General features: G+C 40.9%; 4 protein-coding genes and 1 long non-coding RNA gene across 8 annotated transcripts; 4 read left to right on the top strand and 1 right to left on the bottom strand.

Moving 5' to 3' along the window:
• The first annotated feature begins 5,356 nt into the window (after positions 1 to 5,356).
• On the top strand, positions 5,357 to 23,761 carry tmem240a (transmembrane protein 240a). The gene is made up of 4 exons (XM_021566395.3): positions 5,357 to 6,350; positions 6,768 to 6,874; positions 13,145 to 13,353; positions 22,643 to 23,761. Exons 1-4 carry the CDS (start codon positions 6,294 to 6,296, stop codon positions 22,795 to 22,797), a joined length of 528 nt encoding a protein of 175 aa, XP_021422070.1. The 5' UTR covers positions 5,357 to 6,293; the 3' UTR covers positions 22,798 to 23,761.
• A 10,432-nt stretch (positions 23,762 to 34,193) lies between these two features.
• On the top strand, positions 34,194 to 48,297 carry LOC110492247 (succinate dehydrogenase [ubiquinone] iron-sulfur subunit, mitochondrial). 2 transcript variants are annotated; one of them, XM_036947206.2, is made up of 8 exons: positions 34,194 to 34,451; positions 45,415 to 45,548; positions 45,681 to 45,766; positions 45,964 to 46,100; positions 46,275 to 46,391; positions 46,763 to 46,864; positions 47,101 to 47,223; positions 47,448 to 48,297. In XM_036947206.2, exons 2-8 carry the CDS (start codon positions 45,415 to 45,417, stop codon positions 47,550 to 47,552), a joined length of 804 nt encoding a protein of 267 aa, XP_036803101.1. In that variant the 5' UTR covers positions 34,194 to 34,451; the 3' UTR covers positions 47,553 to 48,297. The 2 variants fall into 2 exon arrangements, with proteins under 2 accessions (XP_036803101.1, XP_021422069.2); XM_021566394.3 differs by lacking the exon at positions 34,194 to 34,451 and adding an exon at positions 44,039 to 44,251.
• Positions 48,298 to 48,755: 458 nt separating this feature from the next.
• atp13a2 (ATPase cation transporting 13A2) lies at positions 48,756 to 85,071 on the top strand. 3 transcript variants are annotated; one of them, XM_021566390.3, is made up of 29 exons: positions 48,756 to 48,925; positions 58,278 to 58,360; positions 58,505 to 58,672; positions 58,759 to 58,817; positions 59,083 to 59,155; positions 59,280 to 59,359; positions 59,484 to 59,561; positions 59,739 to 59,808; positions 60,081 to 60,215; positions 60,444 to 60,510; positions 60,709 to 60,840; positions 61,072 to 61,233; positions 62,733 to 62,843; positions 63,012 to 63,058; positions 63,214 to 63,402; positions 63,665 to 63,871; positions 63,987 to 64,097; positions 64,787 to 64,943; positions 65,126 to 65,237; positions 65,390 to 65,514; positions 67,295 to 67,479; positions 69,627 to 69,719; positions 69,862 to 69,941; positions 70,215 to 70,367; positions 70,498 to 70,594; positions 72,349 to 72,572; positions 78,389 to 78,540; positions 78,880 to 79,052; positions 84,057 to 85,071. In XM_021566390.3, the coding sequence occupies exons 1-29, from the start codon at positions 48,898 to 48,900 to the stop codon at positions 84,222 to 84,224; spliced, it is 3,519 nt and encodes a 1,172-aa protein (XP_021422065.2). In that variant the 5' UTR covers positions 48,756 to 48,897; the 3' UTR covers positions 84,225 to 85,071. The 3 variants fall into 3 exon arrangements, with proteins under 3 accessions (XP_021422065.2, XP_090059456.1, XP_021422067.1); XM_090203330.1 differs by lacking the exon at positions 48,756 to 48,925 and adding an exon at positions 49,240 to 49,367; XM_021566392.3 differs by lacking the exon at positions 48,756 to 48,925 and adding an exon at positions 56,931 to 57,226.
• A 12,521-nt stretch (positions 85,072 to 97,592) lies between these two features.
• Positions 97,593 to 104,143, top strand: tmem82 (transmembrane protein 82). Its single transcript, XM_021566389.3, has 6 exons — positions 97,593 to 98,398; positions 98,563 to 98,635; positions 99,088 to 99,289; positions 99,417 to 99,831; positions 99,999 to 100,183; positions 100,306 to 104,143. The coding sequence occupies exons 1-6, from the start codon at positions 98,314 to 98,316 to the stop codon at positions 100,387 to 100,389; spliced, it is 1,044 nt and encodes a 347-aa protein (XP_021422064.3). The 5' UTR covers positions 97,593 to 98,313; the 3' UTR covers positions 100,390 to 104,143.
• On the bottom strand, positions 98,926 to 104,928 carry LOC149976928 (uncharacterized). The gene is made up of 2 exons (XR_016487373.1): positions 104,744 to 104,928; positions 98,926 to 100,172 (listed from the first exon to the last, which is right to left on the bottom strand). It is a non-coding gene; the product is annotated as an uncharacterized LOC149976928 (long non-coding RNA).
• Positions 104,929 to 108,041: the final 3,113 nt, after the last annotated feature.

Below are 108,041 nucleotides of genomic sequence, written 5' to 3'. Positions count from 1 at the left end.
ACATGATGTTCGGTACATCTGAACATCAAACCTGCGGGACAGGTACAGAATGACAACAACAACTGCCCGAGATACACCAGGAACGCACAATCCCTTCATCAGTGCTCAGACTATCCGCAATAGGCTGAGAGAGGCTGTACTGAGGGCTTGCAGGCCTATTGTAAGGCAGGTCCTCACCAGACATCACCGGCAACAACGTTGCCTATGGGCACACACCCACCGTTGCTGGACCAGACAGGACTGACAAAAAGTTATCTTCACTGACGAGTCGTGGTTTTGCCTCACCAGGGATGATGGTCGGATTTGCGTTTATTGTTGAAGGAATGAGCGTTACACAGAGGCCTGTACTCTGGAGCGGGATCGAGGTGGAGGGTCCTTCATGATCTGGGGCGGTGTGTCACAGCATCATCGGACTTAGCTTGTTGTCATTGCAGGCAATCTCAACGCTGTGTGTTTACAGGGAAGACATCCTCCTTCCTCATGTGGTACCCTTCCTGCAGGCTCATCCTGGCATGAACCTCCAGCATGACAATGCCACCAGCCATACTGCTCGTTCTGTGCGTGATTTCCTGCAAGACAGGAATGTCAGTGTTCTGCCTTGGCCAGCGAAGAATCCCATTGAGCACGTCTGGGACCTGTTGGATCGGAGAGTGAGGGCTAGGGCCATTCCCCCCTGAAATGTCCGGGAACTTGGAGATGCCTTGGGGGAAGAATGGGGTTACATCTCACAGCAAGAACTGGCAAATCTGGTGCAGTCCACGAGGAGGAGATGAACTGCAGTACATAATGCAGCTGGTGGCCACACCAGAAACTAACTGTTACTATTGATTTTGACCCCCTCTTTGTTCAGGGACACATTATTCAATTTATGTTAGTCACATGTCTGTGGGACTTGTTCAGTTTATGTCCCAGTTGTTGAATCTTGTTATTTTTATACAAATATTTACACATGTTAAGTTCATTGAAAATAAACGCAGTTGACAGTGAGAGGATGTTTCTTTTTTGTTGAGTTTATATATAAACTGTGCATTTGAAAAGTATTCAGACCTCTTGACTTTTTCCACATTTTGTTATATTACAGCCTTATTCTAAAATGTATTACATTGTTTCTTTCCCCTCATTAATCTACACACAATACCCCATAATGACAAAGTAAAACAGGTTTTTAGACATTTTTACTAATTTATAAAAATGTAAAATGAAAAATCACATTTAAATAAATTTTCAGGCCCTTTACTCAGTACTTTGTTGAAGCACCTTTGGCAGCGATTACAGCATTGAGTCTTCTTGGGTATGACACTTCAAGCTTGGCAGACCTGTATTTGGGGAATTTCTCCCCTTCCTCTCTGCAGATCCTTTCAAGGCCTGTCAGGTTGGATGGGTGTCAGAGGAATTTAATTCCTATATGTTTATTAACCAATTCAATTAATACACTCAGCCCATTTCTTAGGATTTGTAAGATACTTATTTGCATAAAATGGGCAGAGACCAGTCTCAAAAATCAAGCAATAGCGTTTATTCTCGAGAGTACTGAACATGATACAATTTACAACAGGTTATAAACCGAAAATGACGTCATAGGTTTTAATCTGTCCCGTTCCTCCTCCACCTCGATACAATGCCAGTATACTTCACAAGCCTTCCTTCATCGTTCCCTCACCGGTTTAGATAATTTACGACCAGGCCAAGGTCTCCCTGTGTAGATACGCATTCTAGCCAGTCTGACGATAAGTTCATTCGTTTCTACCAAGGAACAGACAGTCTTTGTTCTAATTCTTGATTATAATTACACACATTATATTCAGTACTAGGATTAAAATAAAATTCATACATCTATACAGTAACATAATAGTATTCTGATTAGTCAGTCCTGATTGAAATGTATACATAATTGAGTCATTATTGATAAAAAATCCCTTAACAATGGGGAACGTTGCTGCACAGCTATTTTCAGGACTCTCCAGAGATGTTCGATCAGGTTCAAGGCCCTTGCTGGGCCACTCAAGGATATTTAGAGACTTGTCCCGAGCCACTCCTGCGTTGTCTTGGCTGTGTGCTTAGGGTTGTTGTCCTGTTGGAAGGTGAACCTTCGCCCCAGTCTGAGTTCCCGGAGATGGTTTTCATTAAGGATCTCTCTGTACTTTGCTCATTTTATCTTTGCCTTGATCCTGACTAGTCTTCCAATCCCTGCTGCTGAAAAATATCCCCACAGCATAGTGCTTCCACCACCATGCTTCACCGTAGGGATGGTGCCAGGTTTTCTCTAGATGTGACACTTGGCATTCAGGCCAAAGAGTTCAATCTTGGTTTCATCAGACCAGAGAATCTTGCTTTTCATGGTATGAGAGTCTTCAGGTGCCCTTTGGCAAACTCCAAGCGGGGTGTCATGTGGCTTTTACAGAGGAGTGGCTTCCATCTGGCCACTCTACCATAAAGGCCTGTTTGGTGAAGTCCTGCTGGGATGGTTGTCCTTCTGGAAGGTTCTCCCATCTCCACAGAGTAACTCTAGAGCTCTGTCAGAGTGTTTATCGAGTTATTGGTCACCTCCCTGACCAATTGCCACCTTCTGTGGGTTCTTGTCACCTTCTCCCCCGATTGCTCAGTTTTGCCGGTGGTTCCAAACTTCTTCCATTTAAGAATGATGAGGCCACTGTGTTCTTGGGGACCTTCAATGCTGCAGACATTTTTTTCTACTCTTCCCCAGATCTGTGGCTCGACACAATCCTGTCTTGGAGCTCTTCCTTCGAACCCATGGCTTGTTTTTTGCTCTGACATGCACTGTCAACTGTGAGACCTTGTGTAGACCGGTGTGTGCCTTTCCAAATCTCCAATCAATTGTAGAAACATCACAAGGGGGATCAATTGAAACAGGATGCACCTGAGCTCAATTTTGCGTCTCATAGCAAAGGGTCTGAATACATATGTACATTTTTTCTGTTTTTTTATTTTGAATAGATTTGCAAAAATTTCTTAAAAACCTGTTTTTTGCAAGGTCATTATGGAGTATTGTGTGTAGATTGATAAGAAAAAATTTGTGTTTAATAAATGTTAGAATAAGGCTGTAACGTAACAAAATGGAGAAAAAGTGAAGAGGTCCGAATATTATCTGAATGCACTGTGTATATATATATATATATATATATATATATATATATATATATATATATATATATATATATATATATATATATATACACACACACACATATATATATATATATATATATATATATATATATATATATATATATATATATATATATATATATATATATATATATATATATACAAAAGTATGTGGACACCCCTTCATATTAGTGGATTCGGCTATTTCAAACACAGTTGTTGCTGACAACTGTTTGTCGGGAGCTTCATGATATGGGTTTCCATGGCCGAACAGCCGCACACAAGCCTAAGCTCACCATGCGCAATGCCAAGCGCCAGCTGGAGTGGTGTAAAGCTTGCAGCCATTGGACTCTGGAGCAGTGGAAACGCTTTCTCTGAAGTGATGAATCACGCTTCACCATCTGACAGTCAACAGACAAATCTGGGTTTGGCAGATGCCAGGAGAAAGTTACCTGCCCCAATGCTGGGCCAGAAACTAAAAGGTTTCTAAGTCGAGTCCCCGAGCTGCCAAGGTAAAAATCTGTTGTTCTGCCCCTGAACAAGGCAGTTAACCCACTGTTCCTAGGTCATCATTGTAAACAAGATTTTGTTCTTAACTGACTTGCCTAGATAAATAAAGGTTAAATAAAAATATTAGAAACTCATTCGAGATATCAACTTACTGCTGAGAGTTCGAAAATTAAAATGCACAAAGTGAAATTTTGAAATTTGTTAGTGCATCAACAGTTACCTCTTATGTCAGTTACTCAAATAGCCTATGTCAGCTAAACATTTGTTTGATTTCTAAGTAAGATAGTTTAGCCAGCTTTCTAGACCTTAAACTGCAAGAGTTTCCCACCACCCCCTGGCAAAATGTGTAGAATTGGAGGAAAATAGCTCTAAAAGTACAAAATGTTCTCTGCCCCATGGCAAAATGTGAATAAGTGCTGAAACGTTTTGCCCGCGAGGACAGGAGCCCCGACCGAATCACGCTTAGGGCCACCAAAAGACTAGAGGTGGCATTGCATATCATTGAGGAAAAGTTTTGAATTGGGTTTTTCTTTTGAAATACATAGGTTATTATTCATTTTGTGGCCATAGTAGAACAACATGATAAACAAAGTAAATATATTCAAAGACTAGAACATAGTAGTTAGAGACAAAGGGGGAGAAAGCCATTGGCAGCATCGATGTCCATGGTCCCGAACTGTGTTGGGAGAAACCCGTTAATAATGGTGCTCTCCATGGTCCTGAACTGATAGCAGCCTAGTAGCACAACACAAAGGGAGAGTGGCAGGCTACTATCCAAGTTCAGTATGAGACTAGCCTCATGGCTAATTTTGATCGTTGAAGAACGTACAGCTATGACTATTGAAGCTAAAATGTGAGTGTTTCTACTTTGTGTAAATAAAGTTGATCTTCTAACAGGTAACGGGACGTCCTTGAGATTTTGTCCAGAATCGAACAATGGGTAGCCGTGTTTGATTTTCAATTGCTTTGACGTTTACGCTATAAAAGTAGCCTGCTAAGTAGTGCTAAAGACATTTGGGATTTAGCCTAAATATTTTGACATTTGTCCTCGGGTTGTGTTACACATTTAGTGGATTTCGGTTGGGTCTGAATGAATGGAGCTCCTGGGAAGTGAATGAGAGTTATTTTAAGGACATCTGTCTTGCTTTTAACGGGGAAAGTACACTCATCCACAACAGCCTTTGCTATTAGGAAATGCAATTCGTATTGATTTCAACTAATACATCAATAGATCTAGTGAATGGCTAATACAATACGAGTAGATATGCGTAGAGTCCAATAATGTAGCATAGCATACAGTGCCAGCCAGAAATTCAGCCCGGCGAAATGGCGTAGAATCCGAAAATGAACTGCAACGATGGAGAGGGTAGAGACTAGAGAGACCGTGGTAGATCGAAGGGGAGGGGGTGATCAGTAAAGCTAGTGACGCCTCTGGAGGAACGGTATAGAGGTTAAACCATCGCGAATATTCTTGGAATTATTTGCTTGAATGTCTCTGAGTGTTTCACAGAGTAAAATGCAATAGGGGGGCACAGAATCTCCCTCTTTCTTTCTTTCTTTCTTTCCTTCCTTCCTTCCTTCCTTCCTTCCTTCCTTCCTTCCGTCATTCTCTCTCCCCCCTCTCTCTCTCTCTCTCTCTCTCTCTCTCTCTCTCTCTCTCTCTCTCTCTCTCTCTCTCTCTCTCACACACACACACACACACACACACACACACACACACACACACACACACACACACACACACACACACACACACACTCACACACACACACACGCTCGCAAAGAGATGGTGGTGGATGCTCCTGACTGCGATAGCTAAAACAAGATGGGATAATCATGCGTGTCTGGTCCCGGGCGTTGATGCAGCTGCCGTTGCCTGATCTTTACTGGACTGAGGGTAGGGTGGGTCTGGTTCCGACTTGATCTACATCTCGATTTGGCTTGACATCGATGTTATCAAGCCATTTACATGGTAGAAGACAACGACTGTAGCCTAAAACGCGCAATCGCAATAAAAATGAATAATCTGAGTGATAGATTAATTAAATGCTCCCATCGATTGAGAACCGTATGTATCGATAATTAATAAAGTAACTAATTGACAAGGCAGACGGGAATAACCTGCTGTCTTGGACGAAAGGTGGTGGTGGTGGTGGGAGGGAGGGGGGGGGGGGGGGGCAGTAGCCAGGGACATCCCCATGAGGCGACCGGATCACCCTTTCTCCTGTTTGCTGAGATTTTTTGAATGAGAACGGTACCTGGCCTTACGGGAAAAGAACATCATTGCATTTGTAGTCAGGCTAGGACACCCTCTCCACCAGCACCCTATTTTCGCCGTTCCCGCCACAGCAACCGCGGCACCGACCAGTCCACGACCCGGCCCGCGTCATCGAATCGACGCATCACTGGATGGGGTGTAGACTGTGAAGACCGTGAGTGCGTGTGTCAAAGGGGGTACTTGAGGGAGACTGGGCGATCTCATCCCCTGTGCACTGGTTAATTGCACTCCAACCTGGCGAGTTTGGAGGGACGGAGAGTCAGGTGCAGTAAGGGCGCCTCAATGACCGTCTCCTCCCCGGACAGAGCGCCTAAAGCCCAGCGTTTGCAGTGCGGCGGGTAGAGAAGGCTAGAGAACAGCGGCGAGTTTGGAAGTTTTGATGCATATGATCACAACCACCATGATTTTTATGATTCTTGGCGCTTCAGTTGTAATGGTAAGAGATCCACTTTTTTTGCACCCCGCATGTGTGTTTAACGCCTACAGCAATGATATATATGTTTTTTTTACTAGCCTATAATAATGAATAATGTAGTTATAGGCTAGATATTACAACTACAGAGCACATTTTATATAAGGACACTGAAAATAATTATGGTTAACTGCATATAGACTTGAGGAAGTAGGCTACACATAGTCTGCCAACAATTACATGGCTATCATGAATAAATCATCTAAATACCATTTAATAAGAGCGAGGGAGTTTTCCCTCGCAAATGATTGCAAGGTGGGTTTCCAAATTTATTTTTCTATTTTCTCTTATATGGACTTTAGCTTAATGCAAGTCATATAATGGTGCTGCTGTGTTGGGAATAGTTATTGTGTCCCAGTTGACTCTTTTGGTTCTTTGCAGGCGATAGCCTGTTTAATGGACATGAACGCACTACTGGATCGCTTTCACAACTACATCTTACCGCATTTACGAGGGGAAGACCGCGTCTGTCATTGCAACTGTGGAAGGTAAAAAACAATATAATACATTGATTCATTTGGATAGATACAATGTGCTGCATCTGCAATGAAAGGGTAGCCTAACAGTCAAGAAGGCTGCTATTTTTCTCGTCTAATCATAATCCCTCAATAGGCCTCTCGAATGATTTCTCCTGCTGAACTGTTGGTTTTAAGTAGCATCCCAACCTGTTCCATGCATAATCTCTTGAAAATTTGCCTAATTGATGTCGACTGTGGTTTTATTCGAGGTATATGTGTGTCTAATGGTAGGCTACAGCCTCATGTTTGTGATGCCTAGGTTGTGACGGTGTTTTCAAGCCTATATTCAGTGATTTGTCTTTTACTGCATACGAAGGTGGTTGAGCCATAAATAAAGTATGTTATGATTTATGAGGAATGGGCTAAGGAATCATTTTAAACGAAGACAGCTCTCAATGATCGTTCTCGTGCTGTTTTTCATTTGCAATATTACCATATTTGTAGGAGGAAATGTTTTTGGAGAGAGGACATTAGGCCTACCTATATTGAATCAGTTGTGAGAATTATAATATATAGGTATACAGTGATCTATTATTGATAACCCATGTTATGAAGGCTGAAAATGGAATGAAACATAAAATAACTATAGTTGAATGGTGATTAGGCCAGGTATCATATTGCTGTTTTGATTAGACATGTAAAAGTTATATGGGGCCTCACATTTTCACAATTGCTGGTAGAGACTCCTTGCAACACTGCAAAATCTTTCTAAATTCAAGTTCTACTCAAATATTTTGAGGAAAACGATCACCTAAAATAAATGTTGTTAAGAAACTTAAATAGCTGAAGTGAGCAGTACTATGAGAAATACAATAAAACATGCATTTAATTTTAGTAAGGTATACTTAAATTGAATGCCCCCACTAAGCCACGCCTCCAATAATTTCCCAGTGTGCCTTTTCGATTAAATTGTAGCGTAACCAACCATGACTGTAATTTGTTACATGGGGTTGTTGAATTCGTTCATTTTCAGTCCTATGACCTTAACAAAGTAAGTTCCTAGGCAAGTATGCCAAGAGTGTGTAAAGCTGTCATCAAGGCAAAGGGTGGCTACTTGAAAGAATAAAATATATATTTTGATTTGTTTAACACTTTTTTGGTTACTACATGATTCCATGTGTTATTTCATAGTTTTGATGTCTTCACTATTATTCTACAATTTTGAAAATAGAAAAAACAAAGAAAAACCCTCGAATGAGTAGGTGTGTTCAAACTTTTGACTGGTACTGTAAGTCATTAGAATATTAAGCCATGGATAAAGGCAAGTTTAGGCCTGAGTCTGAACAACTACAGTGGCTTGCGAAAGTATTCACCCCCCTTGGCATTTTTCCTATTTTGTTTCCTTACAACCTGTAATCAAAATAGATTTTTTGGGGGGGATGTTGTATCATTTGACTTACACAACATGCCTACCACTTTGAAGATGCGAAACATTTTTATTGTGAAACAAACAAGAAACAAGACAAAAATACAGAAAACTTGAGCGTGCATAACTATCCCCCCCCCCCCACCACCACCACCACCACCACCCAAAGTCAATACTTTGTAGAACCACCTTTTGCAGCAATTACAGTTGCAAGTCTCTTGGGGTATGTCTCTATATGCTTGGCACATCTAGCCACTGGGACTTTTTCCCATTCTTCAAGGCAAAACTACTCCAGCTCCTACAAGTTGGATGGGTTCCGCAATCTTTAAGTCACACCACAGATTCTCAATTGGATTGAGGTCTGGGCTTTGACTAGGCCCTTCCAAGACATTTAAATGTTTCCCCTTAAACCACTCAAGTGTTGCTTTAGCAGTATGCTTAGGGTCATTGTCCTGCTGGAAGGTGAACCTCCGTCCCAGTCTCAAATCTCTTGAAGACTGAAACATGTTTCTCTCAGGAATTCCCTGTATTTAGCGCCATCCATCGTTCCTTCAATTCTGACCAGTTTCCTTGTCCCTGAAGATGAAAAACGTACCCACAGCATGATGCTGCCACCACCATGCTTTACTGTGGGCATTGTGTTCTTGGGGTGATGAGAGGTGTTGGGTTTGCGCCAGACATAGCATTTTCCTTGATGGCTAAAAAGCTTAAATTCAGTCTCATCTAACCAGAGTACCTTCTTCCATATGTTTGGGGAGTCTCCCACATGGCTTTTGGCAAACACCAAATGGGGTTGCTTATTTTTTTCTTTAAGCAATGGCTTTTTTTCTGGCCACTCTTCCTTAAAGCCCAGCTCTGTGGAGTGTACGGCTTAAAGTGGTCCTATGGACAGATACTCCAATTTCCGCTGTGGAGTATCTTTGGTCTCTTTTGCCTCTCTGATTAATGCCCTCCTTGCCTGGGCTGTGAGTTTTGGTGGGCGGCCCTCTCTTGGCAGGTTTGTTGTGGTGCCATATTCTTTCCATTTTTTAAATAATAGATTTAATGGTTCTCCGTGGGATGTTCAAAGTTTATGATATTTTTTTTCATTTCACCAATTTGGACTATTTTGTGTATGTCCATTACATGAAATCCAAATAAAAATACATTTAAATTACAGGTTGTAATGCAACAAAATAGGAAAAACGCCAAGGGGGTGAATACTTTTGCAAGGCACTGTATATATTGTAGCTTTATGTACGTGTTGGGTCATTGTTGTTCAGTGCAGAATCTGAAACAAATTGTTCACTTAACTAACATTCACAGAAGAGAAGAAAATCTGCTATTGGCCCTGTATGAATACTGCTCCTTTGTTTTGACTGCCTACAGTCTAACAACCTGAGAAATGAGTCATGAAGTGTTAGTAAGATTAGTAATGGGTCATGAAGTGTTACTAAGATCATGGCCAAACTTTTGAGAGGGCCTCTCTCTCACTCCCTCTCATTTCAAGATTTCCTCATAGTTAATGTTCAGTAATGTGCTATATTATGCCTGTATGCCTTTAGACCAACATTTTTTGGCACATTTTTAAAAAAATTATACAAAATTATAAACGCAACATGGAAGTGCTGGTCCCATGTTTCATGTGCTGAAATAAAAGATCTCACAAAAAAAAAACGTATTACTCAAAATTTGTGCACAAATTAGTTTACATCCCTGTAATCCATCCACCTGATAGGCATGTCAAGAAACTGATTAAACAGCATGATCATTACACAGGTGCACTTTGTGATGGGGACAATAAAAGGCCACTCTAAAATGTGCAGTTTTGTCACACAACACAATGCCACAGATGGCTCAAGTTTTGAGGGAGTGTGCAATTGGCATGCTGACTGCAAGATTGTCTACCAGAGCTGTTCACAGAGAATTGAATGTTAATTTCTCTACCATAAGCCACCTCCAACGTTGTTTTAGAGAATTTGGCAGTACTTCCACCTGGCCTCACAACCACAGACCACGTGTAACCACGCCAGCCCAGGACCTCCACATCTGGCTTCTTCACCTGCGGGATTGTCTGAGACCAGCCACCAGGACAGATGATGAAATTAAGGAGTATTTCTGTCTGTAATTAAGCCCTTTTGGGGAAAAATTAATTCTGATTGGCTGGGCCTGGCTCCCCAGTGGGTGGGCCTGGCTCCCAAGTGGGTGGGCCTATGCCCTCCCAGGCATGGCTGCGCCCCTGCCCAGTCATGTGAAATCCATAGATTAGGGCCTAATTAATTAATTTAAATTGACTGATTTTCTTATATGAACTGTAAATCAGTAAAATCGTTGAAATTATTGCATGTTGCGTTAATATTTTTTTCAGTGAACATTATCGCTGTCTATCATAGCAGCATTTTCTTGTGGTATATTTTAAGTAATTTTTAAATATTGATAAAACCTCTGAACCACAATATTCAATGTGCAAATCTCACAATATTCCTAGCTTTGAATGAATTATATATTTTCATACTTGTTACCTTCCTGTTCCTGGGGAAATACAGTACATATAGTCCTAAACTAGATCCCAACAATTGCATACAACACTGGTTGTCATTGCCTTTAATTAAGCCAATTGAAAGCGAGTGACACAGTGTCTGCTTCCAGGCTCTGGTCAAAAGTAGTGCACTATGTAGGGAAAAAGGTGCCATTTGGCACACAGCCACTTCGTCTTTTAGTGACCTGAAAATGCTCTTCAATAAGAGTTACTAATTTTACCTAAGATGTTTATCCTCTCAGTATAAACATTTCATGGAATAGACAGTCAGATGAGAGGCCACCTAATCTTGAAAGCCTACTTTTAGTGCATGTGGTGTTGAGGCATCATCCTGGCGATGATGCACACCTAGTCAGGCTGAGGCCACATCCACTGTCATTCCTTTACTGCTTGTAAACCTCAGGTTGTCATTTTATGAGATGTACAGTGCCTTGCGAAAGTATTCGGCCCCTTTGAACTTTGCGACCTTTTGCCACATTTCAGGCTTCAAACATAAAGATATAAAACTGTATTTTTTGGTGAAGAATCAACAACAAGTGGGACACAATCATGAAGTGGAACGACATTTATTGGATATTTCACACTTTTTTAACAAATCAAAAACTGAAAAATTGGGCGTGCAAAATTATTCAGCCCCCTTAAGTTAATACTTTGTAGCACCACCTTTTGCTGCGATTACGGCTGTAAGTCGCTTGGGGTATGTCTCTATCAGTTTTGCACATCGAGAGACTGACATTTTTTCCCATTCCTCCTTGCAAAACAGCTCGAGCTCAGTGAGGTTGGATGGAGAGCATTTGTGAACAGCAGTTTTCAGTTCTTTCCACAGATTCTCGATTGGATTCAGGTCTGAACTTTGACTTGGCCATTCTAACACCTGGATATGTTTATTTTTGAACCATTCCATTGTAGATTTTGCTTTATGTTTTGGATCATTGTCTTGTTGGAAGACAAATCTCCGCCCCAGTCTCAGGTCTTTTGCAGACTCCATCAGGTTTTCTTCCAGAATGGTCCTGTATTTGGCTCCATCCATCTTCCCATCAATTTTAACCATCTTCCCTGTCCCTGCTGAAGAAAAGCAGGCCCAAACCATGATGCTGCCACCACCATGTTTGACAGTGGGCATGGTGTGTTCAGCTGTGTTGCTTTTACGCCAAACATAACGTTTTGCATTGTTGCTAAAAAGTTCAATTTTGGTTTCATCTGACCAGAGCACCTTCTTCCACATGTTTGGTGTGTCTCCCAGGTGGCTTGTGGCAAACTTTAAACGACACTTTTTATGGATATCTTTAAGAAATGGCTTTCTTCTTGCCACTCTTCCATAAAGGCCAGATTTGTGCAATATACAACTGATTGTTGTCCTATGGACAGAGTCTCCCACCTCAGCTGTAGATCTCTGCAGTTCATCCAGAGTGACCATGGGCCTCTTGGCTGCATCTCTGATCAGTCTTCTCCTTGTATGAGCTGAAAGTTTAGAGGGACGGCCAGGTCTTGGTAGATTTGCAGTGGTCTGATACTCCTTCCATTTCAATATTATCGCTTGCACAGTGCTCCTTGGGATGTTTAAAGCTTGGGAAATCTTTTTGTATCCAAATCCGGCTTTAAACTTCTTCACAACAGTATCTCAGACCTGCCTGGTGTGTTCCTTGTTCTTCATGATGCTCTCTGCGCTTTTAACGGACCTCTGAGACTATCACAGTGCAGGTGCATTTATACGGAGACTTGATTACACACAGGTGGATTGTATTTATCATCATTAGTCATTTAGGTCAACATTGGATCATTCAGAGATCCTCACTGAACTTCTGGAGAGAGTTTGCTGCACTGAAAGTAAAGGGGCTGAATAATTTTGCACGCCCAATTTTTCAGTTTTTGATTTGTTAAAAAAGTTTGAAATATCCAATAAATGTCGTTCCACTTCATGATTGTGTCCCACTTGTTGTTGATTCTTCACAAAAAAATACAGTTTTATATCTTTATGTTTGAAGCCTGAAATGTGGCAAAAGGTCGCAAAGTTCAAGGGGGCCGAATACTTTCGCAAGGCACTGTACCTTTGAGGGGCACGTTAGGTAGATCGTTATGTTAGGCTTGGATAACACTCTGTGACAAAAGTAATGGTAATCATTTACAGAAGACAGGCTACACACCTTTCTGGAAATTATTATTCACCAGCACTGTACTGTGTAAATTCAGCATGTATTCCATGCCTTTGCATTCTCCCATTTGTACCAAATCAGTGTTAAGAATTCAATTTCATCACCTACACCCCCTAATTTGTCCTCCCTTGCCCTATCCCCTCTTTTCCTTGTTCTTCCCTCCACCACTAACACTTTCTAACCTCCAGCTTTGTCTCTTCCAGGCATCATGTCCACTACGTGATCCCGTACAATGGGGACCATTCTCTGGTGGACTCGTCGGAGAACTACTTTGTGAGTGACAGCGTGACCAAGCAGGAGATGGACCTGATGCTGGGGCTGCTGCTGGGATTCTGTATCAGCTGGCTCCTGCTGTGGCTGGACGGAGTGCTGCACTGTGCTGTCAGGGCATGGAGAGCCAGTCGCTACTATGGTGAGTCAACCAGAGACTTGGTCTATATGGACTGACTGGAACGTCAACAAGGTTGACAAAATGTGCAGCAGAATGAGAAAAACATTTCTGATGACAGAAGTATTGTTTGGTTGATTCCCACGTCTGCGAAGAGAGATGTTGAGTGAAGTGGTGTATGTGTTAATATTTCGACTGCCATATTGATCAGTGTTTCTTCTACATATTTTCTTGGGGATGTAACGTGGGTGTGCAAATGCCCAGAATTGACATACAGGCTGCTTCTGACCACTGTAACATTCATTGAAACCAATTGAAACCAGGCTTTCTTGGTTGGGCGCAACACACCTGGCTATAAGTGATGGTTATGGGAAACTTTACAGAACTTGAGGACATAAGGGCTCAGTTGTTTACTCAAAGAAGCATTCATAGGGGAAAAGTATATTCCAGACTAAATGTATTGTCTCACAGGATATTTGCTGTACAGTACTGTACGTACAGTGTGTTATGGTCATGAATTAGAATTAAGACATTATACAGGTAATTAATACTGTATAACTGGGAGAAGGAATTTGGAAAAAGATTACTTTGTGTCCGTTGAGGGGGGATAGTTATGTGTGTAAAGTAGGCATAGTGAAACTGTAATGTTAATTATGCTGTGGAAATATTGCTGCCCTCAGATGTCATATGTTCAGTACATACTGATTCACTGAAACAAAGATTCCTTACCCGTAGCACATGTGTCTGTACACCAGGAAGACATACAATTATTAACTGTCTAAATTCTTACCAATGTTAGTCTAGTCTGCTTGCTAGACTCAGCTCAACGTCTAGTTTTGATTTACATTTGGTTGAGTTGTCAACTAAGGTGAAAACATTTTTTCACCATGTCATTGGATTTAGGTTAAAAGTTCAGTGAAAAAAAGACTAAATTCTCTTACGTTGATGACTTTTTCCAAATCCAATCAGTTTTCCACATTGATTGAACGTCGTCATTTTTGGTTGAAATGACAAGGAAACATTGTGGATTCAACCAACGTTTGCCCAATGGAGTGTTCTTATAATGTGTTGGAATAATCCAATTGCTTCAGCTACATATTATCTTGTGCAGCTCTCAATGTCAAAACAGGTCTATATTTTGTAGCTGGCCTGGATCCTTTAGATATAAGACATTGCTGAAGGAGGTGATGTGACCTGGATATTTCAATTGCTGTTACGGTCAGACAATAGAGGGGCATAATGTCTAGTGAGTATACAGTGGCTTGCAAAAGTATTCACCCCCTTGACATTTTTCCTATTGGGTTGGCTTACAACCTGGAATTAAAATTTACCCAACATGTCTACCACCTTGAAGATGCAAAATATTTTTTTATTGTGAAACAAACAAGGAACAAGACAAAAAAAAACAGAAAACTTGAGCGTGCATAATTATTCACCCCCCCCCTCCCCCGAAAGTCTATATTTTTTAGAAACAGCTTTTGCAGCAATTACAGCTGCAAGTCTCTTGGGGTATGGCTCTATATGCTTGCACATCTAGCCACTGGGATTTTTGCCCATTCTTCAAGGCAAAACTGCTCCAGCTCCTTCAAGTTGGATGGGTTCCGCTGGGGTACAGCAGTCTTTAAGTCACACCACAGATTCTCAATTGGATTGAGGTCTGGGCTTTAACTAGGCCCTTCCAAGACATTTAAATGTTTCCCCTTAAACCACTCGAGTGTTGCTTTAGCAGTATGCGTAGGGTCATTGTCCTGCTGGAAGGTGAACCTCCGTCCCAGTCTCAAATCTCTTGAAGACAAACAGGTTTCCCTCAGGTTCCTTCAATTCTGACCAGTTTCGCAGTCCCTGCAGATGAAAAACATACCCACATCTTGATGCTGCCACCACCATGCTTCACTGTGGGGATGGTGTTCTCTGGGTGATGAGAAGTGTTGGGTTTGCGCCAGGAATTTTCCTTGATGGCCAAAAAGCTCAAATTTAGTCTCATCTAACCAGAGTACCTTCTTCCATATGTTTGGGGAGTCTCCCACATGGCTTTTGGTGAACACCAAATGGGTTTGCTTATTTTTTTCCTTAAGCAATGGCTTTTTTTCTGGCCACTCTTCCATAAAGCCCAGCTCTGTGGAGTGCTTAAAGTGGTCCTATGGACATATTCTCCAATCTCCGCTGTGGAGCTTTGCAGCTCCTTCAGGGTTATCTTTGTTGCCTCTCTGATGAATGCTCTCCTTGCCTGGTCCGTTTAATTTTGGTGGTCGGAATTCTTTGAATCAAGTTATTTTTTAAATTTCATTTCACTAATTTGGACTATTTTGTTTATGTCCAATACATGAAATCCAAATAAAAATACATTTAAATTACAGGTTGTAATGGAACAAAAATAGGAAGAAAACCAAGGGGGATGAATACTTTTGCAAGGCACTGTAAAAGTAAGAGATGGCCAATTAATCACCTCTGATTAAAATGAAACCACCACACAAAGATGGGGTACTAAATAGCCCTATTATTTAATGTCTTGAAAAGACTACATTAAAAAGTAGGGATGCCATACTCTTTTGATGCATGTCTTATTATTTATTTATGATAAACAAGAATTTGGAGATGTGAAGCATACAAACATTGCCAGACTTAGATTCTGTGATTCTATAAGTATTAGTCAAGATAAAACTGCTTCATATTTGCAGCACAGAATCAACCCATCTGCTATTCAGTGCATGACATCCACATAAAAAAAATACACCCAGATTTTACATTCAAATGTTTCCCTCGAGGTAGAGGGGTGGCTCAAGGCTTTTCTTGTGCTGGAATCCTTGTGAATGGAGGGAATGCCCCTTCACTGGTGTGTTTGGCTGTGACATTGATTGTGGGTCAGACTTGTTTAGCCTCCCTGAGATGGGGAGTGAAAGTGAGGCTGATGAAGCGGGAAGGTACACACACACACACACACACACACACACACACACACACACACACACACACACACACACACACACACACACACACACACACACACACACACACACACACACACACACACACACACACACACACCATTGCTCTCTCCTAGGGAGCTATAAATAGAGTGAGAGCAGCTGGAATGGCGGGTGAGGAAGGAACATGCACACCACACTGACACAGACTGCATTGAGGTGCACATTGATTCCTTTAGCTTTTTCTAATTCCATCTGTAGACCCTGCGTCTCCTGCTCTCTATTCAGTTATTGAATCTCCTTATATCCATTTTCTTTAAAAGGAATCCTTTTGGTGACCTTACTGTCTATTTCTCCTGAATAACTGATTCATATTCTTTGGCACCATCAGTGATGAAACCATCAGTGGAAAGACATTTTATTTAGCACAATAAGGAAAGAAAATATGATAACAAAAGAGGAAAATTATGATTTGGATAACAATGACCCCCCCTTCCCTCCCTCCGTAAAAAGACCTTAACATTTCTACCCCCACCCTATTTTCCGCATTATATTACCATTTACATTTTTCCCCTGACTCCATCTCCATCTCTCCATCCTTTTATTCAGATGAGAAGAACCTGTATTGTTCTCTCTTTTCCTTTGGATACCCTTCTGAACTGTCCTTGTGGATTGCATACCCATTCACAGCTATAAATAACTCACTCCTCCCTCCCGGCCAGCGACCCCCACTTCCCACCACCTGCCTCCCCGTACTCCCCCCTCTCCCCTGCCTCTAGCAGGGCCATGTGCTAGTGGGTGTGCTGCCTTGGGATTTCCGTCTTCTTTCTCTGCCGTCTCAGCGGGACTCACCTTGCCAACTAAGCCTGACAGAGACAAATTCCGGCACTTCCATTTCTACAAATTCTACCTCACACTCATATACTTGGTGAAAGAAATCCTAAATCATTTTTAAAAAAAATGCTATTTAATCATGCATATCAGGATATAGAAACTGAAACATACACAAACATGACCAAAAGTATGTTGACACCTACTCGTCGAACGTCTCATTCCAAAATCATATGCATTAATGTGGTGTGGTTGATGTGGTTGAGGTCAGGGCTCTGTGCAGGCCAGTCAAGTTCTTCCACAACAAAGGGTCTACCCCAAACTGTTGCCACAAAGTTGGAAGCCCAGAATCGTACAGAATGTCATTATATGCTGTAGCGTTTAGATTTCCCTTCACTAGAACTAAGGGGCCTAGCCCGAACCATGAAAAACAGCCCCAGACCATTATTCCTCCTCTACCAAACTTCACAGTTGGCACTATGAATTGGGGCAGGTAACGTTCTCCTGGCATCTGCCAAACTCAGATTTGTCTGTCGGACTGCCAGATGGTGAAGCTTGATTCATCACTCCAAAGAACCCTTTTCCACTGTGTCCAATGGCGGCGAGCTTTACTTCACTCCAGCCAACGCTTGGCATTGCGCATGGTGATATTTGGCTTGTGTGAGGCTGCTCGGCCATGGAAATCTATTCCATGAAGCTCCTGACGAACAGTTCTTGTGCTGACGTTGCTTCCAGAGGAAATGTGTAACTCGGTAGTGAGTGTTACGTGCGCTACGTGCTTCAGACCATTCTGTGAGTTGTTCTTGCTTCTAGACGTTTCCACTTAACAATAACAGTATTTACAGCTTTTTTTCTTTCGTTTTTCTCTCTCATTTTGTTAGGGGGTGGATCAGCTTTAATATTGGGGATAGACTGTTGCTTCCATCAATGTAATATATATACTGTATATACTGTATATACACATAAACATTCATACATATACACATATATACATACAGTTGAAGTCGGAAGTTTACATACACTTAGGCTGAAGTCATTAAAACTAGTTTTCAACCACTCCACAAATTTCTTGGTAACAAACTATAGTTTTGTCAAGTCAGTTAGGACATCTACTTTGTGCATGACACAAGTAATTTTTCCAATAGTTCTTTACAGACAGAAATTGTAGACCTCCACAAGTCTGGATCATCGGAAGTTTACATACACTTTAGCCAAATACATTTAAACTCAGTTTTTCACAATTCCTGACATTTAATCAGAGTAAAAATTCCCTGTCTTAGGTCAGTTAGGATCCACACTTTATTTTAAGAATGTGAACTGTCAGAATAATAGTAGAGAGAATTATTGATTTCAGCTTTTATTTCTTTCATCACATTCCCAGTGGGTCAGAAGTTTACATACACTCAATTAGTATTTGGTAGCATTGCCTTTAAATTGTTTAACTTTGGTCACACGTTTTGGGTAGCCTTCCACAACCTTCCCACAATAAGTTGGGTGAATTTTGGCCCATTCCTCCTGACAGAGCTGGTGTAACTGAGTCAGGTTTGTAGGCCTCCTTGCTCACACATGCTTTTTCAGTTCTGCCCACAAATTTTATATAGGATTGAGGTCAGGGCTTTGTTATGGCCACTCCAATACCTTGACTTTGTTGTCCTTAAGCCATTTTGCCACAACTTTGGGAGTATGCTTGGGGTCAATGTCCATTTGGAAGACCCATTTGCGACCAAGCTTTAACTGGTGTCTTTAAATGTTGCTTCAATATCTCCACATAATTGTCTTTCCTCATGATGCCATCTATTTTGTGAAGTGCACCAGTCCCTCCTGCAGCAAAGCACCCCCACAACATGATGCTGCCACCCCTGTGCTTCACGGTTGGGATGGTGTTCTTCGGCTTGCAAGCCTTCCCCTTTTTCCTCCAAACATAACGATGGTCATTATGGCCAAACAGTTCTATTTTTGTTTCATCAGACCAGAGGACATTTCTCCAAAAACTACGATCTTTGTCCCCATGTGCAGTTGCAAACCATAGTCTGGCTTTTTTATGGCGGCTTTGGAGCAGTGGCTTCTTCCGTGCTGAGCAGCCTTTCAGGTTATGTCGACATAGGACTCGTTTTTACTGTGGATATAGATACATTTGTACCTGTTTCCTCCAGCATCTTTCCAAGGTCCTTTGCTGTTGCTCTGAGATTGATTTGCACTTTTCGCCCCAAAGTACGTTCATCTCTAGGAGACAGAACATGTCTCCTTCCTGAGCGATATGAGGGCTGCGTGGTCCCATGGTGTTTATACGTGCCTACTATTGTTTGTACAGATAAATGTGGCACCTTCAGGTGTTTGTAAATTACTCCCAAGGATGAACCAGACTTGTGGAGGTCTACAATTTGTCCTGAGGTCTTGGCTGATTTCTTTTGATTTTCCCATGATGTCAAGCAAAGAGGCACTGAGTTTGAAGGTAGGACTTGAAATACATCCACAGGTATACCTCCAATTGACTGAAATTATGTCAATTAGCCTATCAGAAGCTATGAAAGCCATGGCATAATTTTCTGGAATTTACCAAGCTGTTTTAAGGCACAGTATAACTTAGTGTATGTAAACTTCTGACCCACTAGAATTGTGATACAATGAATTATAAGTGAAATAATCTGCCTGTAAACAATTGTTGGGAAAATTACCTGTGTCATGCACAAAGTAGAGATCCTAAACGACTTGCATAACTATAGGTTGTCAGCGATACATTTGTGGAGTGGTTAAAAAACAAGTTTTAATGACTACAACCTAAGTGTATGTAAACTTCCGACTGTAGTACACTTATCATAATTTGTTTTTAATCCAGAGAGGTTAGCAAAAGTATTTAGATCCTTTATGAGGCTGTGGAGGGATTCTAATTGTGGTTTTAAAAGAAAACATGAATCATCAGCGTACAATGACACTTTTGTTTTTAATCCATGGGTTTCTAACCCCTAATACTATTGTTGCATCTCATTTTAACATAATAATATTAAATAGATATGCCGATAGTGGACAACCTTGTTTTATTCCTCTTGACAGTTTAAAACTTTCTGATATGTACTCATTATTTACTATTTTAAACATAACTTTAGCCCATTTTACAAGAGATTCTCCAAAATTGAAATATTCTATACATTTATCCAGTCGTACTTTATCAAAAGCCTTTTCAAATTCAGCTATGAAAACCAGGCCTGGTTTCCCCGATATGTAATAGTATTCTATTGTTTCCAGTACTTGTCTTACATTATCTCCAATATATCGTCCATGTAAAAAACCTGTCAGATTAGGATGAAGAATATCTGACAATACCCTTTTAATTCTATGTGCCAAGCATTTAGCTATCATTTTTGCATCACAACACTGAAGTGTAAGAGGCCTCCAATTTTTTTATGGGCTGGATCTTTATATATAACACTTGGATCCTATTTTAATAATGAAATCAGACCTTCTTGTTGCGTGTCTGATAATCTATTATTTATATAGGAGTGGTTAAAGTATGATACATTTTTTTTGGTATACTACCCCTGGTATGAAAGAGGAAGTAAAGTACTTTACTTGCCACCCAGCCCTGGAGTTTTCCTGGACTTAAAGGCTGCAATTTGGCCTTCACGTGAGTCTTTTTGTACAGATGTTAATTTTATATTATTAATAGGAAAGTTAGTGGAGATGGAGGTGGAGGAGACTGAAACGAAAACATAGTCTTTAAAAATGTTTAACCCCCTTTTTCATTGTTGTTAGCTACTATCGCTACAACTCCCGTACGGGCTTGGGAGAGACAAAGGTTATGCGTCCTCCGATACACAACCCAACCAAGCCACACTACTTCTTAACACAGCGCGCATCCAACCCGGAAGCCAGCCGCACCAATGTGTCAGAGGAAACACCGTGCACCTGGCAACCTTGGTTAGCGTGCACTGCGCCCGGCCCGCCAAAGGAGTTGCTGATGCACGATGAGACAAGGATATCCCTACCTGCCAAACCCTCCCTAACCTGGATGACGCTATGCCAATTGTGCATCACCCCACGGCCCTCCCAGGTAACGGCAGAGCCTGGGCGCGAACACAGAGTCTGTGGTGGCACAGCTGGCGCTGCAGTACAGCGCCCTTAACCACTGTGCCACCCGGGAGGCCAAAAACATATTCTTAAAGTACTTTACTTCCGCTTTCAAAATATAATTCAGTGAATCATGCGTGACTCCATCATTTGTAACAGGTTTCAATAAAAAAAAGTGTTAGCATTTCTATGTTGAAGATTGAAAATTAATTTGGTGCATTTTTTCCCATATTCCATCCATGTGGAAATTCTGTATATGCCAATTATGATCCGACTGCATTCTGTCCCCATCAACATTTCTTAAACTTTTGGTGCCAGAGAGAATGACATAAGAAAGTAATCAAGATGACTAGCTTGATAAAGCTTCCGCCATGTATATCTCACTGGTTCAGGGTATTTAAGCCTCCATATATCCACTAATTCCAATATATCCGAAACATTCATGATTTCCTTAAGGGTGATAGTTTGCAATGTGATTTCCTATACACTTACAGTTGACTGGGGCAGCTCTAGCAGGGCAGAAATTTGACGAAATGACCTGTTGGAAAGTTGGCATTCTAACATGGTGCCACGTTGAAAGTCACTGAGCTCTTCTGTAAGGCCGTTCTACTGACAGTGTTTGTCTATGGAGATTGCATGGCTGTGTCCTCAATTTTATACACCAGTCAGCAACGGGTGTAGCTGAAATAGCCAAATCCATTATTTGAAGGGGTGTCCACATACTTGTATATATAGTGTACATACCACATGGGTAATACTGCCATACCAGGCAAAAAAGGAGTAACTGCTCATAGCATGGAACTGAGAAAAATTGTTTTTATTTACCTTGGTTTCACAGTAACCTTATGCAGTTACTGCTAACATGACCCCTATTTTCTCCAAAACACAACACAACAGAGGCAGGATACTTGTCCACATGATTAAGCATGTATTTAATGTAGCAAAAATGACATTAACTCCTTTTAGACCAAATGAGCAGCTACTGCCTTATTGCTTGGTAGGGCAGAATAGTAATGTAACATTTTATATTTGGCATATGAATGTGTGGGTGTAACAGTATTGCAACCGTCCCATTTTGGGCTTGAACCAGGGACCCTCTGCACACATCGACAACCATAACGCTCAAGGCATTGTTACCTAGCTCTCCACAAAAGAGCTAGTGCAAGGGAAACAACTCCTTCAAGGTCTCAGAGCGAGCGACAACACCAATTGAAACGCTACTAGTGTGCATTGCTAACTAGCTAGCTATTTTACACCAGTTACATGGGCAACACATGAGTATGTAGGATTGATGTATTGTACTACCAACAATTAGGTTGGTGGGAGCATCAAGGATGTTTTGGACATACAGTATTGGGCATCTAATATACCTAACCAAATGCACTACCATTCTCTTATTAACCCCACAATGAGATAAATGTTCTAATCATTTATCTTTCTTCTCTAGTTTCTACCCTCCTATAACAACCTCCCTCTCTCCTCTTGTCCACCAGACACCCCTTCTTGGTCATGGCTCCCCTCATTCTGCAACCTTCGAGATCTACGTCGACGAGCCCAGCTCAGACAGCTGGAGGACTCCAGTGGCAACATGGTCCACATCAAGCAGAAGCTCTACCACAACGGCCACCCCAGCCCACGCCACCTCTGACTCTAAAACAAGAATCCCCCATCCCAGCCCCCCCAAACTGCCCCATGGCCAACTGCTGCCTCAGAGACCCTGGAAGACTGCCCTCTCACTGTTCATAACACCCCTGTCACTGAGACTTTCTTATGACAACCCTGACACAAGTCAGCACCAACCAATCCAAACTCGAGCAGCAGAAGAAGAAGATAGTCGCTACTGAAATCTTGTCTATGTCCACATTTTCTGTGTTCATTGTTGAAACTTGGCATGGGTACGATGCGGGCAGTGTCCAGAAAGTGGGGGGAGTACGAATGGGGTGCCACAGTGTGGGTTTTTCTCTATGGGGAGGGTCTTTCTCTAAAGTGGGAGGGAGGTAAATGGAAAGGGGTGTTTTTCAAGATTTTGTGATGGGAAGATTAGATTGCTGCTTCTGTAAATACTAATAAATATAGGGAAGTGGGAACACAGGGTATGGGGGGGGGGGTTTGTTTGTGAGTGTGATGAGTCAAGTGTTACGAGTAGAGCTGATGGACTGTATGGGAGGATAAACGGAGGGTAGGGAAGATGAGGATGACAGCCATCTGGGGTTGAAGAGTGTGATTTCTGCTAAAAACACAGATGAATTAGCTTTGTTACTTTGTGAATTAAATGAATGTATTAATTTACATGTAAATATAAAGAAGGGGAGGGGAGCATACGTTTGTGGTCAGGGTTCTCTGCGCTGTGTTATTATTTATGAGAAGGTAGAAAATAAATTGATGCCAGCCCAGAGAAGACGGAGAGACAGTTCAGTACTTCCCTTGTCTTCCCAATACTGTGTCCAATAGCACTTCCCAATTTGCTACATCCAATTGCCTCATACTTATCAGGAGCAACCAGCCTAGCAGCAGCGGGAACCTTCACCTAGTCCCCCTCCCCTCTCTGTCCAGACATTGCTGTTGTGAGGATAAAATGTCTGTTTTATTAAAAGTGCCATTGAAAAACAACAGTGACCCCTAATGTTTGAATGTGTCATTGCCTCAACATCAGTAGATATACTGTTCAATAGATACGCTTCCATACATAATTATTTAGTAGTGAAGTTAAATATTTTAAATTGGTTCTATACTCCAGCATTTTGAATTTGAGATAAAATGTTTTATATGAGGTGACAGTACAGAATGACACCTTTTATTTGAGGGTATTTTCATACATATCTGTTTTACCGTTTATAAACTCAAGCACTTTATGTATCTGGTCCCCCCCATTTGAAGGTGTCATAAGTATTTGGACAATTCCCTTAGTTCAATTTAGTCAAAAGTTTAGTACTTGGTCCCATATTCCTAGCACACAATGACTAAATCAAGCTTGTGACTCTACAAACTTGTTGGATGCATTTGCATTTTGTTTTGGTTGTGTTTTGGATTATGATGTGCCCAATAGAAATGAATGGTAAATAATGTATTGTGCCGTTTTGGAGTCACTTTTATTGTAAATTAAAATAGAATATGTTTCTGAACACTTCTACATTCATTACGGATAATCATGAATGAATCATGAATAGTGATGAGTGAGAAAGTTACAGATGCACAAAGATCATGTTCCCAAAACATGTTAACCTTGCATCATTACCAATAACAAGGGAGGATAGCATTTTGGGTGGGGGGGGGGGGGGGGGGGGGTATGAAATTTACACCTCTGTAACTTTGACTAAATGTAATACACTATAAGTGAATTTGTCAAAAATACTTATGACAATTTTCAAATGGTGGAACTAGATACATAAAATGTTTTCATTTCTACACAGTAAATAATATTAATAATAATACCCTCAAATAAAAGGTGACATACTGTATTGGTGCCTCATATAAAACATTTGAACAATCCAAAATCCTGAGTATAGAGACAATTCAGCAAAATGTAAAGCTTCACTAAATAATTACATAGGGGAGTGTATGTATGGGGAAAAAGCATTCCCAGGAACCTTACTATTCAGCATCCATCCCTTCACCCATCCCTGTGAACTAGGATAGGATATAAACAAGGTACATTTGTAAGAATTGTTTATTATAACTGTATCATAAACAATGCATGCATTTATTATGACTGCTTATTGTTCACATACACTGAGCATACTGCTCTTTCCATGATAGACTGACCAGTGAATCTATGAAAGCTATGAGCCCTTATTGATGTCACTTGTTAAAACCACTTCAATCAGAGTAGTTGAAGGGGAGGAGACAGGTTAATTAAAGAAGGATATTTAAGCCTTGAGACAATTGAAACATGGATTGTGTATGTGTGCAATTCAGAGGGTGAATGGGCAAGATGAAAGATTTAAGTGCCTTTCAAAGGGGTTATGGTAGTATGTGCCAGGCAAACCGGTTTGTGTCAAGAACTGCAAATCTGCTGGGTTTTTCACGCTCAGCAGTTTCCTGTGTGTATCAAGAATGGTCCACCACCCAAATACATCCAGCCAACTTGATACAACAGCATTTCTAAGTTTTATAGAAAAAAAATAAAGTGAAAAAGTTCTACCTGACGACATCATCAAAAGTTAAAACATTTTAAAAACAGTGATTTTGCAAACACTATGATGTGGGGAGCAAGAAAATACCCTCCCTCTAGCTAGAAAGTTGTTGCAGGTTTTGAAAATCCGTTTTTCTTCATTTTAATCCTACCTTGTGATGTCGACAAAACAAAATACGTTGGTAAAATGTATTATGCGAGAAATGGTGGTGGAAGCGCTTTTATACGCAAATATTGATATGATAACCATTAAATCGAAGTGAATTTGGAGTCACGTGATGACATGTTGTGTGATCCTGCCACTACGACTCGTCAGGAAAGCTTGCAGTTTTTTAGGCTACAGATGAAATTAGTGATGATGAACTTCACAGGGGGGTAAAAGTGCAAGGTGATGAGCTTTATGCTGCTTTCCAATAAATATCAAGTGTCTTATTCTGGTGACATGATCATCGATGCTTGACTGCCTTTTGAATAATAAAAATAATCTCGCTCTTTTGTCCATAATAATCTATACACGTAAATATACCCGCACTGTATCAGCGAGCTGTTGGCTATAGCGCACATGCCAACAATACCAGAGTGAGCACACTTCCTATATAACACAATTGTTTTTGTGAGAAAACCATCAGTAGAATAAAATGCAATGGAAACACATTTAAATTGTATTTTTTATTCGGTACATAGAAATGTAACCGCAAAAGTAATTTTTATGTGCAATACGTCATCACAGAGCCTTTTATCTACAACAAGTCAATTTGTTTCCTGCACAATTTTTTTCCCCTCATAAAGCTCTTTTGTGGAATAATTCAGACATAACTGTAAGGAATAAGTCATTGTTCTACCCCAGCTGGCATGAGAGAAATATTGACTTTGTTCTTGATATTTTCGACAACAAGGGTAATATTCTCACATATGAACAATTTATAACATTGAAAGAGTTTCCAATACCTTTCAGAGAGTTTATTTCTGTGATCAAAGCCGTTCCCAGTGGTCTAACTACACTTATGAAAAGTCATCTTAATTTTGGGAATGATCACAAAGTAAATCCAGAACTCAGATTGGAAGGCGTGGGCTTACTTGAGAAATCTTGTTGTAATAAAGACACTGCTGAAAAAAAAGGGAACACTAAAATACATCCTAGATCTGAATGAATGAAATATTCTTATTAAATACTTTTTTCTTTACATAGTTGAATGTGCTGACAACAAAATCACACAAAAATTATCAATGGAAATAAAATTTATCAACCCATGGAGGTCTGGATTTGGAGTCACACTCAAAATTAAAGTGGAAAACCACACTACAGGCTGATCTAACTTTGATGTAATGTCCTTAAAACAAGTCAAAATGAGGCTCAGTAGTGTGTGTGGCCTCCACGTGCCTGTATGACCTCCCTACAATGCCTGGGCAGGCTCCTGATGAGGTGGCGGATGGTCTCCTGAGGGATCTCCTCCCAGACCTGGACTAAAGCATCCGCCAACTCCTGGACAGTCTGTGGTGCAATGTGGCGTTGGTGGATGGAGCGAGACATGATGTCCCAGATGTGCTCAATTGGATTCAGGTCTGGGGAACGGGCGGGCCAGTCCATAGCATCAATGCCTTCCTCTTGCAGGAACTGCTGACACACTCCAGCCACATGAGATCTAGCATTGTCTTGCATTAAGAGGAACCCAGGGCCAACCGCACCAGCATATGGTCTCACAAGGGGTCTGAGGATCTCATCTCGGTACCTAATGGCAGTCAGGCTACCTCTGGCGAGCACATGGAGGGCTGTGCGGGCCCCCAAAGAAATGCCACCCCACACCATGACTGACCCACCGCCAAACCGGTCATGCTGGAGGATGTTGCAGGCAGCAGAACGTTCTCCGCGGCGTCTCCAGACTCTGTCACATGTGCTCAGTGTTAACCTGCTTTCATCTGTGAAGAGCACAGGGCGCTAGTGGCGAATTTGCCAATCTTGGTGTTCTCTGGCAAATGCCAAACGTCCTGCACGGTGTTGGGCTGTAAGCACAACCCCTACCTGTGGACGTCGGGCCCTCATACCACCCTCATGGAGTCTGTTTCTGACCGTTTGAGCAGACACATGCACCTTTGTGGCCTGCTGGAGGTCATTTTGCAGGCCTCTGGCAGTGTTCCTCCTGCTCCTCCTTGCACAAAGGCGGAGGTAGCGGTCCTGCTGCTGGGTTGTTGCCCTCCTACGGCCTCCTCCACGTCTCCTGATGTACTGGCCTGTCTCCTGGTAGCGCCTCCATGCTCTGGACACTACGCTGACAGACACAGCAAACCTTCTTGCCACAGCTCGCATTGATGTGCCATCCTGGATGAGCTGCACTACCTGAGCAACTTGTGTGGGTTGTAGACTCCGTCTCATGCTACCACTAGAGTGAAAGCACCGCCAGCATTCAAAAGTGACCAAAACATCAGCCAGGAAGCATAGGAACTGAGAAGTGGTCTGTGGTCACCACCTGCAGAACCACTCCTTTATTGGGGGTGTCTTACTAATTGCCTATAATTTCCACCTGTTGTCTATTCCATTTGCACAACAGCATTTGAAATTTACTGTCAATCAGTGTTGCTTCCTAAGTGGACAGTTTGATTTCACAGAAGTGTGATTGACATTGTGTTGTTTAAGTGTTCCCTTTATTTTTTTGAGCAGTGTATATAAGACAAATTCTTAATTCACAAAACCAACTTACACAGAGAGGAAAGTTTTTCTGGAACATGCTTATTCCTGACATTGTCTGGAAAAATGCATGGTTAAGGCCTTACAAATACTGTATACCAAACAAAGTTAAGGAAGTGCACTTCAACATTTTGCATGAGATATATCCATGTAATTCTATGATTTCCACATTTGTAGCTGTTGATATCTGTGTTTTCTGTGAAAAAGAAGGTGAGAATCTGTCTCACTTGTTCTTTGAATGTAAATTTGTGTTTGAATTTTGGGAAAACCTTGCAAAGTACTTATTTACCATTATGAACACTGCCTATCATTTTAACATAAAATATATAATATATTACTATTGCAATGATAACAAAACCACTGAAATGATTGTTAATTTTTTTATTCTTGTTGCCAAATACTATATACACAAACAAAAATTCCAAAATTCTATACCAAAACTACTGATTTTTCTGATTGAATTTAATTATCTTATTAAAACACTGACCCTAGTGAATAACAAAAAGAAGAACATATTCATGAATCATTATAATAAGATATTTTCAGAGTGAATATACAGTAATTGCACTTAAATTGTTTATTTTTTGTATTGTATTTGTATTTATATTTGTTGTATGTTTGAGCATTGTTAATACCTGTGTTTGGTTTGCTAGACATGTTTGATGTAGCAATGTAAGTTGATTTTTGTATTATGAATGAAAAATAATATATATATTTTTTAAATAAAATGTAAAAAAAAATAATAATAAAACAAGTCAATTTGATGGAAACACATCTCTAGTGGGAAAATGTCCATACTGTTTTTATGCAGATTTTAGAATATTTGCATGGAAATCTGTCTCCAATTGGATGGAAACATAGCAACCGAGAAGCATTTTTTTGGGGACCTTTCTTCTTATCTTTTTAACCACAGATCATAGAAATGTGCTGTTTTATAATAGGCACACACTGGTATGGTGCTGGAGATAATGAATGGTGTTGAAAAGTGGTGGAATTGTAATAGGGCGCTCCATTCCAGTCTATTTGATGTTGAGATGTATACAGGTCCGATCTGTTGTCATTTTCTCATGGCGTCCACTCTAAAAGTGCAATAAGACACCATTATTAACCAGGTTTAATCCAACCATTTAATGCAGCTGAATTACCTGATGCATTTAAAAAAAAACTCACGACAGGTCTTATGCAAACAGATCATTTGAATGATGCCGGTGACATGATGATCGGTGATCGGCTGTCAATTATCAAATAATCTGTATTTTATCCGCATCTCATCATATCTTTTATCCGCATCTCAACTGTCTAGACCAGAGCATACGCCAAAACCAGATTGGGCAAATGTTCTATATTATTGCAACAATTTATGTGACAAAACCATCAGTAAAATCTCAAATGTAATGGAAACCCATTTATCTTGGGCAATTGAAGAACAACTGCCCCTAAAAAGCAACTTCTCGTTTTGAAAACTCTATGTGGCATTGATATGAGTAAGAAACATTTATTATTGTGTGAAAACTGTAAATGGGATCATTTTGGTCATAAAGTCAGTCTCATACAAAACTGAGATTTGCGAGATAATAGGGAAAAAGGGCATGTCACGGAATGAAGGGTATAGTAAAACTTTTCCTTGGGCTGGGTTTATTTCCACATACCCACAGCTGGCAGCACCCAAGTAATCATCAGTTCAGAGCTCAGCTGGACGTGACCCGACTGTAATGCCCATGGTCAATTTAGTTTAACAGTCGATATCCCTATGGGGGCTAGTTAGGGACCATCAGTAAATTACACAATATACATGGGGCAACATTTTAAAATGTCAATAGCTCCAAATTTCAATGACTTAAAACCACAGAACCAACAATAAATTGTAGAAATTCATATACAAATATTGAAAGCATTTAAATGGAAATGTCAAAAATGTTCTACTTCATATTCATTATCTCCAGCACCACCCCAACATCAACATAAGCGAAAATGCGCAATTCTATGTCTTGTAGTAAAAAAAGCTAAGTGTTTCCAATGACATCAACCAGTTAGTCGACAATTAGTAGGCAGGCCCTACTCACAATTGGTCAATAACACTGATGATGTCATTGGAAACACTTATCTTCCTTTACTACAAAACATCACATATGTTGATGTTGGGGTGCTGCTGGAAATTATTTTATGTAACCTTTATTTTGAGAGGGAGTCAAAGCTGAGACCAAAGTATGTTTTCCAGATGACCCCTGTACAGAACCACAAAACACATAAAAATACAATAAACACATTCAAATACATCAAATCAAATCAAATCAAATTTATTTATATAGCCCTTCGTACATCAGCTGATATCTCAAAGTGCTGTACAGAAACCCAGCCTAAAACCCCAAACAGCAAGCAATGCAGGTGTAGAAGCACGGTGGCTAGGAAAAACTCCCTAGAAAGGCCAAAACCTAGGAAGAAACCTAGAGAGGAACCAGGCTATGTGGGGTGGCCAGTCCTCTTCTGGCTGTGCCGGGTGGAGATTATAACAAAACATGGTCAAGATGTTCAAATGTTCATAAATGACCAGCATGGTCGAATAATAATAAGGCAGAACAGTTGAAACTGGAGCAGCAGCACAGCCAGGTGGACTGGGGACAGCAAGGAGTCATCATGTCAGGTATTCCTGGGGCATGGTCCTAGGGCTCAGGTCCTCCGAGAGAGAGAAAGAAAGAGAGAATTAGAGAGAGCATATGTGGGATGGCCAGTCATCTTCTGGCTGTGCCGGGTGGAGATTATAACAGAACATGGCCAAGATGTTCAAATGTTCATAAATGACCAGCATGGTCGAATAATAATAAGGCAGAACAGTTGAAACTGGAGCAGCAGCACAGCCAGGTGGACTGGGGACAGCAAGGAGTCATCATGTCAGGTAGTCCTGGGGCATGGTCCTAGGGCTCAGGTCCTCCGAGAGAGAGAAAGAGAGAAGGAGAGAATTAGAGAACGCACACTTAGATTCACACAGGACACCGAATAGGACAGGAGAAGTACTCCAGATATAACAAACTGACCCTAGCCCCCCGACACATAAACTACTGCAGCATAAATACTGGAGGCTGAGACAGGAGGGGTCAGGAGACACTGTGGCCCACTCCGAGGACACCCCCGGACAGGGCCAAACAGGAAGGATATAACCCCACCCACTTTGCCAAAGCACAGCCCCCACACCACTAGAGGGATATCTCCAACCACCAGCTTACCATCCTGAGACAAGGCTGAGTATAGCCCACAAAGACCTCCGCCACGGCACAACCCAAGGGGGGGGGGGGGGGGGGGGGGGGGGGGCGCCAACCCAGACAGGATGACCACATCAGTGACTCAACCCACTCAGGTGACACACCCCCTCCACTCAGGTGACGCACCCCCTACATGTTATTATACACAACAATACACAAAAAGCAAAACACAATCATAAAAAACAGACACATTCTTCAGTAAAATGGTCCCCTAACAACTGTCTGAAATGACCTAGAGGCAACAATTCCTCCAATTTTAATTTTACAATTGCATTGTAGATCATTCCACACGTAAGGTGCAAGGAAATTAAAGGCTGATTTACCTAACTCTCTAGACACCCAAGGAGTCTCCAGAGTTAACAAACCTTGTGACCGGGTTTGATAACTTGTCATTTTAAATCATGACAGTGATAAATAAGTAAGTCAAAAGTTTGAGGAGCAGAGCTTTGTAAACAAAAAGAGTATAATGATGTGATCTACATGACTTCAAAGGGGTCCAGCCAACCTTTTGGTAAATAATACAGTGATGAGTAATAAAACAGTCTCCTGTGATAAAACAAATATGATGAATATGAAGTTGAAAAATTGTGAAGATTCCCTTTAACGAGTACTCAAAGGTGTGCAACATGAAAATATTCTCCCATTTACATTGTGTAATTTATTAACGGTCCCTAACTAGCCCCAGCTATAGGCTATCCAACGTCAAAACTACTTTGCCATGGTTGCACACCAGCTGGCTGAAGTTAATTGGCGAAAGAAGCCAGCTAGCACTAGCTAGCCTAGGCGACTTCAAGACAAGACCTGGTTAGGCTGTTTCAAGTTATCTAGAAGGGCGAGTGATGTACTGTGTACCGTTTTGGCAGACAATGTACAAACACTTGCCTTATGCAAGCACACACAAGCACGACACCCACATTAAACCACCCCACCAAGACAACTCTTGTTTGGCTTCAGTCTTGGCCACTGCATTTTTTAATGGTCAAGCCAGAATTGAGACCAAATCAGGAAGTTCAGCCCTCCTTATATTGCAAAAGAGGTTGTGGTATTTATGTGCACTACATCATCACACAGACTTTTATCCGCAACAAGTCAGTTTGATGGAAACATCCCTCTGGGGGAAAAATGTACATATTTTTTTTATGTGAATTTTAGAATATTTGCATGAAAATCTGTTGGCAATTGGAAGGAAATGTAGCTACTGAGACAGAATAATCAATAGCCGTTTAATCGCATGACAAAACTCCATATTTTTTGCTTCAACATATTTCATCTTGCTCCCTACCAATGTGTTTCAGTAGCTTCACCATCATTTTTTTAGGAGGGTCTTTAGGTTTGGTTGGGTCGTCACTTTCCTGGTCTTTTGCTAGAGGTGTTTCAACTTTACTAGCATCTGCCTCCAGAGTGCCAGAGGTTTCCGTTGCACCGCTGTGGAAGCTGTAATTTCAGTCGCCTCAGAATCCTTGCCACAGCAGTTGCAAGGATCTCAGCTGCAGTTTCTATAGATATATTGTTATGTTTTTATTGTTGATCTCTGGTAATGTGCGACCAAACGCTGGGCCGGTGGATACCATGCAATCTCTACCGACTCCCTATGATTTTAAAAACAGAGCAGGTTTTGGCCTCTTGTATGTTAATGTCAGAAGTCTATTTAACAAAAATATACATTTTTAGAATATGGGCCAATACGACAAATGCAGACCTAATGGTTTTATCAGAAACTTGGCTAAAGAAATCTATGTCAAATAACTCGATTTATATTGATGAGTACACGTCTTTTTAGAACGAATCGGAAGAGTAAAGGAGGAGGAGTTGCAATTGATGTTAAATCCAAGTTTAACACCTCTGAAATTATCTCAATTACCAAAGCCAAACATTTTGAATTGCTTGCGGTTAAAATGAAAGTATGTAAGGACTCCCACATCACTGTAGTCGGCTGCTACAGACCGCCCTCGGCTTCGGGAGACGCACTAAACTATTTCTGATGTCCTGCACAAGCTAAATGACTCTGAATTCATTATTTTAGGAGATTTGAACTGGGACATGCTTACATCTGTATCGGACTCTTTTAAAGAACTGTGTGACTCTCTGAATCTCGCGCAATTAATGAATGCGCCTACCAGACCGAATCCCAGAGCACCTAACAAATCAACGCCATTGGACATTCTTCTAACAAAACCCCTCACAAATACACATCGACTGGGATATTCTGTAATGATGTCAGTGATCACTGTGCAATTTCTTGTGTTAGAAGTACAAAATGACCAAAGCCAAACCCCGTTATATTTCTAAAAGACATTTTAGACAGTTTGATGAGCAAGCGTTCTTACATAATCTGTACCATACAATGGACAGAGTAAGTCTCATTCCCGATTTTGACACTGCCAGGGAGTATTTTTCTATGCAATTTGTGTCCATTTGTGATAAACATGCCCCTGTGAAGAAATGTTGAATCAGTGGAAGGGGCAATCCCTGGTTTTCAGATAACTTGGCAGAATTAATTAGAAAGAGAAATGTCTCTTGTGCTCAAGCTAGACATACAAATGCTCCTGTTGACTGGGCCTCCTTCAGAGTGCTAAGAAACACATGTCCAGGATTTACCAGGAAGTCCAAATCAGATTTCTATCTAAATGCAGTCACAGAGAACCTGAACAACCCTACCAAGTTCTAGACGCAATCAAATCAGTGTCAGGTTCTAATGAATCCTCTGGCGTTCCTGACCATTTAATGATGGATTCTAATGAAGTGAAGGATAAAGCTGATAATGTCAGTTTTTGATAATGGTGGTGCCCAGGCCTATAACGTAAGCTCTGTTACAGTAAACTACGGTCCTTATGTGAACCATTTTATCTTTGAGCCTGTTTCTTACACGCTGACTAGACCGGACACGTCGCGTGCGCGATCGTCGCAAATTAAATTTAGAAATCCATGTTATTCAATTATTGCACCCACACTGCTCGCGCGCGCCAACGGGCGTCTGCGACACCAAGGGCTAAAATAGAACTCATTCCTATTTCTGACGCAGCGCGCTGAAAGTCATGCCTCTCCCATCTCCTCATTGGTTTATAGAAGCAGGTACCGAAGACGAACTGTTTTGCCTGTAGTTTAGATGCGATCACCATATAAATTAAATGATGAAAAGGCCTGGAAGGAGGAGAGATGACTAGAAACGATTCGGTTGGCCGTTTTATGTGTGGATTAATTGTCGGAGTAGAGGTCCTTGTGCATTTCAGGTAAAATTACAACTCAATGTTTATATCCCAGAACAAATTACCTAGCAACAGCAAGCTAGCTAAATAGGACACATTAACTTTAGCTAGCAAGTGCAAGCTAACAAGCTAAATTGCCATACATGTTTAATGATTTTCGACCTGTCCCCAAATTAATGTCAATGATTCAGAGTTTGTTTTGATATTTTAACCTGCTTGTCGTGAACACGTTTGGTGTGGGGGGGCAAAATAAAATTATGCACGGCAGCGCACGCCGGTTTGGGTTCCGTGTTATGCTGAGGTATATAAAGCACAAAAGGCAATAGACACTAAAACGTCTGCAGTTTCAGACAACCTGGATCCCTACCTCTTAAAGATAGCAGCTGGTATTATTACTGAACCTCTGGTTCACATTTTCAACTTCAGTCTCTTGACCAATTCCATACCCAGCATTTGGAAATCAACTCATGTCCTCCCACTGCTAAAGGGTGGAGATCCCTCAGGATGACAGTTATTAGCATCTATCTCCAAACTCCCTATCCTGGCCAAGGTCTATGAATCCCTAGTGAACTTCTTAATTGAAAAGAACATACTGAGCCTGGTTCAGTCTGGCTTTAGATCGGGGCACAGCACCACAACTGCAAATATGGCAGTGGCAAATGCACTTGATAAAAAGCAACGTTGTGTTGCTCTGTTTGTTAATGTATCAAAGGCATTTGATTCAGTTGACCATTAATTATTGTTGCTAGACTCAGTAACATTGGTTTCAGTGAAGGGGCAGTAAATTGGTTTAGGAACTATCTTTCTGACAGAACACAATGTGTATATATACTGACGATCACAAATCTAGCTTTCTTGAGATTAATAGAGGTGTGCCCCAGGGTTCCATTTTAGCTCCTGTGTTGTTCTCAATTTTTATGAATGAGTTGGGAAATGGGATACAACCAGCAAAGTTACATCTCTATGCAGAGGATAGTCATATATTCATGTGCTCCTTCTCTGGTTCAGGCTGTTGAAGAGCTCCAGACTGCATTTCTGTCACTCCAGGCCTCCCTTTATGGTTTCTAACTGGTCATGAATGTACAAAAACATCATACAAATACCTAGGTATATGGTTGGATGACAAGTTGTCCTTTAAAGTTCATATGGATAATCTTGTGAGGAAGCTTAAATTGAAATTGGGTTTTTATTTTCATAATAAGGCTTGCTTAGGGAAAGAAAGAAGCTTGTTCAGGCCACTTTTTCTCTCTGTAATTGATTACGTTGACTTGATATATATGCATACAACCTCCTCCGTCTTCCAGGGACTGGACTCTGTTTATCATGCATCATTGCGCTTTATTACAAATGCCAAGTCACTCACCCACCATTGCACCTTATACCAAATAGTAGGTTGGCCCTCACTTTATGTGCACAGTAAGCTACATTTGTATGTGTTCATCTACAAAGCCCTTTTGGATAAACTCCCTCTGTAGTCTGGTCTTCTTCACCACCAGCAGTAACTATACCTGGTCTACTAAGTGGTTTCTACCTTACTTAAAGTCCCCAGGACATTCACAGTATTCGTTAAGACTACCTTCTCTTCTTGTGCACTAGAGGCATGGAATAGTCTACAATCCATGCTTCATCTAGATATGTTAGTGCCACTGAATGAATTTATAATATTGATTGGAGACTCTGTTATGGAGGATTGTAAATGCTTTTTTTTAGTATGGATCATGTTGTATGTTTTAATTTTCTAATGTATCGATTGTAGCTGCCTATTGGCAAGGTCTCCCTTGAAAAATAGATTTTCCTGGTTAAATGAAGGTTAATAAAAATAAAAAAAGAACCGTTGCACATTTTGAATGGAGTTGATGGCGAGATAAAGCCTGCGAGAGAGTGCTCACACGTGCACAGATAGGCCATTTTAAAACAATGCAGCTGCAATTTAAAAATATATTATTTTCACAATTAAATAGTGACCCCAAAAGACAGATGGAGATGGGTAAATTAGACGAGCATTCTGTCTTTATATTACTGTAGCATAGACTATGCTGCACCAAATGTTGGCCTACCTGTCACAAGAAAAAAAAGTTCCCATGAGATGATGGTTCTACATGCCTGTCTCCACCCTGAGCATTGCTGATTCATTATGGAGAAGATGTATAGAAGCCAGACATTGCATATAATTTAACAGTTCCATTTCATGCCAAACTTTATAAAAATAAAGTTGCTACTCAATATATGCTCCAAACAATTTGATGGATAAACCTAATAACCAGACATTTGAAAGTGATCCACCTTCACTTTACTCTAATGCTCCAGTTGTACCAACTGCTCTCGCATGCTTGCCAGATCAAGTGCCTCTTTCGCATGGCCTATAGAGTTGAGGTGGAAACATGATTAAGACACTTCTCTTTCAGTTTGTAACTTGATACTACGAGTTTGGCTGTTCCTTTGGGGAACAACATTAATTATTTAGCTTCAAGATTTATGGCAACATTTTTGCCATTAATTCACAAACAATACCACTTTTTCTGTAATGAGTCGCAAGCTTTGGACATCTGTTCCTCAAAAGTACTGATTAATGTACACTAGTCTCATTAGCTGGGGGACAAGGTTAATGTACACAGGATGACCGTATGTGCCAAACTGACATTTATTGGCTTAATATACACCCCCATACAGTGGGGCAAAAAAGTATTTAGTCAGCCACCAATTGTGCAAGTTCTCCCACTTAAAAAGATGAGAGGCCTGTCATTTTCATCATAGGTACACTTCAACTATGACAGGCAAAATGAGAAAGAAAATCCAGAAAATCACATTGTAGGATTTTTAATGAATTTATTTGCAAATTATGGTGGAAAATAAGTATTTGGTCACCTACAAACAAGCAAGATTTCTGGCTCTCACAGACCTGTAACTTCTTCTTTAAGAGGCTCCTCTGTCCTCCACTCGTTACCTGTATTAATGGCACCTGTTTGAACTTGTTATCAGTATAAAAGACACCTGTCCACAACCTCAAACAGTCACACTCCAAACTCCACTATGGCCAAGACCAAAGAGCTGTCAAAGGACACCGGAAACAAAATTGTAGACCTGCACCAGGCTGGGAAGACTGAATCTGCAATAGGAAGCAGCTTGGTTTGAAGAAATCAACTGTGGCAGCAATTTATTAGGAAATGAAAGACATACAAGACCACTGATAATCTCCCTCGATCTGGGGCTCCACGCAAGATCTCACCCCGTGGGGTCAAAATGATCACAAGAACGGTGAGCAAAAATTCCAGAACCACACTGGGGGACCTAGTGAATTACCTGCAGAGAGCTGGGACCAAAGTAACAAAGCCTACCATCAGTAACACACTACGCCGTCAGGGACTCAAATCCTGCAGTGCCAGACGTGTCCCCCTGCTTAAGCCAGTACATGTCCAGGCCCGTCTGAAGTTTGCTAGAGAGCATTTGGATGATCCAGAAGAAGATTGGGAGAATGTCATATGGTCAGATGAAACCAAAATATTACTTTTTGGTAAAAACTCAACTCATCGTGTTTGGAGGACAAAGAATGCTGAGTTGCATCCAAAGAACACCATACCTACTGTGAAGCATGGGGGTGGAAACATCATGCTTTGGGGCTGTTTTTCTGCAAAGGGACCAGGACAACTGATCCGTGTAAAGGAAAGAATGAATGGGGCCATGTATCGTGAGATTTTGAGTGAAAACCTCCTTCCATCAGCAAGGGCATTGAAGATGAAACGTGACTGGGTCTTTCAGCATGACAATGATCCCAAACACACCGCCCAGGCAACGAAGGAGTGGCTTCGTAAGAAACATTTCAATGTCCTGGAGTGGCCTAGCCAGTCTCCAGATCTCAACCCCATAGAAAATCTTTGGAGGGAGTTGAAAGTCCGTGTTGCCCAGCAACAGCCCCAAAACATCACTGCTCTAGAGGAGATCTGCATGGAGGAATGGGCCAAAATACCAGCAACAGTGTGTGAAAATCTTGTGAAGACTTACAGAAAACGTTTGACCTCTGTCATTGCCAACAAAGGGAATATAACAAAGTATTGAGATAAGCTGTTGTTATTGACCAAATACTTATTTCCCACCATAATTTGCAAATAAATTCATTACAAATCCTACAAAGTGATTTTCTGGATTTTCTTCACTCATTTTGTCTGTCATAGTTGAAGAGGCCTGTAATTTTCATCATAGATACACATGTTTTTAAGTGGGAGAACTTGCACAATTGGTGGCTGACTAAATATTTTTTTGCCCCACTGTATATGCAACAGCAGGCCATAGGTCTAGATCAGGGATGGGCAATAGATCAATCAGCCGAGGTCTCAACTTACTGTTGCACGAGGTGCAATTTCGAGATTTGGTTGTGCATCAGCAGTTTTTCTCTTCGTTAGTCACTGACAGTCACTCAATTAGCCCATTGAGTAGCAATTTTTTTTTTATTGGTAAATGTGTCTAGCGGCCTGCTACCTAAACTTAATCAAGGAGGAATTACTGACCGGAGGGTCCCTATTGATTTTGTTAGTCACTCTTACTCAGATATCATATTCAAAACTGCAAACATTTCTCTCCACCATATGACAAAATGTGTAGAATAGCAGGAAATTAGCTTTGAAATAGTTATTTTTTAAGCTACATTCCATGGCAAAATGTGTAGAATTCCAGGAAATGTACTTTCAAACTTAAACATTTTTCTGGCTGCTGTCAAGAGAGGGACCACTAAAATGTTTTGCTTATTGGGGTACGCAGACCCTCAAGCCTATGCGGCCACTCAGTGGTCTAGATGCAGGTCACACATGCTCTTTTGCACACATCGACAGGAATGTGTCTTGAACAAGTGGAAGGACAGACAACATCCCCATGAAGAACACCTTTGTTCTTTCAATCACTGACACGCCCATCAAAGCCTGTCGCAGATAGTATGTTGATCCAGTCGACTCTAGTTCATGCCATAGTGTATATAGTTGATTGACGTTAGATGTATATTTGTTGAGGTAGTCAGTTGTTTCATTGTTCATTTTCTGCAACGATATCGCAATGGTATATTTGCATTAGATTGCAAAATGTACCTCACGCAACACAGTCTGCACGTTACTCATGACATTACTCATATGGAGTCGTCTTCTTGCTCCTCGTGTTGAGGTTGCCTGACGGGTCCAGTTCTTCTACCGCCACTATTCTTCACAGGATCCTATACAGTACACACCTCCACCCCTATAGCTCCATGTGTGTCGGGACGAGTCTTCCAGGCAAACGCGACATGGTGGGCAGGGTTGTCTAAAATACTGCATCCTTATTGGTTAGTAAAGCGATGACGCTCTCTCCCGCTCAAGATCATCAATGTGCAGTGCTGCAACCATACTATATTCGAAATCACTTGCACCTCCTGAGTTGTATCAGTAACACACCGGGTTCTACTAATCCAACCCTTGATTGAAAACTCTGATTTGGTGATTAGTATGAGATATCTCTCTGCAAGTACACAGAGGGTAAGATTACCCACTCCTCCTAAACTCTTAACAGCCTTAGATTGTATAATTATGTGTATACATAAAAAAAACAAATATCCAGTGTTCTCAAGTCTGATTAAAGATCTAGGCTATATATGGCTTGCCATAGCGTCTTTGGATAACTTCACATACACGAACAAGCCTTTGGAACTAGTTTCATCCTTGAGATAAGCGTGTTATAGAGCTCACAAGCTTGTAGTCCTAAAACAATGAAATTATTTACCTCTAGTTCATTCAGCCATTCATATGGGCAAAATTAATGGAGAAAGCATAGGGTTTGGGAATAAACACAGGCTTATGACATGTTATACCTTTTTGTTCTGTGAGATATCAGTCAGTTAACATGACCTTTATGATTTATTAAATCTTTGTGCGTGATTACATATCATTAAATTCAGCTGATTTTAAGATTATCATAGAACAAAACGTTTAAGATTTCCTAAAACTGTGTTTACCACAGACCTAATATTCAGCGTTTATCCAAAAACTACATTTTCCCATAAGCTTTGTTCAACGAACCATAGCGGAGTTAGTGCCTACAAAAAGACGCCATTACTATTGCTCTTTCTGTATCTTTGCCCTTCATTGAGACTGTAACCTACACTGTGACGTGGTAAGGTTGGACCAAGGTGCAGAGAAGAGACCAGATGAGGAATCAGTGGTTAAGGATAAACATACAGTGCCTTATGAAAGTATTCGGCCCCCTTGAACTTTGCGACCTTTTGCCACATTTCAGGCTTCAAACATAAAGATATAAAACTGTATTTTTTTGTGAAGAATCAACAACAATTGGGACACAATCATGAAGTGGAACGACATTTATTGGATATTTCAAACTTTTTTAACAAATAAAAAACTGAAAAATTGGGCGTGCAAAATTATTCAGCCCCTTTACTTTCAGTGCAGCAAACTCTCTCCAGAAGTTCAGTGAGGATCTCTGAATGATCCAATGTTGACCTAAATGACTAATGATGATACATACAATCCACCTGTGTGTAATCAAGTCTCCGTATAAATGCACCTGCACTGTGATAGTCTCAGAGGTCCGTTAAAAGCGCAGAGAGCATCATGAAGAACAAGGAACACACCAGGCAGGTCCGAGATACTGTTGTGAAGAAGTTTAAAGCCGGATTTGGATACAAAAAGATTTCCCAAGCTTTAAACATCCCAAGGAGCACTGTGCAAGCGATAATATTGAAATGGAAGGAGTATCAGACCACTGCAAATCTACCAAGACCTGGCCGTCCCTCTAAACTTTCAGCTCATACAAGGAGAAGACTGATCAGAGATGCAGCCAAGAGGCCCATGATCACTCTGGATGAACTACAGAGATCTACAGCTGAGGTGGGAGACTCTGTCCATAGGACAACAATCAGTCGTATATTGCACAAATCTGGCCTTTATGGAAGAGTGGCAAGAAGAAAGCCATTTCTTAAAGATATCCATAAAAAGTGTTGTTTAAAGTTTGCCACAAGCCACCTGGGAGACACACCAAACATGTGGAAGAAGGTGCTCTGGTCAGATGAAACCAAAATTGAACTTTTTGGCAACAATGCAAAACGTTATGTTTGGCGTAAAAGCAACACAGCTGAACACACCATGCCCACTGTCAAACATGGTGGTGGCATCATCATGGTTTGGGCCTGCTTTTCTTCAGCAGGGACAGGGAAGATGGTTAAAATTGATGGGAAGATGGATGGAACCAAATACAGGACCATTCTGGAAGAAAACCTGATGGAGTCTGCAAAAGACCTGAGACTGGGACGGAGATTTGTCTTCCAACAAGACAATGATCCAAAACATAAAGCAAAATCTACAATGGAATGGTTCAAAAATAAACATATCCAGGTGTTAGAATGGCCAAGTCAAAGTCCAGACCTGAATCCAATCGAGAATCTGTGGAAAGAACTGAAAACTGCTGTTCACAAATGCTCTCCATCCAACCTCACTGAGCTCGAGCTGTTTTGCAAGGAGGAATGGGAAAAAATGTCAGTCTCTTGATGTGCAAAACTGATAGAGACATACCCCAAGCGACTTACAGCTGTAATCGCAGCAAAAGGTGGCGCTACAAAGTAATAACTTAAGGGGGCTGAATAATTTTGAACGCCCAATTTTTCAGTTTTTGATTTGTTAAAAAAGTTTGAAATATCCAATAAATGTCGTTCCACTTCATGATTGTGTCCCACTTGTTGTTGATTCTTCACAAAAAAATACAGTTTTATATCTTTATGTTTGAAGCCTGAAATGTGGAAAAAGGTCGCAAAGTTCAAGGGGGCCGAATACTTTCGCAAGGCACTGTACATTACTAAGATTTGGTAGCCACCGGATCACAGTACACTTGAAAAAACAGCAAACACTAAGTCTCAAACTCACTCAGGAAATGAACGCACACAGTAAACAATTCAAGCTTCTGCAAAGGACCACAAAAAGCACACTTATTTTAACAGGTACACAATCATGAAATATGGTGCCAGGGTGGAACCATGACACACACTGTTCACTATGTTCATGCTTATCTCTGGTGGTGTGTGGCAATGGCTCTCTCCAGACCAGCCAGAGTGTAATGTGTATCCTTTAAGTAGGCTCTGTTGACAAAATGGTATGTCATGGGGTTTGGGCACAGCATGCCCGTGCAAGGAGATGGATAGATGGTTGTTATGCAACCGCATGTAATACAACTAAGTTCATCCCAATGAAAATATTATAATAAGGCACATATTACATTGTCAACCATTTAGGCACATTGGGCTGGGGAAGTGGAATAGGTCTACCTTCTTGAGGAGAGATTATGAAATTGTCTGAGCACAGCAACACACATGAAGTGATGGTGGTGACCAATATAATACAATAAATAAGAATTAGGGGATATATAGATTTTAGGATGTCCATAATCGCAGGCTCTTTAAACATCCACGATAACCTGAATATGTACAGTACCAGTCAAAAGTTTAGTTATTTTTACTATTCTCTACATTGTAGAATAACAGTGAAGACATCAAAACTATGAAATAACACATGGAATCATGTAGTAACCAAAGAAGTGTAAAGCAAATCAAAATATATTTTATATTTGAGATTCTTCAAAGTAGCCACCCTTTGCCTTGCTGACAGCTTTGTGTACTTTTGGCTTTCTCTCAACCAGCTTCACTTTGAATGCTTTTCCAACAGTCTTGAAGGAGTTTCCACATATGCTGAGCACTTGTTGGCTGCTTTTCCTTCACTCTGCAGTCAAACTCATCCCAAACTATCTCAATTGGGTTGAGATCGGGTGATTGTGAAGTCCAGAACATCTGATGCAGCACTCAGTCACTCTCCTTCTTGATCAAATTGCCCTTACACAGCCTGGAGGTGTGTTGGGTCATTGTCCTGTTGAAAAACAAATGGTAGTCCCATTAAGCGCAAACCAGATGGGATGGCATATCGCTGCAGAATGCTGTGGTAGCCATGTTGGGTGGCGCAGTGGTCTTAGAATTGCATTGGTATACATTTTATATGCATGTGTAGGCTATATGCTTAAGGGGGCAACAAAGTTACCAATGCAAGAGATTTTCATTACCCTTGATTAAATTATGTGATTTCAAATTTGACAATGAATGGAGTTAGCAATACATATATATTATATCTGACAATAATAACCTTCTACGGTGAGCTCAAGGTATTAGGACAGACACATTTTCAGTTGTTTTGTCACTGTTCTCCAGCACTTTGGATTTGAAATGATGCAATGACTAGGAGGTTAAAGTGCAAACTCATCTTTTTAATTTGAACAGTTTAGAAATTATAGCAAGTTACAGATGCACAAATATCATACCCCCAAGACATGCCATTTCAGAATGTCCCCAGTGAAAGTTGTGTCCCTGAGTTTTTATTTTATTTTTATGGTTCACCGATATGGATGAAAATACCCTCCTATTAAAGCTGACAGTCTGCACTTTAACCTCAGTCATTGTATCATTTCAAATTGAATGTGCTGGAGTACAGAGCCAAAACAACAACAAAAAATGTGTTACTGTCCCAATACTTTTGGAGCTCACTGTATATAACCTACACCCCGTCTAAGCAATGAGCGTTGTAAAAGAGTCTGACATAACAGCCTGCAGTGCACGCATAGCTGTCAGTAAGTAGGCTACTCCTGAGTCGTGACATAAACTGACGTCATGCTTGGGGCGGGACAGCGACAAGATACATAAACTGGAACAGGCACCGCGCTGTATCGGTTAGAATATTCAACCTGAAAATATAAGCATGTCGGTCGTGTGCACCTCTTTAGCCCGAAACGCCGTGGCATTACGGAACACCGGGGCGATGGTGGTAAGTAAAGGAGAAAAATAATGAAGTTGGGGAATGGAAAGAAAATACCTATGACTGGGATAGGTAGACTCATATCAAATGGGTGGTCGTAGACCACCTTCCTGCCTGGCCATGCAACGTGTTTTTACTAGCTGTCAATAGATCCATGTCTGGTTTATGGCATGGCTTCAAATAGTATGCTGTTGTTCATATAGCTTACTAGACAGTTCCTCTAAAAGGAAAGCTCACAAACTGTTGTCAATTGGAGGTTTACCTTACATCAGAGTAAAGCACAGTAGAACAATCAAAGAGAAGCTATTCCTTAATTTGAGTGACTTTGTTAAAGTAAATAATATATTCAGTTACGAAATATGATTTGCCTAATCGATTTTGAAATGGCGCATGTTTCAGTTAGGTTTATAGGCCTATGCATCTTTTGAACGACTGTTGCGCAAATTGTGTTTCAGATTAGAGATTTTTTTAATGTAATTGTTAGTTTTCTTTCATAATTTAGTTTTTATTTTTAAGAACAGCGTTACTCTTAACTTAAGGTTTATTTATCCTTATCGAATGTATTGTGGCCAAAATGTTAGTTATGAAACTTGAAATTGAGGGTGATATAACAACTCAGAGCAGTACATATGTCCTACCGCTAGAGGGAAATGTCTACCTTGTTATGAAAGTAGATATTTTCCTTTAGCTTAAAACCCCCATATGAATATACAACTGTCTTTTTGACATACGGTAGATATTTTTATTTCCGACTGAAATACATTTTCATTTCAGTTGATCTATTGTGTAAATCTGGTGTAGTATACTTTCACTCACCCCATGTCTTGCCTATCTATTGATATCAAAGCAAAGCCCATAAACAGCTGTATGAATCAAATTCAAATCAAATTTTATTTGTCAGATGCTTCGTAGACAACAGCTGTAGACTAACAGTGAAATGCTTACAGGACCTTTTCCAACAATGCATAGTTAAAGATAAGATTAAGAAATATAATAAAAAATGTAAATAGTGAATAAGGAATGAAAATAACATGTACAAATAACATGGCTATATATAGTTAGTAATATTAGATACTAAAACCAGCATTTAACACCAAAAACAATAATATAAGTCTAATTTTAACATTTAATTCCTCCTACATTGATACATGTTGTCTATGTCTCGTCTCCAGATGGTGCGCTATGCACAGACCGCAGCCGCCCCGGCATCTGAGCCCAGGATCAAGAAGTTCCAGATCTACCGCTGGGACCCAGACACAATGGGGGATAAGCCACGCATGCAGACATATGAAATTGACCTTAACAAGTAAGTACAACGACAGAAAGGGTCTTCAGTTGTTTAAAACCTATCAATGTCAGCGTATAGTCTGCATTGATGGAATTGCTCTCATTGATTAATATCTGCATTGTTAACAAATCCTTCTCCCTACTATTACAGCTGTGGCCCCATGGTTTTGGATGCCCTCATTAAAATCAAGAATGAGATGGACCCCACGCTCACATTCAGACGCTCCTGCAGAGAGGGTAAGGCATGAAGAGCAATTTGCAGAGTGGAGAGAAGTGGGTGTCATCATTATAGGTAGAAAGTAGAAATCATAAAATATAGACCTATAGATATAATGTATCCTATTCTACAATGATAGAGCGTCATGAAATATGAAATGAGCCTTGGTGTGGAGTTGTCCTTTTCAGTGGTGTGATATACATGCATCTTGCTTTAGGTATCTGCGGCTCATGTGCCATGAACATCAACGGAGGCAACACACTGGCCTGCTTAAACAAAATAGACATCAATACCAGCAAACCGATCAAAATTTACCCACTCCCACATATGTACGTTGTCAAAGATCTGGTGCCGGTGAGTATTATGGTTACATTTAGAAGTAAATGAATACTGATTATTATAGCTGCATTAAAAAAGTAACAAATCTAAAAGACAAACACTGAATAAAACAATGCAATGTTTAGTCACCATGTGGTAGCCTATATTTTGTTGACTAAGGGTGTACATGTATTGTGTGTGCCTCTACAGGACATGAGTAATTTCTATGCCCAGTACAAGTCCATCGAGCCCTTCCTGAAGAAGAAAGATGAGTCTCAGGAGGGCAAGGAGCAGTACCACCAGACTGTGGAAGACAGGCAAAAGCTGGTACATATTTCATCTCCTGGCCATTGGCAGCAGATTTCAGTAGCTATACTATCAATGCATCATATGCAATTTCCATGTCTAGTCTGAAAAACAAGTACATATACCCATTTGATTAAGCTATCAGAAAGGAACAATGTACTATTTTGTAGGGTTGAAGTAATCTAGTCAGTTGAACCAATTTAATTTGTTGCATTGAAACCTTGTCTCGCCCTTGAGAAGGAAATAATTTTATACACGTGAACCACACTTTGCCAAACCTTTCTGGCATTTCAACTTACCACTTTGTATATTTGAACATATGTTATATTGTTAGAGCGCAAGGAGTTTTCATGACAAAATAAATCTGATCTCTAATTGTCCTCCTCTCCCAGGATGGTCTGTATGAGTGCATTCTCTGTGCCTGCTGTAGCACCAGCTGCCCTAGTTACTGGTGGAATGGAGATAAGTATCTGGGCCCTGCTGTCCTCATGCAGGTATGTATTGGGTTTTTAGTCAATATATGAATCTTTTTTTTATGCTTTTACTTTTTTGACAGGGAGAACCGATGTCTGAAAACAAAGTAAAGCTGACGTATGAATGCATTTTCAACAGGCATGTAATTGGATGATTGATTCACCTAATGAGTTTGTCTGGCATCTCCATCCCAGAGATTTATGATATTGCTGTATGAAGTAAATTAATCTGATTAATGTGTTTCCTTCCTCAACAGGCCTATCGTTGGATGATTGATTCACGTGATGAGTTCACAGAGGAACGACTGTCGAAGCTCCAGGACCCCTTCTCTCTCTACCGCTGTCACACAATCATGAACTGCACTAAGACATGCCCCAAGGTACACTCAACATCTGAATAGAGTGCATCTGGTTTAGCCTTCATTTGCTAAACCAAACCACCATTTCTAAATACAGTAATAAGACTAGTGTAGAGTTCAGCACAGTGGACTTCAGACCACTTATACAACTCATGCAGCTTAAAGGTAGTTATTGCCGATCCCTTTCTGTCATGTTATTCATCATTCCATCTTTATTTACCTTTTATTTTCTATTAATTCCACAGGGACTCAACCCAGGAAAGGCTATTGCTGAGATCAAGAAAATGATGGCAACATATAAAGAGAAAGTCATTAACCCTGTGAACATTGTGGATAACCACCGGACTTGAAATCCACTAGTAATGACTCTAATGCTGAACTTTCGATTAAACATTAGCCTTTCAACAGTGTCTGTCCCTTTCATTAGGCTTCGCACATGAAAAAAGATACAGGCAGCCTAGAAGATACTGCTGATTTTATATATGTGAGAGTGGAATAACTGCTCCTCCTTCTAGAAATGTTTTTTTTTCCTTCTAAAAATACATACAAAAGTAATGTTTGATGTGGTGATAGAGCTTATTACTCAGTGTGTGTGTGTAGATTGTACAGCAGAGGTTGGCACCAGGTACTGGCCTACAAGTATTTAAGATTTTGGGGGGATTTTAGTTTTGGGAGAAAAAAATTCTAAAACCACCAGGAATTCAGCAAAAAATGTGTTTCGTTTAGGAAATCTGTTCAAGTATTCCCATTAATAAAAAAAGATGTGATCGTGTTTCAATGTAATCAGGGTCTGAAATTATTGCTATTTCAAATTCAATCTCTTTTGGGGCTTAGTTGTGGTCAATTTGCAGTGTGTAAATTATTTTGAATTATGTTCCGGCACCCCCGACTATCCACTCCTACAAAAATCAGCCAACAGCTGATTCTAGTTGCCTACCCATGTTGTGCAGCCTTATAACCACATTATGGGATGATGAGCTCTGGACCACAATTTGATGTTTGTTCATTGGATATACTGTATCTATACATAATATTTTAAGGAAAACCAGTTAAATGTTATTTAAATGCTTATCAATAAAGGAAGTAGAATTAAAACAGGCTTTGGAGATGTCTTAATTTACCATTGTAACACATTGATAGGTTTCATGAACGAAACTGAAATGGTTTAGTTGATTTTTAAAAGAATTGATACTTTATCTGGTTAATGGCTGTAAGAATAGTTTTGGGGTCAAAGATCTACTCAGAATGCAAGTATGTTATCAAAACTATGATTTAGCATTGTCCCATGGGGAATGGAGTTGGGAAAAATGTATGTTACATCTCGTAAATATTGTATGGCGAAATTTGATTTCATGTCTAGGTGTGGGGCTCTATTTTGGTGGCAAAGCCCCCGAAAAGATCTCCCCTGTCATTTTCAGATTATATACACTATGCTGATTGATCAAAATAAACAAAAACAAACCCCATTGCATACCAACGCCTATTTATTTATTAACTTTTTTTGTTGTTGAATAAACTCTGTTTTATTATTGTCAAACTATTCGTGGGCTTCCGTAGAAATGCGTTTGGTGTCACATGACGGGATAGAGAGGCAAAACGGAAGATAACGGTTTCGCTAGTATCGGGTACTTGTGCAAGACAATTTTGCCAGTTGTATGACTGGCAACTAATTATGGTATCGATTACTAAATTATCATGACTAAAGGAAGGATGGACACGCTTGGTGAGTTTTGCAGTATGGCCGTTACGCCACCCCCTGACAATCCTGCTTGGGGAATGAACATTGAATCTAACGTTAATGTATGTAGCTACCAAATTTAGCCGATTAAACTCAACGATTTATGTTGGAGTTGAGCGGTACCTAGCGTGGGCGGACTGAAGTGCAGACGTCACATAAAATGCATTTTAAAAATATATTTTTTAATGATTTCAGCATCCAAAAAATAGCCCGACATGACATTGTTCTGGGTGCTGAAAGTAGTTTCAGATAGAAACGGAATTGTATGACGTCAGAGCTCCGCCCACACCAGTCGCCGCTCAACTCCAACATAAATCGTTGAGCTGAGTCGGCTAGTAACTAGCAAACTCTTGAATTTCTGGCTCCAGCAAATATCTTCTCATACAGACTCAATGAGACAGGATGTGGACTGGTGCCAGATAGGATGGTGCGTTACTTTCACCAACAGAAGAGGTGGTGAAATCACATTTAGAATTAGAAGCTAGGTACTAACGTTAACTAGAATGCTAGATACTAGAATGCTAGATACTGTATGCTAGCTAGCTAAAGTAGTGACGTGAACTAGCTAGCCTAGCTCGTGTGTACTAGCTAGCTGCAATATCAACCGTGGTTAATATAACGCCCTGGACCAGATCTGACACCACAAGAGTTTCTAAACCTTGAGCGCATCTGTTTTGAGGTTCGCAGACCACACGGAGTTGGCACCCATAATCTGCAGCTGAATGCTTCTCTGCAGTATTTGTATTGGAAAACACTGGTGTTGAGCTACAAACTAATCCAACATTTTGCTTTTGGGAAATGTGCAAAGTCGGTGTTGACCACCTGTAGCAACCGTAGCTGAACCATTTATTGTGAACACAGTTGTAGCTAACTGACACTGCAGCAGGTTGTTTACCTCTGTGTTGTCTAGCTATGGGAGTTGCCGGCTTAAAACTCTTTCTGACAACTCGCCTGTCAAGGCACAATCAGTTTTATAATAATTAATTAATTTGGAATGAATAGGATTTAGCCTAAAACAAAATTCAACTATGATTATGATCGAATTATGATTCTTTTTAAAACTGCAAGCACAACTAAATCTTTCTCTCATGATGAAATGATCATGGGACATGGTTACAACAGCACAAGCTGAATTTGCTAACATGTGACAACTTCAGCCATGCCTCCCCAGTAAGGGCTGAATCATGATCTAGTCCTGATTCCTTGAACCCTCTCAGTGTAGTGATTGTGGGAACGGCCTGTGCCAATTAGCCTGGGCCTCTTGGCAGAGGTAGTAGCACACCTGCAGGGAAGTAACTGACCAACACTTTGTCAGGTCTCCGTGTGGCAATCAATATTTGTTTGCTTTTGACCTACTGTAAGGCACGTGCACAAGACAAAAGTACATTTTATTTATTTTATTTATTTACTTCACCTTTATTTAACCAGGTAGGCAAGTTGAGAACAAGTTCTCATTTACAATTGCGACCTGGCCAAGATAAAGCAAAGCAGTTCGACACACAACACATGGAGTAAAACAAACATACAGTCAATAATACAGTAAAAAATAAGTATATACAATGTGAGCAAATGAGGTGAGATAATGGAGGTAAAGGCAAAAAAAAAAGGCTATGGTGGCGAAGTAAATACAATATAGCAAGTAAAACACTGGAATGGTAGATTTGCAGTGGAAGAACTTGCAAAGTAGAGAGAGAAATAATGAGGTGCAAAGAAGCAAAATAAATACAGTAGGGGGAGAGGTAGTTGTTTGGGCTAAATTATACATGGGCAATGTACAGGTGCAGTAATATGTGAGCTGCTCTGACAGCTGGTGCTTAAAGCTAGTGAGGGAGATAAGTGTTTCCAGTTTCAGAGATTTTTGTAATTCGTTCCAGTCATTGGTAGCAGAGAACTGGAAGGAGAAGCGGCCAAAGGAAGAATTGGTTTTGGGGGTGACCAGAGAGATATACCTGCTGGAGCGAGTGCTACATGTGCACATGGTGCATAATAAACATAGTCTTGCAGGTGTTTACATGATTCTGTGCATGTGCCAGGTGATTGTACTGACCTGTTGCACCCTCTACAACCACTGATTATTATTTGACTCTGCTGGTCATCTATGAACGTTTGAACATCTTGAAAAACAATCTGGCCTTAAATGGCCATGTACAGTGGCTTGCGAAAGTATTCACCCCCCTTGGCATTTTTCCTATTTTGTTGCCTTACAACCTGGAATTAAAATATATTTTTTTGGGGGGGTTAGTATCATTTGATTTACACAACATGCCTACCACTGAAGATGCTAAATATTTTTTATTGTGAAACAAACAAGAAATAAGACAAAACAGAAAACTTGAGCGTGCATAACTATTCACGCCCCCAAAGTCAATACTTTGTAGAGCAACCTTTTGCAGCAATCACAGCTGCAAGTCTCTTGGAGTATGTCTCTACAAGCTTGGCACATCTAGCCACTGGGATTTTTGCCCATTCTTCATGGCAAAACTGCTCCAAGTCCTTCAAATTGGATGGGTTCCGCTGGTGTATAACAATCTTTAAATTACACCACAGATTCTCAATTGAATTAAGGTCTGGGCTTTGACTAGGCCATTGCAAGACATTTAAATGCTTCCCCTTAAACCACTCAAGTGTTGCTTTAGCAGTATGCTTAGGGTCATTGCCCTGCTGGAAGGTGAACTGCCGTCCCAGTCTCAAATCTCTTGAATACTGAAACAGGTTTCCCCACAAGAATTTCCCAGTATTTAGCACCATCCATCATTCTGTCAATTCGGACCAGTTTCCCAGTCCCTGCCGATGAAAAACATCCCCACAGCATGATGCTGCCACCAACATGCTTCACCGTGGGGATGGTATTCTTGGGGTGATGGGGTGTTGGGTTTGCACCAGACATAGCATTTTCCTTGATGGCTTAAAAGCTCATTTTTAGTCTCACCTGACCAGAGTACCTTTTTCCATATGTTTAGGTTCTTATATAACTCACGGACACTGGAGAAGCTTAACCAAGTTGAATTCTTCTCAAAAGGTTGACACAGCTGTATTCAGACAAAAAACAAGTATATATACCCCACTTTAGACACTCCTTCTCTCCAATTCGTACATCCTATGGTTCCACAGGAAAAGGGTAACAGGATAATAAACCCTTATTACTCCCTTCAAGGGATCTGGCCTGACCTCTTGACATCAACCCCTCCATCCGCTCCCCTATAGCAATCCTGTGATCTCCTCCCGTCCACCCAACACATTCCAAAGCCATCTGTCTTTCTACAGTAAACCATTATCTTCTGACATAAAACCCAGTCTCTTCCACTCCTTATATTCTATGCTTCTGATCTATCACTTATTTAATATCTCAATGTTCAAAGTTTATCCCGAATCCAATAATATGTTTGGGGAGTCTTCCAAATGCCTTTTGGTGAACACCAAACTTGTTTTCTTATTTTTCTCTCTAAGCAATGACTTTTTTTCTGGCCACTCTTCCATAAAGCCCAGCTCTGTGGAGTGTACGGCTTAAAGTGGTCCTATGGACAGATACTCCAATCTCCTCTGTAGAGCTTTGCAGCTCCTTCAGGGTTATCTTTGGTCTCTTTGTTGCCTCTCTGATTAATGCCCTCCTTGCCTGGTCCATGAGTTTCGGTGGGTGGCCCTCTCTTGGCAGGTTTGTTGTGGTGCCATATTCTTTCCATTTTTTAATAACGGATTTAATGGTGCTCCGTGGGATGTTCAAAGTTTTTGATATTTTTTTTATAACCCAACCCTGATCTGTACTTCTCCACAACTTTGTCCCTGACCTGTTTGGAGAGCTCCTTGGTCTTCATGTGCCGCTCGCTTTGTGGTGCCCCTTGCTTGGTGATGTTGCAGACTCTGGGGCCTTTCAGAACAGGCGTACATGTAGTGAGATCATGTGACACTTAGATTGCACACAGGTGGACTTTATTTAACTAATTATGTGACTTCTGAAGGGAATTGGTTGCACCAGATCTTATTTAGGGGCTTCATAGCAAAGGGGTATATGCACGCACCATGTTTCCTGTGGTTTTTTTGTAACAAGTTGTTTTTTTCATTTCACTTCACCAATTTGGACTATTACACTATTACATGTCCATTACATGAAATCCCCCAAAAATCGATTTAAATTACAGGTTGTAGCACAACCAAATATGAAAAACGCGAAGGGGGATGAATACTTTTGCAAGGCACTGTACTCTTATAATCTCCACTCGTCAAAGCCAGAAGAGGACTGGCCACCCCTCAGAGCCTGGTTCCTCTCTAGATTTCTTTGCTGGGTTCCTGCCTTTCTAGGGAGTTTTTCCTAGCCACCGTGCTTCTACATCTGCATTGCTTGCTGCTTTGGGGTTTTAGACTGGGTTTCTGTAAATAGGGCTTTATAAATACATTTGATTGATTTAAATTTCAAAGGCAGTACCGGTGCTCTAAAAAGTTGGGCAAATAATACTTATGGATATTCTATCTCAAATTTTGACCAGCTGAAGGACCAACTGCACAGACAACTGATAGAGTAAGTTCAAATGTAATTTTATTCAATATTCTGTCTTGTAAGGAAATATAAATTGGTATCACAGTCTGATTTATTTGGCAACTGATCTGCATGCTTTGCCAAAGGAAAAGTTGGCTGGACTGCCTTTTCATTATCTTCAACTAGAGAAGAGGCTTTGGGTCAACTTCTAAAGGCAAGGAGTTGCACAGATGTGCATATCATTAGGCTAATGAGTACGCTAGGATATTTGTTTGGAATGCAAGGTGATAGATCAGTGAGTCTGCAGTACTTTGCTCAGGCTGATCGAATGTACAGATGAGGCATAAATGAGACAAAGATTACCCTCCCCAATCCTAGTTTTAGAACCATTTTCTCCAGTGAATGTAAGTTTCAAATGTCCTGACTCTCAGCTGACACTACAATACCACTAGTCAGCAGGTCCAACAATGTCACAGAGGTCTCAAGTTTCTTTTTTTGGTTTTGAACTTTACCCCTTTTTCTCCCCAATTTCGTGGTATCCAATTGTTTTAGTAGCTACTATCTTGTCTCATCGTTACAACTCCCGTACGAGCTCGGGAGAGACGTAGGTTGAAAGTCATGCGTCCTCCGATACACAACCCAACCAAGCCGCACTGCTTCTTTACACAGCGCGCATCCAACCCGGAAGCCAGCCGCACCAATGTGTCGGAGGAAACACCGTGCACCTGGCAACCTTGGTTAGCGCGCACTGCGCCCGGCCCGCCACAGGAGTCGCTGGTGCACGATGAGACGAGGACATCCCTACCTGCCAAACCCTCCCTAACCTGGACGACGCTAGGCCAATTGTGCGTCGCCCCACGGACCTCCCGGTCGCGGCCGGTTACGACAGAGCCTGGGCACGAACCCAGAGTCTCTGATGGCACAGCTGGCGCTGCAGTACAGCGCCCTTAACCACTGCGCCACCCGGGAGGCCCTAGATGTCTCAAGTTTTGAGGGAGCGTGCAATTGGCATGCTCACCGCAGGAATGTCCACCAGAGCTGTTGCCAGAGAATTGTATGTTTATTTCTCAAACATAAGCCGCTTCTAACGTAGTTTTAGAGAATTTGATAGTATGTCCAACCGGCCTCACAACCGCAGACCACGTGTAACCATGCCAGCCCAGGACCTCCACATCCGGATTCTTCACCTGTGGGATCGTCGTGAGACCAGCCACTCGGACAGCTGATGAATCTGTGGGTTTGCACAACTGAAGAATTTCTGCACAAACTGTCCGAAACCGTCTCAGGGAAGCTAATCTGCGAGCTCATCGTCCTCACTAGGGTCTTGAACTGACTGCTTCGGTGTTGTAAACAATTTCAGTGGGCAAATTCTCACCTACGATGGCCACTGGCAGGCTGCAGAAGTGTGTTCTTCACGGATGAATCCTGGTTTGAACTGTACCAGGCAGATGGCAGACAACGTGTATGGCGTCGTGTGGGTGAGTGGTTTGCTGATGTCAACATTGTGAACATGGTGGGTTTATGGTATGAGCAGGCATAAGCTACAGACAACGAACACAATTGCATTTTATCTTTGGCAATTTGAATGCACAGAGATATCGTGCCCATTGTCTTCTGCCCATTGTCTTGCCATTCATCCGCCGCCATCACCTCATGTTTTGCAAGGATCTGTACACAATTCCTGGAAGCTGAAAATGTCCCAGTTCTTCCATGGCCTGCATACTCACCAGACATGTCACCCATTGAGCACGTTTGGGATGCGCTGGATCGAGTGTTCCAGATCCAGTTCCAGACAATATCCAGCAACTTCGCACAACTGGTGAAGAGTGGGACAACATTTCATTTGTAGACTGCAAATTAACTGCAAGAAGCCCAATCCGATATAATATTTGACTAAAACATAATCATTTCAAACCTTGCTTACATTCGTATAAAATCACTTCTCTCTATTATGCGTGGAAATACTTGAACAGATTTACACATTTAAAATCACTTGGAGCTGATTTTCTGGTGTTTTTAAAAGTATTTTATGTCCAACAATGAAAATTCAACAACAAAACACCTTGAGGGGCCAAATAAAACCACCCTCAGCAGTTGGGCCTAGTCTTATGCAAGGAGCATTTTTTTCTCTTACCCTGGATTTACGAGTTCCTGGGTGTGGGAGATTTAACATTTGCTGAGGGCTTTGGAGGAATGACTGGTTTTACCTCTCAGTATTCGTAGATCTCGTGAGCTCAGATTTCTGCCCAGTGCTGTCACTTTTAGCACTATAATTTCCTGTGTCTTCAACTGGAAATGAACATATTAGGTTTTACTGAAGAAGTGGAACTTAGGGGCATTCATTATGAGCTACTTAGTGTGAACATTTTATTGAAGAAAAGATGAGCAATGGTAAGATAAAATATAACGAAATATCAAACATTTAATTGGTTCAGTCAATGGTGTGGAGGAACAGGATTATGTTAACATTGACCTAGATGACACACACTATAATAAACTTAACAGAATAGCCTAGTTCCTCTTTGCGTTAGCCCTGAAACTACTGTAGGCAGCATGATCCAGATGTTTAGGATTCTTGTGCAATGTCAATTGAATAGTTACTTGAAGCCAGGAGAACTCTAGTTTATAGGGACTGGTTTGGGCTTCATATGTTTTGAATGAAACTAATATTACTACATTAGCCTACACTGGCACCAAGAGGCCTGCTTTATGTCAGTCAGCCCGTTGAGTTGCAGTTTCCGCTCTGTAAAATCCTTAAAGGAATGTGGTTTTATAAGAAAATACGCTGCTACGCTGTGGTTTCTGTACCAACAAAAACATCAGCTCTAAAAGCACCACCACAGGCCTTTTCATTTTAGTTGACTGAGAACACATTCCAGCAACAACCTGGGGAATAGTTACAGGGGATGAATGTGCCCAGTAAACTGGGGATGATTAGGTGACCTTATGAGGGCCAGACTGGGAATTTAGCCAGGACACTGGGGTTAACACAACTACTCTTACAATAAGTGCCATGGGATCTTTCAGTGACCGCAAAGAGTCAGGACACCTGTTAACATCCCATCCGAAAGACAGCACCCTACACAGGGCAATGTCCCCAATCACTGCCCTGGGATATTTTTTTAAGACCAGAGGAAAGAGTGCCTCCTACTGGCCCTCCAACACCACTTCCAGCAGCATCTGGTCTCCCATCCAGGGACTAACCAGGACCAACCCTGCTTAGCTTCCAAAGCAAGCCAGCAGTGGGATGCAGGGTGGTATGCTCCTTTCAGGTTCCCTATAAACAAGTTTGGGAGCTAGTCAAAAGTGGTGTGTATGGAAACAAAGTGGTCATTGTGAAGGCGATTCCAGATATTGGCAGTATTAATTTGATGACAAATGTATATTAGCCCACACATAGTGACTTTGTTTCTATATAAAAGCAATGTAGCCTAATAATGCAATATCATTCCATAAATCTTTCTCAAAGGAATCAATCAGATGACAATTAATTCAATACTTTCCCAGACAGGCTAATATGTGTGTGGCACCTGATAGGACCTCAGAAGTTGAAGCCACTACTGTGTGCCAGTATTACAAATCAAAACATTTTAAATGAACGAGGGAAATACAGTATGCGTAGGCCTACATGTTATTATTAGTGTGTAGGCCATAATGAATGGCGGAACTCGACAGTGAAACTGGACAGACATGCGTATCGGAGCATTGCTACGTAGACAGGTAAACACAGGTGCGCTTTTGACACGCGACGCAAAAATAGCATTGCCAACTACTCTAATCACAGTTTCGGATATAATTATGACCAGATAAATAAGGTAAGTACTACTTTCGTTGATATTTCAAATAAATACAAAGCCAACATCTGTGATGATATTTACATCGTAACTAAAACAGGTTACTGATACGTGTATACCCGGAAGCCAAAACATCTTCAACATTGTCAACATTTCTATTAATATATTATTTATTTCGATAGGCTATTCGAGTCGATGAAATCAGTTTTACCCTCACCTCGACCGCACTTATGGTGATCTATTCAGACGGGTCTCTTTTTCATCGTTTACCGGGTCGTAGCTGTTGAAATGAGAGAGAGGGAGAGAGAGGGGTCTTGTCTTTCCAAGGGAATAATATATCTGTTGTCAGATGACTTTTTCTGGTATAAACTGGTAATGATAATATCTAGGCTAGTGTTAGCTTATCAAATATCCTATTTTCGCTGTGTATAGACCTTAACATTGTGCAAGCAAGCACGAGTTGGATAGATTTAACTCATTTTAGGCTATCCACTGTAACTGTATAGTTTATTAACTGAATATTTGCCCCCAAAAATGTTTGTTCTATAACCTGAATAAGTAATGTAACCCCTTGGTCTTCCTTGTTTTATTACAAAAGCTTTATTTTGAAAAATTGATGAGTTTGTTAACTTGTAGAACCAAATAGATAAACCCTACTGCATTTGAAACTAGGCATGGAACAACACCCTCTTATTTGTTTGAGTATCTAGGCCACATCAATCATATGCCCACCCGTGTCAATTAATGTGTAAATGAAGGATTACACCAATATATAAGAATTTTTCTATTAATTAATTTAGTTTACATTCACCTACTTGAGCTGATTGAATGAAAAGTGGAATGGGCCCCCTACACTGATTCCCAATTGGTTCATTCATTCATACTGCTAATGTAATACATTTGCCTTTCTTTCATGTGAGCTGTGTGTGACATTGGTGACTTTTACAGCGTATGTGTGCCTTGTTAATGTTAACATAATGGGTGTGTACATGCAGTGCAGTGTTATGTTGTGTTTGCAGTGGCGTCACTTTGTTGACTGTGTCTGTTGACTAACCTCCAGCCTGTTCCACAGGTTGTCCGGAGGAGGAGCCACCGGGAGGGTTCTGCTCCCCTAGTCCAAGGAGAGAACCCCACTGCAAACCCGAAACACACATGGTAGGAGCCTTTAATTTTGTGCTGCAAGCTAAACAATGGGTTCCATATCAACTTGTCTGCAATGCAAAATGACAGGTGGAAATCAATGTGCTGCTTTTGAATGAATGACATCTAATCTGATTGCTCTCTCTGTCTGTGTGTCAGGATGTCCAGGGGTTCAGATGGGTGCGCTGGCGTGTCTGGCTGTGTCACATTGGGTCCGTGTTGTCCCTGGGTCTGTTGCTGGTGCTGTTTCGCTGGCGCCCTCGTCTAGGGGTCCTTGCTCGCTGCAACTCCTGTCCCCTGGCCTTCGCCAATATTCTGCTTCTGAGGGTAATGTCATTGTCATGATTCAGTGTTCTTTGGTAGTTTGGGAAGCAGCACTTGGGTTAATGGTTTTATTCTTGATCTTCTCTCAGGACAGTTTTGGACAGCAGTATGTCGTGGAGGTCCTCACAGAAGAGCTGGAGGAGGGCAGGTTAGATATACGTCTTTATCATCAGACCATCTGTTGTATGTTGACATGAAAGATTTTCCATATTATTTGCCAAAATAGAATTGCTCTGTCAGTGCTACCATAAAAAAACACTGTCATTTTCAAATGTTCAGTGTTTGCATGTTGGTCAGCTGGAATGCACTGACTGCTGTACAATGACTCCTGTATGTAGTTGAATCTGTTGCTCTGTAACAACTCATGTTGGTCGTCCTGACTTCTGATGTAGTGTTTCTCGTGCTCTCGGTAGTTTGGAGTCGGCAGGGAGTGAGGCGGAGGACAGTTCAGACTGGAGAGATACTGTCCAGCTACACAAAGAGGAGGTAAGGAAGGGGTAGTAAAGTTGTATGAACAAAGTTGAATTGAATTAAATTGTATTGAAGGTGCAGCTAGAGAGCCAATGGCTAGAGAAGTCTGCAGCTTTTATGCACCCTGAATGGCTTTCAGGTACCGCTGCTGCATTACTACCTGTTTGAGGGGCTGCGCTACGTATGGATGGCCAGGAAGGGAGCCTTCTGTCGTGTTAGGTACTGTATGGAGGTGTGGGCTATTGGGTTGGACTGGAGTCAGTGGCAATTATTTATTTATTTATTTATATCTATAGATAAACATAAAATGTTGATGTAAAGACAGTTGCCTCTTCCTCCACAGTGTCCTCAATGAGGACTGGACATGTGCCGACATTTATCGTTTCCGGGAGGGCCTGAGTCGCCTAGAGCAGAACACCAGGTACACTGCTCCACATGATGGTATCACACCCTTTCCTCAAGGGTCCTCTCTTGGACCTAGCTCTTTTTGAAGGCTTACCTCAAACGCTTACGTCAAACATACTTTAATTCCCACACACTTCACCCCCCCCCTTGCTGCCTCATCCAGTGTCTGACTCCAGTTCTCTCCATCTTTCAGGAGGAAGATCTACGGGACCAATCTCATCAATGTGCCTGTGAAGTCCTTCATGCGACTACTGATTGAGGAGGTGATTGGCTTGAACAACGATTGACGTTTTCTCATTGATTTACATGTACAGGACTAGATTTACTAAGTGGTGCACTTGTTTATATTCATAAAGGAAATATACATTCACAAAAGCCGAATCATGAAACTTAGGCTTAAGGTCTCATTGTTCCATATAAACTTTAATTTACCAACAGTTACATACAATAATACAGGTTTAAGGCCTGCCCAATCTGTACCCCTCTCTCTCTTTCTCCATCCATCCCTCTATTCTCCCTCCCTCCATCTCTGTAGGTGCTCAACCCATTCTACGTGTTCCAGGTGTTCAGCATTGCTTTGTGGCTGACAGATAGTTACTACTACTATGCTGCTTGCATCGTCATCATCTCCCTTATCTCCATATGTGTGTCTCTCTACGAGATCCGCAAGGTGAGTGACACCAGGAGGCTCCTCCCATGTCTTCTGTGCTCCCATGAAAGCTTTCAGATAAATTTACCAATAGGTATTTTTGAGATTGTTATGGTTCTGTTATAGTGGGTGATACATTATGCAACACTCCTTTTTATATTCATATTTTCCTATTACCTGTTATAGGGCAGACTATCATCTAGCTGTCTACATGTTCACCACTGAATTGTTGATTCTGTGGTTCCACAGCAAAGCAACACGATCCGTAGCATGGCTCAGCAGATAACCAATGTTACCGTGCGCAGAAGCTCCGGGGGTGAGCTTTCCCTCCATTTTTGACTTCCACAGCCAGCGTACACATTTTAAGCAGATGTTATCGTGGGTTTAGCGAAATGCTTATGTTCCTATCTCCAACAGTGCAGTAATACCTAACAATACACGCAAATCCCCAAAACAAAAGTCTGCATCCTCTGCTGTAGTAGGAGCCAATTGATGCCCTGGCCCTGTCTTTCAGAGGAGGACAGTTTGAGCTCTGTGGAGCTGGTCCCGGGGGACTGTGTGCTGATCCCTCAGGAGGGGCTGCTGCTGCCCTGCGACGCTGCTCTGCTGGCCGGGGAGTGCATGGTCAACGAGAGTATGCTAACCGGTGAGGCCAAACAGAACTCGATCACAAAATGACTTCAGTCATGAACTACACTGAGGTCTGGCTGAAATGTGCATTAAGTTGAAACTTTCTCAACTCTCGTCACAAAATGTCTAGTTGAACTTGCCAATGATAAACTCGTTAAATGTCTCCTCCGTTGATTGTGGAACCTTTTGAAGCTCTTAGTAGTGAGCAATGTGAATCCATTGTAATAGCCACCTGCCTTACCTCTAGGTGAGAGTGTCCCTGTGATGAAGACCCCGCTGCCGGCTGCTGGGGGGCGTTACAGCCCTGAGACTCAGCGCAGACACACCCTCTTCTGCGGCACGCAGTGCATCCAGGCCAAAGGGGGCCGGCCAGGAAGGGGCGGGGCCATTGCCGTGGTCACAAGCACAGGTGAGACAGATACTTTTACACTACCAATATGAAAGGTCAAACAACAGACAATTAAATCATGCATATGTACAGTGTATGTATCTATGTATGTACAGTACCAGTCAAAAGTTTGGACACAACTACTCATTCAAGGTTTTTTCTTTATTTTTACTATTTTCTATATTGTAAAATAATAGTGAAGACATCAAAACTATGAAATAACACATATGGCATTATGAAGTAATCAAAAAAGTGTTAAACAAATGTAAATATATTTGGGATTCTTCGAAGTAGCCACCCTTTGCCTTGATGACTGAGTGGCGATCCTGAGTGGAGCAACTGTCTAAGGCACTGCATCACAGTGCTAGATGTGTCACTAAAGACCCGGGTTCGATCCCGGGCTGCATCACAACCGAGTCCCATAGGGCGGCGCAGAATTGGCACAATGTCGTCTGGGTATGGGATGGGTTTGGCCGGGGTAGGCCGTCATTGTAAATAAGAATTTGTTCTTAACTGACTCGCCTAGTTAAATTAAGGTTAAAAAAAAATCCTGGAATGCTTTTCCAACAGTCTTGAACAAGTTCCCACATGTGCTGAGCACTTGATGGCTGCTTTTCCTTCACTCTGCACGCCAACTCATCCCAACCATCTCAATTGGGTTGAGGTTGGGTGATTGTGGAGGCCAGGTCATCTGATGCAGCACTCCATCCCTCTCCTTCTTCGTCAAATAGCCCTTACACAGCCTGGAGGTGAGTTGGGGCATTGTCCTGTTGAAAAACAAATGATAGTCCCACTAAGTGCAAACCAGATGGGAAGGCGTATCGCTGCAGAATGCTGTGGTAGCCAAAGTGGTTAAGTGTGCCTTAAATTCTAAATAAATCCCTGACAGTGTCACCAGCAAAGCACCATCACACCTCCTCCATGCTTCATGGTGGGAACATCACATGCAGAGTAGCCACCCTTTGCCTTGATGACTGGGTGGCGATCAGTTAACACTTTTTTGGTTACTACATGATTCCATATGTGTCATTTCATAGTTTTGATGTCTTCACTATTATTCTAGTAGAAAATAGTAAAAATGAAGAAAAATCCTTGAATGAGTAGGTGTGTCCGAACTTTTGACTGGCACTGTATGTACAGTGGGGCAAAAAAGTATTTAGTCAGCCACCAATTGTGCAAGTTCTCCCACTTAAAAAGATGAGAGGCCTGTAATTTTCATCATAGGTACACTTCAACTATGACAGACAAAATTGGAAAAAAAAATCCAGAAAATCACATTGTAGGATTTTTAATGAATTTATTTGCAAATTATGATGGAAAATAAGTATTTGGTCACTGCACCCAAGTTCCAGAAATCTTGCTTGTTTGTAGGTGACCAAATACTTATTATTACTTTTTTGCCCCACTGTACATGCATAATAAAGTGTATGTATGTATGTACATAATTAGACCTCATCATATTACGTTATAAAAGGACTGTGTTTGTCTTCCACTCAATGTTGTTGGTTTTTGTCCCTCAGGGTTCTTCACAGCCAAGGGAGACCTGGTCAGCTCCATCCTCTACCCCCAACCTATCAACTTCCGCTTCTACCAAGACGCTATTAAGTTCTTGCTTTTCCTGGGGGGTGTAGGTAAGCCCCGACACACAGTAGAGTTGCACGTCGTAAAATAACTCACTTTTGAATTATTTTAAATGGGTGCTAGACAAGTTTTGAGAAGTATAAAAGTATTACCAATTAGCCCCTTGTATTGTGTAAGCATATAATTTCAGCATGAACCAATATTTAATTGTGTTTCAGCATTGTGTGGCACAGTGTACAGCATCGTGATCCTAAGCAGAACCAACGTAAGTATTTGCCATACCAACCTTATTAATACCGTGAGTTCATTTCCACCCTAATTGATTAGATAAACAAACAACAATGTGGTGATCTTGGACCTGGGCAAAAATATTTGACCCTCTGAGGATTATTTCTTAATAAAATGTAATTGTGTCTCTAGACCACGTGGTGGGAGCTGGTGATTCGGGCTCTGGATATTGTGACCATTGTGGTGCCCCCTGCCCTCCCCGCTGCTATCACCACCGGTACCATTTACGCCCAGAGTCGTCTGAAGAGAGAAGGGGTCTTCTGCATAAGCCCCCCGCGCATCAACATCTCTGGGAAGGTCTCGCTCTTTTGCTTTGACAAGGTGAGGCCCCAAACCAGTATGCCCTAGTGTGTGTGTTTTGGGGCGGACGCAGCGAGGAGGACTGACAGCAGTTGAAATCATATCTTGGTCATGTTCTGTAAGCACAAAACAGGAGAACACATTTTGAAACGGAGCTACTACCCAAGTTTTTGTTTTTGTTTGCAAAACGCTCTGCTACGTTACGCTCTACTGAACATGACCCTAGTGAAGAACTATTTTGAAGAAGGAAGTGTGTCTCTACTCTCTATTCCTCTCTATTCAGACAGGCACTCTAACTGAGGAGGGACTGGACGTGTGGGGGGTGATGGAGGGTAGTGGAGCTGGGTTCTCTGAGCTGGTCCCTGACCCACGCCTCCTGCCCCAGGGGCCCATGCTCTCTGCAATGGCCTGCTGCCACTCTGTGGCCTTGCTGGGGGGACAACCCCTGGGAGACCCTCTAGAGCTCAAGATGATTGAGTCCACTGGCTGGGTAAGACTGAGAAACCAATAACCATATTTATGGAGTGTTTGTACTAGGTGCAAAGTCAGTTCTTCAATAGGGGCTGAGTATTTCATTTATGTGACTTACTGACTTTTCCTGCCAGGAGCTGGAGGAGCCTGCAGGAGATGACAAAACGTTAGACTCAGATTTCGGAGGTCACAGGGTTCTGGCAGTGATGCGACCCCCTGCCTGTCCGCTCCAATCTGAGAGTGTAGTGAGTATCCCACGTGGTCATGGCCCCTGAGGTGTTCACAGATCTGAAATAATTGAATAAGTGAATTCAATCAATGTGGTGGAAGAAGCTCTTAGCTTTTATTGTCGGCCCAGATCTGTGGACACCAAAGGGGTTGGCACTATGAAAAAGTTAGCACTATCTAGGCCTAGGGCTATGTGGGCCTGTTTCCATAGTGACAGACTTCGAGTCTGGCTCACAAGGTTAATAGTGACCTACCTAGCCTTCCCCATCTACTGACAAGGTTTTCTTTGTTCTTGGGTTCTTCTCAGATTATTAATTCATTATTCATAGGAACTCTGCAATGTTTGTGTCAATGGGTACACTTGAATCCCTTTACCCAGATCAGCTTTTCCCAAACTCGGTCCTGGGGACTCCAAGGAGTGCACATTTTGGTTTTTGCCCTATCACTACACAGTTGATTCAAATAATCAAAGCTTGATGAGTTGATTATTTGAATCAGCTGTGTAGTGCTAGGACAAAAAACCTAAATGTGTTTGGGAAACACTGACCTACAATAGATAGTGGTTTGTGTTAAGGCCATTGTCATAAACTGACTTCCAGTTATCATGACATCTGTGAAATCGCTTTAACACTGTTATGAAAGCCTTATGATGAAAGATTCAAGCCAGGGAGTTTAACCATGCTTTTCTTCTCTCCTGTCCCATCAGTCCATCCATGAGGCGGTGGCCCTCGTGCAGCGTTTCCCTTTCTCCTCGTCCCTCCAGCGGATGAGTGTGGTGACGGTGAATCCTGAGGGACAGTCGTCCCTCGCCTTTATCAAAGGGGCCCCAGAGATGGTGGCCAGCCTCTGCCTGAGAGAAAGCGGTATGGAAGAGAGAGGGAGACAGAGTGAAGAGAGCTATGAATTGAAATAGATATTTCACAGAAATAATAAGTTGCTGTAAGATTAGCATTGGCACTGGTTTGTGATGTAATTGTGTTTTAAGTCTGTCTTTTTTTGGTTATTGTTTACTTCTACTGTCTTTCTTTTAACCCGTGACTTGCAGTGCCTGCACAATTCTCAAACACCCTGCGTACTTTCGCAAGTGACGGCTTCAGGGTGCTAGCTCTCGGCTACAAAACACTGTATGGGCAGACTGACTTGAGCACCATTGAACGGTAGGACATTTTTATGAAGAACATCAAATGGGGTTATGTCCCTTCTAGCTACTACCCAAGTCCTCAATTAATTCTTCTAAACCTGTGCCTATAGCTCCGCTGGTGAACTATCATGTCAGTAGGTGTTGATGGAGCTGTGTTGGTGTCCACAGGGGAGAGGTAGAGCGAGACATGCAGTTCCTGGGTCTGCTGGTGATGAAGAATCTGGTCAAGCCGGAGAGTGCCGAGGTCATAACTACCCTCAGATTGGCACATCTTCGTACCGTCATGGTCACTGGTATGAATAGCATATCTCTTTTCTGTCTTTGTAACCCAAACATAATTAGACTATTATAAATATCAGTCATGGCCATAGAGGACCGCAGTGTACAGGATTTTTTTCCCCCCAGGAGGGTTAGTGCTGGTGTCGTGACGTTGTATTAGTTAATGTGACGACTGTTGTTCATCGAATGATTACAAGTTTCTAATTGTGTGATTATCTGAATCAAGCAATTATTAACTCATTAACCTGGGGCACCATGGGAAAACTAGTTTTTATTGAGTTTCTATTTCCCAGATTAACTCAAAGAATATCAGAATATCAATTTTGCAACAGCCGCTAATTAACCAGTTACCTCTACCAATCTCATTCTGAACGTCGTATAGCCCGTGAATCTGCACGGACCCGGGTCTCACCAATGAGTTCGTACCACACCAATCTTAGTTGAATATTTATTTACTAAAAAGCTAAAATGATGATAAAAGATACACATAGACAAAACACATTATAGGCTATTGATTAGAACTTAGTATAACGGGTCAACACACTATGGCGCGTGTTACCCAAAATGGGGATTTCAAAGAGGGAGAGAAAAAAAATTAAGTACACGAGAGAAATATACATTTGGGTGAATTTGTCAGCTATGCTTATTCTAACCCTAGCCCTGCCCCAAACTGTCACTCTTATGGGTCAGAATATAATGATGTAATTACGTGGGGTAGACCTCCGAGGATGCTCTGCGTGGACCGTTAAGGGGACCGTTCAGCTGCTCGATGACGCACTTCTCCTGCGCACCTCTCTGATCGTCCTCCCGTTGTCAGTGTCCTTTTGGCTTAGGAGTCTGTTCCCTCACCCTTGGAAGGGGTCTTCTGAGGACAGACAGCTCTGTAGCTCAGAGCTCACAGCATAGGAATGAAACCTTTTAGATACCACGATTCGATGGGAGATGGAGTCTAGGTGGTTTGACTTGAATTCACCCGCTTAGACACAGCTACTCATCCGTAGCTTGGGTAGAAAAGGATATCTTTGTCTTCAAACTTGTGTTGCGTTCTGGGTTCGTTGCCTTTTTAGACCTTGGCTGCAGCTTGGGTCACGTAGTCTTCTCTGTGAATTCTTTACTCACAGGTTTTTTACCCTTGGGTCAGAAGTGGGCGTAACCACCTTGAGGGCAAGTTCTAGATTTCACTCAAATCCAATTTTAGACAACTAACTTAACATTTCATCTTTACCAAAACATTCCCTTTGATTTGGACATTTTCCACACAACGTACGATGTATAAACATCAAACATATACTAGGAAAACTCTTCACGTTTCAATGTTTTCGTAATAACGTCCTCTATTAACCTTTAATAACAAAAATGACATACATTTTCATATTCCATCTATTGTCATGACCACCATTGTGGCTGACGGAAACCATTGTTCCAAAGTCCCTTTATTTCATGTTTAATGTTCTGAGGCTGGTTCTCCATAGTAACAGGACAAAGGAATTTGTCTGTGGCCTGAGATTTACCAGGGGCGTGAGGGGTCATAAAACCCCCCACATCTTCAGACCCCTAGATCTCTCCTCCTCTGTTGGGGTTGAGAGATAATCTGTAGGGTTGTGGTCTCCTGTAACCTGAGCTGATCAGGACAGTCATGACACTGGGCTAGAACAAAACATGCACATGCTATGGCCCTCCAGAGCAACCCACTCTAAGGCATACACTCTTAAGTCCAATCCTCTCACTCAAAAATATTACAGTATGTCCCACAGCAGGCCATCTAGTCTAAGTATTTATTTTCCTACTTCACAGGTGACAACGTTCTGACTGCAGTCAATGTGGCTCGAACCTGTGGGATGTTGGGCTCAAACGAGAGGGTGATTTTTGTTCACGCCACCCCCCAGACGGCCCAGTCTCTGCCCTCACTGCGCTTCCACCTGGGGGAAGGAGGGACGGAGGACACAGCTACACAGAGCTCCATAGACATGTACACTCAGGTTTGTCTTTACCTCATGCTAGGGCGATTCGTAACTTCCACTTAAGTCAAAATTTCACTTGGTCATTCATAAGGCTGTTACGGTGACCGTATTACCGCCACACCAGCGGTCACGAGTCATGATGACATTCAAATTCCATGTGACCGCTGAGTCACGATAATTAGGCTTCTGATAGTCATTAGTAGCCTACCAAACTTTCTAACTGCCTGGTACTCAGCACTCTATTGTCACTTTAATCACTCTGACATCAATATAAATGTAATCAAAAACTTATTGAGAGCCCATGAGCTCTTGTTGTGCAACATTTCTATAGGCTATGCACTTGCATGAGAAAACAGAGTGATGGCCTCTATTAAAAATAGAAGGATCCCATAAGCTTTCTATAGGTTAGCCCTACTATATTTATTTCTAAACTTTCCTAATATTAAGCACATTGCTCATCTTTACAACAGGAGTATAGCCTATCTGGCTTGCATAAAAATTAACCACGGGAAAGCATCCTCCATTTGCTATTTAAGTGCATAGATGACATGTATTTTTTGCCCCTGTTTTGAGACAGGTGCATGATAATCGTCCATTCGAAATCAAAATGAATTTCACACACATCATTTAGTATGTGTAAAGATGAGATAAAATCAAGAACAATCTAATGGGTAACAATATTGGCCTATCACATAGGCCATTATATATATATATTATATATATATATATTATATATATATTATCACTTGGGAAATATGCCCAGTTTAAGGCAAGAAACAGGCATAACTATTTTTTTTACTTTTACAAATCATCGTTGCACACCTCATGTTGCCTGGCCTATACGTTTTGATTAGGTTTGTATCGCAACTAAAGTGGCCAAATAACTTCTTAAAATGAAACACATTAATCGGCTTTACAACGTGTGTAGAGCCTTAACTGGCATGCATACGCAGCATGTGAGTTTCAAGTTTGGGGAAGATTATTTTCACCATAAAAATGCACTACCTATTTGAACATTTTTTTTATTTGACCTCTATTTAACTAGGCAAGTCAGTTAAGAACAAATTCTTATTTAGAATGACAGCCTACCCTGGCCAAACCTTAACCCGGATGACGCTGGGCCAATTGTGCGCCGCCTTATGAGACTCCCAATCACGGCTGGTTGTGATACAGCCTGTAATCGAACCAGGGTCTGTAGTGATAACTCTAGCACTGAGATGCAGTGTCTTAGACCGCTGCGCCACTCGGGAGCCAAAAGGGGATGCAGCCGGGAAATTCGAGGCATTATCAAGTGCTTTTAAAATTGTGAATGAGAGACTGATGAAGTGTGTACAGCCTGCGCATAAACAAAAGGCAGAGCTCATGCCTTTTATGCAACTTTTGTCAAATCATCATTAGTCGCATCATGCAGCCTTAGAATGTATTAAAAAATCATAACATATAGGACAATATTTGTATCACAACTAAAGTTACATAAATAACTAAATTAAGCATATAGGAGTGCCTGTTTCTCTCCCTCAAATCGTTTGGAGAATATCCTTTCTATTTTATTCAGCTATGTTCAGTTGTTTTCTTCGTACTATAAAATAATGCCACAGAATTCTAAGCAAATCTTGTCTGCTAAAGGAACCAGTGTAGCCCACAGCCATATGGCAGAGCCAGATCAGGACCTAATATAAGGACAACTTAGAGTATGATATTCTGTTCTTCTGAAATAGACTACATTTTCTTCATAACATGTTTCTTTAGACCTGTTTAAAATAAGTAATGTCTTTATTGTGATGGTGTAGGCTATATTACATGGATTTATTAGACTTTTTAAAATGTAGATGTTCCAAAGGTCTGCAACGGTGGTTTGTAGGCTGTGCATGGAAGCCAGGAGAAGCTACATGTTTTTATGTTAATTAACGGTCAATTATAGTGAGACTGGCAGTTATTTGCTTGACAATCATTGGCTGACAAAATTTCATGACTGCCACAAGTCTAGTCATGCATTGATGTCAATGGGAGACTAAGTGAAACATTTTAGGAAGTGGAAGTTAGGATCCACCCCACTGTTCTTTCATGTTATAATTTTATTTTGAGACAGACCTATTCCTTGTGCCATACCTATTACGAAAGGTACTGTTTGTAATACTCCAGTTCACCGCCCCTTGCTTTCTCAGGGTCTGTACCAGGGTGTTATCAACTATCACCTGGCCATCAATGGAAAGTCCTTCTCCGCGCTGTGTGACCACTTCCCTGAGTATCTGCCAAAGGTGAGGCCACCTTCCCATTGTCCACTCAACTCAACAGCCACCCAGTTAGCTGAATAGTTTTAACACATACTGGGGAAATGGTTCTGAATGGTCAGTTATTGTGTAGAATAGACAATGCATTATGAGTGCGTTGTGTTTTCAGGTGTTGATGCGGGGAACGGTCTACGCACGGATGGCCCCTGAACAGAAGACTCAGCTGGTCACAGAGCTGCAGAAACTGAAGTAAGAGAGGGGGAGCAGAGGTGGAAAGAACAGAGGAAACCAGTCAGGGAAGAAGAGACCAGCCTAGAATGAGAGAGATGGAGGGTAGAGTCATGCATAGGGAAAAGGAGGAAGACACAAAGGAACTCGGTAGCAAATTAAGGTACATGAAAGGATAGATGGACAGACAGGCAGATTCTTCCATTGATTGGCTCTTTTCGGCACAGCTCGGTAGTGTGAAAAGGGAATAGTCCTAAGTTCTCACCCATTCACCCTCTCTCCTTCAATGTGTAGCTACCGTGTGGGCATGTGCGGAGACGGGGCCAACGACTGCGGAGCCCTAAGGGCCGCAGACGTAGGCGTGTCTCTGTCAGAGGCAGAGGCATCCGTGGCCTCTCCCTTCACCTCCAAGTCAGACAACATCAGCTGTGTGCCTCTACTCATCCGGTAAGGACACCACACTCTGTTCAAGAGTAGCCTGACATCCAACAGTAATGAGTACTGTAATGTCAAAGGAAAAATAATATGTGCCGTTGTCATTCTTTTTAACAAGGGTGATTCTTCCTCTGTCTCACAGGGAGGGCCGGTGTTCTCTGGTGACATCATTCAGTCTCTTCAAGTACATGGCCTTGTACAGTCTCATCCAGTTCTCCTCTGTGCTCATCCTCTACACTGTGAGTTCTGCCAAGCTTATAGTGTTTCTTTACCCCTGGAAAGAAAGACAGGAGATATGCCAGATAATGTGTGCAGTAGTTTGGAGGGGTTCATTGTGCATACGTTCTCATGTTTCATCACTTTAGCAAAAACATGCTATAGTCTTTTAAACTGAATTATTGTATGTACAGTTGAAGTCAGAAGTTCACATTAAAACTATTTCAACCACTCCACAAATTTCTTGTTAATTAACAAACTATAGTTTTGGAAAGTCGGTTAGGACATCTACTTTGTGCATGACACAAGTTTTTTCCAACAATTATATACAGACAGATTATTTCACTTATAATTCACTGTATCACAATTCCAGTGGGTCAGAAGTTGACTGTGCCTTTAAACAGCTTGGAATATTCCAGAAAATGAAGTCATGGCTTTAGAAGCTTCTGATAGGCTAATTGACATAATTTGAGTCAATTGGAGGTGTACCTGTGGATGAATTTCCAAATGCCTGAAGGTACCACGTTCATCTGTACAAACAATAGTACGCAAGTATAAACACCATGGGGCCATGCAGCTGTCATACCGTTCAGGAAGGAGACACATTCTGTCTCCTAGAGATGAACGTACTTTTGTGTGAAAAGTCAAATCAAATCAATTCCAGAACAACAGCAAAGGACCTTGTGAAGATGCTGGAGGAAACAGGTACAAAAGTACCTATATCCACAGTAAAACGAGTCCTATATTGACATAACCTGAAAGGCCGCTCAGCAAGGAAGAAGCCACTGCTTCAAAATCGACATAAAAAATCCAGACTACTGTTTGCAACTGCACATGGGGACATAGATCATACTTTTTGGAGAAATGTCCTCTGGTCTGATGAAACAAAAATAGAACTGTTTGGCCATAATGACCATCGTTATGTTTGTAGGAAAAAGGGGGATGCTTGCAAGCCGAAGAACACCATCCCAACCGTGAAGCACTGGGGTGGCAGCATCATGTTGTGGGGGTGCTTTGCTACAGAAGGGACTGGTGCACTTCTCAAAATAGATGGCATCTTGAGGAAAGAAAATGATGTGGATATATTGAAGCATCATCTCAAGACATTAGTCAGGAAGTTAAAGCTTGGTCGCAAATGGGTCTTCCAAATGGACAATGACCCCAAGCATACTTCCAAGGTTGTGGCAAATTGGCTTAAGGACAACAAAGTCAAGGTATTGGAGTGGCCATCACAAAGCCCTGACCTCAATCCCATAGAAGATTTGTGGGCAGAACTGAAAAAGCATGTGCGATCAAGGAGGCCTACAACTCTGACTCATTTACACCAGCTCTGTCAGGAGGAATGGGCCAAAATTCACCCAACTTATTGTGGGAAACTTATGGAAGGCTACCCGAAACATTTGACCAAGTTTAACAATTTAAAGGCAATGCTACCAAATACTAATTGTGTGTATGTAAACTTCTGACCCACTGGGGATGTGATGAAAGAAATAAAAGCTGAAATAAATCATTCTCTCTACTATTTTTCTGACATTTCACATTCTTAAAATAAAGTGGTGATCCTAATAAAGTGGTGATCCGAATTTTTACTTGGATTAAATGTCAGGAATTGTGTGAAACTGAGTTAAAGTATTTGGCTAAGGTGTCTGTAAACTTCCGACTTCAACTGTATCTAACAGGCACAACATTTGTCTGGATCTGTAGAATGCCTTGGAATGTTATTTTACCCTCCCCCACCTATAGCATGTGTTGATTCTATTTTGTGTACCCCATTCAGGAGAAGACTAACCTGGGCGACCTGCAGTTTCTGTTCTTTGACATGGTCCTGGTGACGCTGCTGGCTATCGTCATGGGGAAAGGGGGCCCAAGCACAGAGCTGCACCCCCAGCGGCCCCCAGCCAGCTTGCTGGCGCTGCCAGTCCTGGCTAGCCTTACGCTGCACACCCTGCTTCTCATCCTGGGCCAGGTGTCTGCTCTGCTGATCACCACCTCCCAGGACTGGTAAGAACCATTTATGAATAGTGATTATGATCAGCTAGATTTGTATAGCACCTTTTAATACTGTATAATATTTAGGGCTGTCCCCGACAACAACACAAAAAAAATGTTAGTCGACCGAGAGCCATCTGTTTGATTGGTCGACATTTTAAAACGTGTATTTTTCCATATTTAGACACAGCCTATGTTTGAATGAATCAACTATATGTAGGTTACTGAGCTTGTTAAGACACAAATGAGGGCGCCAGAGATCAATATAGCCTAACCAGAAGAAAAATAACCTGTTCCCGGGCCATCCTCCCACGCTGCAGATTTTGCTGTTATGCTCCTGAAGTTGCCGTTAACACCAGCAGACGGCAACCTTTTGCATTTGGAGTGCCAAGTTATCGTACCAGTTCTACTAATCTTTGTGCCAGTTATGATTTTCATATGCACATTTCTGTGGAACAGTTTCATTTATAAAGTTTTCATATTTCAAAATCAATGTCATGTGGTTCATTAAAATTATATCTAAATGAAAATTATACCAATGTAAAAGTAACTTCTATTGCCATTGCCAAAATGTGAAAATAGCCTACATAAAGCCAACTAATAAAAAACTTGCAGCCCGCAGGTAGAAAATATTCTGATAAATATCCTATAAATCACATTGGCTACGCATGGCCTGTCTGCAAGAAACCTAAAACATTGTATCAACTATTGTATTAACTTGGTCTGGTGGGAAGCTTGTGCTAGCAAACTTGCAACATTGTAGAAAATATTCTGAGCCCTTAGTTTCCAGCGCCAGTGAGCTTCGGACAGACAGTGCAGTAGGCATTTTAGCGCAAGGGATAAGAAGTAATCCGGTATGCCTATTTTATGACATTTCCACCAGATCACAGCACAACTTTTTTTCCCCTTTCATGCTGAGTGGTATTCGAAAGGGAGAGTTGGAAAGATTTTTCAAATAGGCGATGTTGAGGAACTATTGTCAACAGGGCCGGCAAAAATCTGCCACCCCCCCAATAGGTTTGGCGTTGGGCCAATTTATTTCTCAGCTAAAAGTCGGAGGAACAGAAAATAATAGCAGCCCAATTAATAGGCCTATGCTACAAATTAAACACCATTTTTAACACATCTGGTTAGTAGGCTATATAATCAGTTCAATGTCAATAACATAGCCTAATATCTTCAATCTGATTACATTGATAAAATCACCAATGCCCTGGACGTTCTGCCGCCCTAGGCGAGACAAAAATAATTACATCTTAGACATCCCTATGAATCTAAGCATGGCACCTTTCTACCCAGACAGAGGCTGTACTGACACAGAAAACTGTAAGATTCAACTGCTGGCTACTCGTCCGTTGTATAAACCCAAAACATAAGTGCTTCCCTTAAAGCTGCCTGGATTTAAACAAACATCTTCTCTTTCCAGAAAGAGAAAAGCTCAATTAATAGGGTCAATTTTATTTGTCTTGTCTCCTCGATTATTATAGGCTGCAGTTTTAGCTTCAGATTGTCATAGAGAGGAATCAATATATCCCCATATGCATCAGTCACATCTTTTGCGGGCATTTTAGAGCTTGTTTCTACCATAAGGCATCTCCGAGTTAAGCATAGCTATAGAACGCTTGATATAATCTGGATACGTTTTATGATTTTATTTCGACAGTATTTGGCTATACAGACATCTATGAATAGGATAATTGTGTCTGTCAAACAGGTAGGCTTACCACTTATTTTTTGGAAGATGAAGAAATAGGCTCCAATTATATATGCAATTCTATGTTTATGCCCATAAAAATTTTTGGTGCACGCGTGCACATATAGGAGGTCCCTTACCAGGCAGAAGATAATTTTACTTTAACCTCTGCATTGGGGAGTTACAATGTTGCTATCACTATGCAACCTACTACCTATAGTAGGAAACCGAGTTTCTTAATAATAATATCCCACCTGTTATCTTGGCACGACCCCATAATTGTTACAATTACAATAAAAAATAACACTTTCATATAACATATTTAACATACAGTTGAAGTCGGAAGTTTACATACACCTTAGCCAAATAAATTTAAACTCAGTTTTTCACAATTCCTGACATTTAATCCTAGTAAAAATTCCCTGTCTTAGGTCAGTTAGGATCACCACTTTATTGTAAAAATGTGAAATGTCAGAATAATAGTAGAGAGAATTATTTCAGCTTTTATTTATTTCATCACATTCCCAGTGGGTCAAAAGTTGACATACATTTCAATTAGTATTTGGTAGCATTGCCTTTAATTTTTTTTAAACTTGGGTCAAATGTTTCGGGTAGCCTTCCAAAACCTTCCCACAATAAGTTGGGTGCATTTTGGCCCATTCCTCCTGACAGAGCTGGTGTAACTGAGTCAGGTTTGTAGGCCTCCTTGCTCGCACACGCTTTTTCAGTTCTGCTTTTCTATAGGATTGAGGTCAGGGCTTTGTGATGGTCACTCCAATACCTTGACTTTGTTGTTCTTAAGCCGTTTTGCTACAACTTTGGAAGTATGCTTGACGTTATTGTCCATTTGGAAGACCCATTTGTGACTGAGCTGACTGATGTCTTGAAATGTTCCTTCAATATATCCACATAATTTTCCTCCCTCATGATGCCATCTATTTTGTGAAGTGCACCAGTCCCTACTGCAGCAAAGCACCGCCACAACATGATGCTGCCACCCCAGCGCTTCACAGTTGGGATGGTGTTCTATGATCTTTGTTCCTATGTGCAGTTGCAAACCGTAGTCTGGCTTTTTAATGGCGGTTTTGGAGCAGTGGCTTCTTCCTTGCTAAGCGGCCTTTCAGGTTACGTCGAAATAGGACTCATTTTACTGTGGATATAGATACTTTTGTACCTGTTTCCTCCAGCATCTTCACAAGGTCCTTTGCTGTTGTTCTCGGATTGATTTGCACTTTTCGCATCAAAGTACTTTAATCTCTAGGAGACAGAACGCGTCTCCTTCCTGAGCAGCATGACGGTTGCATGGTCCCATGGTGTTTATACTTGCGTACTATTGTTCGTACAGATGAATGTGGTACCTTCAGGCGTTTGGAAATTGTTCCCAAAGATGAACCAGACTTGTGGAGGTCTACAATTTTTAGATTTTCCAATGATGTCAAGCAAAGAGGCACTGAGTTTGAAGGTAGGCCTTGAAATACATCCACAGGTACACCTCCAATTGACTCAAATGATGTCAATTAGTCTTTCAGAAGCTTCTAAAGACATGATATTTTCTGGAATTTTCCAAACTTTTTAAAAGCACAGTCAACTTAGTGTATGTTAACTTCTGACCTACTGGAATTGTGATACAGTGAGTTATAAGTGAAATAATCTGTCTGTAAACAGTTGTTGGAAAAACTACTTGTGTCATGCACAAAGTAGATGTCCTAAGTGACATGCCAAAACTATAGTTTGTTAACAAGAAATGTGTGGAGTGATTGAAAAACAAGTTTTAATGACTCCAACCTAAGTATATGTAATCTTCCGACTTCAACAGTATATATTTTAATATTCCTGTAGAACTGTAAAACAGAGTAAGATCATTTGAGCTTTGGAAACAAGTGCTTTCATAAATGCATGGTGGGCGTTATTTCGCTGGAGCATAAGCTTTATGTCATTGACCCAGCCTTAACGAATTGAGTTTATTTACATATCGAATTTGATTGTCCAACATCAGTTTCAGCATTTATTTATTTTGCCTCCGCTTATATTGGCCTCTTTCCTCTGCTGCATTGCAGTCAGTGATGTTTTTTCTCGGTAGCTGTCCATGGTCCTGAAGTCAAATCATCAGAGTTTGCTTAGACACCAGCCTGATCTCCTGCTCCTTCTACCTCTGGAAACTATCTAGGTGGTCATGCAACTTCTCATGCGAGCTGAGGAGGCGGAAAGCTTCTTCCAGTCCCTGGTTCCATCCCTGACCAGCGTAGATCTCCGTGAATGGCCGGGCCTTTTAGGCTTGTCATTCTCCACTCTGGTGGATGTACATTGCTGCACACTGATACATTTCACCAGCAAATTTATTTTGTTTAGAGATTGTGCCTCTTTTCTCATTTTTATTTTTAATATTTGCTTCCTGATAGTTTTTGTCTCTTAGACATGGTAGCAAATAGTTTAAAATCTCTATAGATTACTTTTAGCTAAAATTATATCCACTAGTAGTAGTTAGCTAACATTAACAGGCTAGGTTATGCTACTGCCTTAATCACTAATTGTTTGTCACACACAACACCCCCCCAAAAATACAATAATTGAATTGCCAGATTAATTTTTAATATTTCACAATTGGATAATCCCATATAAACATACACATCATCATAGCTACCAATGATAGTGGGAGTGAACTTCTGGAGAAGCGGGAATGGGGTGGGGACGGGAACTGCAGCAACGCTATGTTGGTGGCTGGGGTGCCGCGGGCGGTGTAGTGGCAGCTAATTGTCAAATTGCCAATTGTCAAACTTCCACCCCAAATTCAAGTGCCGCCATAGGTGGCCGCCTAATGGGAGGGCCGGCCCTGATTGTCATTATCAATGGATGTAAAAACAGACTTTGTTTACTTGCTGTTTGATGCAAAGAGAAAAATACTTTGAGAAGCTCCACAGTGATGGTGAGTTAAGAAAATCAGAAATAGTATCAGATCCCCAAATGGGTACATTTTATAGGCCTACATTTGCACTCAGGCCAGGTAGACTAGTCCTACTTCTATATGCGTAATCAGTTGCGTGTCCTTACTCAAGATTGACAAGAGCACCCCAAACAAAAGTCAATGAATACATTTCACAAATGGAATGAAATTAACAAACTTTTCTCACAAGTGTAGCCAAGGTTGTGCACTCTGCAAACAACGTGCCCACTCCGACAATGGCAACGGTAAGACTGTAATAATAATATATTGAATGCATTAACAGAAATAAACCAAACAAACATTGTAGATTAGGAATTAAAGGTAAATGTTCTACTGGTGATACTGGTGTGCCATCACCGCGGCCTCCGCAATAGATTCTGACAAGCGTGAATGAGACAGTTGTTGTCTTGTGTGCCATAATTGTTTTTATAAACATTTGCCACTGCTCGACTAAAAACAATCTTTATCGACCAACAACCTATCAATTAAACAATCAACCAGTCGACTAAATGTGGTCAGCCCTAATAATATTAGTAATTAGTGTTGGGGGATGAAAACAGTATCTCAATATAATTTTTGCCGATTTAAAAAAATAAATATATATGATACCGACTCCACTGATCTATTCTAAAAAATAAAATATTTGTTCTAATAATTGGTAGGTAGTTAACGTTAGCTACCTCTAGTTTAGTCGACTGTACCTGCTCCAAAACTCGTCCTATAGCTTGTTCTCTATGTTATTATTAAATGGTGAGCCAACATGTTTTTAGCACTTATTTCCATGGCTGGAAATATTTTTAAAACAATTTTTTTCATGGCTCTCTCTTGTCCATCTGAAGCAGACATGGTGTGCAATATGTTTGGAACATAGAATCCCAATAAAATCCTAATACATATTGTATCAGCACCGAAGTATTGTGATGTCCCTGACAATCCCAGCCCTATTCTTAATGACACAGAATAATGTTCTGATGTTTTGAGGAGGGGGAATTAAGGAGTTCTCATTGTAATAGATCCTTGAGAAGGACCAAAGGAATAATAAGAAGGGTTTTGGGTGTGACTCAGTCACATTGAGGTTTAAAATTATGTATCAAAAACACAGCAGCTCAATGACTTTCAACAAATGCAGTGCATTGTGGGGGAATGTCTAGGTAAATTAATATGAATTATTCCTCTCTTCATCCATCCTTTCAGGTTTGTTCCTCTCAATTCAACAATGTCAGGAGCAGCGAACCTGCCCAACCTTGAGGACACCAGTGTGTTTGACCTGTCAGGGTACCAGTACATCATCATGGCGGTGGTGGTGACTAAAGGATACCCCTACAAGAGACCTCTGTACTACAACGGTGAGGCACCAACCAAGGTGCTCCAGACATATCACATCATTCTTTGTGGGGTTCGGTAATGTTGTATGAACGTGCCTTGCAAATCAAAGCCACAAAAAAAGCACCTGTTGCTGGGTCTCCTTTCCCCTCCTTGACGTTCATTCAGTGTGCTGTAACGGATAGTTTACTTGATTGGTCAATTTAAAAAGTGGTTTTAAATCCACTTAACCAATGTTGAGGTACTTAACCATCTGACACTTAGATTTGAGTGAACTATCCCTTTAAGCAGTAAACTCTGATAATCACAGTAGCTGCCAAGGTCTCTTACATGATGCCCATCTTTTCTCTCTCTCCTAACAGTGGTTTTTGTGTGTGTGCTGCTGGTCTTGTTCGCTCTGATGAGTTGGCTGGTGCTAGCTCCCGTGCCTTTCCTGCGCAAGCTGCTGAAGCTTTACTACATCCCTGATATGAACTTCAAAATCCTGCTAGTGGCCCTGGCCGCACTCAACTTTGTCTTCTGCTTCCTATTGGAGGTAATGTATGCCTAGCCAACTCTAGGGCCCTGTTCTAAAAATTGTCCTTCCTTCCTTGAGGTAATCTCATGTTAGGATTCAGCGCTTAGTGAGTATGGTTACATGCACACAATAATGCGATTTATTGTGGATCGTCAGATTAATATAATAGTTTGATTAAAACATTTACGAACGATTTCCCCAAAAATCCTGTTTACATGGACACATCTGAAATCAGGCTACTTGATGGCACTCTGATAAATTCAGAGAAATCGGCAATCAAAATAAACTTCCTACCACATTGACCATGTTATTTTTCGGAAGCAAATTTTATTTTGAGTTTGGACATATAAAATGTGTATGTGAAAACTACTTCAAAGAGGCATACATTCAGTTGTTTCGAACTCACTTCACTTGTGCAAAAGCGGGAGACTCACTCGGCTGGAGCTAGCACATGCGCAGACCAAATACACTGCAGCAAGACTTGTCCTAATAATTAGACATTTGCTCAGAAAACCAGGGGCCTCTTATCAATATTGCGTAGAAACTATTCTAAAATACTACTTGAGAATATTCATAACATAGGAAAAAGTATGATGTGGTTTTGGAAAACGATATCTGATGAGCCGATCTGTACTTTCTACAAAAAAAAATCCCACCCGTCTCCAAAAACCGCACTCTCTGCGAAATGCAGTGTGTGCCAAATCTAATTCAATTTCCCATTATCGCAGTCTTTTATAGTATTTCAACAGCGGTTTCATTTTCACACGTGCCTCTAATTGAACAAATTACTGTACTTTATATGGATTGTTATTAGGGCTGTCCAACAAACAAAAAAATATTGGTTCACCGGAAGGGCATTCTTTTGAACATTTGATTTGTTTAAAAAAATATATATATATTTTTTTTATAGAATCAACTATATATGCATTGAGCTTGTCTGATGCTTTAAGCATACTGTTTGATGAAGTAAGACGCAAATTACCCAGAACATTAAGGAAGTTATATACAATTTAAAATACGACATGACATTACATTTTTGTATTTATTAGGGATCCCCATTAGCTACTCTTCCAGGGGTCCAAACACATTAAGGCACTTACATCACATAACATTATTACACCACTACATATCTACAATGTATGTGTGTGTAGAGTGTGTGCTAGTGCTTGTGTGCGTATGCGTGTGTCCGTACCTGTGTGTATCTTCACAGTCCCCGTTGTTCCATAAGGTGTATTTTTACCTGTTTAAAAAAAAACAAATCTGATTCTACTGCTTGCATCAGTTACCTGATGTGGAATAGAGTTCCATGTATCCATGGCTCTATGTAGTACTGTGTGCCCCCCATAGTCTGTTCTGGACTTGGGGATTGTGAAGAGACCTCTGGTGGCATGTCTTGTGTGGTATGCATGGGTGTCCGAGCTGTGTGCTAGTAGTTTAAACAAACAGCTCGGTACATTCAGCTTGTCAACACGTCTTACAAAAACAAGTAGTGACGAAGTCAATCTCTCTTCCACTTTGAGTCATGATAGATTGACATGCGTATTATTAATGTTAGCTCCCTGTGTACTTTTCCTAAGTCCCTCTTTGTGGCATCTGACCACACTACTAAACAGTAGTCCAGGTTTGACAAAATTAGGGCCTGTAGGACCTGCCTTGTTTATAGTGTTGTTAAGAAGGCAGAGCAGCGCTTTATTATGGACAAACTTCTCCACATCTAAGATACTGTTGTATCAATATGTTTTGACCATGACAGTTTACAATCCAGGGTAACTCCAAGCAGTTTAGTCACCTCAACTTCCTAAATTATTACATTTATTATAAGATTTAGGTTTTAGTGAATGATTTGTCCCAAATACAATGTTTTTAGTTGGAAATATTTAGGAAAAATGAATTCCTTGCCACCCATTCTGAAACTAACTGCAGCTTTTTGTTAAATGTTGCCGTGATTTCACTCTGTAGTAGCTGACGTGTATAGTGTTGAGTCATCCGCATACATAGACACACTGGCTTTACTCAAGGCCAGTTGCATGTCATTAGTAAAGATTGAAAAAAGTAAGGGGCCTGATTCTACCAGGATTATGTTGGAGATGCTTCCATTAAAGAACGCCCTCTGTGTTATATTAGACTGTTAACTCTTTATCCACAATATGGCAGGGGGTGTAAAGCCATAAAACATATGCTTTTCCATCAGCAGACTATGATCGATAATGTCAAAAGCCGCAAAAAAACTCCCTCAATCTTTCTCTCAGCCAATCATCAGTCATTTGTGTAAGCGCTGTGCTTGTTGAGTGTCCTCCCTATAAGCGTGCTGAAAGTCTGTTGTCAATTTGTTTACAGTAAAATAGTATTGTGTCTGGTCAAACACCATTTTTTCCAAACGTTTATTAAGGGTTGGTAAAAGGCTTATTGGTCGCCTATTTTAGCCAGTAAAGGGGGCTTTACTATTCATGGTTATCGGAATTACTTTTGCTCCCCTCCAGGCCTAAGGACACACTTTCTTATAGGCTTAGATTGAAGATATGGCAAATAGGAGTGGCAATATCAGCCGCTATTATCCTCAGTAATTTCCCATCCAAGTTGTTAGATCCCGGTGGCTTGTCGTTGTTGATAGATAAATTATTGTTTAACTTCTTCCACACTCACTTTTATGGAGTTCAAAATTACAATGCTTGTCTTTTTCATAATTTGATCAGTTATACTTGGCCCCCCCAAAAATGAAATGGTAATTTGGCTATCATAAAGAAGTACAAATGCCATGTTGGTCTGGACCAGACTGCCGAATCGAGGCAAAGGTAAGAATCTCTGGATTAACTATCTAATGTTACCTAAATGTAGTAATGAATAAATTGGCAAAATGTCTTTAAATTGACAATTCTGTGAATGGTCTTGTGCAAGTTATGTATTTTTGTTTACTTTGATGCTCATTAGCATTTTCGAATCAATGTAAATAGAGCCAAATATATTGACATAAGTCGATAGACACTGCCACGGTGAGCCTACATGAAACACTGCCCTTATTTTAAGTCTTTCTAAAAATCCTCTATGGGGGAAAAAACAATTAGAACCATTTCCCTGTTTGACAGCTAGGTTTTATGCGTATTATGACACACACCTCCACTGTGGGGCTCTATAAGCTAAACAAGGAGTCAGCAAAGATTTTTCTCATGTGAAATGTCAATTTCTCTTGCCAGTTATGGTTTTCATATGCACAGTTTAATTTAAATGTATAATGTCTTCGCATCTTAAAATCCTTGTCATGTGGTTATCTAAATGAAAATGATAAACCTAAAAAGTAACTTCTATTGCCAACTGTGTAAAAATTTCCTATAAAGCAAACAAATACGATCATTGCAGCCTGTAATTATAAAATATCCTGATAAAAATAAATATCCTATAAATCACATTGGCTGTGCATGGCCCTGTCTGCAACGAACTTGAAACGTTGTTTCAGCTATTTTGGGCCGAAGGATCAGAGAATTACATTTTTCCCTTTCACGCTAAGTGGTTATCGAAAAGGAGAGGACTGTAAAGATTTTTCAAATACATTGAGGAACTATTGTCATTCTCAATGGATATAAAAACTGACTTTGTTTGCTTGCCGTTTGAGGTAAAGAAAACATTAGCCTACTTTGAAAAGCTCCACAGCTCATTAGTGGTAGTGCGTTAAGCCAATCAGAAATACTATCAGATCCCCAAATGGAAACATCTATATGCATACATTTGCGAGCATATAGGCCTACTTCTACCTGATTGTGAACGTCCTTACTCAACATTGACAGGAGCACTCCAAACAAAGACTGACTAAGTTGACTTGTTTCTCAAAAGTGTAGCATAGCAGAGCACACAACCTAACAATATAATAATATATTGAATGCATTAACAGAAATTACCGTAGACAAACAAACAGATTAGGAATTAACGGTAAATATACTACTGGTGATATGGGGAATTGATAGATGCAAACAATTCACACAACGATGTTATGAAACAATGAATGTACACAAATTGTCGGGAGAGCGCGGATTCTGGAGAGAGAGGTGCATTGTGCATTTTAGCCACACTACACTTCTTCTTGTACTGTGCCATCCCCGTGACCTCCACAATGGATTAAAGACAATTTATGCTTGAGACGTAAATATGGTTGGTGGCTTCGTTGGTGTGACGCAATTGCAGAACCTCTGGAGGCCAAATCAAGGCCGAGGGCTCCTTATAGCCCCGCATTGACATGATTGGTTGATGGTAGGTGTGGTGCGGGAGGTCCTGTATGAACACGAACTCACTTCTTTGACAATAGCTCTACTCCACGATGTGCAAAATGTATGTTTGCTCAGACTTCTGCGGAGGCCTCATCACAGTAAATGCTGTACGGCCACTGCAGATGTCAAATTGACCATGCAGAGCCTTTGTCTCAGTCTCCGCTATGGATTAGTTCCCTCAGATGGGTGCAAATAAGACAGGTCTCCCGTGTGCCATGAAAAAATATATACTTGCTTGGTCGACTGACCAGTCGACTATTTGGGTTCAGCTCTAATTATTATCGTAGCAAATCCACTGTGGTCAAATTATGTGATATAGCCTGACCAGATGCAGTATGTTGCATGAATTCACAATGAAAATGCAATGAAGTAGAAAAAATGTATATTATTACTCACAATTTCACACATTTTCCCCATTCTACGCTTGACAAATAGTTCCCTTATTCCACCACTTGGCATTGTGCCTACGCATGGCTGTGCGTGAAATGTATGCACTCAAGCAAATGTTCATATTGATAAATCACATTTTGTGTGGAAATGATTCCAGACATGGTTTACGCAGATTTGTGCCAACGCATGATTGATAAGAGGCCCCATATGCTTACTTTGAACTTGACCTTAAGCCAATTAAGATAAGCAGAGTAAGGTGTTTACGTGACTATTGCATAATCTGCATACTGCCATAATCAGTTTAATATCAAATTATTACTATGCATTTAAACGTACTCAATGACTGTGTGACTATATCCTACTGGCTCTCCTGTAGATGCTGATAGACCGAGGTATGCTGAACTGCCTGCGTCTGCTCCGAGGGAGGCGCCAGTCCAAGAAGCAGTACAAGCGCCTAGACGTCCTCCTGTCAGATTCTCCCTCCTGGCCCCCCCTGGACCAACCACTAGTCCCTTCCCAGTGCACAGTCATTGGCCTGAGCTAGCATCAGCCTCTCCTCCCATTGCACAATATTGAGAGATTTGATTATCTGGCCCAGGTTGCCTCGGTGGGAGGAATCTAAACCGATAGCATTAGTTTTGGAACCCTGCTGCCTCCTGGGGATGAGTCAGCCAAGTGCCCAGCTCTGTCCGATGGCGAAGTCGGCTCTAAACAAAAGTGATGTAGGTGAAGTAATGAGTAGGATTCTGTGTTCACATGTAAAAGTGATTGCTTTAGATTAACGCTTTCTGTCTTCCCAATGAAAGTTAGAAAATTCTAACATTTTATCGATAAACCATGCTCCATTGTTGACATGACCGAGCGGTGCAGATTACTCTTCAATTTGATAAAGGCGCTCCTCCCTCACTGCTTTCGCCCATTTACATCACAAGCCATAGACCGGTGAACCGTGGTTCATTTTAATCGAACTCTCTCAATATTTCCCCAGCCAAAGAGTGCCTAGGATCTGAGCCACATCCACAATGTCGCAGTGAGGACCGTGAACAAACCTCTGAAGTCTGTTTCACACATTTTTCCTTTTCAACAGCAGTGTGAAGTACAATACTGTGCCACTGGGCTGCCGAGTGGTGCAAGGCACTGCATCTCAGTGTTAGGTGTCACTACAGACCCTGGTTCGATTCCAGGCTGTATCACAACTGGCCGTGATTGGGAGTCCCATAGGGCGGCGCACAATTGGCCCAGCGTTGTCCGGGGTAGGCCATCATTGTAAATTAGAATTTGTTCTTAACTGATTTGCCAAGTTAAATAAAATAAATACCAGCCAGTGATATAAGATTATGAAAAGCTCAAAATTTCAATAGTATTAGGAATAAAACTATTTTTTAAATGTTCTTGTCAGGTTGTATTAATGTTTCTCAGAGGTAGGTGGTTGCAACACTTTAGAGAAAAGTGAAATGTTTACAAGAGAGCTAATTTGATCCCATCAATGTGTTCAATACGGGACACCAATGGACAACAAATGTGGATGTTATACAGTGGGGCCAAAAAATATTTAGTCAGCCACCAATTGTGCAAGTTCTCCCACTTAAAAAGATGAGAGAGGCCTCTAATTTTCATCATAGGTACACTTCAGCTATGACAGACAAAATGAGAAAAAAAAATCCAGAAAATCACATTGTAGGATTTTTTTATGAATGTATTTGCAAATTATGGTGGAAAATAAGTATTTGGTCAATAACAAAAGTTTATCTCAATACTTTGTTATATACCCTTTGTTGGCAATGACAGAGGTCAAAATGTTTTCTGTAAGTCTTCACAAGGTTTTCACACACTGTTGCTGGTATTTTGGCCCATTCCTCCATGCAAATCTCCTCTAGAGCAGTGATGTTTTAGGGCTGTTGCTGGGCAACACAGACTTTCAACTCCCTCCAAAGATTTTCTATGGGGTTGAGATTTGGAGACTGGCTAGGCCACTCCAGGACATCGAAATGCTTCTTACGAAGCCACTCCTTCGTTGCCCGGGCGGTGTGTTTGGGATCATGAGGTTTTCACTCAAAATCTCACGATACATGGCCCTATTCATTCATTTCTTTACACAGATCAGTCGTCCTGGTTCCTTTGTAGAAAAACAGCCCCAAAGCATGATGTTTCCACCCCCATGCTTCACAGTAGGTATGGTGTTCTTTGGATGCAACTTAGCATTCTTTGTCCTCCAAACACGACGAGTTGAGTTTTTACCAAAAAAGTTCTATTTTGGTTTCATCTGACCATATGACATTCTCCCAATCTTCTTCTGGATCATCCAAATGCTCTCTAGCAAACTTCAGACGGGCCTGGACATGTACTGGCTTAAGCAGGGGGACACGTCTGGCACTGCAGGATTTGAGTCCCTGGCAGCGTAGTGTGTTACTGATGGTAGGCTTTGTTACTTTGGTCCCAGCTCTCTGCAGGTCATTCACTAGGTCCCCCTGTGTGGTTCTGGTATTTTTGCTCACCGTTCTTGTGATCATTTTGACCCCACGGGGTGACATCTTGCGTGGAGCCCCAGATCGAGGGAGATTATCAGTGGTCTTGTATGTCTTCCATTTCCGAATAATTGCTCCCACAGTTGATTTCTTCAAACCAAGCTGCTTACCTATTGCAGAATCAGTCTTCCCAGCCTGGTGCAGGTCTACAATTTTCTTTCTAGTGTCCTTTGACAGCTCTTTGGTCTTGGCCATAGTGGAGTTTGGAGTGTGACTGTTTGAGGTTGTGGACAGGTGTCTTTTATACTGATAACAAGTTCAAACAGGTGCCATTAATACAGGTAACGAGTGGAGGACAGAGGAGCCTCTTAAAGAAGAAGTTACAGGTCTGTGAGAGCCAGAAATCTTGCTTGTTTGTAGGTGACCAAATACTTATTTTCCACCATAATTTCCAAATAAATTCATTAAAAATCCTACAATGTGATTTTCTGGATTTTTTTTCTTCTAATTTTGTCTGTCATAGTTGAAGTGTACCTATGATGAAAATGAAAGGCCTCTCATCTTTTTAAGTGGGAGAACTTGCACAATTGGTGGCTGACTAAATACTTTTTTGCCCCACTGTACGTATCATTTCTGTGGTGAAATCAATATCACTCTAAAATGTCATGGCCATTTTGAGATATAAAAGAAACGCAGTAGATTTTTTAATATATTTTTTTTATAAATAATTTTAATTAAATTGTAAAATTTACCGGCAGTTTTGTTCTCACTCAGAGCTTCACAAACCCTGTTGATCCTGTCTCCCCCTCTTAGTGTGGACAGAGGACTTTCAGAAAAACCTTAATATCCAGGGTTACTCTCTGCCATGTAAAGCTTTCACAACCAACATCGGATGAAAACTGAATAGTCAGTTGGGAGGTGATGTTACTGAACACTAGGTGAATGAATGGTTGATAGATACAGTACTATGAAAAAGTATTTTCCCCTTTAATTTGCTCTACTTTTGAATAGAGAATCAGAAAGGGGGCAAATACTTTTTCACATTTCTATCTGAAGCAGTAATGTTAGAGGCAACTGGACTCACCTGAGTTCTTTGGAATAGTGTGCTGATATTCCTCCCATTCAAAATATCATCATGGCATACTGAAGAGGCCAGAGGCTGACCACCTGACAGACTTGGGCTGACGCTCATGGATTCCTTTCATTCCAAACATACATTAATTTAACATTTGGGCACACTTTCAGATATCGGTGTAGCATTAAGTTTAAAGTAGGTACTCACTAAAGCTTTTATGGACATCAGTTTTTTTGCACTCGATCCCTCCCCAAAATACAGTCTGACATTGCACCTAAGTTCCTACTTCAGTGAAGTACATTAGAAGAAATGAACGCAGTTGACAGTGTGTGTGTGTATATATGATTCATCGATACGTATGCTACGAGGCTGGTAAAGTTGTATCGCACTTCACGTTACAGTGCTGGTCATAAAAAAGCAAGCTAGCTCATGGATGCAAACAATGTAGTTCTTCCCCAAAAACATAGCAAAACGACTATCTGTTTCAGTACTGTAGCTATAGTTAGCATCTAAAAATAGCCCTAATTTATAAGACAGTTCTTATTTGATTAATGGTGTTCGGACCCATCTGAAGCTAGCCACAATATAGGACTTTCCGGTTAGCCTTCAACATAAAAGTATGGCATAATTCTACTATTCGTATTCATTTGCATCACTGTCAATGACACGTATTTTGAATGCAAACAGCAAATTCCACTATTGTGTAATCCTTATTGTGGCTATCTTCATAACCCGGTCCAGTCGAGCCTCTAGCCAGATGAAGCTAGCTGGCTGCTTATAACGTTATCTTTTGGCAACAGGGTTCAGTAGCTAGGTAGCCTATGTATTTTCTAGTAGCCTATGTATTGCTAGTAGCCTATGTATTTTCATGAACTGAAGTTCAGTTTCAATAGGCGAACAACAAGTGGCTACCTAGCTAATACTTACAAGAATTCCTAAATCATTGCAAAGAGTAATGAAAATGACTGCAGTTTCTACTGGTCATTGTTTTCAGTCTGGTTGTATTCGTGCTAGCTATTCCACAAGTTGCGATCGAACAAATTAAGCTTTATTACTAACGCGGTATTGTAAACACATCGTTTGTGGCCGGTGTTTGCAGACTTTTTTAATACAGCTTTGACAGTGCAACTGTATTTTTGACACATAAAGACCCAAACGGAGTTCCATAGTATGTATGTCGTGAAGCTAATTGCAGTGACGCCATTACTGTGCAACTCTGGTAGGGCAACATCTGAAAAATAGCCACTTGGTAGTGTGTACCAGTGCTCGACCAGTTGGCAAAAGCCAACATCACCCATGACAGTGAACGGTTGATTGTCAAGGGCAATGAATTCCATTATCGTGGCTTTAATGAATTTCGCCTTGGAGTTGTCTCGCTGAAATTCTTACACTTTCCAATGACTGCTCGACTTATTGACTGCTCGATCCACACAGCAGACATTGTGGGCTATGTTAGGAATGCTGTGTTGCACGTGTAGCGCCAAATTTTACGTGGCATCATAATGTCATGTACCTACGTTTTATATAGGGTATATGCACGGTAGCGTTGACATCAGTTTTTAACATTGGCATTAAACTAGACATCGGGCTGATACCGATGTTGGCATTTTTAGCTAATGGCCCGTTACGATATGTGCATCCCCTAGTCCTGAGCAACAGGCAGTTAGATTTGGGTATGTCATTTTAGGCGAAAATTGAGAAAAAGGGTTGGATCGTTAACAAGTTTAGTCGTGTGTTTTTTAAATGATTGACCTCAATCCATATACTAAGGTATTTGTATGCAGGGACTCGTTCGATTATAGAACCATCCGATGAGTAAAGATGTAATCCATCTGAGACAATCTTATGAAGACTTAAACAACATGTATCTAGTTTTGCCCATATTAAGTATGAGTTTTAAGTCAAAGGGCTTCCTGCAAAACTGGAAAATCGGATTGTAGCTTTGTCACAGCAGTCGGGGAAATTGCATACATAATAGTATAATCCGCTTATAGATGAAGTTTAGAATTAATATATTGACCAATAAAATGTATATAAATAGTGAAAAGAAAGGTCTTAGTGTCGATCCCTGCGGAACACCTTTATGTACTTCAAGAAATTCAGACTTAACCCCATCAATCACGATGGCCTGAGTTTTGTCACTAAGATAATCATGAAACCATGAACAGGCCTGAGCTCTGATGCCTATTAAGGACAACTTATTCAATAAAATAGCATGGTCAACAGTATCAAAAGCTATTGACAGGTCCACAAACAAAGCAAACAAATGTCATTTTAGTGTCTAAAGCATTGACAAGAACATTAACAACTAAAGTGGTTGCTGTAATAGTGATGTGCCCAGGCCTAAACCCTGATTGGTTTACATTCAAAATTAATTTCTCAGATAAAGAGCAAAGTTGTAAATTTACCAAGGATTCAAGAATCTTAGCTAGCCAATGAAGCCTTGAAAGGGGGCAAGAACGCAATCCAGACCAAACACAGGAAAAGAACCAGAGTCACACAGCAGGCCTATTATTGGTTATTTGACTATGAGTATTTGATGAAATACAGCATCATGACTTTATCTCTGAAACATTGAGTATAGCAGCACATTTATGAGCATATTTTATGCGGATTAGTGGAGACGGGGCTATACCGGGGTTATAGGCTACTGAATAGCAAAAGTAATATGAAGATCGGGACACAAGTGAAGCTTCATTATATAGATTATTTAACATTAGCATTTTTGTACAATAAAGAAATTGTACAAAAACTTTTTTACATTTGGCAATCTGAAACCAACCAGATGAAAAAAATACAATGTAACAAATAACCGAACTACACCCCAAAACTGTGTGAAAACGCCCTAAGTCAAATGTCTTCCACACATCTGACTTCCCCTTTCCCTCCCGAGCAACCATTTCGAGTTTCTTTTTCACGTCCTCCGCATCCATTATGCTGTCACGTGCTATGGTGTTGGAGCCTGTAAAAACCAATTTATTGCTGTGATTATGCTATAGGTCAGGCCCTATTGGTCACGTGCATGCGATGCATACGTGTCACGTAAAGAGAGCAAGGGTTGAGGGAATATGGAATGTTTTTTCTAAACAAATGAGGGATTTTGGTATCAGAACTTTTCAGTCAGAGAAACAACAAGTAAGAAACTAGAAATGGATGAAATTATGTTGTAGCTTTAGCACCACAGACAGCGCAATAAACACTGTTGCTGTGCTGTGGTGCCTGGTTACTCTAGCAGGGAGGCGAGAAAGACAACGTGCGCTAGTCACAGGCACTCGCTGTGTTTATTTTTTTTAAACAGAGCGGTAAATCTGAGCCCGGTCCGGTCCAAATCAATTGCCATCGAGCTCCCGCTGGGCTGCCCTCTGTGTCATTGTGTCTTAATTATTTAATCAAACAGTGCGCTTAAAGCATGAGACAAGCTCAATAATTAGTGTTGATTTTATTAATACACACAGGGTGTGTTTATATAGGGAAAAATTGAAGTCAAACAATTGACTCTCAGTTGACCAATATTTTATTTTTTTCGGGGACAGCCCTACACATGTTTATATAGATTGGTATCGATTAAGTGACTAGCACTTAGGCAACTGGTCAGTAGGTCGATCAGATTTCAACCAAAAAACAGATATCAAACAAAATGTGATTTGCTTATAAGACGTCCCAACCAGATTTCAACTATAAAAAATGTCTTTATCATGTTGTATAGATGTTTTGGTTGTTTGGCAACAAAACCACTGTGTGCAACTATGGGGCAAAACAGACATGCGTCCAGAATCGCGCACATGTTGATTTTTGTGCTCCACACCAGATGTGATAAGGACACAAAGGTTTAATATCAAAATGAACTCTAAACTAACTAAACTCAGCAACAACAAAAAAACGTCCCCTTTTCAGGACAGTCTTTCAAAGATAGTTCGTAAAAATCCAAATAACTTCACAAATCTTCATTGTAAAGGGTTTAAACACCATTTCCCATGCTTGTTCAATGAGCCATAAACAATTAATGAACATGCACCTGTGGAATGGTCATTAAGACACTAACAGCTTATAGACTGTAGGCAATTAAGGTCACAGTTATGAAAACGTAGGACACTAAAGAGCCCTTTCTACTGACTCTGAAAAACACCAAAAGAAAGATGCCCAGGGTCCCTGCTCATCTCCGTGAATGTGCCTTAGGCATGCTGTAAGGAGGCATGAGGACTGCAGATGTGGACAGGGCAATAAATTGCAATGTCCGTACTGTGAGACGCCTAAGACAGCGTTACAGGGAGTGCTCAGACAGGATGGCAACAACAACTGCCCGAGTTCCACCAGGAACACACAATCCCTCCATCAGTGCTGAGACTGTCCGCAATAGGCTGAGAGAGGCTGGACTGAGGGCTTGTCGGCATGTTGTAAAGCAGGTCCTCACCAGACATCACCGGCAACAATGTCGCCTATGGGCACAAACCCACTGTTGCTGGACCAGACAGGACTGGCAAAAAGTGCTCTTCACTGACGAGTCGCGGTTTTGTCTCACCAGGGGTGATGGTCGGATTCGCGTTTATTGTCAAAGGAATGAGCGTTACACTGAGGCCTGTACTCTGGAGCGGGATCGATTTGGAAGTGGAGGGTCCGTCATGGTCTGGGGTGGTGTGTCAGCATCATCAGACTGAGCTTGTTGTCATTGCAGGCAATCTCAAAGCTGTGCGTTTACAGGGAATACATCATCCTCCCTCATGTGGTACCCTTCCTGCAGGCTCATCCTGACATGACCCTCCAGCATGACAATGCCACCAGACACTGCTCATTCTGTGCGTGATTTCCTGCAAGACAGGAATGTCAGTGTTCTGCCATAGCCCACGAAGAGCCCGGATCTCAATCCCATTGAGCACGTCTGGGACCTGTTGGATCGGAAGGTGAGGGCTAGGGCCATTCCCCTCAGAAATGTCTGGGAACTTGCAGGTGCCTTGGTGGAAGAGTGGGGTAACATCTCACAGCAAGAACTGGCAAATCTGGTACAGTCCATGAGGAGAAGATGCACTGCAGTACTTAATGCAGCTGGTGGCCACACCAGATACTGACTGTTACTTTGGATTTTGACCCCCCCTTTGTTCAGGGACACATTATTCAATTTCTGTTCGTCACATGTCTGTGGAACTTGTTCAGTTTATGTCTCACTTGTTGAATCTTATGGTCATACAAATATTTACATATGATAAGTTTGCTGAAAATAAATGCAGTTGACAGTGAGGATGTTTATTTTTTGCTGACTTTATATTGAGTTGAGGACAGGTTGAAACACATGAAACACTCATGGACATTTAGCTAGCTAGCTTGCTGTTGTTAGCTAATTTGTCCAGGGATATAAACATTGGGTTGTTATTTTATCTGAAATGCACAAGATCCTTTTTTCTGGATCTTTGTATAATTTTTACCCATTTTGAGTCACAAAATTGTGTGTTCTCTCCTCAGACAACTAATCCACAGATAAGGGGACATCTACTTCGTTTCTAGTAATCTCTCTTTCGGGCTTCTTCTTCTTTATACTTTACATATGGTGGTTGGCAACCAACTTTAAGGTGCATCTCCACCACCCACTGGACTGGGGAGTACCTCAATTCATCTTTCAATCCCCCACATGGGTATACGCTCCTAAAAACCAATGAAGTGATGGGAGAGGCAGGACTTGCTTCTCGTCAAGCGTCAAAAATAGAACCAAATTCTATATTAGCGCCTGGCTGAGCAGACGCGCGTGAGCAGTTTAGATTAAATTATTGAATAACTTCTAAGGGATCGGTGACCCTACCCCCCACGGGACGACTGAGCTAACGTGCACTAATGTGATTAGCATGAGGTTGTAAGTAACAAGAACATTTCCCAGGACATAGACATACCTGATATGGGCAGAAAGCTTCAATTCTTGTTAATCTAATTGCACTGTCCAATTTACAGTAGCTATTACAGTGAAGGAATACCATGCTATTGTTTGAGGAGAGTGCACAGTTATGAACTTAAATGTATTAATAAACCAATTAGGAACATTTGGGCAGTCTTGATACAATATTTTGAACAGAAATGCAATGGTTCATTGAATCAGTCTAAAACTTTGCACATACACTGCTGCCATCTAGTGGCCAAAATGCGCCTAACTTGGAATATTACATTTTGGCCTTTCTCTTGCATTTCAAAGATGATGGAGCAAAAACAAAACAATAAAAATCACGTTTTTTTCTTGGTATTATCTTTTAGCAGATCTAATGTGTTATTCTCCTAAATCAATTTCACATTTCCACAAACTTCAGTGTTTCCTTTCAAATGGTAGGGGCGGCAGGGGCGGCAGGGTAGCCTAGTGGTTAGACTAGTAACCGGAAGGTTGCAAGTTCAAACCCCCGAGCTGACAAGGTCCAAATCTGTCGTTCTGCCCCTGAACAGGCAGTTAACCCACTGTTCCTAGGCCATCATTGAAAATAAGAATTTGTTCTTAACTGACTTGCCTAGTTAAATAAAGGTAAAATAAAATAAAATATGCATATCCTTGCTTCAGGTCCTGAGCTACAGGCAGTTAGATTTGGGTATGTCATTTTAGGTAAAAATTGAAAAAAGGGTCCGATCCTTAAGAGTATAAAATGTATGTGTACATTTATTTTGCAACACTCGCGAACGCAATGTGGGCAGTGGGGTCAGCATGTTAGATTGCTGACATTAATTGACCTAATTAGTCAAAACATCTGAAAACAAGACATGGTATCAAAAACAGGATTAAACTAGCTGAAACGAGTCACTAACAATTTCCCACAATGCAATTTCTTGTCATTGCTTGTAGCAATCTGGCCAACCAGAATCACAACTCACAGACTACTGCTTCATTGAAGCGTGCGCATCGTTTGTGACATTGTCAGCTAACCCAAATATGCCCACAGAGTCATCCATCATAGTCTTCCCAGACTTGAAGTGCACATCAAATCAAATGTATTTATATAGCCCTTCTTACATCAGCTGATATCTCAAAATGCTGTACAGAAGCCCAGCCTAAAACCCCAAACAGCAAGCAATGCAGGTGTAGAAGCACGGTGGCTAGGAAAAACTCCCTAGAAAGGTTAAAACCTAGGAAGAAACCTAGAGAGGAACCAGGCTATGAGGGGTGGCCAGTCCTCTTCTGGCAGTGCCAGGTGGAGATTATAACAGAACATGGCCAAGATGTTCAAATGTTCATAAATGACCAGCATGGTCAAATAATAATAATCACAGTAGTTGTCGAGAGTGCAACAAGTCAGCACCTCAGGAGTAAATGTCAGTTGGCTTTTCATAGCCGATCATTAAGAGTATCTCTACCGCTCCTCCTGTCTCTAGAGAGTTGAAAACAGCAGGTCTGGGACAGGTAGCACGTCCAGTGAACAGGCCAGGGTTCCATAGCCGCAGGCAGAACAGTTGAAACTGGAGCAGCAGCACGGCCAGGTGGACTGGGGACAGCAAGGAGTCATCAGGCCAGGTAGTCCTGAGAAATGGTCCTAGGGCTCAGGTCCTCTGAGAGAGAGAGAAATAAATAAATAAATAATTAGAGACAGCATACTTAAATTCACACAGGACACCGGATAAGACAGGAGAAGTGCTCCAGATATAACAGACTGACCCTAGCCCCCCGACACATGAACTACTGCAGCATAAATACTGGAGGCTGAGATAGGATGGGGTCAGGAGACACTGTGGCCCCATCCGATGATACCCCCGGACAGGGCCAAACAGGCAGGATATAACCCCACCCACTTTGCCAATAGCATTAGGCCTATGTCTACATAAATGGCTTAGCACCCCAGTGTTGAAGAAAATGTGTTTTTAATTAAAATAATTTAAGTTGATATTTACAGTTAAAATATATATAAATACTGTAATTTAATTAATTGCTGACAATTTTGGGGATTTTCTGGCCCGGAAAATTAGGCTACTTGTGTTTCCATACTGTAAAATCTTCGACGTACTGTCACCCATTGGCGGTATTATTCCTTACGTCATAATTATGGAATATTACCACCATCTGGCGGCAGTCGGGCTAGTAAAATATTTTATGAACAGCGCTGACAATAACCCTTTTCATGGCTTTCTGCCTGACATCCTCATGAAGAGAGTTGGCAATAATTTTAACATTTGGAGAGATCTCGAGTACATTTAAGTACAGCTACAGCATAGGAAACCTCAACAGACCAATATAGTCACATATCATTAATCTTAGCTCTCGGATAGGTAGGAAAGCCCGACAGTCAAAGACACCAAACAAGGATGGTAGACAAAGATCAAACTAAGTTAAGAGGCAAGCCACACTTGTTTTGAACGTCTAAGAAACTGTCTTTGCAAGAATAACCATTTGACATAGACTACTGGTTACAAACTACATGCATAAATCTGTCGTTGGCTATTTTATTGCTATAGTATATGCTCAATGCAAGCTTGTGCTGATTTGTAGACTACAGATAGTACAGTGGGGGAGAGTGGGGTAAGTTGAGCCAAAGGGGTAAGTTGAACTTGAGCCTCCCTTATTTCTAGGAAACCACACATAAAAGGAATTATTTATCAGTGAAGGAAGAAGCATGAAAAAAGTGGTAAGCAAGTTAGGTAAAAAAATAATAAGATTTTGACCAAGTCAAATTAATTTGTGTTAGAGGTATCGTGATGCTTGTATCTAAACCAAAGTAGTTAATTTTAAGATTGTTCTATGCACCAGTTGGTGGTCTCTATAAGCTTCAATATGAGGTACTAAACCTAGCATGAAAGTGCATCATTGTGGTTGTGTGGGCTAATATAGTCAAAATGTTTGCCATTGGGTAAGTTGAGCCAATGGCCATGGGTTAAATTGAGCCAGTGTTTGAGACAATGGCCAGTCAAGAAAATTCAAATGTTGTCTTCCCAGGTGTAACGCAAGCATTATTGCTGGGATATGAGGTAACAGGACCTGGCCTATGTTAAGTGTTTAAAAAAGTACAACGTGTTTGTTAGTTGTCAAGACTGTGTTAAAAGATGCTTAATAAAATGATTAAAAGACAACAAAAAAAATGTGATTGCGAATATTGTGTTTGGGAAATAAAGATTAGACATGGTTTTAAAAAGTAGTGGTAATATTTTATTCTGCACAAAAATGTGTAGGTTGCTTAACTTGCACTGTCCCGCGCCTCAACTTACCACATTCCTGGGGTAAGTTGTGCCAAGAGGCCACTTTATATGGACAAGCTATGTTTTCAAAACTGTATAATGTTTACATTAATTATGATTATTTCCAGGGATACACAACATCCTGAAATATATGTAATGTAGATGTTTTCAAATGGTTGAAACTGTTATTTAAAGGCTCAATGCAGCTGTTTTTATATCAATATCAAATCATTTATGGGTAACAATTAAGTACCTTACTGTAATAGATTTACATTCAAATTGGAAAAAATTGCTTTTTAGCAAAAACTATTTCTCAAGCAAGAATTTTGCTAGGACTGTCTGGGAGTGGTCTGAGTGGGGAGGGGAAAAATGAAAACTAGGTTTGGAAATCTCTTTGTTATTGGTCTATTAACCAATTTACGCATGTTGAAACTCTCGTCCCTGCAAACGTGCCGATTAGTAGGTCGTGTAGATTCTATTTTCAACCAACAACTATCAGGAATTAACACTGATCAAATGACTTTTTACAGTGTTAATTGCATCAGCTGTTGTACAATATGATATAAAACACAGAAAAAAATAAAATAAAAATGTAACTAACTAGGCAAGTCAGTTAAGAACAAATTCTTATTTTCAATGACGGCCTAGGAACAGTGGGTTAACTGCCTGTTCAGGGGCAGAACAAAATATTTGTACGGTTACTAGTCCAACGCTCTAACCACTAGGCTACCCTGCCACCCCATTGATGATTACACATGAGCTACACTGTTAGAATTTAAGTTAGAATTGATTTAAGTTTTAGAAGAAAATTTGAACGCTCACGAAATGCCTCTGAAGTCGTGAACTCAATGATATCACAACATATAAATCAAATAAAATTGTATTCGTCACATGCTTCATAAAACAACAGGTTTGGGCTAACAGTGGAATACTTACTTATGGGCCCTACCCAACAATGCAGAGAGAATGGAAATAGAAAAGTAAAACAAGTAATGAGCTCTAGTCAATGAACAGAATTCTCACGTAGAATAGGTGTTCCTTTTGTCCAAGTGGGAAAGGGCAGTGTGGAGTGCATAGAAATTGCGTCATCTGTGGATCTGTTGAGGCAGTAAGCGAATTGGAGTGGGTCCATGGTGTCTGGGATGATGGTATTGTGAGCCATTACCAACCAGCCTTTCAAAGCATTTCATGTCTACAGATGTGAGCTCATAGAAGGCATTTAGCTCATCTGGTAGGCTTGTGTCACTGGGCAGCTCATGGCTGGGTATCCCTTTGTAATCTGTGATAGTTTGCATGCCCTGCCACATCCATTGAGCGTCAGAGCCGGTGTAATAGGCTTTGCCTGTTTGATATAGGTGACTTAGTTATGCTACTGGGACAATCACTGGATTTTTGATACTCTTATACAGAGTGAATTACAGTAGTGAGTTTTTGTTGTACTTCCAAACACATGATTTACACTATGTTCTCTAGTGAAGGTTTATTTTTTTTAAATATAACTTTTACATTTAAGGTATTTTTGCCACACATTTTTGGTTGTAGAGTAATTACATTGGTTGTTTCTACAACAATTAAACGTTGTTTATTCAAAGACACCTTTTTTAAAATGAATTTCACATACATTTTTGTCTCAGTTTTTGTCTCACAATGACTGCCCACGACTGACCTTTGAACGGCACAATGACTGAGCAAAGCGGTTATTTAATCACAGAGAAATAGACAGAGATAGTCATTTAAACTTTTGAAATGATTCAAGTATTTTGTCAATTGACCAACTGGCATGGTCTTATCTTTTATCGAAATATAACTGTTGCAAATAAATGACCCATTTCTGAAATTAGCCTATTTTTCAATTCAAAGTGTATTGGTCATGTGCACACGATAGGGTGTAAACCGGCAATAGGTTTGATATCGAAACTAGCATTAGCTTTAGGGAATCATTAGTCCAATATTCTAGCGATTTAACGAAAATGTTATCTTTAATTACATCGTTTCTTCCGAGTTTACCTGGATGGCTGACGCTCGATGCAACCCCCCTGGACAGTCTACTCCAAGGTGAGATGTTTGTATCGTTCTAGGCTACTCCGGGTAAAGGGCCTTCTCCTTGCTTGGTTTGTGCCGAATGCCTTTTTGCAGGTTGCTACTCATGCTGTACGTTTATTTTAAGAACCGATATTTTATAATACAATTCTGTTGATGACATGTTTTGTGTGACACAGGACTTATCGGCGCATGTGGGATCTCTGTTCTCTGTAACCTGTTGAGAGTACACGTATTCTTAGAGGCTGAAAGGTGAGAAACGTATACAACTATGGACAACTCCCAAAATATGACATTGGAAGATATGATTTCACTTGGGTCTCAGGCTACACTTCTTGTTATTATCATACCTTTTTAATTGCATTGTAGTTAGGCAACTTCAGTATATAGGTTAGGCTACATTGTTAGTTGTAATAGCGTTTGATAAATAAACAAACTGATTGTTGCTATACCTGTTTCCCTATAATTAGAATCTGGATGCAATTACCATATTATAGACAGGGACATTTAAAAACACGTGAGAAACAGGACCAAACCATATAGGCCTTTTGATGTAGTTTAATAATTTGTTCTATTGAATATTGTGCTTGATTTCGTCACTATGAACAAAGACTGTGATTTACATTGTCAATAGTAATCAATGTATCCTTAGAAATCATTGATTTGTATTTCACTGCTTTGAAATTAATACTTTCTCTACTCAGTTCAAGCAACAAAAGCAGCAGTAAAGAGACATCTATGCAGAAGAAATCAAGGCATCAAGCCAGTGCTACATTTGGGCTGAGTGGAACTCTCCAGTTCTTGTTCCTGTCAGTGATGCTGGCTGTAGTGGGCTCTCGGGTTGCCTCCCTGGTGGTTCTAGAGTTCTCCCTCAGAGCAGTGTCAGCTTGGGTCACAGCTGGACCAGTGAGGCACTTGCAAGATAATAACATAAATGTCACTTATAATTATATGAAAATATCTCTCACATCTCCCATTCATCAGCCTTGATCCATCTCTAAATTAATTTCCCTCCTGCTCTCTGAATCTGCAGGAGTCTAGTAGGTTCCTACAGCAGCTGCTGGTCCAGTGCCAGTTCTCCCTGGGTTGTGCCCTCAGCTGCAGTCTCCATTTCCTCCATGAGGGGGCGCCGCAGCGCTGGCTCTGCCTCCTCCTAGCTGCAGGACTGAGCTGGTTCCTGGCCAGCCAGACTGGGCGCCTACAGCTCCATGTCACTGCACTGTACAAACTACACAGTTCCCAGCGCTACTGTGGAGTGTGCATTGCACTGCTCACATCAGGTTGCTCTTTGTTACCACACCTGACCAGGGCCCTTATGCTCAGCTTTGCAGTGGCTGCCATTTCCGCCATATCTATAATAAACAAACACTTCCTCTCAGCTACAGAAGCCCTCAGGTTCTGGACTCCACTGACAATCTGCTACACACTGCTGGTGGTGTATATGCAGGGTGAGAGACTGAACATACTGTATCCTGTATGGGGAAACGTTTAAGCAGCAGATTGTCAGATACTTGTTTTGTGGTATTTACAAAATACCCAAATAGTAAATTACAAGCATAGTGTTGTCATTCTCATTGAGAAAGCGTTCAACTGATGATAATTATTTTCTACTCAGAGGAGCAACATCGCCAGCCAAGTGGCCAAGCTGTTATAAACACAGTGGTGGTGCGTCTGGGGGGGCTCATGGTCCTGATGCTGACTGTCGGCCGCTGGGCAGATGTGCTCCATATCCTTCTATGCTTCCTGGGTGAGGCTGGCTGTCTGATACCCTCCAGAGACCTGTTGGATGCTACAACACAGGTGAGAATGATTCTCCTTCAATTTACCGTGCTGTTGCAGATTGCCCTGCATCCATCAATCTATGTAAATATTTCTGTCATTTCAATTTATCTAACATAATATAAATGTGTGTTTGTATGCAGGATATGGAGGAAGTTCCCAGACATTCCCAGGGTAGTGAGAACCGTAGGAGACACCTGACACCTGGCAAAGACCACCAGAGTTAAGTCATGGGAAGAAACTATTCGTGCTGGGAATCTTTCTTAGCAATAGTGTATTATATTCTATGATTATAATCATATGAATTATTGACAAGTGTTGCCTTTTATACCTAGGAAGGATATAATTAAAATAATAATAAAATTGTATTATGACACATCTACTAACCATTTGAATAAGGTACCTTGCAATAATGTTATTTTCACATAGAAATGCAGAGCTTTTGGGAGATAGGAATGATGCTCTTGCCTTTGTTTTCAAATATCACTGCCATTAAATTAAGCCAGAAGCTGTTTAGAATGCACAGAATGGACCTTATCAGCCCTGAAGTAATCTAACAAATACTGCTTTAGTGTAAAGCATTGGTTAAGGCTACATCATGTCATGTAACAGTAGCAGCTGCTGTAACAGTATCACTTCACACCAGAGATGTGATCATAATCCCCTGAACACAGGATGTTTATGGTATACAATTTCCTCTACTTTCTTTGGGTAGATTGTATTTCATCACAGGCAGGCTCTCCAGCACAAGCTATGTCATATTATGTTAAAGTGGCAAGGAAAAGTACGTGAACCCTTTGGAAATACCTGGACTTCTGCATGAGTTGGTCATAAAATGTTATCTGATCTTCATCTAGGTCACAACAATAGACAAACACAGTCTGCTTAAACTAAACACACAAACAATTATAAGTTTTAATGTCTTTATTGAACACACCGTGTAAACATTCACAGTGCAAGATTGAAAAGTATGTGAACCCTTGGATTTAATAACTGGTTGACCCTCCTTTGGCAGCAATAACCTTAACCAAACGTTTTCTGTAGTTGCGGATCAGACCTGCACAACGGTCAGGAGGAATTTTGGACCATTCCTCTTTACAACACTGTTTCAGTTCAGCAATATTCTTGGGGTGTCTGGTGTGAACTGCTCTCTTGAGGTCATGCCCCAGCATCTCAATCAGGACTCTGAGTTCAGGACTCTGACTGGGCCACTCCAGAAGGCGTATCTTCTTCTGTTGAAGCCATCTGTTGTTGATTTACTTCTGTGTTTTAGGTCGTTGTCCTGTTGCATCATCCAACTTCTGTTGAGCTTTAAATGGCGGACAGATAGCCTTACATTCTCCTGCAAAATGTCTAGATAAACTTGGGAATTCATTTTTCCAGCGATGATAGCAAGCTGTCCAGGCCCTGAGGCAGAAAAGCAGCTCCAAACCATGATGCTCCCTCCACCATACTTTACAGTTGAGGTGAGGTTTTGATGTTGGTGTGCTGTGCCTTTTTTTCTCCACACACAGTGTTGTGTTCCTTCCAAACAACTCAACTGTAGTTTCATCTGTACATAGAATATTTTGCAAGTAGCGCTGTGGAACATCCAGGTGCACTTTTGTAAACTTCAGACGTACAGCAATGTTTTTTTTGGACAGAAGCAGCTTCTTCCGTGATGTCCTCCCATGAACACCTTCCTTGTTTAGTGTTTTACGTATCGTAGACTCGTCAACAGAGATGTTAGCATGTTCCAGAGATTTCTGTAAGTCTTTAGCTGACACTGTAGGATTCTTCTTAAACTCACTGAGCATTCTGCGCTGTGCTCTTGCAGTCATCTTTGCAGGATGGCCACTCCTAGGGTGTAGCAACAGTGCTGAACTTTCTCTATTTATAGGCAATTTGCCTTACCATGGACTGATGAACATCAAGGCTTTTATATATACTTTTGCAACCCTTTCCAGCTTCATGCATGTCAACAATTCTTAATCTTTGGTCTTCTGAGATCTCTTTTGTTCAAGGCATTGTTCACATCAGGCAATGCTTCTTGTGAATAGCAAACTCAAATTTTGTGAGTGTTTTTTAGGTCAAGGCAGCTCTAACCAACATATCCAATCTTGTCTCGTTGATTGGACCAGGTTAGCTGACTCCAATTAGCTTTTGGAGAAGTAATTAGCCTAGGGGTTCACTTTTTTTCAACCTACAGTCGTTGCCAAAAGTTGAGAATGACACAGATATTAATTATCACAAAGTCTGCTGCCTCAGTGTCTTTAGATATTTTCGTCAGATGTTACTATGGAATACTGAAGTATAATTTCAAGCATTTCATAAGTGTCAAAGTGTTTTATTTACAATTACATGAAGTTGATGCAAAGAGTCAATATTTGCAGTGTTGACCCTTCTTTTTCAAGACCTCTGCAATCCGCCCTGGCATGCTGTCAATTAACTTCTGGGCCACATCCTGACTGATGGCAGCCCATTCTTGCATAATCAATGTTTGGAGTTTGTCAGAATTTGTGGGTTTTTGTTTGTCCACCCGCATCTTGAGAATTGACCACAAGTTCTCAATGGGATTAAGGTCTGGGGAGTTTCCGGGCCATGGACCCAATATATCAATGTTTTGTTCCCCGGGCCACTTAGTTATCACTTTTGCCTTATGGCAAGGTGCTCCATCAAGCTGGAAAAGGCATTGTCCGTCACCAAACTGTTCCTGGATGGTTGGGAGAAGTTGCTCTTGGAGGATGTGCTGGTACCATTCTTTATTCATGGCTGTGTTCTTAGGCAAAATTGTGAGTGAGCTGAGAAGCAACCCCACACATGAATGGTCTCAGGGTGCTTTACTGTTGGCATGACACAGGACTGATGGTAGCGCTCAACTTGTCTTCTCCGGACAAGGTTTTCTCCGGATGCCCCAAACAATAGGAAAGGGGATTCACGAGAGAAAATGACTTTACCCCAGTCCTCAGCAGTCCAATCCCTGTACCTTTTGCAGAATATCAGTCTGTCCCTGATGTTTTTCCTGGAGAGAAGTGGCTTCTTTGCTTCCCTTCTTGACACCACTCCATCCTCCAAAAGTCTTTGCCTCACTGTGTGTGCAGATGCACTCACACCTGCCTGCTGCCATTCCTGAGCAAGCTCTGTACTGGTGGTGCCCCGATCCCGCAGCTGAATCAACTTTAGGAGACGGTCCTGGCGTTTGCTGGACTTTCTTGGGCGCCCTGACGCCTTCTTCACAACAACTGAACCGCTTTCCTTGAAGTGCTTGATGATCGATAAATGGTTGATTCAGGTGCAATCTTACTGGCAGCAATATCCTTGCCTGTGAAGCCCTTTTTGTGCAAAGCAATGATGGCGGCACGTGTTTCCTTGCAGGTAACCATGGTTGACAGAGGAAGAACAATGATTCCAATCACCACCCTCCTTTTGAAGCTTCCAGTCTGTTATTTGAACTCAATCAGCATGACAGAGTGATCTCTAACCTTGTCCTCATCAACACTCACACCTGTGTTAACAAGAGAATCACTGACATGATATCAGCTGGTCCTTTTGTGGCAGGGCTGAAATGCAGCAAATTTTTTGGGGGGCAGGGGATTCAGTTAATTTGCATGGCAAAGAGGGACTTTGCAATGAATTGCAATTCATCTGATCACTCTTCATAACATTCTGGAGTATATGCAAATTGCCATCATATAAACTGAGGCAGCAGACTTTGTGAAAATGAATATTTGTGTCATTCTCAAAACTTTTGGCCACAACTGTACACTGTGAATGTTTAAATTATGTATTCAACATATTCAAAAATACGATACATTGTGTGTTTATTAGTTTAAGCACACTGTTTGTCTATTGTTGTGACTTAGATGAAAATCATATGAAATTTGATGACAAATTTATTCAGAAATACAGGTAATTCCAAAGGGTTCACATACTTTTTCTTGCCACTGTATATTAATGTGAACCATGCCAACTCATCTTGAAAATAAACTTGTACAAAATGGCTGAAGCATAATGTTGGCACTTGTAAGTCACACAAAATGGCGTTATACAAAATGACTCTTCAGGCTATTTTCAGAAAAGAGGAACAAACCAATCCCATAACTCACTGCATAGAAAGTGTCAAATCTAATAGTTTGAATTCGGATTGTTTTGAGTGTCTTCAGACACTCAAGTATATTACGTGTATGAATAAATTGACTATAATTACATCGAATATACCGAAACACTAAAATGTCAATTATGCCTCCCACAAAAAGCCTATTCGGCGCTGTTTTCCTTGCTGTATGCAGTTCTCGTTTAAATCCGAAATTTATGGCACCCACAAACCAGATTTTTGTCAGTCCTTTATCATTTGATAGCTGTTTTGAGAAACTGTTTATATGCGCCGATTTTATTTAACAGTGGGTGACTTATTTGCCTGCATCCAAAATGGGGCTTTGTTTATTCCGTTAATTTATTCCATGATCTGTTGAAGAAATGTGGATAATAAAACGGTGCCGCATTTTCAAAATAATCCAGGGTCGACCAAGACCGAAGTTGTAAAGGACATTGGCATGGTATAGGTTCGGTAGTTCCACCACAATGTTTTTAGGCAATACGAACATTTTACAATCCACGATGTTATTGGTAGACTTTATTAAGCTGTTCCTTTTTTCATCAGAACGATGAATTCGTTGAGTTTACTGGAAGGACACGATTATTTCCAACAGCGCTCAAGTATGGATTTCTAAAAATAAACTGTGGGAATTATAATTTTCCTGTACCTCCTCTGACGGCTGGACTCTACTGTAGCTTATTTCTAGAAATGTCTCTATTGACCCCTTGGTAGCATGCCATACGCATGCGTCCTTGTTCCAAAATGCAGATCATTTTTTTACCGCATTGCAGCGCATGCCTACGTAGGGCCAACTCGTTTTCAAAATTCGTTATCAATCTTTATTCAAACTGTCCATTAGATTTCATGAAACCTTCACTGTAAACTATCATTCCTTCAAGCAATTTGATATTTAACTAGCCTACTGCACTTGCAAAACCATGGACGTTGACCTATAGGCTATCATATCTTATCACATTGTATACTTTGTTTTTTGGACTTGTTGTGCCTGATTTCTGCTGGCAAAAGTGTTTAATTACTGACATTGTGGTATAGGCACTAAATTGAAATGGCATTGCAACTCATTTACTTATTCAAAAGGGCAAAGATATATTTTGTACACTGCTAGGTATGTTATAGATTCAATGGTAAAAAAAACGTTAAAACAACAACTTAAAAATAGGTTGGGGACACCATATTCACTAAATACAAAGGTGCTGGATGAAGTTCACCCTCCACTATATAATTGGTTGTCATAAGTTATGATCCTTGAGGGGCAGTTGAGCAGTACAATGATCACTGTTATAGAGGTATCGGTTAACCATTCTCTCTCGTGACAATTGTGTGATATATTTCTCTTGTTTTCACTCTGTGTTCCTCATGTGCATTTCAAACTATGTTCTGCTCATTCAGAAGAACAGAAGTTAGTTATATGTTTAGTTCTTGCAGATATGAAAAAAGTATAGTCTGTTTGTGCTTACTCCAATACTGCATTTTTCAGGTATAGCCTGTCTTATTCACGGTTCAAATCGGGGTTTGTAGGTGATGGTACTGTCCACCAAATTGGTGGCCCTTCCATTGTGGTTTTGACTAGAAATCTGTTTAATTCTTAATGTTAAAGGTCCAATTCAGCCGTTTTTATCTCAATTTTAAATAATTTATTTGTAACAATTAAGCACTTAACTGATTGTTTTCAGTTAAAATGCTAAAAAAAATAAAGCTTCTTAGCAAAGAGCAATTTCTCAAGCAAGAATTTTGCTAGGACTGTGGGAATGGTCTGAGTGGGAAGGGGACAACTGAAAACTAGCTGTTATTGGTAAAAAGGTTTTACTCTCTTTGTGAGTTTTTAACAAATTTCCCGCCATGCGCATGCACGTGTGTCTCAGAGGGTATCTTTGTGTCTCAGTTGCTATGTGTGCAACCTGAACTTGTGACGTGTTCCAGGGCATCAGTATTAACACGTACATTTGAAGTCGGAAGTTTACATACACCTTAGCCAAATACATTTAAACTCAGTTTTTCACAATTCCTGACATTTAATCTGAGTAAAAATTCCCTGTTTTATGTGAGTTAGGATCACCACTTTATTTTAAGAATGTGAAATGTCAGAATAACAGTAGAGAGAATGGTTTATTTCAGCTTTTATTTCTTTCAGACCCATTTGCGACCAAGCTTTAACTTCCTGAATGATGTCTTGAGATGTTGCTTCAGTATATCAACAAAAATGTTCCCCCCTCATGATGCCATCTATTTTGTGAAGTGCACCAGTCCCTCCTGCAGCAAAGCACCCCCAGAACATGATGCTGCCACCCTGTGCTTCACGGTTGGGATGGTGTTCTTCAGTTTGCAAGCATCCCCCTTTTTCCTCCAAACATAACAATGGTCATTATGGCCAAACAGTTCTATTTTTGTTTCATCAGATCAGAGGACATTTCTCCAAAAAGTAAGATCTTCATCCCCATGTGCAGTTGCAAACCATAGTCAGGCTTTTTTATGGCGGTTTTGGAGCTGTGGCTTCTTAGGACTCGTTTTACTGTGGATATAGATACTTTTGTACCCGTTTCCTCCAGTATCTTCACAAGGTCCATTGCTGTTATTCTGGGATTGATTTCACACTTTTTGCACCAAAGCACGTTCATCTCTAGGAGACAGAACATGTGTCTCTTTCCTGAGCGGTATGACAGCTGCGTGGTCCCATAGTGTTTATACTTGCGTACTATTGTTTGTTCAGATGAACGTTGTACCTTCAGGTGTTGGAAATTGCTCCCAAGGATGAACCAGACTTGTGGAGGTACACCCCCAATTGACTGAAATTATGTCAAGTAGCTTGACAGAAACTTCTAAAGCCATGACATAATTTTCTGGAATTTTCCAAGCTGTTTAAAAGGCATAGTCAACTTAGTGTATGTAAACTTCTGACCCACTGGAATTGTGATACAGTGAATTATAAGTGAAATAATCTGTCTATAAACAATTGTTGGAAAAATTAGTTGTATCGTGCACAAAGTAGATGTCCTAACCGGCTTGCCAAAACTATAGTTTGTTAACAAGAAATTTGTGGAGTGGTTGAAAAACAAGTTTTAATGACTCCAACCTAAGTGTATGTAAACTTCCGACTTCAACTGTATCAGTCGGCACACTAGATCTGATCCAGGGCATTATGTTAGTGTGTTTAGTAGCATAGTGGTTGAAGTTGGGAGAGTTAGCTAGCTAGCTTTTTTCAGGATGAATATATTGTTTTTATAATTTTTGGATACAATGTTATTATTAATGCAAAAAAATCACTACAACCATGCAACCACTGTTGCTTGTACTTTAGCTGTCACCTTGATACATTGGCTACACTGGATAGCTAGTACTACTAGCAAAGATAGACAACTAACCTCTTATCTGCGCTACTTTTAATTTTAAATGTAATTGCACACCGATGCTGTTGGTGGTAATGCATCATCCTCTCTGTCACCATTCGACATCCTGTCTCATTTTGTCTCACAGCGAAGGTACAGTGCCTTCAGAAAGTATTCATACCCCTTGACTTATTTGAAATGTTGTTGTGTTACAGCCTGATTTTCAAAATGGATTAAATACAACTATTCTCACCCATCTACACATAATACCCCATAATGACATAGTGAAAACATGTTTTTAGAAATCTTTGCACATTTATTGAAAATGCAATACAGAAATATCTCATTTACATCCCATTCACATCCCTGAGAATACTTTGTAAAAGCACCTTTGGTGGCAATTACAGCATTGGGTTGTCTTGGGTATATCTATCAGCTTTGGGGATTTTCTTGCATTCTT

Source organism: Oncorhynchus mykiss, chromosome 16 (assembly GCF_057628025.1).
Source record: "Oncorhynchus mykiss isolate SJ-2025 chromosome 16, ASM5762802v1, whole genome shotgun sequence".
Lineage (NCBI taxonomy): Eukaryota > Metazoa > Chordata > Actinopteri > Salmoniformes > Salmonidae > Oncorhynchus > Oncorhynchus mykiss.
Note: the sequence above shows the minus strand (reverse complement) of the source record. Positions and strands in the feature narration are given on the sequence as shown.

Bases quoted from the DNA above. Each gene is read 5' to 3' on its own strand.
- tmem240a (XM_021566395.3), top strand. From the start codon at position 6,294: ATGCATATGATCACAACCACCATGATTTTTATGATTCTTGGCGCTTCA. The intron at 6,875-13,144 runs GTAAAAAACAAT...TGTCTCTTCCAG, and splicing joins TGTCATTGCAACTGTGGAAG to GCATCATGTCCACTACGTGA. The intron at 13,354-22,642 runs GTGAGTCAACCA...CTTGTCCACCAG, and splicing joins GAGAGCCAGTCGCTACTATG to ACACCCCTTCTTGGTCATGG.
- LOC110492247 (XM_021566394.3), top strand. From the start codon at position 44,186: ATGTCGGTCGTGTGCACCTCTTTAGCCCGAAACGCCGTGGCATTACGG. The intron at 44,252-45,414 runs GTAAGTAAAGGA...TCTCGTCTCCAG, and splicing joins GGAACACCGGGGCGATGGTG to ATGGTGCGCTATGCACAGAC. The intron at 45,767-45,963 runs GTAAGGCATGAA...ATCTTGCTTTAG, and splicing joins CAGACGCTCCTGCAGAGAGG to GTATCTGCGGCTCATGTGCC.
- tmem82 (XM_021566389.3), top strand. From the start codon at position 98,314: ATGTTATCTTTAATTACATCGTTTCTTCCGAGTTTACCTGGATGGCTG. The intron at 98,399-98,562 runs GTGAGATGTTTG...TGTGTGACACAG, and splicing joins CCTGGACAGTCTACTCCAAG to GACTTATCGGCGCATGTGGG. The intron at 98,636-99,087 runs GTGAGAAACGTA...TTCTCTACTCAG, and splicing joins GTATTCTTAGAGGCTGAAAG to TTCAAGCAACAAAAGCAGCA.
- atp13a2 (XM_021566390.3), top strand. From the start codon at position 48,898: ATGACTAAAGGAAGGATGGACACGCTTG. The intron at 63,403-63,664 runs GTGAGGCCCCAA...CTCTCTATTCAG, and splicing joins CGCTCTTTTGCTTTGACAAG to ACAGGCACTCTAACTGAGGA. The intron at 63,872-63,986 runs GTAAGACTGAGA...TTTTCCTGCCAG, and splicing joins TGATTGAGTCCACTGGCTGG to GAGCTGGAGGAGCCTGCAGG.